At 46.0% G+C, this 144179-nt stretch overlaps 1 protein-coding gene across 3 annotated transcripts; it reads left to right on the forward strand.

Moving 5' to 3' along the window:
• Positions 1-2256: 2256 nt before the first annotated feature.
• CYRIA (CYFIP related Rac1 interactor A) lies at positions 2257-107084 on the forward strand. 3 transcript variants are annotated; one of them, XM_032353256.1, is made up of 14 exons: positions 2257-2374; positions 46246-46272; positions 47915-48049; positions 58980-59075; positions 77832-77911; positions 91883-92004; positions 93339-93444; positions 95205-95341; positions 95815-95892; positions 96066-96182; positions 96271-96350; positions 97920-98046; positions 101670-101740; positions 103718-107084. In XM_032353256.1, the coding sequence occupies exons 5-14, from the start codon at positions 77842-77844 to the stop codon at positions 103779-103781; spliced, it is 972 nt and encodes a 323-aa protein (XP_032209147.1). In that variant the 5' UTR covers positions 2257-2374; positions 46246-46272; positions 47915-48049; positions 58980-59075; positions 77832-77841; the 3' UTR covers positions 103782-107084. The 3 variants fall into 3 exon arrangements, with proteins under 3 accessions (XP_032209147.1, XP_032209148.1, XP_032209149.1); XM_032353257.1 differs by lacking the exon at positions 58980-59075; XM_032353258.1 differs by lacking the exons at positions 2257-2374; positions 46246-46272; positions 58980-59075; positions 91883-92004 and having other exon boundaries at positions 47921-48049.
• Positions 107085-144179: the final 37095 nt, after the last annotated feature.

The following is a 144179-nucleotide window of genomic DNA, read 5'->3' on the forward strand; positions in this document are numbered from 1 at the left end:
ATGGTCAAGGGCAGCCTTCTTGGGCCGGTACCCTGGTTCTTCATTGTCAGCCACTTCGTGCTGTCCCCCAGGCCCTGCAGCCATACCGACCCCCTTCCCACCGGGACCTCTCTTTTGTCCCTCTACCTGGAGTGTCCTTGACCCCATTTTTTGCCAATTAAAGACTAACTCATCCCTCGGGGTTCAGCTTAAAAGAATCTGCTTTCCATTTCCCCCAATCTCGAAGAATTCCTTCTTGGCCTGGGCCCATACAGCAAATGCCCCTATTTTCTCCTGCTTTCTTTTCTGCTTTGTCATAAACCAGGACTGGCAATCTGTCTGAATCCTCCTCAGGGCCAGGGACCTGTGTCTTTATGCCATCATTTAGCACAGTGCCTGGCCCTGCATCAAAGCTTGAGAAATCTCTTTTAAAAAAATAAATACATGAAGAAGATGCCCTTGAAACTGGAGCAGTTCAATTTAAAGTTAATTTAATTAAGACATTAAGGTTTATTTTAGCAAACTTATACTGTGAATGAAAATTTAATCTCAACCTTCCTGCCCCCTCAATGACAGTTTAATTTCACTATAATCTTTATTATAGTAACCTCTAGACCTGTTATTAGTATTACTAATGAAGTTGAAAGACCATTTCGTCTGATTATTGTGTCTTAGGAAACACTTAATTATTAAATTCCACACTGATAATTAGAAACCCTGTTATTTCATAATGGGCTAGGCAATGCTCTACAGGTATCCGTCAATTACAGAAACAGAAGCCATCTTTTAAGTGTGTGGAAGTGAAGTCTCATACATCAAATAGTCTCTTATCACCAACCTAAGCTGTATTATTATTAGGGACAGACCATGTAAAGTAAGGAGTATTCCTGTGGTCTGAAATGATAGTGTTTTATGGGGTGCATGGCATCTGTAGCTGCCTCATCTTTGTCCTGTCCAGAGCCCGGCCAGGTCCAAGGTGGAGAGAATAAGCCAGAAGTTTGGGTGTGTGTATGTATGGGCAGGCACTAAGAAGGGTCTTCTAATAGAGACACCCCAAGTTAAAATGGATTTTCTTTGCAGAGATTGACAACCGGGCCTGGGCCAGACATGAGGGGTCTTGACTCCCAAATGAAGAAGGGGCAAGCGTTCGTTCTAAGGACACTTCCACCCAGGAGACTAACTAGACTCCTAGTTATTATTAGTCATTCTAACTAGACTGTGCCCTCCTGGGCCTTCCCTGAATTCTTACCAAAACCCAGCGCTGGAGCCATGCTAGGCAGCTTTTCAGAGTCTGAAGAAGGCAGGGATGACATCCCCTGAAGCATGGGAAACTCAGAAAGGAGATGGCATTGACCAAAGTCTCCTGAAGCTCTCCACACTCTGGGACCTGGGACGCCTTATGCTCCCACCCACACACCCCCTGACCCTGACCGGGTTCCCTTCACAGGACGAGGCCCATTGTATGGGCTTCCAGAAATGTTTCACGATGCTCTGGCTGACTGGGAAAGGAAGTAGGAGAAGGCGGCCCCCAGCCCCCCAAGAAGAGCTCTGACTCACAACCTGTTTGGCACCCTGCACCTCTCGGGTTTCCTGAATCTCTCTCTAATGCAGAAAGCCTTCATGGCAGATGCTTTAAAACAATGATCACGACAGTGACACTCCCTAATCTCCCACACTTCCCTGGCATCACAGAATTTTTTCAAGTGTTTTTGCAGGCTTACTCTTTAGAGCAGTTAACGTTATTTGGATTGGAGCATTTGAAAGACTTTTTTGGTGGTCCCATCAGATCCCTGCAGCCCCCAAAGCTAGGAATCTGTTCAAAGTATGAACACGGAAGGACAGGGAGGAAGGCGGCTTCAGAACCCAAAGTAACGTGAGAGGGTGGGAAGAGGTTAGGGCGGTCTGGCTGGGGGCACGAACACTAAATTGAGGGTGGCCTGCGCCTCTTGGGGTGGACTGCAAGGCCCTTCTCCGGTTTCCTTGGAGGGCATAATGGGTATGAAGGAATTCCGTGTGCAGAAGCTGCAAGGGCTGGTCCCGGCTTGCTCGCGGAGGCCAATGCCGAGTGGCCAAGGCCGAAAGGAGGCCGGGGCTACCGTGTGCGCAGGCGGCCAGCACCACTCCCGGGGGCGCGGAAGGGGTCGCCGCGCGCGTGTGGGGCTAGGCGGGTGCCGGCGCGGGTGGGGAGCCCCGGGGGCCGGGGCGGGCCGGGGCGGGCCGGGGCGGGGCGGGGCGGCCGCAGCGGGCCGGGCTGGGGGCGGGCCGGGGCGGGGCGGGCCGGGGCGGGGCTCCGGGGCCGTCTCGCAGGCTGCGGCGGCCGCAGGAGAGGCGTCCACAGCGGCGGCAGCTGGGGCAGCGGCGGACGCGCGGCCGAGCAGGGCGGCGGCGACCCCGGGTGAGCGCAGCGCGGACGCGGCGGGGGCGCGACGGGGAGCGCGGGTGGGGATCTGCAGGGAAGGGGGCTCGGGAGGCGCCGCCGAGAGCCCTGCCATCCTTCCCCAGCTCCCGATGCCCCGGCAGCCTTCAAGGGAGGGAGGGACAGAGAGCGGAGGACCCAGTCCTTCGGTCCTAATTCTGCGATCGCCTTCCAGATGTCCGTCTGTGCGCCGGTTGCCCCGATCCCCAGGACTGCTTCCCGATTGTGTTACAGGTCACCCCCATCACCCCTCAGCCACTCGGTCGTCCGCCCCCCCCACCCCCACTCCCGGTTTCTCCGCCCCCAGCCAGGTATCTTCAGCTCCAAAGCCATTCTTCCAGGACACCCCAACCTTCTGCTTCCCCCTTCCCACCACCAGAGGCCCAGGCTCCCCGCCTCTCTCTACAGCGCCAGAGCAAGGACGACCGCCACCCCTCTGCCCCCAGTGCCTGCACACCTGGACCCTTCTGCGGCCACCTGCCCTAGATGTTCTTAGCCAGTCAGCGCACTGCTGTGTCTAGGACCCGGGCCTCCTGGCCCTATCACCTTCCTCCTCCTGAGAATCCCAGTCTGGCAAAAGGGACTTTACAGATCTTGCGCTCTGGGAACAATTTGACCCACTTCCCAAAAGGCTGGTCCCAGGCCAGCAGTGCTATTTGGTGGAGACACCTGTCTTGCCTGCCAGCCAAAAGACTAAGAAGCCTCTGTCAAAATGAGCCAGTGGGTTCCCGGATCCTTCTTCAAGCTGTCCTGACTTGCTGGCCAGTGTTCCCAGGGACCAGAACGAAAACATTTGTCATTTAAGACCTCCGGGGGTATTTGCTGAGTCCACCCCCAGATCCTAGGAATTCCCCCAGCCACTGTGTTGGGTGTGTGGAGTCGTGCAGTGACAGGCCACCCTCCAGGGCCTGGTCTCCTCACCCATGTCCTTGTTTCCCTGCTTGTGCCCCAGGGACTCCAGGGGCAGGTGTTTGGGACCTCGGTCGCCCCACAGCTCTGTGGCCCTCCTGCTTTACTCTGTTGGAAACTTTTCCCGTCTTTCACTATCTCCGTCCCTCTGGATAGGGCCTGGGCCATCTGCATTGCATTGAGTCCCCAGGGCACAGCAAGCTGGGCTGGGACCGGGAAAGGCTGGGCCCTGTGCTGCAATGAAGGGCCAGCAGGAGGAGGGTGGCTGCTAGCCAGGTCAGGCTGCGTATCTGGGCCTGGGGACTCTGGCCTTGGGGTGGGTCTGGGCTTTCACTGAGCCCCGAGTGGGGTCCCAGGCTCGCTTGGCTGTGATGAGAGTAGGCAGAGCAGGGGCTGTTTTTCCTGCGTGCTTCTGACTGTCTTGTGTTGCTATGGTGACAGTTTTGCCTCTCTTCTTCCTTCTGACTCTTCTGGGAGCTGGTTTTTATTGGTCTGTTGTCCTGTCTTTTATGACTCTAATTTCTCCTTTCTACTTGCTCTGAAATAAACAGTCATAAACATGGGCGCTGGGCCCAGGCTGGGGGCTGGCAAAACTTCACCTCCTTCTGGCCCCGGGCTCCTGCGACGGGAGAGAGGTGGGGACGGACCTGCCCACACTGCCTCCTGCCTCCAGCTCTGGGAAGCGGGCAGCGCCTCCGTCTCAGGCACACCATGCCTCCCATCCTGCCTTCGTGCTAATAATAGACTCCATGTGTAGTGAAGGAGCTCGCTGATGTTCGTGACAGCCCTGTGGGTTCGGGGCTGTCCCCACTTCGCAGATGACAAAACCAAGCTCAGAGTGAGCCATCTCCCTCAGGTCTGGATTTAGCCTGTAGTCAGAGCTCCGTTTTTGTTCAACGAATGGAACAGTGATGGAGCTGCCCCCAAAGGCCTATGTCCCTGACCTCCTACCCTGTAGGCTTCCTGGTCTTGCTCCTCCCGGGACAACAGGGCCCCCTAAACCCCGTGTTCTGGGGGTGCCACTGACTCCCACAGTGGCAAGCTGCCAGGGAACTGCTGTCAGGTCTTTGGTGCACCCTCGACCCCAACTGTTGGAGACCCAAGTTCAGAGGAGAATGAAGCCACTTGTCACTTCCTGTTTCTTTACTCAGCACCAAGAAGCATTCAGTTTGCTTTTGCTCTCAGGGCCTAGATGCAACTGGTAAGTCAGGGGCACTGAGAGCCAAGTTAACCCCCACCCCCACCCCCAGCCCAGCCAGCCCAGAGTGAGGAGTTCAGAGTTGGCCAGGGCTATAGGTCACCGACTGTCAGCTGTCAGTGACACTCTCCAGAGAAGCTGCCCCCCTCTTCCCTTTTATTTTCACTTTTTTGCATACTTTCTTCTTTCCCACCGCCCTGCCCCCACCCCCACCCCAGCTTTGCCTATCTATGCTCCAGGCTTGGTAGCATGAAAAGACTAGGGAATCAGCAGCTTCATTGTCAAATGTTGGCCCTGGAGAAGTCAATTCAGTCCTATGGGCCTCAGTTTACAGTCTTTAAAACGGGTTTGACAGCATCTGTTCCAATAGCCGTGTTTGCTTGTTCCTGAAGGATGGCAAGGAGTAGCCTGTAGGGGGTGTTTTGAAGGGCTGAAGTCCTGAAGCACCTATAATGCTCTCATCCCTTTGGGAAATCTCAGTGTTGAAGAAGAGACCCTGAACTGTTGCCTGGAGATGGAAAGCTGGTCTAGGAATCATTAAGCCGTGATACCTCAGGGTTGGGAGGCACCGTCCGAAGTCATCTTGTCCAGCCTTGATGTTGAATTCACCTTTCATCCACTTGACCTTCAACGAGCATCTACTCTGAACCAAATAAAGTTTTGGGAACTGAACATTTAAAACCCTGTCCATCATTTCTCTTCTCAAAGAATGAAGTCAGACATAGAAAGAGATCCTTATGATTCGTCAGAGGGGTGGCGCGTTGAAGGAAAGTCAGGGAGAGGTGTGGCCTCAGACAACTTGACTAGGTCACGCATTAATGTTGAATCAGGCATCTTGTGCTTGGTGGCTACAATTTAGTTGTCTTACCACTGCCCACTTGGGGATCCCGAGTCCACCCTGCGTGGCGATGGGGTGATTGTTCCAGAGCCCCTCTGGTGGTGAGCAGGAACAGCAGTGGCCCACGGCCGGGAGCCAGCCCTGCCTTGCTGAGTTTCGACTCTTCAACCCATGGTATCCTCTGGTTCCTCCTTCATCCTGCTTATAATCCTTTCTCAGAGGCTGCATGATTTACCTGACAGTGCAGAACGGTGATGGGAAAGAAGTAGATTTTGGAGTCAGCTATGAATCCAGACTCTGCTGCTGCTGTGTCCCAGATGTGGGATCCTGCAGGACTGTCTAACCCCTCCGAGCCTCAGTTGTCGTACCTGTAAAATGGTAATACTGATACTTGCCTTCTAGGAAGGAAATGATCTCACGTCTTTATGGCATCTGGCATGGTGCCCACCTCACAGTAGACTTGCTCTTATTTACTCTCATTGATTAGAAAAGAGTTCTCAGTTACTGGGCCTCTGGGTCCTCTTAGAACGGAGGTGGGGAGCTCTTTGGACTAATTCTGGCCTTTGGAGATCTATTCATTATCTGGAAAGGTTAAAAATTGCCCATGTTCCAGTTCCTCAACTGCTGGTCAGTCTGCGAGATATCTCTCGACAGATAAACTATGCTCCAAACACAGTGAGTTTATGCAAATCACCAACTTTGTTTTCTCAAAGAGGAATGAATTTGAAATGGCCAAAAGGACACTCTGAGTTCAAGAATATGTTACTATCCGTGAGAATACTGTAATTTGCTGTTTTGCCTTTGATTTTTATTGTCAGATCCAAAAAGTCATTGTCCAGACCAGTGTCAGGGAACTTATCGCCTGTATGTTCTAGGCCATTTATGGTTTCAGATCTTACTTGCAAGGTTTTAATCTACTTCATGTTCATTTTCATGTATGGTGCAAAGTCATGGTCTGGTTTCATTCTTTTGCACGTGGCTGTCCAGTTTTCCCAACACCATTTGTTGAAGAGCCTGCCCTTTCCCCATTGTGTACTCTTGGCTCCTTTGTCAGAGAACGCTTGAAAATGAATGTTTCATATGTTTTATACTGGGGTGTTTAGCTTCTTTTTTTTGAAGTTACCATGTTACATTGTAACATGTACCATGTTACATTGTAACATGTACCATGTTACAATGTAACATGTACCATGTTACATTGTAACATGTGCCATGCTACACTGTGACGTGAACCATGTTACATTGTAACATGTGCCATGCTACACTGTGACGTGAACCATGTTACATTTTTCTCAAATCATCACCAGAACTCTGTGAGGTTAGTATTCTTGTCTCCTTTTCTATAGTTCGGGAAAGCGGGAAAGGCAAGGTAACTGGCAGAGTCTATCAGCTAGTAAGGGACAGGGCCAGAATTTAAAACTGGGGCCTGCTTGCACTTTCTGCCATAGTATACAGTCTTGTCATTTCCTTGGCTGGTGTGTCAGTGACCTAAAATAATTGTGTTTGGAGAAGGAGAGCAGATTTCAACGGGAGTGGAACTGGTCAGTAACTTAGACTCGTAGTAAATATTTAGAGACCTTTAATAAGGATTTTGCTCTCAGTGTAGCATTAATGAAGCTTTGTGTGGTTGGCTGAGGCCTCATTCCTAGAAGTGATGAATGGAGGAGTCTGAAATGTCTGAGTTAAGAGAAAATGTTCGATGATGCTAGAAGTAGCTTCCTTTGCTCAAGAATGGATTGCTGGTTTGTCATTGAAATAAATTGAACTGATTTTATAACTGAACATACGAACAGAAAGCATGACAGGTACGTCCCAGGAATATATAGGGACCAAAGCAGCAAGGTCAGGAAATGTGGGTGGGTGGCTTTTAAAAGAGAGGGTGGTTTGGATGCAGGCATCATAACCCATGTCTAGGAAGATGGAGGTACTGAAAAGCGATTGAAAAATTGCTCACTCCTGGCCTTTCTCAGGTAATTTAGAAGCCTGATTTCCCTGGTTAGGAAAGCCATTGTCCCAATGAATCCAAGTGCTGAAAATGGGTGCCCTGTTCGCCCAGCAACGGGCTTCCTGGGTCCAGCTTAGTGCTGCAGACAGATGTGTTTCTATTTGCAATTATCTCAGGGCCTGAGTCTGGTGTCTGCTTATTTAATGACTTCACTTTCTAATAAAAATTCTGTATGGTGTGGATAATTAGATCTTTAAAATGAAACTGGGGAAATGGTCTGCCCCCAAAGAATTGCAGTTTTATGGTGGATCAAGCATTAAAATGAGATCATTCATTCATTTAACAAATAGGTATGGGGTGGGCTCTTGCCCTGTGCTGTGCTAGGTAGGGTACAGTGATCAAGAGGGCATCGTCCCTGCCCTCAGCTGGCTGTCATTTCGGGCGAGGCAGAGGAGAAGCCGCGTACCTAAATGGATCCTTGTCGTTTGTCCTATAGAATGCCGTGTGCCAGAAAAAGAGGGAAATGTAATCATTTTGACTCTTGCTGCAACACAGTGAGAGTTATTATTGTGTTATTTATGGATCCCCTGAATTACACCTGACACGTTGCAGGGAGAGGGCGAAAACGCGTGGCTGGGGCAGCTGATGACCCGGGCGTGGCTCTCAGCCCTGCTCCTCGCTGCCTGGGTCAGTTTCTCTGTCAGTGAAACGGAAAGGTTGGATTTGAGGGCTTAAAAGAGTCCTTCTGCATCGAGCCTGATGATTCTAATACGCCCGGGAAGGGGCAAACCTGGCAGCCTTAGTCAGGGGGGCCACCAAGGCCAAGCTGGGGATGGGGAGAGCCAAGGGCATTTTCAAATAATTTTCTCAAAGAGCAGAGAAACCTCGCTGTCCTTCTCAGAAAAGGAATCCGCCATTCTGATTGACCATCAGATAAATGAGTGGAAGTCAAGGCCAATGACAACAGGGAGAGACAAAAGGAATGCAGGAGCTCTAGCTCAGCAGAGGCCGGGAGGAGTCACCAGCTTACTCCCACTTCCCAGGGTCTCTGCTGACATGGAGATAGGGGCTTGGCTTCACAGATGTCTTGGCTACCACAAATGCTTTAAGTTAATGTCCTTTAAAAGAATAAATTTGGTTTGATAATCCCTGAGCTTTGGAATAAATGAAAATGCACAATCATTTTAGGATTGTGAGGAACAATGACGAACCCACAACTCTCTCAGCACAGCATCAAGTCCCATCTTTCCCACTGACAACCAAACACAGGCCCTTCCAGAAGCAACCATGGGACTGGGTCCCAGTTTCCTAGACTAGGGTGGCAGTGTGCTGGGGCTGGGAGGTGAGCAACTTCTCATCTGTCTGAGGCTCATGGTCCTCTCGGTCCAACATGGGCCCTCGCACCTTCCGAGGCATGGAAATTATTGTCCACAGCAATTATGAGCATTTCGGATCACTTTTAGCCGTCTTCTGAAGAACTTTTGAAACGGATATCCCCATTCTGGATGGGGAAACAGAAATGCAGGGGTGTTAAGGAGCTTTGCATAAAGTCACCTCGTTAAGGAAGGTTGTGGGCTGATGCCCGAAGCCACATCTGTGTGCCTGCAAAGCCTGGTCTCTCTCTCTCTGTCACCCACACGAGAGATGAGAGCCGTGTGTGTGTGACGAGGGTGCAATTAATAAGCGTGGGTCTCGGCTAAAATCCTCATCTCAAAGAGCTAGATGTGCTTCCTTACCTTGAAATTGAAAAGACGAAGAAGGAGGAGGGGGGGCGAGGGAGGAGGAGGAGGAGAAGAAGAAAATAGACCTGTATTTTCAGGCTTCCCTGGGACCGTATCTCTGCATCAGACTGATGTCCTTGGAGGGTGTCCTTTGCTCAGCCCACTTCATCAGAGAACGCCATCCAGCAGGAATGAGCTGAGCCTCTGGTGTGTGCGGCATATGGCCTTGCTGAGCTGTGGAACCCACCCAGTTGAGGCAGGCTGTGCAGAACTTATTTTTCAGACCTCTCCCTGCGACAGCTGGAGGTCACAGGAACACGAGAGAACTGTGGGCTCAGTTGCAGAACGACGGACTTGCCTGTCCTCAAAACTGGAACGACACCTTTGGTCTACTTCCTCTATTGCACAAAAACCGAAGTTAAGAGAAAGAGACAGATAGATTGGGGAGCCAGTATCAAAGGCTTTCCAAGGCTAGCACAAGAATTCGGCTTCATGGAAGCTGCAACAGGGCTACAGCTCTTTGAGAGGTCTGGAGGTGAGATGTGCATCTGCAAGTTCTGGAGAATATCCTAGGGCTACAGAGAGAGCAAAGCAAACCTGGGTTGCAATCCTGGCTCTTCCCCTCGGCAAATTCCTCAGGCTTGCTGAGGTTTGTAATTTATGAGCTGAAGTTAATGATACTTGTGTCTCAGGAATATTGTAAAGGACAAATCAATTAAACCTATCTCAGTCTCCCTTTTGTACCTGCTTGTCGAAGAAAATTTTTGAGAATTTTTTGCTACTTCCTTTAGGCGCCTCTTTATTTGTTGTTTGGGGTAGAAAATGACCTGGGGCTTCTCTTTGCCTTTAGAGATACATTCCTGAATTGCCCCCGACAAATCCCCCGAATCCACTCCTCTGGGTTGATGCTTCTAGCTGGGAGCCTTCATTTTATACTTGAATTGAAGCTGGCTGTAGTGTTTGCTGGAGTGTAGTATAAGGGTTGTGCTGACTCTGTAAGTCACCCTAAGTCTTTTTCTTACTGTGCGTGCGTGCGTGTGTGTGTGTGTTTTCTTTCTGGAGTGTTGAGGTTTCAAATCTGGGCCCATGAGTGTCTTAGACAGAAAAATGAGTTCATAAGCTGTTTTCTGACATTCCCCTTTTCGCAAGTCCAAAATCCAAAATCATCTGAAAAGTTACAGTTTTATCTCTCCTAGCTCGTTTGGAAGCAAAAGCTGGCCTGATCGTACCTGAGACTATGGGTAGCTTTTATTTATACCGCTCTAGGTGGGTAAGCTTTCATCAGATGGATGAGTGCCCCCCACCCTACCCAGGGTATACGTAATACATGCTCTATATTATTGTTTTAAAGCCTGAAAGATTCTGAATTTAGAAGTACATGTAGGGAAGAGATTTCAAAGAAGGGTTCGTGGGCTTCTTCTTCAAAAGCCCATAAGAACACACAGCATCCCTTGAGTTGGGGGCTTGGGAAGATATGAGTGGGCCCTTGAGCATCCTACTTTTGGTACCAGTTGGTATGGGGACTTGGTTCATTCATTCCTTAACGCATATTGTGTACGGGATAGGTATTACATGCTATATTCATACAATAAAGGAAGCTAGAGAAAAGAAAGTGTTGAGAAAATCATAAGGAAGAGGAAATATATTTATAGTTCTGTACTGCAATTGTTAAAAAAAAAAAAATCCAAGTATAAGGGACCCGCATGGTTCCAACCTGTGTTATTCAAGGATCCACTGTAATAGGGAAAAAATATTAAACGACCATCCTTGGCACGGACCCAAAACAACAAAGGCAACAGCAACAACAACAACAACAACAACAAAACCTTTTAAAGCAGCAGTTCCAAAGTTTCATGGAGACAAAGTGATTTTTCAGAAAATTCCATAGAACTAAAAATAAGCTGGGAATGTTTGGTCTGGTGTGGCTTCTAGTCCAATGTCATCATTGGCCTGTGGAGGAAGGTAGAAGGGAATTTTTAAGTCTTACTCATCGTTTTAGCCACGTGAGGAGGAACCAGGTCCTGAAGAGTGGACCAGGGGAAGTGAAAGCGGCCAGCCGAGCGTGAGAAGGTCTTGCTTCTTATCACAGGTCTGCTCTTGACTTGGCCGTTCAGCTTGGGCTGTTGCTTCCCTTCTCTGGGCCCTAGGAACGTGGTTTCTAAGTCAATTAAGTCTTTCTCCCTCTCTGAGAGGTTGGGAGTGGAGGTGGGGGGCCCCCAAGAGAGTGAAAAGAGCTCAGCAGCTGGCTTGCTGGCCGTGTTCTGGTAGCTTTCATCCAGCCTCCATGCGGACCAGAGAGGGAGGCCACGAGGCTTCCCCACACTCTGCATCGGTTTCCTCAGGCTGTTCCTTCTCACAGCACTGACCTTCTGATTCCTCGGGACTGGTTTGTGTGGGATCCCCTGGGGCTCTAGGCCCTGCACCGTTGCCCAGCAAGGACTCAGTGACACTCCCGCAAACATTGCTGGTGACCGGGTCCCTGGTGGAGGTGGCCTTCCCCACAGCTTCTCTCTTGCCTAGGGTAGTGGTTGAGGCCACTCAGCGTTGCTGAGAAGTCAGGAAGGAGCATGAAAGTTCCCTCTTGTAGACCTTGGGACCAGGAAGCTCTGCCCAGGGAAATGGAAGAGTGTACCTTCACGAGCTAAGCATGGCTTATAGAAGCTGTAGGGAAAGGGCTTTGGGGATGAATCTCATTCTCTCTCTCTCTCTCTCTCTCTCTCTTTCTTTATTTCTTTGCCTTTTAAGTTTACACTTCAGGTATCATCATTCTGGCTTTTGCCAGGGTGAACATTTCACCTGTCTTCCCGGATCTAACTGTGGAAGTTAGATCGGGCCTAACTTCCAGTAGATCGGCCTCTCCCTGAGCACCCACCCTGGCCATCTCACCTCCCGGTAACTCATGTTAGGAACCAGGGGCCTGACTGTGGACAGGGGTTTTCCACAGTGGAGAAGTGACCTCCAATTTTAGGATCCTGTTGCCTTTCTGTTCGCAGAGACTGTGAGAGCCACTGGGGAGCAGGAAAGAGCATAGACACCAGGGCACGCTGAGGTGGGGGTATTTCTGGGAATGGCTGATGCTTATAAGTTAGAGAGGCCTGGACTCGTGTGTGTGTGTGTGTGTGTGTGTGTGTGTGTGTGTGCATGCACTTCCGATGCACATGTTAGGGAGCCCTTTCAGATTCTGGGAGGCGCTGCCAAGACCTGAGCCCTGCTAGGTGTACTCTGAACAAGGCCCACCTCGACCTGAGCCCTGGTTTCTCTGTAGCTCAATGGGGGACTGACCACTGAAGTGCTTCTTCAGGGCTAAGGAACCTTTTATGTTTCAAGGACCAGTGACCCCTGCGCTCGGCAATTCTGGGCTTCCCTGTCAGGAAGCCACTACATTATGTTTCTTAGGGGGAAATAGCTCATCCTTTTGCTTGGGAAACAGAGACCTCTGTCAAGTCTTATTCTAGACATCCTTGAAAATACTCGAATCCTTTGAACTTATTACTTTAAAAATAAAATAAATGAAAGAAAACCCGAATATAAGGTTTCAAAGGTAAAGGACGAGGAAGTTACTCAGTTTTGTTTAACAGCCAGTTGGGGGACATAGGAAAAGATGACGAAGGAGAAAGGCAAGAGAAGGAAAAAGAGAAACCCAGAAGGAAAACTGTGGCAGCTGCCTCTATCCCAGGAACCGTGGTACTCGGGTCCTCTCGTGCAAGCTAAGTGGAGTTGGGAGCCTGGAGGGGAGAGCGCAGAAGGAACCGAAGTAGGAAGCGAGGGATCCTGGCTCAGTTTAGCTTCCTAAGCTTCCAAGGAGCCTGAAGACCTAGCAGGATATGGAAGAAGCAGGGCCTGGGGAGTCCCCGGGGAACTGAGGTCTGCCCTGACTCACTAACTTTCTGCACTCCTCTTCCCTCTCCGGATCCCGGTCACCGACTAATAAGTGAGTTTCACTAGATGAAGAGTAGAGCAGTTCCTGGGGTCGAAGAGGGAATCCTGGCCCCCGACTCTGGGCCCAAGGCTCTCCGGGAAAGGAAGAAGGAAAGCCTGGCTCCGGTCTGCAGTGGTGGCGTCCCTCCCCAGAGGGTCCATCCACATGCGGGCTTTCCTCCCTCGTGCCTGGGAGCAAGCCTGTAAGCTCGTGCTCGAGTGAATGAAGTGTTCTGTGCACGTTTCCTATTTTGACTTCCTTTTAAAGCACTGTGTCAAGATGCTATCTCCTCCTCCCTTTTTGACATCATTCACTCGCTAACCTACTAGCGAGGTTGTGGGTTGTACAAATTTATCTGCTCAACCTCAAGTTCAGGAAATACTCTGAGTAGCTCATAGAAACAGAAATAGCGATGGTGTTTTTGATATTTTATGGTATATGCGCATGAATTATTTTTATGACCCAGGGCCAGCAGGGCCCCTCGTTTTTCAAAGCCCACTCAAATGTTCAGTTATATTAGTACCAATGAGTTACGCTCTTCCGTGCACAAGGAGCACCTATTAATTCTATTTTACTAGGCTGCCTAGGTGCATTTCTCACCCTATAGACAACCTTGCAAGGCAGATCTGTTGATTTCTCTTTTGAAGATAAAGGCAAGGATGTCAAGAGAATTTTACAAACTTGCTTTGAGACATAGGACTGAAAGGGGCCCAAGGATTTTGACTCCAAACTGCCCGGCTCTCAAAATCCCACACTTACCCACACCACATAGTTCACTGCTTCCAGGCCACAATCTTATTTTTTAGGAAAATACGTTTTTTTTTCCCCCTGCCATGACTCTCCTTAAGCCTCAGAAAATACAATCTGAGTTGGAGTGCGCTGCCTTTTTCCAGAATGGAGTCCCATGGCTCTCCCTGCTGTAATGTAAACTTCATGCAGTCACTGTATTTCCATATAACAAACTTTTACTATGTACTTCCAAAGTAGCAGACATTCCTCTAGAAGCTTTTCTGTGTCATTTAGTAGGAAAAGATGTGGCCTTTATCTTACAGAGGGCAAAATTCAGACTCAGATGCCATGATGTACACAAAAGCAAATAGCATATAAAAAGGGGATGGTTCACTTTGTGAATGAACAATTTAGAATGTAGTTCTAGAGTGCGCTTGGGATTTTGCTTCTGGCCTGGGACCAAGGCATCCCTTGTGAAACTGTGAGATCAAGTTCAGCTGACCCACCCTGCTCACACCCGCTTTGTGCCTGGCTTCCTCAGTCTCCGTCGGCTGCGGTTGGAACCTAGTTTGGTGGTTGTGGAGAAAGGCAGTGTTCCTCTTGTCTTTCCCCATCTTGCATTAGCCTGCACCGTCCCTAGCTCATTTCAGTTAGTCTGAACTCCTATTTCAGTTTCATTGCTCATCATAGACTTGCCAACATTAAGCATTAGTGTCATATTACAGAGGAGAAAGCGGTAACATGATTTAGCCAAGATCACATGTGGGCTCAGCCTTCTTTTTCCAAAATGATTTTTTAAAAATTTTTATTTAAATTCAATTAGCTGACACACAGTACATCATTAGTCTCAGATGTTTGATAATTTATCAGTTGCAGATGACCCCCGGTGCCCATCACATCACGTGCCTTCCTTAAGGCCCATCCCCCAGCTACCCCATCCCCCCCCCACCCACTCTCCAGCAACCTTCAGTTGGTTTCCCAGAATCAAGAGTCTCTCATAGTTTGTCTCCCTCTGTGATTTCTTCCCATTCAGTTTTCTCTCCCTCACCCTGTGATCCTCTGCGCTGTTTCTTACACCTTGAGTGGCCTCGATCTCATCTGAGATGCATTTTACTGACCCAGAAGATCCTTTGAGGGCGCCTGGGTGGCTCTGTCGGTGAAGCATCTGTCTTCAGCTCAGGTGGTGATCCCAGGGTTCTGGGATTGAATCCCAGATAAGACTCCCTGCTCAGCAGGGAGCCTGCTCTTCCTTCTCCCTTTGCCCCTCCCCTGCTTGTGCTCTCTCGCACTCACTCTCTCTCTCTCAAATAAATAAATAAAATCTTAAAAAAAAAAAAAAAAGGATCCGTTGAGTTTTGGTTCTGGTACTACCCTCTCCTGGATATATGCCCCAACTCTTGCCAAATCCATCCGTCCATCCGCCCATCCATCCATCCACTTACTCAACAAATATTTATCAGGCATTCACAGTGAGCTGGGCATTTCTCCTCGGTGTCAACGTCTGGAGATTCAGCAGTGAATCAGGCAAAAAAGCTCCTTGCCCCCATAAAACTCTATTCCACGGGGGAAAGATGCACCATAAACATGCGAACAAGTAAAATGCGTGTTATGTTAGATGTCCCGTGTCCCATGCATAAGACTGAAGCAGAGAAGGTGGGCAGAGTGGGGGTGAATGGGGGGAGGGTTGCTACTTGACGTTGGGTGGTCACAGACGTCCCCGCAAAAGGTGAGGATGAAGGAAGGTCTGAGGGAAGTGAGAGAATGAGCCGTGCACCTGGCTAGGGAAGACATGGTCCAGAAAGAGGGTAGGCAGGGTAGGTGTACCCAGCCCGTTGAAGGACCAACTGGGAGACCAGGGCTTGTCGTTGAGTAGACAGGTGGGCAGGGGTAAACAGAGGTGTTGGGATGACAGTCTAGGGCTGGCCTATGATTTTCTTTCCTTTTTTTCCCCTAAGATTCTATTTATTTATCTGACAGAGAGAGACACAGTGAGAGAGGGAACACAAGCAGGGGGGAGTGGGGGAGGGAGAAGCTGGCTTCCCGCTGTGCAGGGAGCCCAGTGCGAGGCCTGGTCCCAGGACCCTGGATCATGACCTGAGCAGAAGGCAGACGCTTAACAACTGAGCTACCCAGGCACCCTGGCCTGTGATTTCAGTCACCCCGTGTTTTTCCCTCTGACTGAAAGCCTTCACTGTATTTTTAGGGTCACCTTTTCCACTGCTCTGCGCGCATACTGGTCTGTGCAGCCCGGAGGGAAGGCCTCTTACATCCTTGGTTTTCACATCCCCAGTCCCCGGCTCAGGCCTAGGGGAGAGGAAGTGTGCAGCGTGTAGAAGTCCACTCCTTTTCTTCTGCTTCTTTTTGGAAGGCCAAGTGTTCTCATTAAAGACTATTTGTGATTCTTTTGATAAAAAATGGTTATTTTGAAGGAATGCCACTTCTAAACTCCAATTAGCCACTTCCTTCTTGGACAGCCATCAAAGGGATGGACTCCCTGGGGAGAGAACAAGGTGCCAGGAAAAAGCTGGAAGCGAAAGTTGCAGAGAGGAGGGTGTTCCCTGGAGTCCAGAGGAAGAGGGCCTCACCCGAAATCCCCAGGGACGGAGCAGGACGGCCCAGTTCCCTGCTGGGTACTGGTGTTTACAGAAAGTGACCACAGGCTGGAACCAGGAGGCTCTCGAGAAACCCTCAAAGCAGGCCAGGAGACCAGCAAGGACTTTCCACTCACTGCTTCTCAGAGGATAGCTGGGGAGGGGGGCCCCCAGGGACCTGGAAAGCCTTGTCTCTGGAGACCTTTCTGGAAAGAAAAGAACACTTTCCCTGCTCGGGACTTTCCCCTCCCAGAGCGGAACTCTGGTCTCTGAGAGGCTTGGGCTGCTTCTGAGGTGGGGCAGGAACATGTGAAATGCAGATGGGCTAAGACAAGAGGGCCGGGCAGAAGCATGTGGCCTTCGGTGACTCGTCACTTGCGAGACCGCCCGTGGCTATCAGCTCCCACCTTCTTTTCTGCTTCCAGTCAGAATCGAGCACCCTCAGGATAAAGGGGACATAGTGCAATGGCCCAACTCAGAGACCTTGATGCAAGTAGCTCAGTAGGGTCAAAGCCAGGGGGTCTGGGGGAGTGGGGACTGAAGCCAGACGTCCTGAAGTCGGTGGGAAGCTGTTAAGGCATCTCAACAAGGCAGTGGTGACACGGGACTTTCAACCAGAGGGACTTGTGTGTCAAAGTGTGTATGACATTCTTCCAAAACTGTGGAGCGTTCATCGGTGAGAGTTGGGGAGGACAGTAATTCCTTCATAGCTGGTGTGTCAGGTGGTGGCTTTGTTAGAAGGAATAAAGTAGGAAAATGAAAAGTTTGGCTTGTCATTACTCAACAGGTTTTTGTTTGTTTGGTTGGTTGGGTTTTTTTTTTTTTTTTAGAATGAACCATGTACAGGCACCTTGCTAGGGGATTGTCTGTCTAGACCCCCATGCCCTCACGGAGTCTCCGTTCTGTAGGGGTTTCTAGAAGCACTGTTCTCCAGGGCACTTGAGATAAGATCTCTTGAATGCTCTGGCTTTTTTTTTTTTTTTTAAAGATTTTATTTATTCCTTTGACAGAGACAGATCAGAAGTAGGCAGAGAGGAAGGCAGAGAGAGGAGGAAGCAGGCTCCCTGCCGAGCAGAGAGCCCGATGCGGGACTCGATCCCAGAACCCTGAGATCATGACCTGAGCCGAAGGCAGAGGCTTTAACCCACTGAGCCACCCAGGCGCCCCGAATGCTCTGGCTTTTAATGCATGTTGCAAATCTTTAAAAGTGGGGGAATACACATTCACGGTACCTGAGAAGAACAGAGAGCGAGTTGTCTAGGCGCCAATGACCTTTTTAAAACAAGTCACGGCCTCGCCTGGCCCTTCTCTCCCCCGCGTCGGTGGACTTGGCCTTCTCTCCTTGCAGCCCTCCCTCTCGGGGATCAGATGAACATAACAAACTTTGAAAACAAGTCAAAAGCTCTCTACAGTTCGCGAGGTGTTACTCACCTGCCTGAGAGGGACCTCCGTTAACAACGTAGCACCTGTGAGAGGTTTGGACGAAACCTAACGTGTGTTCGCAACCCAGTCGTTAGAAACTTTGCTTCTCTGGTGTCTCGGACCGCCTGTATGGGCTTTCCTCCAGCTTTCACAATGGCTTTTCCTGACTTCGAGCTAGTGCCCGGTTTGTGCAGTTTGGTGCAAAATTTTAAAAACATTCATGTGTATATGTGTACCTGAGGGCTATGGGGCTGATTGTATTTTTGGTGGCTATTACACTAAAGAAAGAAGGCGGCCAGGATGCTCGCTCAGGATCTGAAAAGCCTGGGCTGCCTTATGAAAATAGCATCTGTGGGTAGAGAGCGGGGAGGCGGGTGTCAGAAGTCAGCCTCGCTTGGGTCAGGGTAGGAAACCCATAGTGTGAATGAAAAGCAGCATCGCAGGGTGCCAACTCTCTCAGACCCCCAAATAGAGCTTTTGAAAGCTGAGCTTTCTGGTGAAAAGATCCGCTGTTGCCGAATGCCTTCCATATATGTCAGTAAGCTGGGACAGAGAGTGTAAAGCCTGCCTGAAATCTGTCTAAATCAGTAATGAAGGTCACTCACCCACTCCTGGAGGAAGGAGCTTTTTTTTTTTTTTTTTTTTAAAGTTAAAATTCGAGAGAAAGAAGAAAAATAAAGAAGAGACCGAGAACAATCGGTTTGGATTTAAAACAATAGGAATAAGAAAATTGGAATTAGTCACCCCAAACAGATCCGGTGAGCCTCGGTCCTGAATCACGACCTCCCTGACAAGGTTTTAAGGTCAGGGCTTCTTTATGGTCTTATTTCCTGCTAAAGTGACACACTGTTCCCAGCGCTGGCTTCAGGCATGTGCCAGGCATCCTGGGGATACGTGACACGGAGCTGTTTCAGAGCTGCTGCGGGGCGACTCTGCAAACTCGGGAAGCCTTGCTGTGGCCAGAGAATAGCCACTGTCCCTGAGATGTTTCAGTGAGACCATGTGGAGCCCCTCTAGCCATGGGGCAGGAGAGCTGAGGCCAGTCCCCGGACCCCCTGCCCGCTCAGTCCAATGCAGATGGAGGTTCAACCCTCTGGTTCTGTGTTTGTCTTACTGTAGGTCTCTTGTTCTTTGGCTGTGTCATCCCTGATCTCAGGAAATGGCCCAGAGACCAGGGAAACCTGTGTGGTTTGCTACCGTTTCGATCAGTCTGCAGTTTGCAAGGAAATTTTTACACTGAAAATGTGTCATTCCTGTTTTTAATCACACTGGGCTATGATCAGGATTTTGTTTCTAGTATCTCTTTGCTGTTTGATTCTGGGCCATCACTTTTTTGTTTCTTTGTTTGTTTGTTTTGTTTTGTTTTAATTTAATTTAATTTTTTTCAGTGTTCCAAAATTCACTTTTTATGCACCACACCAGTGTTCCACACAATATGTGCCCTCCATAATCCCCACCACCAGGCTCACCCAACCTCCCACCCCTCTCCCCTCCAAAACCCTCAGTTTGTTTCTCAGAGTCCACAGTCTCTCGTGCTTCATCTCCCCCTCTGATTTCCCCCAACTCACTCCTCCTTTCCATCTCCCAATGTCCTCCGTGTTATTCCTTATGCTCCACAAGTAAGTGAAACCATATAATAACTCTCTCTGCTTGACTTATTTCACGCAGCATAATCTCCAGTCCTGTCCATGTTGCTACAGAAGTTGGATATTCATCTTTTTTGATGGAGGCATAATACTCCATTGTATATATGGACCGCATCTTCCTTATCCATTTGTCTGTTGAAGGGCATCTTGGTTCTTTCCACAGTTTGGTGACTTGTGGCCATGGCTACTATGAACACTGGGGTACAGATGACCCTTCTTTTCACTACATCTGTATCTTTGGGGTAAATACCCAGTAGTGCAATTGCAGGGTCATAGGGTAGCTTTATTTTTAATTTCTTAAGGAATCTCTACACTGTTTTCCAAAGTGGCTGCACCAACTTGCATTCCCACCCACAGGGTAAGAGGGCTCCCCTTTCTCCACATCCTCTCCAACACACGTTGTTTACTGTCTTGTTAATTTTGGCCATTCAAACTGGTGTATGGTGGTATCTCAATGTGGTTTTGATTTGAATCTCCCTGATGGCTAATGAGGATGAACACTTTTTCATGTGTCTGTTAGCCATTTGTATGTCTTCTTTGGAGAAGTGTCTGTTCATGTCTTCTGTCCATTTTTGACGTGATTAGCTGTTTTATGTGTTGAGTTTGAGGAGTTCTTTATAGATCTTGGATATCAGCCCTTTGTCAGTAGTGTCATTTGCGAATATCTTCTCCCATTCCGTGGGTTGCCTCTTTGTTTTGTTGACTGTTTCCTTTGCTGTGCAGAAGCTTTTGATCTTGATGGAGTCCCAAAAGTTCGTTTTTACTTTTGTTTCCTTTACCTTTGGAGACATATCTTGAAAGAAGTTACTGTGGCCGATGTCGAAGAGGTTACTGCCTATGTTCTCCTGAAGGATTATGATAGATCCCTGCCTCATGTTGAGGTCTTTCATCCATTTCAAGTTTATTTTTGTGTGTAAGAGAATGGTCGAGTTTCATTCTTCTACATGTAGCTGTCCAATTTTCCCAGCACCATTTATTGAAGAGACTGTCTTTATTCCAGTGTTAATTTTTTTTCCTGCTTTGTCAAAGATTATTTGCCCATAGAGTTGAGGGTCCATATCTGGGCTCTCTACTCTGTTGCACTGGTATGTGTCTGTTTTTGTGCTAGTACCATGCTGTCTTGGTGATCACAGCTTTGTAGCAAAGGTTGAAATCAGGCAACGTGATGCCCCCAGTTTTGTTTTTCTTTCAACATTTCCCTAGCAATTCAGGGTCTCTTCTGGTTCCATACAAACTTTGGATTGTTTGTTCCAGCTCTTTACAAAATGTCTGTGGAATTTTGATTGGGATTCCATTGAAAGTATAGATTGCTCTAGGCAGTATAGACATTTTAACAATGTTTATTCTTCTGATCTACGAGCATGGAATTGTCTTCCATCTTTTTGTGTCTTCTTCAGTTTCTTTCCTGAGTGTTCAGTGGTTCCTCGAGTACAGATCCTTTACCTCTTTGGTTAGGTTTATTCCCAGGTATCTTAGGGTTCTTGGTGATATAGTAAATGGAATCAAATGGAATCAAATCTCTAATTTCCCTTTCTATATTTTCATTATTAGAGTATAAGAAAGCAACTAATTTCTGTACATTGATTTTGTATCCTGCCACATTCCTGAATTGCTGTATGAGTTCTAGAAGTTTGGGGGTGGGGTCTTTTGGGTTTTCCATATAAAGTATCACATCATCGGAAAGAGAAAGAGTTTGACTTCTTTGCCAATTTGGATACCTTTTATTTCTTTTTCTTGTCTGATTGCTATTGCTAGGACTTCTAGTACTATGTTGAACAAGAGTGGTGAGAGTGGGCATCCTTGTTGTGTTCCTGATCTCAAAGGGAAGGCTGTCGGCCTTCATCATCCAATTGAGGATGATATTCACTGTGGGTTTTTCATAGATAGATTTTATGAAATTGAGGAATGTTCCCTCTATCCCTATACTTTGAATCGTTTTAATCAGGAATGGATGCTGTATCTTGTCAAATGTTTTTTCTGCATCAATTGAGAGTACCATGTGTTTCTTCTCTCTTCTCTTATTGATTTGTTCTATCACATTGATTGATTTGTGAATATTGAGCCATAATTGTAACCCATGGATGAATCCCACCTGATAATGGTGGATAATCTTTTTAATGTACTATTGGATCCTATTAGCTAGGATCTTGTTGAGAATCTTGGTATCCATATTCATGAGGGATATTGGTCTGAAATTCTCCTTGTTAGTGGGGTCTTTGTCTGGTTTGGGAGTCAAGGTAATGCTGGCTTCGTAAAAAGAGTTTGGGAGTTTTCCTTCCATTTCTATTTTTTCAAACACCTTGAGGAGAATAGGTGTTATTTCTTCTTTGAATGTTTGGTAGAATTCTCCAAGGAATCCATCAGGTCCTGGGCTCTTGTTTCTTGGGAGACTTTTGATCACTGCTTCAATCACGTTACTAGATATTGGTCTACTCAGGTTGTCAGTTTCTTCCTGATTCAGTTTTTGGAAGTTTATAGGTTTCCAGGAATGCATCCATTTCATCTAGGTTGCTTAACTTGTCGGCATATAACTGTTGATAATAATTTCTGATTATTGTTTCTATTCCCTTGGTATTAGTCGTGATCTCTCCCTTTTCATTCATAATTCTATTAATTTGGGTCCTTTCTTTTTTCCTTTGGATTATTTTGGCCAATGGCTTATCGATCTTATTGATTCTTTCAAAAAACCAGCTTCTAGTTTCATTGATGTGCTCTACTGTATCTCCAGTTTCTATCTATCTGCTCTAATCTTGGTTATTTCCCTTCTTGTGTGGGGTTGGCTTAATTTGTTGTTGATTATCCAGTTCTTTAAGGTATAAAGAGAGCTGGTGAATTCTGGATTTTTCAGTTTTGTTTGAGGGAGGCTTGGATGGTTATTACTTCCCCCTTAGGGGACTGCCTTTGCCATAACCCATAAGTTTTGGACTGAAGTGTCTTCATTCTCATTGGTTTCCATGAATTATTTAAGTTCTTCCATGATTTCCTGGTTGATCCAAAAGTTCTTAAGCAGGGTGGTCTTTAGCTTCCAAGTGTTTTTAATAACCACTCTTATGTCTTAAGGACTTCATCCAGAAAATGAACATAAATTCATTTTTTTTCTGTCCTCAACCTACTACCTGTGAATATGAAGTGATTTCATATGTGATAATGTGGTGTATTCATCAGCTTTGCTGTGGTAAGAAATAGCCCCACATTTCAGTGGTTGTAGCAACAAACATCTTTCTTATGCCCCATGTTGGGGGCTGTAGATTGCCTTCTGTGATATCACTCTACATTTCCTATTCTGGGACTTTGGCTGAAGGGACAGGTGACTTCTGGGAGTGTGCTGTGCTCATGACAGAAGGAAGAGAGTGAGCAAAGTGACAGAAACTTGAAATGCTTCCTGAAACTTCTGCTTTATTATACTTACATTCTACTTGCTAAACAGGACAAATGGCCAGGTCCTCTATCAATGGAGCTCCCCCTTCCATGGGCAGGGAGATCAGACATGCAAGCCACATGGCAGCCAGACGGGCAATATAATCTTTTTATGGTTGAGAAGACAGTGTAGCTTATATGAGGTTTATACCTCATAAACCTGTGGGACAAGATGGGCTTGTTAGGTTCTTAGTAAAATCATAATGACCTGCTAGTTTATGTTGATATTTTAGTTAACTGAAATATGCTGACTTAGCCAACATTTGATTGCACTAGAAGATCGATGCTCTTGGATGAGGAGATTTGATGCCATTTACCCCCAATATGCTGAGGGTAAAACTTAGCACCGAGCCTGGAAAACAGTAGATAACAGAATATACTAGGTGTTCTGAATAACTGTATGAGATCACAGCTGCTCTAATTCTCTGGGAACTCAAAAGCCAAATATAATTAAGGTTTCTACAGTCTATTTAAGAGGAGAAAACTTGGCAAAGCATAGACTTCAACTGTATAGTAGATAAATAAGGTTATCAGTATATTTCTTAAATTCTGAAGCCTTTTTCTTCTTTTATGTTGAAACTCATGTCATTATATCAAAGAACTCTGGTACAAACCTAACTCAAGGTCCCCAGCCCCGTTGCGGATCTCTGTCCTCATCAGGGGTAACAATAACAGTGCGATTTACCATTGTTGTGTCTTTCTCTGGGGTTTTCCAGAGCTCATATTATTCTCCCTAACTTTTGTTGTTGTTCCTAACCTGCCTCCCTGGTAGTTTCTTACATTTAGAGAAAAGAAAACCAAGCTGCCAGGATGCAAGGGCAGAGCCAAAGGCAGGCAGTGGGCATGGGCCCTGCTCCACTCCCCAGCTGTGTGGTCTTGGGCTAGTTACTCAAATTCTCTGTGTCTCATTGTTCCTATCTGCAAAGTATGGATCATACTAGTATCTTCCTCCTAGGCTGTTGTGAGGAGATGACGGGATGATACATGGGAAGGGTTTGGAACACTGTTTAGCATCAATAGTGCTCAGGATACCCACAGTCCATCCCGTCCAGCCTCGGCACTGAAGGGAGAGCCAGAGAAGAAGTAAAGTCTTGGATTGCGGCTGGCAGATGGGACCCCAGGGACTGAGGGACTGAGATGAGTAGTAAGGAAGGGAGGGCCCTGCAGCCAACGTGGCCATGCTCCTGTCTGGAACAGTCTCGTAACAAGGTGCGGAGACTGGAAAACTCCTCAGAAACCAGACCAAGGGCCTTGGTCCCCATTGTCCCTTGAGCCTCTCAGACAGGGGGCCTATGAGACTTCCTATTAGGACAGGACTCCTAGTCAGTCAGGCTGTGGGCCTCATATTTGTGTGATGGTGACTCAGGCAAGAGATTTCCAAAGCAATGCTCAGCTGAGACACAACGGACTGTGCAGGAATGTTGTTCATTTTTGCCTTGGGCCTCACGTGATGGCCTGGGTCAAGCAGTCGCCACCTGTCTGTCAAAGGTGTGGGACCTCTGCATGTGACGTGTGGGCAACTCTGGAAGCATGCTCAGAGCTGGTTTGAGGTGAGAGCGTTCCAGAAGAAGGGCAGGCCTGGGCCCCTCCACCCAGATGCCCCATACAGCAGGGGGCACCTCCCATGCATATAAGATCCTCTAGGGGGTCTTTCCAAGCCCTCACCAGCTCTTTTCTTCTAAGACCTTGAGTAGACAAGGATCTAAGAGGCCAGTGTGTACCATATTGTGAACTTGAAAAACACGATATGTCATTCTGCTCGTTCGTCTGTCATTCAGAGTCACCTTTCTTCTTAACAGCATTGAATTTAAATAACTCCATCCGGAGCACCCAGAAATTTCAAAATCCATTTCAACCTCTAACTCTCTTGTCACCAAGATTAACAGGTATTATTAGCAAAAGGAAACAGCTCATTTGGAATGCTCTGTTTTTGAAATAATGGAAAATGTAGGCCTTATTTACATTTTAATCATTTTCCCCTTCCGCTGGCATTAGGTGGGCAGGACGTTTTGCTCTGAGATGTGTCATTCGGGGGTCCCTGGACACTGCTTTCCAGGTTGAGTCCCATCTCCGTTGTCTCCCTGACTGGGCACAAGCTCTAGAAATGGCACCTTATTATTTAAGCCCGTTTTATCAAAGAGGGAACTACAGCTCACGGGCTCATGTGAGCACTTGGCTCAGGTTTTGAAAGTTGATCAGTGGGAGGGGCCACAACTTGAACCCGAAAGCGGATGCGGCCCGTAGTATGCGGGTATCCCAACCCTGGCCCCGCACAGGGTTGAGATAGAGGTCGGTTGCATGAGGTTCACATCGAACTTTTTGAGGGTTCTTTGGCCCTCGCTGCTCAGGCCAAAGTGAGTTAGGATTTGTGTTCATGAAAACCTTTCTACTTTGTCTCGAAGTGTGTATGTGAGTGTGGTTTTAGTGGTTGGGAGAAACAGCTGCCTGTACAGGGGGTCCACTCTACGACCATGCAGGGGTATGGGAGAGCAGAGAGGTCAGCGTAATCAGCCTGGGCTCCCTGGGGTGTGAGTTCTTCCCATCCACATCCTGTCATCAGTTTCTACCTAAGACTGACTGTTTTCTGTTCCACTCACGTGCACTGGCAACAGGACTGCAGTGAACCTGCTGGTTCATTCATTAATGTATTCCCTACGTTTGTTGACAAATATTTATCGATCCCTTGGCACTAAACAAAACAGAGCCCCAAGTTTTATCTTTTGTGCATAGGCACACAGACACGTGTGCACTATGCTAGGCCATGGAGAGCACCATGGGAAGAAATGGAACTGGGTATTGCCGGGAAAGAGTGAAAGAGGTTCGTGTCTCTACAGGTGTTTCAGAGGAGGTGGTCTGATGAGCAGGCTCCTGAAAGAGGTGGGAGATGAGTCCTGGCCCAGTCTGCAGAGAGAGGTGGACTGTACAAGGCAAAAGGAATAGAAAGTGAGAGTGCGTTTTGCTGGTTCAAAAGTGTCAGCAGGGTGTGTGGGGGATAAATGAAGCCAGAGTGGTGAAGGGGGAGCTGGAAGTCGGGCAGGACCTGAAGGGCTGTGCAGAACTGGTCTCTAACAGGGTGACTGGAAACTGACAGGAACCGAGCAGCCATGGCCCTACTGATGCTCTAAACTGGGTGTCATCCGATTTAAAAGAGTATTTTAGTAATTCTGCCAAAGTGTCTGGAATAGGTGAGGAAGCTGAGGGGCTTATCTGTAATCGGTTAGCTCACAAATGACAAAACCAACATTGGACAAGGTCTTTTGAATTTCGGAACATATCCCAGACCTGCCTCAAATTTAAACATTTGTTCATTAACATTACTTTTGAACAACATGGGGGTTAGAAGCTTCCACCCTGTGAGTAGTCACAAATCCCTGTATGACTTTTGACTCCCCCAAAACTTAACTAGGAATAGCTTACTGTTGGCCGGGGGCCTTCCCGATAACATAAACAGTCAACACGTATTTTGTACCTGATGCTTTATATACTACATTCTTGCAATAAGCTAGAGAAAAGAAAATGTTATGGAGAAAACCATAAGGAAGAAGAAACACACGTACAATACTGTCCTGTAAAAAGAAATCCACATATAAGTAGATTTGCATAGTTCAAACCCGTGTTATTCAAAGGTCAACCACATTTAGGATTTGAATAGAGTCGTTCATTTCTCTGCTTCGTATCAACTATGATGATGTAGGAAAGCTCAATGTCTCCTCCCTGAACCACATTAACACAGATCATGGCCGTAACACATCTTTTCAGAAGGGAGAGCATGTCAGATGTGGTTTCATAGCTTCAGCAAATTAACACATCCCCTGGTACCTGGTAAGGGTTAGTGTGTTTCCAGAGAAACAGAACCAATAGGAGATACACATGTGTATCCAAGAAGTCCAGGATCCGTAGTCGGCAAGCTGGAGACTTAGCAAAGCTGCTGGTGTTGTTCTATCCAAATCCAAAGGCCCAAGAACCAGGAGAGCCCATGGCTCTTCCAGAAGGAAGGCAGGAGGCCTGTGTGCTAGCTCAAAGATAGATAGATAGAGAGCAAAAGTTCTCCCATACTCTGCCCTCTGTCCTGTTAACGCCTTTAAGGGATTGGATAAGGCCCATCCACATTTGACAGGATATCTGTTTCATTCAACCTACTGATTCAAATATATCGTATGTTAATTAATTGAATTTAAATAAAATAAAATAAAATATTTTTTTAAATGTGAATTTCAGGCAGAGACATCCTCAAAGACATGCGCAGAATAATGTTTAACCAGTATTTGGGCACGTCATGTCCCAGCAAGTTGATCTGGGATATTCACTATCACAGGGACCATTTTTATAAATACAAATATACTTAAAGAAAATTGAAAGTTGCAATGAGGCAGGCCTGAGCTCCTTCCCGGGACCATGCCCCCAACCCTCTCCCCTTGTATGGACCGGCTTCTCTGGATTCTAAGACTGCTCTTATCCAATTCAAGGTCCTTCGTTTTCAGAACAATGTTCCAATTCCACTTGAAAGTTTGAACGGACAGTCAGAATTCTCAGAGATCACCTGGACTAAGGATTGTCTAATATGGTCTATCTCATCGTCACATGGAAAATGGTGCCATGTGTGCAGCCCACAGAGGACATGCTGAAGCTGCTTGTGGCCAAGGCAAGGGGCCAGGATGGGGGAAGGGGGCTCTGGCCACCTTGAACCCACCAACTGACTCCCCCAGGTCTGGGCATACAGTAGCAGATCTTTGCTGCATGATTGAAAAAAAGTCTATTTAGTCTAAGCCATCTATTTTACAGATGGGAAGATTGAGGCCCAGAGAGGGAAGAGCAGGAGCAGAGCACCCTGTTGATTGCCCTGCATGGCTCCAAATTTCTGAATTATTTATTAATCATTTGCCACACATTGCCAGAGACAGATACTGTGTATGTGTGCATGTGTGTGTGTGTGTGTGTGTGTGTGTTATACTCGCATGGTTATCAGTGGTCTAGGGACAGAGTCTTTGTCATGTTCTCTTTCTTTTCTTATATCCTCCAAATCATCAAGCATAATGGTTTGGACTTTTCCATGTGTTAAAGTATAAACGAACAACCATCCAGCCGTAACCTTGAAACTAAACTATGGCGTCCTTCTACATCAGGTGCCCCTTCTGCCAGAAAGCGTCCCCTGATGTCCCCAGCCATAAATAATCTCTGCTTTGACCCTCCAGAGCATTCTTTTCGTGACATCTGAGTGCTTTTACGACTTTCTCCCTTATATTGGAGTCACAGGTGAATGCATTCCATTGTCCTTCCAAATGATACAGCCACTCTGAAGGGATTGCTCCATGGGGTTCGTGAAACACAGTGGCATTGACTTAACAGACTTTCAATTTGGGTTCAGCATATTTTGAGAAGAGCCAATTGCGCCTCAGACCCTGCCCGCAGTCTGCTGTCACAGAGGCTCATGTTGATCCCAGCAGCCCTACAAGGTGACTGGGCAGGTAAGCTTCATCTTACAGGCCAAGAAAACTGAGATTTGAAGAGTGAAGCTACCTATCCAAGAAAGTTTTAGGGTTTTAGTTGAGACCAAAACTTCTGGCCCCAAGTCCCCCTTTGCACCAGCCCAGGGTGCATCCTTGTTGGTGGAATCAATATACAAGCCAAGAAGAAGGGAGCCGATTAACTCAGAGGCAAATAAATGCCATAAGCCATGTGTGATTTTTGTTACTGGTCATAGAAGTACCCTCGTGCTGGGGAAACATGAAAAGAGTGTTTGCACTCGTGGATGCGTTCTGCTTACCTCCCTTGTCCCCTGGAACTTGTCCACAGGTTCTACTGAAAGGTGACTTTCAGTTGCAAGAATGTCTTGTATCACCCTCGCCCCGCAAGGACGACAAGAACCCTGGTTCGGATGCATCTTCTCTCTCCTTATTTCCGCAAGTCTACACACTTATATACGCTTACATGACCAATCAGCGACCAGGGTACAGGAGGGAGCGAATCAGGCTGTGCACCTAAACGAACAACTTCGCTAGCAACCAATGCTGCTTACTTCCTCTTTGGGCATTCCGCTTAGTCTCACGAGGCAATCCTAACCTGGCAACTAGCCAGGCGCCATCTTTTAATGGCGGAGGCTGCCCTGGCCAGGGGCCTGCCTCCGACAGTCTTGCCCCCCACCCTGGTTTCTACCACAATGAAAATGGGAATTCATACCTTTTCATTTGGATGTTCATCATTGTCCTTGATAAGTCTTGCCTTTTTAGGAAGTAAATCCAATCAGCTTCTGGTCCCTGGGAGGCCTGGTGGCCACCACTCCCTGTGTGTATGTGCCTGTGTGTGTGTGTGTGTGCATGCACTTGCTGGCGGCATGGCAGTGAACACCCTGCTTCAGTTTTCTGCTCCCTTTCTCATCTCCCATAGCAATAATCCGCCCCTTCTATGGTAGAGACCCTCCAAAAGTAGAAGAAAGCATGCACAGCGAGGCTGGAGTCATCTTTTATTATTTAGCCCAGTTAATTCCTGATTCTAATCAGAGCCCAAAGCCCCTAATCATGCTTCTGAGTTTGGTAATGGCAGATCTCTTCACAAACATCTGCGAAGGAAGCATGCGTAGAGGAGTCTTTGGATAGAGACCAGTAGTTAAGCCCCAGGACCCGCACAACAGATGCCTCTTGAAGAGCGTGATCAGCTCCAGCTCCCCGGGGGGACGCGGCAGGGAGCGCCCTGAGAAGAAATGGTCCTCCGAGGCTGAAATCAATGCGATCAGCCTCCGAAGGGCCATGCAGATCCTCACCGTAGCCTATGAGGGTGTCCTTTTTCTGGATGCAAGCACTGAGGCTGGTGATTCAACCTGTCCACTAAAGAGGGTGGTCCTAGAGCAGAGCCTTTCTGGTTCCTGTCATAACCTCTCTGTGGGGCAGGTGGACATGACAGCGAAGTGGAGTGTCCCACCTCCTCCGAGGCCTGTGCTCTGCTTTGGGTCAGATCCCAGCAACAGAGCAGAGAGGGCTGAGATGCTGGCGTAGAGTCAACAAGTGGGATGTATGTGGGCATCCTTTATCACTTCGGTCCTACGGGTAGATGAACTCGATTTTAGGCATCGACAGTGCTGGACACTGGCCATGGGGCTGGGTCCTGGGGGCAAGGGAGGGCTAATGCATTTTCTGCCTCAAAGAAAGTCTGGTGGAGAGTCGTTTCTCAGAATATGTTCTTATATCATGGAACCGGTCCTGGCAGGACACATCCAGAAGGTGTTTACTCATGCCTTCCTTGATCAGATAAATACTTTGAAAACACTCTGTCTGGGTGGGCACTGAGGGAATGACAGGGAGCAAGACTGCCACGGGCCTGGTCCTGAAAACACACACAGGATATTGAATTGTAGGTGAATATAGACAGAACCGGATACTCCTTTTGTAATATCCTGGGGAGGAAATGTGGAAAATGTGGAAGGTAAATAAAATTACAGAGGGGATGTTGAGATACAATTATTTACCAACTTTGGGTTGTTTTGTTTCATTTTGACTGTATCTATTTTTCATAAAACAAAAGCATAATTATTCACTGAAGTCCCTTGGACCTTTCCTTGGTTGGTCTGGACGAGTTGCGAATGGTTCCGTGGTTTTATATAATTCCAGCAGGCTTTCGGGACAGTGCTATGTCTTAAGACAGTGGAGAAGGGTGTATCTCTAGGTCCTTGCTTCTTACATTTCCCCTGCCTACAGATGCCTTTCTCTGTGGCTGGAGGCTGTGTATTTTTTAAGCTACAGTTAAGAGCTCGTCGACTAAAGTCATCCATTCAAGCATTGGACAACTGTTTACTGAAAGCCTGCTTTGTGGATGTGTAGTTCTAGGCTCTGGGGAAAGGTTTACATCAGTGAGGGGGAAAAAGTAGATAATAAAGCAATAATAATAATAAATCAGGGGAAGGTAATAAAGTGATATTTATTACCTTCTAGTATATTAGAAGGTCAAAAAAGCAATGGAAAAAAATGGAGCGCAGTGTAAAGGGAATACGTTTTGATCTATGCTGGATATTTTAAAGGTAAGGCCAGGAGGATTTTTGGAAGGATTGCATGTGGGGCGTGAAATAAGAGAGGAGGCTGCGATGACTCAACGTTCTGTCCTAGGATACTGGACGGATGGAATTGTCATTAGCTGAGATGAGAAAGGCTGGGGGCTGGGGAGCTGCACAGAGAGAGGAGACGGGGAGTTCAGTCTGGGGCTGTGACACGCTTGAGGTAGGCGTCCAAGTGTAGACTTTGAGGAGGCTGTGGTTATTGTAAATAAGGGAGAGGTCAACGCTAGAATTATGGATTTGAGGTTCATCGAAATAGAGATGATACTTAAAACCATGAACCCACATAAGGTCACCAAAAGTGTGAGTCCTGATAGAGAAGAAAGAGCTTGAAGGCCTGAATCCCAGGAGATGCCAAGGTGAAGTTTGGGAAGAAAGCCAAGGAACCAGCCAAAGAGAGTAAGAAGGAGCAGACGTTAACTAGGGGGAGCAAAAGAAGACTATGATCTAGGGGTCGGATAACTAAGACTTTTTGGAACAAAGACTCAACTGTGTCACCACTGATGACGGTCTAGTGACGATGAAGGCTGAGAACTCATCATTGGATTTAGGCTCCTGGAAGTCATGGGTGTGGCCCACTGGGTCCCCGCCCACCCAGTGTGTGCCCTTCACATGTTGTGTGCTCCTTTCATGATGTTCTACACGGCAGCGACGTGATCTGTTCAAGTAGCCAGGCCCCCACAAAATAGCTTATGTCAGCAAGCCTGGAGCCATCCCCACTAATTACTGAGGTAACGTTAGTGACTACGCTGGTGTACCAGGACCTATCTCGGTGGCATGAGTGTGTTTAAGTCCCATGCACACTCCTCTGCCCTCAGCTATCTTACCATCTAAGAGAGAAAACCAAGGTGTCTGGGCTCTGTTACAGCACCAGGAAGCAATTGAGGTAGGATAAAATTATGGAAGTTCAGAGGCCGCCGAAGTTTCCCCTGGGGATCAAGGTTGAGTCCATGGCTGAAGTGGCCTTTGAATGTGGCCTTGAAGGATGGGCAGGATTCGGAAATGAGAAGGCAGAGAAGAGGGAGCTATTTCAGACAGAGGGAACGCTAGAGCAGGGGAGACAGCTGGAAAGGGGGCACTGAGCTGGAGGGAAGGGTGTGGGAAGGAGAGAGACAAGTGGGAGACAGGGCCTGGAATTGTGGCCAGGACCTGATGAAGAGAGTCTTAGAAATTAGATTCTGGGCTTTATTTCTTGGTCAACGGGGAAATCATTAAAGGCTTTGGAGCCACAGAGTGATGTGGGAATAGCTGTGCTGCTTCGGGAAGAGTCATCTGGCTGTGTGTGCAGAACCGTCCAGAAGAAAGAAAGAGAAGAAGGACCTAAATTAGGGCAGTGGCAGCGGGAGGAGGGAGGAGAGGTTGGAGGAGGGGTGACGTGCGACTCGGTGGAGGCAGAACCCGCAGGACGTTAACACTCCGGAGTGCGGAGCGCCTGGCCTGTAGCTGGGGCTCTGGGCCCTCCCTAAAAACCACAGGAGCCTTTTGAAGTGCAGTGACCTAGGCAGTCCCTGGTCACTGGTACTTGTCACCTCCGCCCCCCCCCCCCAGTCCTCCTCTGAACCAGGCGTACTTGAGTTTCACCTCGTTAATGACATAAAACATGCTTATTTCTGGAACTCTGTGATTCACACAGTTTCTGCACTGAAGAAACAAAGGAGCTCTGCATTCCTGGACTTTAGGGAGGTCATTTTGGAGATGGGAGAGATGAATGCCAGCAAGGGCCCATCCAGGCCACCTCCCGCCCTCGGGCTCTGATTTTTCTGTTGCGTCTGGGCTGATCAGCCGTGCGCGGCATTTCCTGAATTGTTGGGTGAAGCAGTAGTCAGAGCCCTGGGGAGGGGGGAAATGCACGGTGCCACCCTGCCTGGCAGTGCCATAGGAAATGCCAAGTGACCCAGATGGGGCCCCGGCAGCCTGCCTGCTGATTTCCCCAGGCAAATCCACCCCAGGAGCACAGCCTTTGTACCAGAGGACAGAAAACCTCCTGCTGCTCTGCCGGTCTCTCAGCCTCCGCTCGAGTGGGCTCACACTCGAGCAGGTAATGGCACCCAGGGGGATCCTCACCGATCTCCATGAGGTTGGAACCCTGGGCTGTGGGGGAAGGGGCTGGCCTGCCGCCAACACCGGCATCCCAATTCATGTGGCAGCGTAGGGGGACGAGCCTTTGTGGCAAGGCTGGCTTCCTCCTGACTCTGCCCATAAAAGGAGAAAAGTGCTGCTATCTGGTCGGCATTGGGTAGGATTGCTGATGATAAATTTTTTAAAAGTGTGGATTTTCCCCCCTTTTCTGCAAAGCGGGGGGGGGGGCGGGGGAGAAGGGGGCGGGGAGAGAAAGGGGGAGAGAGAGAGAGAGAGAGAGAGAGATTGCTTTCACACAGTTTCTAGGCTGTATGTGCTAACAGATGGATCCAAACTCATCTTTTATCTAGTGTTACAGAAGATAAAACTGAAACTGGATGATATGCTGCCTCTTCAATTTACAAGAGGGGGAAAAAAAATAAAAAAGCTTTTTAAGGGAAGCCCTTATGGTAGAAAAGAATGGTCCAAAATATTGTCTGGCTTTACTCAAAAGACAAAGTACAGTGGGACCATTTAAAAGTGATTTTCTCCCTCTGCCTCCCTGACTTGCCCCAAGTGTATGATCTCTGTGTCAGAAGTAGGCCAAGCTTCAAGGCTATCATGAATTACGTATCAAGAGACATTATTACCCAAGAGTCTCGAACAAATGCCCCATGGTTTAAATTTTACGGATATTTTTCCCCCTCTCAGTGGCAGCAATTTCAGTCTCTGCCTTCTTCCTTAGATGGAAAAGGAAAGTGTTTTAGAGAAGGCAGGAGGAGATGAGACGTTATGCTAATAAAGGTAATTGTGCAATGATTGGAAGCCGCTCTGTTCTCTTGGAAGGAAGCTTTTGTCCCGCACCCAGTGGCCCTGCACTCCAGGTACTGGGCCTGCTCTGGCTTTGTCTTATCTATCTGATTTCAGCAGGAGTCAGACACCCACAGAGTCAGGGCTGACTGAGAGGGACAACCCATGAACTAGGCATCCATATACCCATCCCTTAGGACAGATATCCTCTGAATATCAGGTGTGCTTTCCCGACTTCTCTCCGAGTCAAGAAGGGCTTTCTGAAACTAATTCTTTGATCTGAAATTGGAGCCATCGACTGGGTCAGGAGGAAAGGCAGGTGTCCGCTGTTTGCTTTTTTGCCTCCTGAGAGCCCTCGAAGGGATCAGAACATCAGCCCCGAACACAAGTGCTGAGGGTAGAGTGCATCTGCGGGCACAGTACTGGGTAGGACGTCCAGATAAGAACGCCTCTGGCTGTAGGAGGGGGTGTTCTCTGCTCCAGGTCCCATAATCTCCCTCCCAATTCATCCTCCTGGAGTGGGTATTTCACAGTGCCTAGCTCTCCTTGAGATAGCCTGGGAGAAGCTGGTTATGATCCTTTATATAGGCTTCTCATCTTTTTTAAATCTTTAATAATCCTTTTATTAACTGTCTCCTTTTATTCTTCTTATGCTTTGGGATATGGTGGGCACACCACGTTTTTAAGCATTTTAGAGATTAAATAATTGGAAGCTGGAGCGGAAATGCAATGGACTACAGTCCCTGTACCAACACATCCACGCCGGCAGACATGTGATCTAGAATGCGAGCCTGATGGTATCGCCCTGCAGTGGGAAAACAAAAAAAGGGGAACCCTACGATCTAGCTCCCATTCGGAGGGGAGGGTCCTTTCTGAGGCTTTGCTGGTACTCTGTCTTCTAGCTCAGCCCCCGCCTCGAGCTTCCGTTCAGGCTTCCCTCCCGCTGCACCCCATCATGTACGCAGACCCCAGCCTTACCCCAGCACATGGAGTTCTTACTTCGTAAGCCACATCACTTCTGTCCATACATATTGTCTCCTTGTTACCTGAACCCGAGCACCACCCCCTTCCCACTCTCCTTCTCACGTTCCTCATTTCCGTGGCTATGTCCTGCGTGGATTCTGGACTCAGTGCAGGTCCTCCTAGGAAGCCTTAATCCCCCAGATTCCCACCATGAGGCTCAGGCATCCATTACTGGCACGGTCACATCAGCCCATTCATTCCCATTGCAACAGCTGCCACATTGTATCTTCATTGTCATTTCATGTATGTATCTTTTCTCATAGCTCAGGAGCTGCTAGGGAACATGAGGGAGTCACCATGCTTTGCTCTCCGAATCTTCATCCTAGAGAAATTCAGGAAGATAGCAATTGGCTACAGGGTGGGTCATGGTGGGATTCTTCCTCCTTGTCACTGTCCCTCCGGATGTACCCCAAACAAGGAGTCAGCCCACCAGGCCGGGTTTGGTGACTATCCTGTGTACCATCAGGTGTGTGGCTGCCTTCAGGCCCCAAGATGAGGTCATCACTGCTGCCCCATTTATCACCGCCCTGACCCAGGCCTTTGGTACTGTGCCCAGCTGAAACATTTGAGAAAGTTCATCTCCAGATCCGTGGTGTCTGATCTATCACTGAGTCAACAAAGTCACCAGGGGAGAAGCAGGTCGTTAGGATAGAAGGAACACAGTATTCAGGCAGACAGACCTGAGTGAGAATCCCACTTCTGCCACGAATGGGTGATCTGTGTGATCTCAGGAAATGGACCTTAATGCTCGGAGCCTTTGTATCTGTCTCAGTGAAATGACGGAGAGGTGTTGTATGAAGCTGTTTGTTAACGACAAGAGATTATGTTGTAAAGTACTTGGTACTTAAAGGAGATTCAAAGCTATTGAGTGTTAGTAGTATGAAAAACAGTCCAGCTTCCAATGTAAGAAATCAGATTATTAAAAATATAGTAAAAGGATTTTACTGTCACTGATGAAGAAAGCCATCATGGCATTGCTTTAGACATTACAACTTTCAATTAAAAAAAGAAAAGAATCTGTTCAAGGCAGGAGCATCAGAATAACAAAGAAAAATCTCCAGCTGTTTGGCTTTCCACATGTTTCCTTATTTCTCTTAGCCTGGGTTGCCTTATCTCCATGCCGGGCATAAGGAGACCCATGTTGCCAGGGTGTGGACGTGAGAAATCAGTGAGAGATGAGAGGTTGAAAAGGCCACGTGCAGCCAAGGACAGAGCTGGTTCTCAGGAAGTGGTTTTGAAATTTCTTTCGCTGAAGCTGTTCTACTCCCATCTGTGAATTCTGCCTGGATTGTAACCAGCTTATTCCTGAGCTCCAAGTAGCCTTGGAGTTTGGTAGAAGTACCTGAACAAGAGCCTCTTCTGGGCACTCAAAAATACTGCATCAGCCAGAGAGTCAGGAAGAAACTCAGCAGCGGGCCTGGGGCAGCCCGCCCCCCCTCCCCGGGCCTCCAGCTCCTCGTCCACACGGTGCAGGAGGAGAGCAGACCGTCGCCCAGGTGGCTTCCAGCTCTGGCATCCTTGGAGTCTAATTTATAGCTGAGTGAGTTGTCATTCACAGACCAGGAAGGGCCAAATTACCCTCATTACTCTGCTCGCAGCTCTGGTGCCTGAGAAGCCACTGGGTCCTGTCACATCTAGAATTAGCTCTGAACCCTTGGGCTTTTAATTAAAGGGCTTTGTGAGTCAGATGGTTTATGGTCAGATTCAGATCTTCAGGGAGACACGCAGGGAGGTCCTCTCTCCTGTCATCTCCTCCTTGAGAAATCGGCGGCTTCTCCCAGCACAGAGGCAAGGAGCTGGGAGATGTGCGGGGGTCTTCCAGAAAGGGCTTGTGGCTCAGCCTGGCCCTGAGGCCGCACGGGCTCAAGGCCCCAGAGGCTCAGGGAGCACTGATGTGTGGCCCGCCCTGGCTTTTTTTCCCCCGGAGTTTCTGGGTTGTGCCTGCCAGGGCTGCTTCGGCTGTGGCTCCCCACGGTGGCCGCAGCGACAGGAGTGGAGCTTACCCAGCGCTATTTCCGCTTCGGGTGGCTTGTGCTAAGTGCATTTGCAATCCCATGTGGTCGAAGGGATAAAAGGACTGTCTTAAAAAAAAAAAAAAGTGGTTTCTGAATGTGTGGAAAGCAAGGCTGCCTGCTGTGTGTTTTTAACAATTGCCTCCCCAGGGGAGGGTTGAAAACCTCACCTTTCAAGATGTTTCAACTCCGATTAGAAAGTAACTTTAATAAAATTGCTCTTCTGACCACGGCTGCTGCGATTGCCAGACTGGTGATTATTTGTCTAACCCGAGTCTCCAGGGCTGGAACTGGACACCATGTCCCTCCCAGAGGGGGTGAAATTGTGTTAGTTACATCCTTCCACCTGGTGTCACCTTGGGGGGAGGGGATGCGCATGCGCACTGGCGTGCGGGCTTTCAGGAAGGAGCCCATCAGGATTTCAGACCCGTTCGCTTTTCCCACAATCTATTATTGAGCATGTACTCTGTGCCCGGCACCGTATCTTGTCCTGGTCCTTTCTGTCGCCTGCGTCGCAGTGTTCTGCACCCATCTGCTGTCTGGGTAGGATTCCTGTAAACTCATCCAAGTCCCCTCAATGTTTCTCCCACACGCCGATGTGTTGAGGGACCTTGAATGGGCCACTGTGTGGTCCCACAGGGAAGCATTAGCCTGGTGAGGACTTCGATCACCTCTTCAGGTAAGTACAGGACATTTAGAGTGTGTGAAAATCTTCCATCAAGGTTTTTCAACTTAGGCGCTACTCACATTTGGGCCAAAATCAGTCTTTATTGTGGGAGACTCTCAGGGCTTTGCAGGATCTTCAGCAGCGTCCCTGGCTTCTACCCTGGGTGCCAGGAACACCACACACACGCTCCAGCTGGGACAGCCAAAAATGTCCACAGACATTGCCAAATACGTCCTCAGACTTTACATTTACCGAAACGCCCTTCTGTCTATTGTCCTAGTTTATGTAGTTAGGCGGAAGGTTTTTTTTGCTCCCCTTTTATAGCTAAAGTAATTGAGGGCCAGGAAGGGAAGGCTTGCCTATCAAACAGTGAGTCAGGGAAAGAGCTAAGGTTATAATTTAAGTTGCTGTCTTCCCAACCCAGTGTCCTTCTTGTGGATCCACTCAGTGGTGGGGTGGTGAATGTTTAGTCACTGATGCTCTGGGAAAAACAAAAGCAAAGCCAACCTGATTAGGAGTGGTTGCCAATGTCATGGTGCAAGTACCCCCGCCATGGCCAGTTTCTTCTCCAAAAGACATCCCTGAACCGGAAGTTGGGAGAAGACGTGTATAATTGGCTCTGGTTGGCCGGTGCCAGCTGGTTCCAGGATGCCACTGGGCTCACGTGTGCTTCTGCTCAGATAGCTTTGCTCTCTCCTGGACTGCTTCTGCCCCTTCTCTCTTCCCCGTCCACAGATACACTTACACTGGAAGGTGCCATGGGGAAGCATTAGCCTGGTGAAGGCTTTGATCACCCCTTTGGATAAGCACAGAACAGTTAGAGTGGGATTTTCTCCCTCTCCTGTTAACATTTGATTTCATAATCTTCCCACCTGAGGATCTGCAGAAGCAGGAAAGCTCCGGTCTTAGGATCGCCTGGATTGAATCAACTCCTGAGCAGGAGCTACGTAAGGGCTGTTGGTCAGCGTCCATCATATTGAGTGTGAGATGCCTGGAGATATGGGGTGGTGATGGCCACAGGGCTATTGCACATACCTTTCTGGGAGATGGGAATAGGGAGTAGGCTAGAGTTTTAGTGGGGATATGAACTTGAACTTCTGTAAGACCCAGTCTCCACACCTGTGAAGGGAGAACTAGCTTATGTCGGGAGCCTCGGGTGTGTGCTCACCTACTCCATTGCTTGAAGGATTGCCTGGTTGTCATTAGTTGTCATTACAGTATCAGTTCATCAGGCCTAAGAACTCAGCTGGTCTTGGCTTTTTCCACTTGGTCATGGTTCAGTGCCATATGCTCCTTCTCTCTGGTCCAGCCTGAGATCTTGGGGAGCTGGGAGTTCTTGAAAGACCTGGATTCTCATCCCAACTTTGGTACCACCTCATTCCATAACCTTGGGAAGCAGTTCAGTGTGACTAGAATGTGGGCGGCCCCGCAGGAAGGGCGGGAGCATGATGTGGCATTTGGAGTTTCTCCTGAAGGCGGTGAGAAGAGCTGAAAGAGAAGACACATTGTCAGAAGTGTGCTTTAGAAATTTCTTTCTGCAGAGCACAGGGCCAGAGTCCAGGCAAGATGAAACTAGTTAGGGAGTGGCACAACAGTCCAGACAAAAAAGTGAGGGAGCCCCCCACAGACACTAATGCGGAGTGGCACAGACAGAAAATGCTATGGGAGTTCAGAGAAGGGAGAGGTCAGCAGAGTATCAGAGAGGACTTCCTGGAGGAGGTGAGGCGGCTGCTGACTTGGAAGGATGGAGCTGTATGGAGGTATAAGCCTAAGGCTGCAGAACAGGCAAGAAAACACCAAACTGCAGTAAAGCCCTTTGGGCTTAAACTGAGACTTTGTGTAAAGGATGGCCATGTAAAGGACCTGGTGATGAAGAGACCTGAATGCAAGGCTTTGGAAAGTGGATTCTTGTTAGAAGGCCGTGCGCCTCACAGGAAAGCACATTCTCTGGTCATCCTTCCACAGGGCTCAGATCAGAGGCGTTTTCCTGTCTGCAGCTCCCACTTGCTTTTTTGCCTTTGGCAAGGTATGGGGGTCTGGGACCCTGACAAGGGGGTGCCCACACTCACCCCCTGCAGCCCTGTGCTGTTGAGGAGGGCACCGTCTCTCTGAGGCTTGAGTGTGAAGGCCGTGCTGAATGCTGATGCATGACTCCCGATTCTCCTCGCAGTGGGGGGCCCAGGAAGGGACCAGCTGTGCCGGTGCGTGAGTGCAGTCCCCAGGGTTTGTCTGCCTAGGCCAGGGTGACCGTGATCCCCCGCGATAAGCCGTCTTCCAGCTGACGCAGGTCGGTTCTCAATCACTCCTCCCTGGGTTGACTGTGACCCTTTGCCCTTACTAAGAAGGATGGAAAGGCCCCGTTGTCCCACACGCCAGATGTGTGACAGCGTGTCTGTCCCTGTCCACGAGGCGAAGGACAGCCAGCCTCACGGCGTCTGAGGTAACAGAGATGGGGTCTTCCCGTGGAGGGTCAGGAAACAAGAGTTTGCTGGGAAACAGCACGAGCTAGGTAGCACAACCTCGGAGGCTCACGTGAGTAAACCGGGAAGGGAAAATGACTCACCCCGGCTGGAGCCATCCGGAATCAGTAACAGGCGGACAGATTCCAGACACCCTCTGGACCTCAGAGTGTCCCTGATGGATTTGGATTCAGATCCGGCCATTGGGCAGGAGGAGAACCATTTGCCTGGTAGTTTAGCAGAGACCTGCCTTGGAAGGAAATCACTTTCTCAAATGGCTGTATGTAACCTAGGTTAGGCTCTTACTCCGTAGATGGGGTCCACCGACGGGCTGTTCTAGACAGCCCGAGTCCCGAGTTCCAAGGCCTTCTTCATTAAGCAGGTGGCAGGGAGTGACCTGCCCGCTGTCGTAGAGATGTGGGATCAAAGCAGAGATGGGAGCCCGGTTCACGATCTTCTCAACCCACAGTGCTCTGCCTCCCTCTGGTCTCACGGCAGAGGCGCTATCTCTATCAAACACCCAACAGAAGCCACCTAGAAAGGGCCTTCTGTTGCTACAGGCCAGGAGCTGGTGGGGAGTTCATAGGTGATTTGCGGCGCTCAGATGGCGTCAGACGTAGGACACACGTGCAGCGTTGGGAGCCTGAGTGCCTGCGATGTTGGCACAGTATGCAGGAACCCATCCCCGCCGCAGGGACTTGGGCGGCAAATGACTCCAGCTGGACTGGCTTTCAGATTACGCTCAGTGCAATCTGGCCATGGCACCATTTCTTAGCTTCTTACTCCTGGGCAGCCCTGGCCTTGAACTTCAGAGCAATCCTTTACTCTCATCGGCTAGGCCCACTTTGCCCACGTAGTGAGGAGCAGTTGTATTTTCTAAAGTTCCCATGAAATGGACAGACAGAGGCCAAGGTGCAAAGAAGTTACAGTTCACAGCTGATGGGCTGAAGACCCCAGGCACTTGCCACAGCTTCATCCCCCCACTAACACTTGGAAAAGCGTTAGATGTGCTAACTCACGGGCAGCATCCCAGGAAGCACCAGTGCGGGTAAAGCCCTTCATAGCCTGACACCCATCTCTTTTCCTGCTGTCTCTGCTACCTCTTTTCCTCGTCCCCAGACACGCTGAGCCTTCAAAGAAGCCAAATTTTACAAGTGAGCCTTGTCATTTTTGCGGGACCCTGGGCTAGTTACAAGAGCTATAACTCCCCCTTGAAGAGAAGTAAGACATGCCTTTCCTCTTAACCAGCTCCCTGTCCAGTGGCAAAGAGAAAACATGGGCATAAGTAGCTTTGATGCTTTAGAAGACAAAGCTCATTTGATCTTCAAAGTGGCCCAGAGAAGCTGCTGGTATATATTGCTGAAAGATCTGCATTTAATAGACTTTCCATCTGCAGATCAGAGAGAAACAGTGACTAAGTAAAGGTCGCACAGCCCAACCAAGGCCACATTGGGAGTAGACTTAGGTTTCCCTGACTGCCTATAAAACATTCCTGCTACATCAAGGTGTCCTCTCGGCTTGTGTCACTGGGGATGGCTGGGCACAACCTCTGCAGGCTGGACTGTCTGTCTCTGTCTTATTGCCACCTGCCTGTGCAGACAAGGCGGCTGTCAGATGTTGATGCCTCAAACCCATGAGGTTGTGGCCCTTTCCCTACAGAAAGGCAGCAATCTTATGGTTGCTGCCCAGGGAGGGAGGAGGGACGATAGAAACTCCCCTGTTGTCTGCGATTTAATTATACTGATGGTCAGGGTCATCCGGGAGAGGATACTGGCCCCACTCCTTTTCAGAAGTGTCTCCCCCTGCCCACGCCGGAGGAGAACCTCCGGTTGACATGATCAATACTGTAAAACATGTTCTTCGCAAAGAGGAGGGAGCCACTGTGCTGCTGGTGTGCAGAGAATGAGATATGAACTTCTTAAATAACTGGGCCAAGTTTCCTGACAGGTCCAGTCAATGAAGCTGGTGTCCTCCTGTCCTCCACATGGGGGGCACTTACCTTAGCGCTGTTGAGGTGTGACAGAGAAGACAGACAGATGTTAAGCCACGACCCTGGGAAATGGAACAGATGTGAGCTCAGTGCTCCTGAGCTCTGCTCGAGACCCAGGCTCATGTCCTGATTCTGCCATTGCCTGCCACTGCCGATGGCCCTCTCACCCTATGCCAGATACACCAGCTATGAGTTATAGTATGCAGTATTAGGGAGTTAGGGATTGAACTTGGGCTCAGAGGTGTTACCCACCCGCCCACCCCAGCTTACAGTCAACCTTGGCTACTCACTCTGCCTCTCGGAGTTACTCTCTAAGTCCTTATCTGAATGAGCACAGCCATTTCCAGGAGGACCACAGGATGTGGAGCACATGGCCTGGTGCACAGTGAGTGCACAGTGCAAATGAATGCCATGTTTTGATCCCCTCGCCATCATTCACTCATTGACCTCTGACAGTCTAGAGTTGTCTGAGCCCAGACACTCTGGGCTATCACCATCTGGACTCTGGCCTGCTCCCAGGTTGTGTCCCCAGCACAAGAGGCTACATGCCAAGATGCAAGAAACTGGAACCAGTCCCGAGAGCTGTGTCCAGTCCTGGCTTCTCCGCCTACCTGCTGGGTGGCAATAGACAAGTCCCTCCCCTTCTCTAGAACTCAGGGATCCTGTGAATGGCATTAACAGTCATATCAATAGTGGTAATGATAGTACCGATGTCAGTAGTGGTTTTATTGGTGGTCGTCCCACCCAAAAGTCCATGCCCTAACCCCCACAACCTGTGAATATGGCCTAATTTAGAAAGAAGGGTCTCACTTATTCCTCAAATATCATCACTTGCAGAAGCTGCTTCAGGAAGCAGAGAGCAGGCGTTGCTGCCTGTTACTACAGGATGAGGCCTGCGGCCAGTGTCTCTGAGAGCAGCCCCTTCAGGCATGAGTAACCTTCCTTAGCCCCTAGAGTTTCTCTAGAGTCCTCAGAAATCACTGGACTACAAGTGCTGTGATGTTCCTTGATTAAATGAATGCAACCTGCTATGGCCTGATTCTTAAGTAGGGCTTCCTCTCCAGGCCAGATCCCTGGTCAAAGGCTCCAGCTCAACACCCCCCAGGTCAGGGTCAGCGCCTGCTGGTCTTGGAGGAAGTCTGGCTTGTCCTAGCAATGCTATCCCTGAGGAAGTGGGGTCCACCTAGCAGTGGGCCTCAGTTTCTCCAGTGAGGCTTGGTGGCTGCTCTCACACTGCCCTAGGCTGCCCCAGAAAGGAGAGCCACTGAGCCCTCCCGTTTGGGGGACTGACTGGTTATCAGAACAGCTGCACATTCAGGTTCTGGGTGTGAGGGCCCAAGGAACCCAATGGTCCTTTTAAAATATATTGCCGAAACTCGTCACGCCTTGCTTCTTGACTCATAGCGTGGCTCCTTTATAATCAGATTACATCAGCCTGTTTTATATGTAGGACCTTTGAGTCTAGCAGATTTAGAAGGCATTCTGCTGAGCACAGGAGAGTGAGTGGCTGCAAAGGGGCATTTATAGGGGTTGGAAAGCAGGGGGGCACCCAGGAGAGTCCAGCACAACTAGACATCCAAACAAGCAGCCCCACAAATAAGGCCCTGTGGATTATGTGGGGGTTGACCAGATGTCTTGTGGGCCCAGGCCACTCCTGCTCTCTGTCTGTTGTCCCAGAGGCATCATTAATACCCCCTTTTCACTCTGAGAAGGATCTGGGTTTGGCTGATAAATCACGTGGTCACCCTAATTGCGTGTCATCTTATATGTACACTCAGCAGAGATGCAGTGTGGATGATCTATTTGAAGAAAAACCTATATCTGTGTGCTCCAATGGCTCCGAGGCTGACTGTGTGAGAGCGTGGCTGTACCCTGTGACTGAGGCATGTCCCTGTCTTGTAACACACGTGCCTTCGAGGTGAAATCATGGGCCAAAATGTCAAATAGAGAGTGGTTTAGATCCTTTCTCATAACTTGCTGGCTTTTTGACCTTGAGGAAATTACTTAGCTTATCTCAACTATCCAATGGGGATAATCGTAGAGACTCGACGGTTGGTGTCATTATGTGATAACCCATGTCAAGCAAGTGCTTATTTCTTGATACATGATAAGCTACCAACGGATGGCATTGCCACTATTGTTATTCTTGTTATTATTATTATTTCATGACCGTTATTACTGTGGCTTTAGTCCCTCCATCTGTGACATGGTGATGGGTGATCTTTGTCCCGGCCTGCGCCCGGGGTCTTCATGAGACTAAAAGTGAGTAGCATCCCCAGAACCTAGTGTCCCTGGGAATGTGCGTGCTGTCCCAGGCGAGGACTTTGGACAGAGGCTCCCTCGGGCTCCTGCCCGGTGGGGCCATCCCTCTTTGACAAGGAAGACGGGTTCCCAAGACATCATCACCCCTTCCACCCACCCCAAGGACGCTCCCCTTGCCGGCGCTCCTCGGCCCAGCCTACTTCCTCTTCCCGTGAACAACGCTGTATAAACACCAAGGCCAGAACATCACTTACGGGGGGAGGGGCACCCAAGAAGGGGCAGGGTCCAGATTCCCGGGTGGGCCTGTGGGGCACCTCTCAGTGTTCTCCGCCTGGGGAGCCTTCCTGTGCCTCTTGAATGAAGGTGTCTTCTGATCCCAGGGTCCTTGCTTTATTCCCTGGCTCTTTCCATTAATTTGCTTTTCTGTATGCCTCGCCCTTTCTTTCTTTCTTTCTTCTTCTTTTTCTTTGAATGTGACTGCTCTGAAAGGGAGGATTCCCTAGTGGTTGAGAGCAGGAAGTCCACCCGGACTGCCTGAGTTGAAATCTTGGCTCTACCTACCACCCAAAAGCTGAGTCCCTTGGAGGACCACGTCAGTGTCCTTATCTGTGAAAGGGGGCAAGAGGGATACGTCTCTCGTGTGGTTGTTGGGAGGTATCAGGGGTCACTAAGCTTAACAATGCCTGATGCCCAGAGGATACCTGCTGAATGGGGGCTATTTGTATCATAAAATCCTGCCCGCTCCCGTTTTTTTCATGTCCCCAGTGTTCTTGGTGCCGTGGGGCTGAGGCTGCAGGGAGGTGTCCTGGCCCCAGTCTAGGCTCTGCTGCTGGTCCGTGGGGATTCTCGGGAGCAAGCCACCCATGCGGGGCCTTCTCACCAGGCTCTGCCTTCTCTTTGGTGTGCCCCTGCCCTGCCCTTTCACTTCTGGAGCCTTTCAAAAGTGGAAGGCACACCGCCGTTCTGAGCTCTCAGCACCTCCACTGAACAGGGCAGCGACACATAACGTGGAGAAAAAGCCACACGTCGTAGACAGGAGGTCAGGAGATGCCTCTCATCGTCTGGGTTCTGTGGTGTGACCCTGGATTAGTCCTTTCATGTCTCTGGATTCAGTGTCCCCAGTTTCAAAATGGGAGCAATGACCCTTCTAGAAAATGACCCAGAATGAGGGAGGTACAGACGCGAGGGTCCCTGACGGTCTCGGGTGGAGCAGGGGGCGTGGCCGCAGCCCCTGCGACAGTCCGCATGGCGGGGGACAGAAGTCACTCAGCACTGGGGTTGTGTGAGGCTGTGCTGCTTGTGGGGACCCGAGACAGGCATTGTTAAGTGTCCTTCCCTGCTGACCTCTGCGCTGAGGGACATCTGGCCTAAGGGTGACTCAAACAGGAAGCCATTAGCCGTCACTTCAAAAGCTTGGACTCCTCTCGGAGATGGGCTTACTTCGCGTTGCTCTCTGTCTAGATGCCGGGGGAGTAACTCACCGAGTTGAGGGCAGATCCTCCGAGCGAGCCCTTCCCTGAGGGCCTCTGTGACCACATCAGTCGGATGGAAGGAGGTGGGCTGTGCTGGGGGCTGGATAAGATCATAAGTGACCCAAATGCTGGTCCGTGGACCAGAGCCAGGATGGTGACATCGAAACTCTCCAGAAGCGTTGACCGCCACTCCAGGATGGAATTGTACTTGCTGTTAGCTTCTCCAGATGCACAATGAGTTTGGGAACTGCTAGCATGGGTGGGACTAGGCTTGCCTGTCAGAGGGCTCCTCGTTACTGTCCCCTTCCTGGTCCCCATCAGGAGGCTGGGGAGTGCTAACAGTATTAGCCCTGTGGAAGGATCAGGTTACGCTTAGGGTTATCTATTCGTGTGGTTGTTAGCTTAACCAGGTGACCGTGTCCTTCGTGATGTATAGTGGGAGTTGGGGCTCTTTTGAGAGGACACCATGGGTCGGGGAACATTCTGGAAGTACCAGAGAGTCACAGTCTGCCAATGACCTAGCATTTCACCAGCCTGGCCCTCTTAGTTTTATGGTGGAAGAAAGTGGGATTCTCGCTGGACCTCAGGGGGGAGAATCAAGTTCCTATCATATACACAGAAAATGGATTATAATTTTGAGAGTGTTTGGGAGAGAAAGCGGTGGGGGCGGGACCGTGACCCTGATACCTGATGACTTCAACTTCTTCTCTCTTGTTTTCAGGTCCTTCTGTGGTACACCCGGCAAAAGGTGAGAGATGCCATCTGACCCCGGATCCTAGTTCAGAAGAAGAAACCTTCTTCGCTGCCTACACCCACGTGCACAGGAAACAGCCCCCGTGTCAGGGCTCCCTTTTCCTCAGGCTGTGCTCTGTGCTGGGACTTTACCAACACAACCCCAAATCCAGAGACAAAGTTCTCTTCCCCTTTTCCTCTGCGACCGGGGTTCCCGAAGGGCAGGGCCGGCCTCCCAAAGGCAGGCTCAGGATTCACTTTCTCATCAGGCCAAGGACTTTGCAGAGTCCCTGTGTTTTCCGTATCATTTCCTACCTTCTCCTCCCCACTTCACTTCCTGTTTTTTCTTCCTCTTTCTCCACCCCCTAGCCCGGCTCTCCAGCCCCGTCCCTTGTTGTCTGAGAACAGGAACAAAGCGCAGAGCGTAGATAATCATGATTTCCTGATGGGCCCTCTCTCACTGCTGGGAGCCAGGGACGGGCCCAGCTTCTCTGGGACACTGGAGCCTCTGCTGGGAGCACAGCAGGAAGCCTGGCCTTTAGAGGCCCCTGTCTGAGAGAGAACCCAGCAAGAGTAATGCTTCATGTCCTTGCAACAAGTCATAGTTTCCAAAGAACTTTCTCCTGCATTCAAGCTAAGACACTGGAAAAATAAGACAACTGCTAGTGTTTTGGCCAAGTAACTGAAGTCTAGTTCAGATGGACAAAACAGTGATGTGGGAGTTAGATAGGAGTTCATTTCTGGGTCTGCACTCTCTTCTCTTTATTCTTCTCTAGATCATTCTGGTTCTCTGAAACTGAGTTCCCTAGGCTTTTGGAAAAATGGAGTTACCGGTACCTCATGGGGACTTTTGAGGACAGATCAGGAAAATGTATCTGTCAGATTCATATGGTAGGCCTGGCAGATCTTATTTGCTTAATAAATGTGAGATCCCCTCCTGGGTTTTGGTTTTCCGCACAGAGGAGTGACTGTTCAACTATATAGTAGCCAGAAAAATCACATAATAAATGACACCCCTGGGAGGAGGGTCCATATCTGTTACTGTGTTTTCCTGAAACAAGGAGAAAGAGAGAAAGACAGAGAGACAGAGACAGTGACTGGCTGGGCACAAATCATTGAAAAACAAAGCCCACCCACTACCGTGCTCCTGGGGCCCAATGTTCCACAATAATATTTTTTCTGGTGGGAAATAGAGCAATCCCAAACACAGGCCTGCTTCACTCATTTAGCTCCCAGGGGCAAAACTATAAAAAAAAAACAGCAATCTGGAAAAAGTCCCACCTCCCTTTTTGAAAATCTGTTTAAAAAAAAAAAAAAAAAAAGACTTCCCAACCAGGGTCACTGACCACTTGTTTGAGAAGTCAGCCTGACCACGGAGCTACTTTTTAAAAAATTCCAAAGGCCAGTGACTCAGATGCCTATTCCAATTTGAATTCTCCAAGTGGCCGAGTCCTTGAATGAGGCTCTTTGCTTCTAAGCCTCAGTTTCCCAAACTACAAAACGAAAGCATTGCACAAGTGGCGATTGCATCAGTTTCTTGTAGGCCTGGTCATCTGTAATTCTGGTATTCTCTCTGTTCTCCTTAACACATGTATTCTTTCTAGAAGAGAACAGGAAATGGCCTCTCAAAGTAACATGACTTGCATTCCCTTTAACAGATTAACACTCACTTGACTACGGAGAAACGGACAGGACTCTAGGGGGCCATAGCCCTGGTTTGGAGGCCAGACTTGCCAGCTGCTTTGTCCCATCAGCCTGGACGGGTGAATCTGAATCACAAGAGAGAGCTCTAGGTAAGAAAAAAATGACTTGGGTTCCAACACACAGCACAGGGATAAGCAGCACAGCTGGTGGAGAGAATGTGGGATAGGTGTGCTTCCAGAACACTGGCAAGCGTGAGGGGAGGTCATTTCACCAGATTCGTCATCTTGATTAGAAGTTGTGCTTCCTCTAATAATATACTGAAAGTTGGCTGATTGAATTTAAATTAAAAAAAAAAAAAAAAAGTCGTGCCTCCTAACACCACATACACATAAAAGGAGGAAAAACAAAACAAGACAAACAAACAAAAAAACCCAAAGATATAGTTTTGAAGTGGTTAAAGGTGCCTGGGTCCTACACCTGCATTCTGAGTGGGAGCTGTTTTTATCCTGGTCTGGAGAATGTGAGGCATGAACTAGAATAGCTTAGGACCGTAGGCAGCAGAGAGCAGACTGGAACTGTAGTTCTAGGATACTGTCCCATGCAGAATTCATTGGGGCGGAGGAATGCTCCAGGATCCATTCTGTCTATCCCAGTCACGCAGATTTAGGTGAGCAGGAGATGGCCTTCATTAGCAAACCCAGGACAAGATTTGGGTCTCGGGCAAGAGGTCTGGCTTGCGTCACACTCGCTATAACATCTTTTGAGGCATTCTCCATTTGTGCAGTTAGCATCCAAGACAATCGCACTGCTCCAGCGGCAGGTCGCCTTACCTCCAACACATGGGTTCTTTGCTCTTCCCCCCTCCCTCCTCTGTCACCCCCTCCCCGTTCACTATGGATACTTCTTATCTGCAAGGGCTGGGCCACACCTCCGTGAACTTCTTCATTGAACTTGGACCGGACAGGAGCCGACACCCCTCCCAGATGACTAAAGATCTACTGAGGGGCTCAACGCTCCAGGTGCTGGTGTTCTAGCACATTTCCTTAAGCTGGCCTATGGCACCCACCCTGGCAGGATCAGGAATCACAAAGGAGATGCTGATACCCTGAGGTGGCTTTGTACCTGTTCATTTCCGTCCAGCTGCTGGTCTTCCCTTCTGCTGTCCTCTGTCCTAACGCTCTTCCTCACATCTAGATGTCTTGAGTTCCCTTGAAAACTAAAAGCAGAAGCATTTCATACAGCTGAGCTCAGCAGAAAATGTAAGGCTGGATTTCTCGGGTGGTTTCCAGTCCCAGTTCCCAGGATCATTTTATCCTAGACTTGTTCCTGATACCACATGCTCACTCTTTGAGGGGGATAGGATTATCTGGGACTCTCTTCCTTTCTTCCTCTTGTGGTTCCTTTTCCTAGGGTGGCCACCAGGCTACAGTATAAAGTCAGAGGAAAGAGAAGAGCTTTTGGAATCAGACCTGATTTCAAACCTCAGTTGTGCTATGTATTAGTTCCGTGATTTTGCTGAAATCACCTTAAATTGGTGGGGTTCTGTCTCCCCACCAGTAAGATGGGGACCCTATGCCCTATGTTGTACCCTTGTGATCAGAATCAAAGAAGATAATTTCTTCCTTAAAAAAAAAATAAATAAAATTGGCTCCTTATCCTCCCCAATCTCATTTAGAACTACTTAAATATAGCTTTGGTCCCCCATCGGGTTCTATTAGAACATTGTGCCTTATGTGTCTAGAAGTTTTAGGCACTCATTCGCCCAGCCATCCATTCCACGGGTGTTGGGAGCCTGAAGAACATGGCAGGTGACATTCTTGATCTTAGGGCTACAGCACAGAACAAACCGTAGCTCTCATGCGGCTTGCATTCTCGTGGGATCGTGCAATGGTCCACAAGTAAGCATATGTACACTATACCAGGCAGTGTTAAATGTTATGGAAAAAAAATAAATCAGGAAAACATAAGTAAATAAAGCCAAGCCAGAGAGATGGAAAGTGGGGAAAGCGGGAACAGGATCCAGGAAAGGCGTCCCTGCTTAGGCATTATTGGAGTAGGACCCAAACAGAGCGAGGGAGTGAGGATGGGAGAACAAAGGCCCTGAGGGGGGAATGTGCTTGGGCGTTAAGGGACAGCGAGCAGCCAGGAGGACTGGAGCAAGAGGCATGAGGGGACACGGGAAGGAGGTGAAGGTAGAGAAATCAATCAGATCGCGTAGGGCCTCATAGGCACTGTAAGGTCTTGGGCTTTATGGTCTGGCTGGCCTTTCCAGAGATCCTTCTCCCTTTCCTTCCTCTTCCCCAGATCATCTCCCCATTCCTGAAGCATCCTAAAGTCGAAGAAGGGATAGATGCTCTCATCCCATAGATTATAAGGCATCCAGTCAAAAACCCATATTGGGCATTCGGTACGCAGACTCCGGAACGGATGAATGAGATGCGGCCCTGCCCTAGGATCCAGCCCCCCGTCAGGCTGCTTGCAAAAGTTGCACTGACAAGTTAGGCCAAAGTGAGGCACTGTTCTAAATCGGTCCCTGTGGAACCAGTTTGCTAGAGTGGGCATTTCCCATTGGAACCTCCTACAGGTCACTTCTACCCGGTTTCTTGGAGTGCATTCACATAGTGTGTTACCAAGTCTTGCCTTCGGGATAGTGAGGGAATCAGCTCGTTCAGCAAAGATTTGAGTGCTTCTTCTGCGTGTCGGTGTCGACAGTGGCTACAGATGATGTCTAGATTCCCTCCCTGCCCTCAAGGGGTTGGCGGTTTTCCTGGGAGACCTGCTAGGGACCAGACGGCACTGTCTGTGTTGTAATAAGAGTGGGTATGAGGGAGCCTGAGGAGAGGCTGCTGACCCACACAGAGGGGACCGTCTCCACTCCGTCGCAGAGTGAAGAGCAGTCAGACGGGTGAGCCGCAGGTAGGGTGCGCAATGACAGGGAAGGGGCTGGGAGTTCCCAGGCAAAGGAAAGGGGTAAGGCAGGGCTGCCCGTTGGAGACGCTGCGCCTGTCAGTCATTGTGGCTGTGGAGCATGAGGTGAGGCAGGTCCGAAGGTCCCAGTCAGAAGGGGAGGATGGACGTCTCACCGGGGGCCTCGAACACCCACCTCGAGTCCACATGAGGGCAGCTCAGACCTGTAAAGAGTCTTGAGGCAAAGGGTCTAATTTTATTGACCCTAAATTTATTCTGATCTATCAAAACCGGTTGGTTTTTAAAGGACTTATTTTATACGCACTTCTTATAGAATCGTAAGATCAGAGTTTCCTCGGGGGTTAAGTAGGTTCGTACGGATGGAGAGAATGAGGTAGTCGTCTGGGCGGATGCATACGCGGCCCTTTCTGTAGTCCTCGTGAATGGTAAGTGTTGGCCGGTTCGTGTGCAGCCGGAGTGCACACGTTGCTGGGACATGGTTAGAGCACGAGCCTTGTTTCTCACTGGAGAGTGGCTGGCAAAAGCCTGTGCTGTTCTAGCGGGAATGGTGGAATTTAGGCCTTGATACATTTTCCTCCAGTTAGAAAGCAAATAGGTAATAGCCATCTCTTAACCCTCTCCTAGTTGAAGGGGACAAAAAGAATGTTCTCTTTGGAAAGGACACAGTCGCTGGCCAGGGAATGCTGGAGTCCCTAGCGTGGGTCAGACGCTATGCTAGGCCTGGAAACTTCATCAAGACAAATGAAGCGTGCTCACCCCTCCAAGGAGGTCACATTCGTGACAATGACCGAGGATCCAGCAGTCACAGTCGCAGATCGTGGGCAGGAGCCCCATGCCCGAACAAAGTACAGAGAGGGAGGAGCGCCGGGGAGGCTCCGTTGGTTAAACCTGTCTGACTTTGATTTCATCTCAGGTCATGATCTTGGGTCACAGAACCAAGTCCTGTGTCAGGCTCTGTGCTCAGCAGGGAGTCTGCTTAAGAGGCTCTCTCTCCCTGTGCCCCCAACCCCAGATAAATAAATAAATAAATTTTGTTTTTGTTTTCTTTTTGTTTTTGGTTTTGTTAAAGTGCAGAAAGGGAGCATGGTCTCTGCCCAGGGAAGTCAGGGAAGGCTTCCAGGAGGGGCCCAGTGAGTTGGGCATTGAAGCGTGAGTAGGAGTGGGGAGCTGGGCCAGAGACGCCCTCAGCACCGAATGGCACCGTATAAATACAGGCCAACGTTCGAACATCTGTGGCGGGGATGGAGAGGAAATCGCCACAGTGAACACCACGAAGATAATGCCTCCAGTCTGCTTTTGAGAACCCATTAGTAGCTGTCTCCTCAGGCTGCCACCTTGTTCCCAACAGTGACTAAAAATAATCAGATTGACTAATTTGAGTCGCTCTCTCTCCTCTGACCCCGTGGAGGTGTCAGTGAGTGGGCTAGGCTGAGAGGGACCACGGAAAGAAGTAAAAAGAGGAGGAGGAGGAGGAGTCCATCCCCGTCTTCCAGGAACACTGCTGTGATGTTCTAGATGGTGTAGCTCCCACCGGCGCTCTCTGGTAGCCAAATTCAGCTTTCCAGAAAACTAGGTCTGTTGCTTCCCCATGAAAACTGCCAGAGAGGTTTAGAACTATGTCAGTCTCTCTAGCTTCCTCTTAGGGGGGAAACAATATGCGTGTGTGTATATATATGTAAATGTGTGTGTGTGTGTGTGTGTGTGTATCCAGACACACGTATATATGTGTACACTCTGTGTCTATACAGGTATGTGTGTACACACACACACACTCAGGTGTGTATTGCTTAGAACCTATGCTAGCCTAGCAGCCCAGCGCGGAAGCCCTGCAGCCACACGAGCCGGCTGGGAGAGGAGTGGATGGGGTAGAGGTGGCCTTGCCGACCTGCACGCTCCCTGGGTGTGCTGCGATCTGTGTGCTTCCCAGCACCGGGGGTTCACACGCACCCCAGGATGTCCACAGACAGAAGAGGACACGGAGACTCAACCACGGGGCAGCTTGTCCAAGGCCCGTGACGACGAGGCGGTCAGGAGTCAGGCTGTCTGGCTGTTGTCCCCTTGTTTGCTCCGTGTGCTGTGCCACCCTTCTGACGGCACAGAGAGGAGCAGCAGAGAATCACCCTTGGACATGGCTCCCACCTGGAGCTCTGAAAGGCAGCACTGGGCAGAGCAGTGGCCTCTCACCACGGAGTCCACTCCAGATCCCTGTGGTGTCAGCAAACTCTCTACAGCTTGCCCTGCAGGCGTCTGTCTACTTGCTTCCAGGGACGGGGAGCTCACTACTTGATAAAACAATAGGTTCTCATTGTGGGCACTAGGGACCCTTCCCTCCTTACAGAGCCATCTCTGAAACTAACCTTGTCCCATTTTCAGTCGACTTACTCCCGGGGTGGTTTTTTTTTTTTTTTTTGTAAGCAATGTCTGCACTCAATGTAGGGCTCAAACTCATGACCTAAGATCAGGAGGAGCATACTATACTGACTAAGCCAGCCAGGCACTCCTTCATTCCTAGTAGGCTTAAACATCTCCACAGCAAGCAGCTTAGGGAGGGACGGTTTGCTCAGTTTGGAGTCTCCGGGAGACACGGGCAGCCCCATGGCGCACACCCCATCTCCGTTTCTCCTCCTGGAGAGCCAGGAGAATCAGCTGGGGCTTCCTCATGTCTTGCTTTGAGGGACATCTGTGTGTTCTTCCTGATGGGTTAGGCTGAGTGGAAGACAGAGCATATGGATTTCTTCTCTTCTCCCTCTAAGGAAATACCTCACCGCGAGCTTTCTCCGGCCCTTTTCACTCCACAGCCCTGGCTTTTTCAGGGCAAGTAAGCATTTCCTCTGGATGCCCTTAACAGACAGAAGGTGAAATTTGAAAAGAAGGGGAAGAAAGAGAAAAGGAAGGACCAAAAGGACGGCTGTGGCATCAGGGTTAACTCGGGTTCTAGACCAGGCTGTGGTCCTAATTGACCATTTGACCTTGGACACCCCTACCCTCCTGCATCGTCACTACGAGGCAGTTGGGCTTGATGGTTCAGAGTTTTTCATTTCTGAACTTGACCCCAGAGAGAGTCCTTGAATGATGCTGGGTCGGCACTCAGCCCTGCAGGACCCCAGTGTGGGGTGGGGGTGGGGTGGGGTTCGCGTCTGCCTCGCCCCACCAGGAAGCGCCTCTGGAAGGTGAGAACCTGGACCCCTCACCTGACAGGCCTCCATCCTCCGGGACCTCCGAACAGCCCAAGTGGTTCTCAGCCTAAAAGGGCTCGGCCTGCCGCCCCAGCCCCACCCCGATGCCTTGAGCCCTGGCGCAGCCGCCACCCCTGTTCTGCTCCTTCTTCCGGTTTTCCAGCTCCCTGCAGCCCCGTGCTCCTCCCCTCTGTTGGAAGGTAGGAGAATCAGCTAGGGGTTCTTGGCTTAGCCCCGAGGGTGAGCCTGCCTTTCTCTGGCACTTGGAAACTGCCGGCCTGGCGGCCCAGGATGGGGACTTCATCTGATCTGCAATCTGGTGTTAGGCCCAGGCTGCAAATGGGAAGTAGTGATCTGAGAGAGATTTGTTACCGCGGAAAGCAGGCTCGGGACATGTCTCCTCCACAGAGCTCGCCCCCAGCACCCCACCTGGCTCTTCTCCGGACCGTGCGGCCCGTCCAGGGAGAAGGGGAACAGGGAAACCCAACATGCTTTTGCCATCTCATGGGATTCCTGGAGCCTGGAAATGTGATGCCATCTGCAAAGGCACGTGTCCCGAGTTTGGGGGAATGACGTGGTACTGTGCCTTCGGCGAGGACCGCAGACGAGGTTTGGCTCAGGAACGTGGAGTCGCTTTAGGGTTCGGAGCTCAGACTGGAGCCACCCCGTCTGGGTCAGAAGCCTCTTGGCCTTCCCGCTAGCTGCTGAGTTCGGTCAGTGACCACATCTCGCCTCCAGCAGTTTCCTTGTCTGTAGAGGGAGAAAGTCGACGGCACCTGCCATTCGGGGTTATCGTGCTGGTTCGAGGAGCTCGTCTAGGTGTCTGTTCCGGGTGGTGCCCCGCACATGGTAAGCACGTGTTAGCTGGTTTTATTTTGATCTGAAGCCTTTGTTGAATATTGTATTCAAAGTAAGTTTTGGGGATGCACTGTGGTTTCCAGCACTGAAGAGCTGCTTATTAAGCGTCTTCCGAGTGCAGATCTGGTCCTAAAGGAAGGCAATTTGGAGCCTAGGTCAGCACCAGTGTTGAGCAGCGCAGCCTCAGATGTGGGGCACCGTGTGGCCATCAGAACGTATGAGGAGACTCGAGACAGTCGGAGAGAGCCCTGAGCCCCAAGGCTGCTCAGGCCACGGGGGTGGTTCCAAGTGGGCGTGGTGGCCAGGAGGGGATGGAGGCAGGATGCCGGGTGGTGAGGAGGAGAAGGAGCTCCACTGGGGTGATGGAGGGATGAGGGAGTCGTTGGGAACGGGATGTGGGGAACAGCCCCGGAGAGAGGGATGGCTTGGGAGCGCCTGTGGGTGTTGGTGTGGGCGGGCCTGAGAGCACCCGGGGGGCTTCCCTCCACTTCGTCCAGCTCCATGTCGGGGTGGGGGGAAGCAGAGGGCTCCGGATGTGCTGTGGAGGCCCCACCGCGCAGGCAGGACTGGAGCGGGCCCGCTGGGCTGCAGTGAGAGAGCACAGGCCCCTCTGTGTGCGCCAGGAGCCCCGGGCCGGGCCTCCTCTCCTTGAAGGGCCGACAAAGACTCACTTGTTCTCCCCTACCATCAGAGCTCGCCCTCAGGACTTCTCTGTTCTTCTGGGGCAAGATCTCACACAGTGATAATAGCCTGAAAGGGAAGGGCGGGAGCCAGGGAAGATGGGCTCAGGCGTCGCCATGCCAACGCGCTCCCCGGCAGAGGGCAGGGAGGTGGCAATGGCCACGTGCCGCCTGTGCCTTCACGGGTCCTGCCGGGGCCAGTGCTGAACTGCCGAGTGGCTGGTCTGAACCCCCCGGGGGGAGTCACTGGGCGCGGTTCTGAGGTGCCAGCTGCGTGGGCAGTAATGGACCAAATACTGGGGGGCCAGCTTAAGTATCGCTGCATACACCGAGTTGATTTCTGTTTTTTGTTTTTTTCTTAAATAAGCATTTCATTAAAACGCCTGGGTTTTCTATTTTAACGAATGCTTATATAGAGTTTTGCCTTCGAAATTTCATAAAAACTTACTGTTTAGGGGCTCCTGGGTGGCTCAGTCAGTTAAGCATCTGACTCTTGATTCTGGCTCAGGTAATGATCTCAGGATCGTGGGATCAATCCCTGCATCAGGCTCCGCGCTCAGAGGGGACCCTGCTTGAGATTCTCTCTCTCCCTCTGCCCTTACCCCTGCTTGTGTGCTCTCCCTCTCTCACTCTCTCTCTCAAATAAATAAATAAATACTTTTTTAGAAATTAAAAAGAAAAGCTTACTCTTTAGAGGAATCTGTAAGATCAGCTGGTCTAGCTTCTGCCTGATCTTTTTTTTTAGGTGAATAGACTGAGGCTGGGGGAAGTAGGAGGCAGTGTGAACACAGCGGGGAGAATAAAAACCTTCCCACCTATCCAGTCCCAGGCTCCAGAATCGGGATCCTGTGTATAGAGCACTTAGGCCAAGACCTGGCCCACAGCAGGGCTCGGCAAACGCTGTCCCCGATGATGCTGTGAACTTCCATGTGTGCCAAGTGGGATCAATAAATGAAACGCTCATAAAACAAAATACATGTTAAATCAGTACAGGAGAAACTTCTGATCTTCGTCCTACAACAAGAGCTTGCTTGTGAGCTACAGGGTGAAAAGGGGATTTGATGCTCGAACTTCCAGTCCTTAGTCTAGGGCGGGACTTCTCCAGGGTATGGCCGAGGCCACCGGCTGGTCGGGGAAGGTGAGCTGGTGTCTCCCCAGTCTCTCGCAGGTGCTTTCCACACTCCACTGGGCACCACAGGACTGGAGTCCTTTCATTTAGCGGGCTTCTCAGCCGGTCCTGACCCCAGGGCAGCCTCAGACTTCGTATTGTCATATACATTTGTCATCTTCAAGTGGGACTAAAATGCAACCGAAACCCTATCAAGCGTCTGCGGGGCGGCGAGCCCCAGAGCAGATGGAGAGCAGAGCTCTCAAGCACCGTCATTTGTGGCCACGGACACCAGCCTGGGAACCCCAGCTGCAGGGTCAAGTTGAAATCAGGATAGTGCGTGGTTGAGTCATCGAGAGTGGGGCTGGCCTTGAGCGTAAATCTGGAGATAAACTCGGTGAGTTTGTTTGTTTGGTTTAACTGTGGTCTTGGTGGATCCATCCAAACAGGGAAGTCCCTCGGCGACTTTGCTGGGGTCTGTGTGTATTATGGATTTCCTGCAGAGCATCCTCTCTCTGTGAGAGCAACTTCTTCCGTTGGTGTAAAAACAGCCTCACACTGGGGTACAGGACCGTCACTAATGGAGGATCTCCCGCTGTCCTAATTTACACTTCCAGAGGGTTTTCCAGGTGTGCCAAAGTAAACTAGAGAAACTCATTTTGATGAGCTTGGGATAGAATTTCAGCCTTCCCCTCCACCCCCTTCCATTTTTTTCTTTCTCTTGCATTCCAGCTGGAGTCAAGGTGATTCAGCCACAAGCCATGTTTCCCCTGGAGGAGAACGTGACTTGGGAAATTAGCGAGAGCAGATGGGGAGGCTGATTACTTACCCAAAAGGTGGAATCTATTGATTTTATTTCCCCCAATTGCCATGGCTCCCCTGTTGGCAGCCTGGTTAAGATCAGTGCTTTGGAAATGACCTTGAACGGGAATTAAGTAAATTTATAGTATTAAGTAAGCATTGGGCCATACAGCTGCGAATCTGAACACTTGTTACTACGAAGAGGACAGGAATAAAGTTTAGAAAATATCCAGGACTTTGAACTCTATCCTGCTGAGTTGTTCTTTTTACAACTTCTGGCTTTGTACAAAGGCCCTACCCTGACCTGGTCTGGCAATTCTAACATGGGCCGAGAATGCCTCTTAGTGGAGAGCCTGTTAACTGCAGGCTCTTGCTTTTGCCGGAAGAAAAGCTCCAAGAAAAGCTCCCTGTGAGCAGGAAGACACCACTTTTACAATTCTTTAAACTAAACAAGGTACCTGCTTTTGAAGGGCGTCATGAGAATCAAATGAGATAATTTGTGGGCAAGCTTAAAACAGCATGGAACGCGGGAGTATCACTGACTGATCATTGACTGTGACTGTGGTCATCTGACCATGAGGATTTGCGGAAGCAGGGGATGGCCCAAGTGGTCTTTGGAGCCCCCAGGATTTCAGTTTCAGAGCCCTCTGTGTGGGCGGTGACCTGTGGTAGGAAAGGTGACCAAAGCGGCCCCTCGTCCCCTGAGCCGGGACTCCTCCTGCCAACCCATCTGCCGGGGGGTGCATTCTCACTGGGCAAGAATTTTGAGTCAAGGAGGCTTCCATGGGGGCACCTGCGTGGCTCAGTCAGTGAGCATCTGGCTGTCGATCTTGGCTCACGTCATGGTCTTAGGGTCCTGAGGTCCAGCCCCATGTCGGGCTCCACGCAGAGCAGAGTCTGCTTACGATTCTCTCTCCCTCTGCCCCTCCCCCAGCTCACCCACGCTCTCCCTCTCTCTCTCTCTCAAAATAAATAAATACATTAAATCTTTAAAAAACAAAGAGGCCTCCACAAGTGGGAATTACAGCCCTGAGACATGTTATTTTGTCATTTCTGTCCCTGACCTTGGGCTTCTCCGAGCTGGGCCGCTGCAGCCCATTGGCAGGGCCCGAGGCGGGGCCGGTCCCAGGCTCCTCTTGATGCGAACGAGTCCCAGGCTATCTCAGAGCCTGCCGCCTGGCTTCAGTCCACTGGTGCATCCCGGAGGCTGTAGTTCGCCTTTCGGATGACTCAAGTTTTCTTTCTTTCAATTTTCAAGCATAGCATGAGATCCCTGTCTGCGTCTCCCTGGGCCAGGAACTAGTTATGTCTTTATGAAACTAGGTGAAAGGGAGAAACATTACTTCTCTCCTTTCTTCCCTTCTTCGGTCCTTTCTCCTCCCCCTCGCTCCCTCTCCTGCCTGCCGATCCTCTTTCCTTCCCTTTTTCTCTTTCTAAGTAAATGGCCGGGACTCGGGAGACCTTGGATACCGATTTTGGCATTCATGCCATCACGTCTCCACTCATTTTTTTTTTTTTCCTTTATTAGCGAACACGTATTCCCCGAGCGGCCTGCTGTGGATTCAAGCATAAGTCTTGGCTCCTGTCCTGGAGGTTTTCACCTTCTAGGAAGAGAGGCAGACAGGTAAGCAGGAATGACTAGAATGTGCAGGGGTGGCGTGTGAGGGCTCCTGGGGTCTGATGAGAAGCCGAGGGCAGGGGACATGGCCCCCACCCAGGACAGGCCCCTGACCAGTGGAGGATGGAAGTCTACTTGGCAGAGAAGTACCTTGAGAACAGGAGTAAATGCTTGTAGCAAAACCAGTCCCACTACTTCATCATGAACAGAAGACTGGGGTCTGCCCAGGGATCGCAAAGCTGAGCATGTGACAGTTGTCACTCCCAAGATCCCTTATGCCCAGTCTCGCCAAGAGTGTGTGATTTCAACAATGAGGGACCTGGGCTTGGCTTCCATCCAGCTCCTTGGTCTCACCAGTAGCCAGATGTCCACGGAGAGCTTCTTCCTCCAGACTCCAACGCTTCCTTCTACATGAGAACTTTCCAGTTTATTCCAACCCAGATACGTCACCTCTCCTCCTGCTCCCCTTTTCCAGAACACAAACCACAGTCCTCCCTAGAACATCCCATCCTTTATGGTGGGCTTTGAACATGGCTTCTTGCCCTCACTGAACTGTGCTTTGCAGCGATGGAGTCTTACTGAGCATGGGTCTCTAAAATAAGCAAATGTTCATGTACTTCTTCACCAACTTTCTATACTCTCTGAAGGACTTGGCTAGGTATTGAGGATATTAGGGTCCTCGGAAGGAAGAGTTCATTTAAACTCAGGAGCAAGTGGCGTGGGTGAGCAGTGGTGTTAGAAATCTTTGGCAATGGGGCATCAGCTTAATTATATTGAATATAAATTGATAGGTAACCCAACAGAACCAGTAGAGTATTGCCAACTAAACAAAATCTTTGGCTAAAATAGTACTTTCTAGAAATTTTGAAAAAGCTTATTACTTATTCCAATGAAATGCTGCCATTTCTTGGGCAATGTAACTAGACTTCCAAAGCCTTGGGATCTGTGTTAAGATCACTTCTTTGTCATCACGTGGTGGTTTTTTGTTTTGTTTTGTTTTGTTTTTGGTTTTTGGTTTTTTTGTTTTTTTTTTTTTAAATATGAAAGCCAAAAGACAAAGCTTTGGTGTTTGCAAATTATCCCCAACATAGGGCCCTGATGTCACAATTGTACTATTATTACAGTTGCGACGAGAGCTGATTTGGGCTTCTCAGGCTGGGACATGGCAGATCTTCAGTTTCTTCTCAAATTCCAAAGGAAAGGGGTCGAATAAGAGAATGTTCTATTAGATCTTTGGAGACACAGGAGAGACGAAACCAGGCTGTCCGAGCATGGCTGCATAGCGCTACTTTGGGGCCACTTTGTTCACTTTGTTGTAGCTATGAAAATCATTTGTAGTTTGCACCTCCACACGTTTCATGACAACGTGCTCAAGGGCTTCAGACCATGGAGTCGTATCGGAATTCCGCCAGATTCCGGAATCACTGCTGTTTTTCACAGGCTAACTCTCTAGCACTCCCTGATGGCAGCAGTGGTCAATTAACGTGCAGCATGGGACATTCGAAAGTGCTGGCGTTCTGTCGCCACTGTCCTTGCCAAAGAACATGAAACCCAAATGGCTTCGAGGGGCAAGACCAGGGGAGCTTTTGCAGAAAGTGCTGTTGGTGTGGAATGCTGTGAGTGACATGGAAAGTGCATCCCCCATTCTAATTAACTCAGCTCGTGATCTGACGTTAAGTTGCCTGGACGCATATTTGGAAATTGTTGCACATTTTTACTGTATAAAATCCTAGGACGCTGGGACAGGGCGGACTTCCCAGTACATTGGGCCAGTCCTTGCGGGCAACAGATGATAAGGATGAGGCTCAGAGCCGGGAAATGACTTTCCCCAAGATTCTGCAGCAAATGAGTGGCTAAAATGAGATTAGGATGCAGAGCGCATGGCTCTCTGTGCACTTGGTGGCATTACAGAGGCATTATGGTCAATGGCATGTCCTGTGTCCTTCAGGCCTTGGGTGACACGATAACCATCGGACCTATCCAAGGTGTCAGGCTGCATGTCTGCCCAGGAATGTCCTTACTCCCACTCTCTGGTTGCAGAGTTCCTATATCATCAGTCCTCAGCTGAGTCTTCTGACCTTCTCTCCCTCCCTCCCCTGCCCCCCAAAATACTTTCTGTTTTACAGCTTCATACTGTTACTCATTAGGACCATGCTCACTGGCCAGCATTTCCCCATCCCCTGCAGTGACCACTTCTCCCTCATTCTTATGCAAATGACCTGACAGCCTCTCTTCCTGAGGGATATGGAGGAAAAAACATAGCTTTTGTTGACAGAGAAGCTCCATGGGCTCATGGGAGTTCTGTTCATGAATGAATGACCATGTGTGGCGTTCCTACTATGTGTCAGGCCCTAGTCTAGGAGTTGAAGGTACATATATCAATGGTAATAGAGATTTAAAGGAAAAATAAAGACAGTGACTAGGGTTGGGGGGAGGTTGGTGGTGAGGTGAGGTGAAATCCTATTTTAGACTGCGTGGTTAGGTTGGGCTCCACTGAAAAATTAACCCTGAATAGAGGCCTAGAGAAAAACCATGTAGATGTATTAGAGGAAAGCATTTGGGGTAGAAGGACTAGCAAGTGCAAAGGTCCTGTAGCAGAAAGGCATGTGGTAAGTTCAAAAATGAAAAGGTGAGGAGGCAGAGGTGGCTGAAGCATAGTGAATGAGAGGAGGTTGCAGGAGATGAACCACGTTGAGATACCATCACAGAGGTACTTGTGGACTATGATTAGGATCTTTAACCTTACTCCAAGTAAAATAGGACACTGCTAAAAGGATTTAAGCAGAGTGACACGATGCAACTTTAAAATATCATTACAGCTGCCAGACAGGCAATTAACCAAGTGATTGAGAGTGGGCAAGAGCAGGGCTGGGAAATCTTTTTAAGGGGAAACTCTGATACTCTGGGCAAGAGGTGATGGCTTGTGGCTTGGTCTAGCGTGCTGGTGATGACGGGTGTGAGATGCAATTGGATTCAAGGTACATCTTCAAAGTATAGCTGATGGGATTTGTTAGCTTGGTTATGGGGTATGAGAGAAGGAGAGACGTCTAGGATAACACCAGCCTTTTCGGACTGAGCGTTTGGACTGAGCATCTGAATTGTCCCTGGCTGAGCTGGGGAAGACTGGACAGGGCCGGTGTAATGTTGGGTCTATTCAGTTTCAGCTGTTTATTAGAGTCAAGTTGTCAATTAGATACAAGTCGGGAGTTCACACAAGAGGATCAAAGCGACAGATACGAATTTGAAAGCCGTCCGCCTCCATCTCTAAGATGGTATGGAAAACCCTCACGGATATCCATCACTGTGGGGAAAGTGGAATTCTTCATCATGGCCCAGAGGACAGAACTAGGGAGGACAGAACTAAGGACAGTGGTTGGAAAATAAAAAGAACAAGAGTAGTAGTGAGTTATGGACGCTACCGTTCATGCATCTGGCTGCTTAGCTATGGTTGTCTCATTATTTCCAACAGCCACCCTTGAAGAGGTTGGAATAATCTCTGTTTTACTCATATCGAAACTCTGACTCAGGGAGGTTATAAATGTTGTTAAGCAACATTGATTAAGACCACCCAGCTCATACGCTGGCCGAGCTGGGATTCAACCCAACTCCGTGTTGCCATTGCCTTGCAGAGCCGCAGTCAGGAAGCAGATCAGAGCTCAGCTGAAGGAGTTCAAGGACGGCCGCCTCTGCTGACAGGGTGTATGATGTAAAGCAAGCGGGGGGGGGAGGGGGGAGTGCAATTTGAAAAAAGCATCAGAGATGAGACACAAGACAGAGTCATGCTTCTGCTCTAAATGCCAGCTACAGTTTAAAGCAACGACATTACCAGGAGGCGCTTGTTGATTTCCTTTCCTAGTCCCAGAGGTCAAAGGACAACACCCACCCTCCAGGAGACAAGTGTGCATTGCACGCTGGCCATGGGCAGGCTCCCCCTGCCCTGCTGTCCTCTAGGGTAGACCAGGCCACAGGCAAATGAGTGCTGTGGACTCCCATCTAGGAGAATAGAGTGGACTCTATCTAGGAGAGTAGGATCTGACTTGTCCAAGGTCTGAAGCTAACAGAGGGTACCGTAGAGGTCTGAACTAGGCTCTCCAGACTCCCCAAGCTCCTGCCTGTTGCACTGCAAGACTTAGAAGGGAAAGGGGAGAGGCTGGGATCTGGAGAGCACCATCAGCCAAGCATCCCTGGCATGCAGTTCCCGAGATGGCCAGCAGAGGGGGCCACGCGCCCGGGCTTCTCCAGCCCACTGCCCGAAGCCATGTTGCATGAGCGAACGTCTGCTGCAGACTGTGAGATCTAAATGTCGCCTTGGCAGGAAATCCTCGAGGAGCACTGCGGGGTTGTGCAAACAGCCTTACAATGTCCGCTTGTGTGTGTGCACTCGGCTTCGCCTGCGTCGCCCACAATGCTCTGTTTTTTTTGGATAATGGGGCTCTGTGGACCCATACGCCTTGTCATGCAAAGGGAGGGACCTGTATTTGTCATAAATGGGCTCTTGTGTGATTAATAGCCAGGCCGGGAGCGCGCAGCAGCCGTGCAGCACCCGGCTTCACGTCCTCATGGAGGCGATGATCTGAGTGGGCTTTCTTCTTGCCCAGAAACAGCAGCGCTGTATTTATTGCTCAAAGGGAAATGACTTGTTTGCGTTGTGGCTGCAGTTTCTGGTCTGCACGACAGGAGGTGCAGGAACCGAGTATCTCTTGTCAGGGGCTGGCTGCCAGCCGGATACCCCTCCAGCTACCTAATCCACCTAATCAGCATTACCTTCATTTCCTCAATAGCAACCTGGCAAAGGAAGTGTTATGATTTGCATTTTACAGATGAGGAAAACTCCCATTCAGAAGGGTAGAAGGACTTACCCAAGGTGTCCAGAACACATGGCATTCCCACCAAATGACTTTCTCCTTTCCAGTGTGGTCCACGATCCACACACGTGAAGATGCCTGCCTTGTCCTATACACTTGTGCCTATACACTGAAATCGGTGATTTTAAAGTAGGTGAGGAATTTCCATTGCCAGGCTTCGGTGTGTTTATAGTACCTCCTGGAATTACATGCAAAAATAATAATAATAATAATAATAATAAAGTGGGTCAGTGGATGTGTGCATTTCCCCGAGAAGGCTGACATCCATCAGATTCTTGAAGTCATCTGCGATCGTAAAACAAAAGAGGCAAGCACCCAGAGATATTTCTATTTTGGGAAATGCTTCTTTTTCTCTGACCTCTTCCCTGTACCCATGACTATTTTCTCTGTTGAGTGGATTCCCAGCTGCCATCTCAGTGCTGTTCCTACGCCGTGACTGCTCGTCTCACTCTTCCGATCCGTGTCAGCAGACCTAAGGGAAGGGGCTGTGTGCTGTGCGGGACCTGCGTTTGGTGCCCCGTGGGGAGGAGAGGGAGGATGGATTGAAACGGGGTGACATTCTGAGAATGAGGAAGACCCAGCGCTTGAAAGAACTCACAGCAAGGAGGGTGGCTTATGTAGCCTGGGAGTCAGGCAGGAGGTTTCTGGGAGGACATGCTATTTGATTTGGATCTTGAAAGACAGACAGAACATCTGCAGGCAGAAGAGAGGGGAAGGGCGGTCCAGGCAAAGGGAATAACATAAGCAAGGGGGTGGGAAAACAACAAGAAGGAGTCCAGAGCTGTTGGCACTGTCCATATTCTGGTGCCACCCAAGTACACAGTGTTCAAAGAGCTGAAACTGGAAAGGGAGCTCTGGCTCAGATGGTATGGCCCTCAGCAGCATGTTTTAAAAAATTGTACTTCTCTTAATTTGACGGCCAGCTTGGAAAGCATGGATGCTAAAACGCACCTTCCTTCTCCCCAGCTAACCCCACGTCCCACGCAGCCATGGAGTCTGCCGCAGGAAGCACCTGGCTTGGATGCCGCGTCTCCTGGTGCTCAGCAAACCCTCCCTACTCACCTCTCCCGTCCCTGCCTAGGCTGATGGTCCTGATCACTTGCTTGGGGGTTCAAGCCAGGATTTATTTGGAAATGTTAGTTTAGGGACACCTGGGTGGCTCCGTTGAACATCTGTCTTCAGCTCAGGTCATGATCCCGGGTCCTGGGATGGAGCCCCACAGAGTGTTCCTTCCTCAGTGGGGAGCCTGCTTCTCTCTCTGCCTGCTTCTCCCTGTGCTTGCAAGCGCTCCCTCTCTCTCTCTCTTTCTGATGAATAAATAAATTTTTAAAAATCATTAAAAAATGTTTATTTGGTCTGCTAGGGACAATACTTTGAAATCAAGCCGATGGCTGGCTTCGGAAACTGGAAACCAAAGCAGAACCACTCCTGTCTGTGAGGTTTCAAGGGAGGTTTTCAGGCCCTTCAGTGCCCTTCATGCTTGAGATGGAATGTGGCATGACAACCTCCCTTGGCTTCAAATTCTTCAGGTTTTTAGTACACCAAATGCCTTTTGTTGGTCTTTTTGACACTTACCTAATTTCTTAATTTCCAGCCACGCCCCCCCCCAAATAAATTTGATCTGGGAAGTAATACCCCTCATGCTTTGACATGCCAATTCCAAATCTCCTTCGGTATACAGATGGGCCCCAGTTTAAGAAACCTCGACATCTGAAAATCTAGACTTACACATGAAGTCATCCCACAGCCCTGGGGTGGGTGGGATTCTCCAGGCGGCTTTCACTTCCCAGAAGAATTTCTTCCAATAGCGCCCCCCGTCCGTATCAACCTGCTAGGACATATTTCACACGCTGACACGGAACCGTGGAGGCAGAGAAACTTCAAGCACAAATGTTGTGCGACACAGCTGCCCATGGAATGAAAACAGGCAGAGACAAGAAGAAAACCCCCCCCTTTTTTTTTAATGTTATATTATAAGGTAACAGACACAGAAGAGATTTAACCCAGCAGCATCCATTTTGCACGTGGCATTTCCTGTGACAAGCTCGGCGACGAGTCCGTGATCTGAGGTGCTCGGGGTATCTCGGGCTGCATCAGTGGGGGTGAGGGAGTGGGGGTGGGGATGGGGACTGGAGGCGATAAGGAAGGAGATACTGCGGCAAGCAGGAGGCATGGAGAGGGGCAGGTCTCGGGGAGATGTGAAAGTGACGTGGACAGTCTGGGACAGAGAACGGATCTGGGGAGTGGAGAGTGTCGTGGGCACAGAAATCTCAGGTGACACTCGGGTTTCCGGCTCATACCATTGCTTGAATGACGATGCCTTTCGCTGAATAAGGGAAAGGAGGGATATTTGCAGCAGATACTAAAACCCAAACCCAAACCGCCGGGCTTTCAGGAAATTCACTTAGATTTGCGCGCCTGGAGGTGAGGAGGAAGGGCGAGTTTGGGGCGAGGGTTGGAAAAGTCGTCGGAAGTCTTTCAGGCAAAAATTGGGAGTCCGGAGGGTGTCCCCTGGGAGGGCGGGAAAGGTGTGAGGAGAGACAGGTGGAGACGGACATCTGAAGGTTAGATGGAGGAGGTGGAGACTTCCGAAGGAACGCTGAGGGAGGGGAGAGGCGCAGAGACCCGGACGCAGAGTCGGGGAGGCGGGTTTGACCCAGAGCACCAGCACGTCCAGCAGGACCTCTCGGCAGCAGCTCGTCCCTGAGAGGAAGGGGGGCTGGTTGCTTGTCGAGCTGCTTACCCGACAGGGAATTCTGGAAAAAGGAGATTTATAACCCAAGAGGACAGACTGATTAAATCACTGCGGGTCTGGACAGCCCAAATTTTAAGTAACTTCTTGGTGTTTCTTTTGGTTTCTAAACTGAAGCCATCCCAGAGAAGTCGAATAAATTAGCCACCAGACAAAAGACATTTCTAAGACTAGCCCTTGCTGGTTCCACCAGGGGTCACTTTCCCTTTGAAATTAGGCAGACCTGGCCTGGGTGGCTGAGACTGTCGGCCCTCCTCGTCGGGCAGGGGCAGGTCCACCAACCCATTTGCTCATCACCGTGCTGTGTTCTTGATTTCACAAGTAGAAGGGAACAAATTCACTAACGACTTCCCAGCGGTGGGCTGGTCCAGAGTAAAGCCCAGTCGGATGGTTTCCATCTTCACAAACATCTGAAATTGAGGGATATTTTGACTTTCACTCCTTAAAAAAGAATCGGATTTTGCCCTCGTTTCTTGGAGGCTTTTTGCTGCTTTAATATTGATGTTTATGGGGAAATTAGCTATGATGAGGTTAATAGTTTATTTTAGAAAACTGAGCTCAGATATTGAAAGGGCTATTTTAAACCTGTACTTTATCGTTCTGTTCCTTAATGGTCTCTCTCTCTCTCTCTCTCTCTATATATATATATATATATATTTTTTTTTTTTTTTGAGAATTCCCACGGATTGTCTTATGACTGGACTCTAGCAGTTTGAATTCCACGGGGAATGCCAAGCCCTTTTGAGGGACACCATGGTATTAATGATCAGTGAGAATATTCAAAGCATATACCCATTTGAGTGCCATTACTTGTAGTGTTAAAACATTTTGAAAACACATTTTAGCCATTAACTCATTTTTATTGTCAGATGAAAGTGCTTTAATAGACTCACTCTACTTCGGTTTTCCTCCTTCATCTCAGAATGAACTCATCTGTTGGATTCTTGGCAACCCATTCGGCAACACAACAGACAACCTTACGACTCTGGTACACAAGTGGCAGATGGAGAAGGAAAGTCCAGCCCAGCCCACTTATCTGAAATCGCTGACCTAGTTTAGCAAATTCCAGCTCCCGGAATTTATAAGCTGAGCTATTTCATTCCATTGGTGCCTAGCCCCCTCTCCCCCCAGCAAAACAGGTGCTTGTTTTGTTTAAGCAATGTATCTTTATTTTAGTCGAGAGGTATTTTTTTCAGGTTGAAAGGTAGATTGTCTTACTAGCCCTCCTAAATTCACAGATAGTCCCAGAAACACTTATAAAGTTGGAGATGGCCTGCCCTTCGCCATTCTGCTGGGCAAATCTTGGAGCACTGTTGTAGTGAGAAGGTCAGACTTTGGATAAAGGCTGGTAACAGGATCCAGGGAGAGGCACTGGCCTGAGAGCAGAGACCAGGCTCCCCCTGGAGCTCTGTTCCTGAGTCCGGGCAAGTCTGACCGGGTTAGCAGTTCCGAGATTTCTGAATTTCATAAACCAGTAAAATTTCCAAATAAACTTTGGGGATTTAGGATGTAACGCTCACCGTTGCTTTTTTAAAATGAATTAAAACACTGCTACATAAAAATGTTTGAATAGCTTTAGTTTTCGGCAAGGCTCATGACATAGCCTTTATTTTTCTTATTTTGCTTTAGACTAATTGATGCTTTGGAACCACTGGGCAGACCAGTTAAGGATGGCTTACTACGTTTTAGTGTTAACTGTGGGCCAGGAACTGTGCTAAGTGCAGGGGATACAGTAAGGTATAAAACAGCCCGCCCAAGACCTGACCTTGAGAGACGTAAGGGAGAAAGTGTGCAGTCAGGGTCCAGGTTGATAAGCACTGTGACGTAGTAGCACAGCGTGGTGCGTGAGCAGAGAGGTAGAGCTCATGCGGGGGAGGGATTTTGTTTTACCAGAGTGGGGTCAAAGAGTAGGGAGGAGTCAGCGTGCTCCTTCTGAACACCCTGGTTTCCAAACTCATACTTCAAAGGGAATTCCAGGGAGGCACGTGCCAAAACTAGTGCTTAAAGGTCACGTGGAATTGGATTCCAGACCCTACTCTGCCACTGTGGGCTTGAGCAAGTTTCTAAATCCCTAAGATTCTTTCTTTATCTCTGAAGTTGAGAGAATAACTGTTCCTACCTCATATGGTTGTTGTAAAAATCAAGATGTGCTAATACATGAAAAGCTCTCATCACTATGACCTACAAAACATTAAAAAATATTAGTTGTCATTATAATTGGAAGCAAAAGGAGATGCATGTGCAAGGGCCCTGAGGCAATCAAGAGCAGGGCTCCTTTAGAGAAGCACAGGGTCTAGGGGGGCAGGGTGTAGGTTCCCTGGAGAGGGAGGAAAACAGGGAACAGAGGCGATGAGCAGAGGCCAGAGGCCTGGTTCTTCTGTGCCCAGTGCATGTATCTGGTTGTGTTATATCCTGCAGGCACTGGGGAGCAGTGGAAAAGGAAGTAACACAATCAGATTTGTGCTTAGAGAGAGGGCGCTGCCAATCGCATGGAGATGAATGGCAGGGTAACAAGATGAGTCAGGAAGATCAGTTTGGGGGCTGTTTGCAGGATGCAGACAAGTTCTGCTGAGTGTCCGAATTAGCATAATCAAGGTCTGGCCCCAGAGAAGTGTGCACAAGTGTGTGAACCGTCCACGGGGATGTCCTTGTTAGGTCGCCAATTAGCACGTTCTGATGAGACCTTACAAACTTGCTGCAGAAACCCTCCATCGACAACAGTACGTCGCACTGTACTTCTTACATCTTAAAGAACCGATTAGGTGTCCCATTTACTTTCTGTGTTGGCAGATGGAGAGGCAGGATATCTCCGTTCTGGTCCCTTCTTTGGCCCTAATGTATTTTGGGTCCTTGAGCAAGTGCTTTTTTGTAAAAATAGGAGCTAGAAAAAGATGATCCCAGTTCTATTATAGAACGTGCTGTGATGACATTTGGGTGATCAGAAAGTCTAGAATCTATCCGGGGACTTAGGGAAGGACACTTACTATACCTGACCCATGACTTCTGGTCCATAAAATGGGTTCAATAATACCTTTTCTACATTTGACACGTGCTGGTTGTTGAGGGTAATTGTGGCCAGACACCTCTTTGACAAAGATGTGATATTATGTAAATATATGTCGTTGCTATATTTGTGACTGGTCGGTGGCTTATATGCTATGTTGCAGAAGAATGTTAGGATAAACCAGGCTTCTTATCCTGCAAAATACCGAGTTATAGATAAGGAACCAAAGTCTTTGATTTCTTAAAATCTTTGCACCAGGAGCAGGGATGCCAAGTATTATCGATTCTGGAAGACATCGTCTCATTCCATATGTTAACAAAAGCTGTCCCTTCTGGTAGAGGCATTGGGGATTCATTGTCTTAAACCTTAAGGAAAATATATTAGAAGGTAAAACCCTATGGGGTTGCTGTTTTATCTATTCTTTTCTTCACGTTCTGTTCTTCATTGATAAAGGTGGTCTTGACTTTGAAATTCTCCTTTCAAATAGCCATAGCTCCTAAGGAAATCTTCTGAGCGCTTATTCTCTAATCAAGGACATTGGCGTTGAAATTCTGGTGGATGCAGGAAAAGGTCAACCTTCCCAGTAATGCCCGCACCCTGGGCCTGGGTCCTTGTTATTCTCACTTAGAGTAACAGATTAATTTCCTCACAAACTATGACCAAGATTTTTAAGACAAAGTTCAGATTTGTTTTGTTCGGTTTTACAATGGGAATATAGCTAATGCTATTACTCAATTGTTCCTTCCAAACAGTGCAGAGTTCCAAATTTTATATACATATAAATATACATATCTATATATGTATATAGATATTTATATTTGTGTGTGTGTGTGTATGTCCTTTAATTTTCTCCTCTCTTTTGAAACTGGGAATGTTAGCAGAAAACTGGTTTTTAAGAGTCTCTGTGTTCTACTGAGCAGGTTTAGAGCTAACTCCGTGGAAGTGGTCTCGTGCCCGGAGCCAAGAAAGTAGTCATAGAAAATACCATGTGCACATCCCAAATTGTCACCCCTGGGAGATGAGGGCCTCCCTTGGCAGGGGCGTGCGGGGCTGTCTCTACTGGCACTATTAACACTCCTACAGTGACTAGAGAAACGCCCTCCTTCTAGATTACTTGGAGAAAAAAAATGCGAAAGGACCCATTTCACAATTATATAGCAGTAAAAGAACCTGGAGGGATAATCCCTCTGTACTTGGAAGACGTGACGAGTTACCCAGCTTGTGCCCTTTGCTCTCTCTCGTCCCTAAATAACCTCCTCTCCCCCGTAAACCCAGCTGGGAGGGCTGCCCTTGGCCGGTCCAGATGTGTAGGGTGCTTCACGCTCTCGGGGCAGCTCATTTTTTATCAAGTCAGCTTTTCTGCAAGACTCCACCCGCCGTGGTTCTCACCTCCGTCCCTATCTACGGCATTGAGCAGTGCTCATGAGGAGAGGCCACTTTGGAATGGAACAGAGACGGTGGCTCCTCTTCCAAGAAAAGAGAGCGCATGCGTGTGATAACAGGCTCGCTTGCGTGCAGTTTCCCCGCTCATGGACTCCCAAAGTCCCCAGACCACCCAGGGTCTGGAGCTCCAGGTCTCCTCCTGTGGGGAAAAGAGCATAGACTTCGCTCACAGTCTCTCAACGTCAAATGTGACTCTATCTTGTACTTCCCTCCAGTGCTCAGAAAGATGCTCTAACCGCACGAACCTCTTTTTCCTCCAATAAACATGAAGATAGTTACAGCAAGCTCAAGGGCTGCCCTGAGTTTTGAGTGGACTGAAATGTGTGGAAGCTCAAGTGTAGCGCCAGGCACACAGTAGGCACTCAATAAAAAGTGATGTTCTGGTCCCTCTTGTATATGGTATCATAATAATAGGCTCTAATCCCCCTGATTGGTTCTCAGTATGTGCCAAGTATATTCTGTGACTTTCACATTCATTTAACACTTCTGAGCACTTATCATTTATCAGAAATGTGTTATATGTTTCCTGGGTAGATCACATTCTTAAGCCTGTTGCCATCTCCCTAAATAGAATATGCCTCCCTGAGTGCTGAGGCCATGACTTCTGCCCCCGCATACCCCACGCTTGTGCCCTGGGTAGTCGGGGTGTTCAACTAGTAATTGACTGGTTCCTTCCAGTAATTATCACAGGTTGTTTGTTTGTTTGTTTGTTTTATTTCACAAGCAAAGGCGGAGGACCGGAGAGAAACTTTCCACCAAACTACTATCAGATTCCCTTGTCTTGGGATAGGAGCTTGCTTTTGCTTTTGCCTTTTATTTAGATAGGTCACTGTCATCAAGAGAATCAGTGCTGAAGAAGGCCAGCACTGGAAGGAACCAAGTCTCCTGGGACCGAGTGGGCAATAATCATAACTTCCTCTTCTTTAGATTGCTGCAAATCTGTACGTTAGTCCTTTGGCACTTCATTCCTTTTCAGTGGAGATGTTTCATGAGTCACTTTGGTGGGGTTTTCTTCATTAAATATTTGTGTTTTCCTTGGACTTTATGCTATGTTTATGAAATGGCACATAATCATTTGGTTAAAATTTGAAGTTTTCAATGACGATTCTAACGTTTACTAAAAGAGTGACCGAGTTGTTCCTGTTTTCAAAAGCATTTGTATATGCTTGGAATTCTTGTGCTGGAAATGGCTGATAATGTACACAACGTTATCTGAAGACCTCAGCCTCTGCTTATTACAAACTTGCATAAATACTGTTCTTCTGAAAATTTGGGGTTTTTTTTAAATAAGGATTTATATTTTTTCAATCAGCTTCTATATTTAATCTTCATAATCCTCAGTTTTCTAAACCTTAGAAAATATATCTTTCTCCTAAGTATATTTTGAAGATAAAATAAGAAAAATATATCTAAAATACATTGTTTGGTCCATAGAAAAATATCTTGCCATGTCAACTATGAATGCTTTTAGATACTTATTAACCTGACGATAATGAAAGTGATTTGCATAAAGAAACATGGACCTTAAGAGACCAAGCATGAAAGATCTAGAGAAAGGGAACTTATATTGTGAGTCAGGGAATATTATACTTCTTTGATTCCCTGAATATCTTAAACTGAGTTGTAATGCTGAATCATTGTAGCAATATTTGCATGGCATTCTACAGTATGCACAACCATTTCACACCTGTTTCATTTAGCCCTTGTGAGATGTTATTATTTGACTATTTTGTAAGATGAGGAACCCAAGACTCACAACTGAAATTATTCACTCTAGAATAATGGGAGAATTGGATGGTGCTTTCCATTTGTGCAGCTCTTTCAAGATTTTCTGGGTGATCTCCTTCATCTGCTACTTACGGTGTTCATCTTTTGAGAATACCAGTGGGCCATATTGTTATTTTGACCTACTCTGTGCTTTAAATTCTCAAGACCATGTCTTAATCTTTTTTGGTGGATCCTAGCTTATAATGGTGTGGGAAAACAGGTCCAGCCAATAGCTAAAGTCAACATGCCAAGAACCCAGTAGAACTTTGCTTTGGTAAAGAAGGGGTAGTCCTGGAAAATCCAGCCATGGAAGAAGACTGGTGCCTCTAAGAGCAAAGGGCCATCCAGAGTGGTAACTGATGGCAAGAGAATTACGTTCCAACGCTATTCTCCAAAAGCAAGAGACCTCCCAAGTCAAAGAGTCAGAGAGTGTCTTTGCAAGGCTCACCCTTTCCTAAGTTCTTATCCAACTGATATACCTTTCCTTTCTCTTCATCTGATAGCCAAGACCTTGTCCTCTTCCCTTGCTGCACCCCTACCGGACTCTTCCCGCAGAAGTAAATTCAGATCTCACAACCCTGACATGCACACTGTAGCTAGAGCAAGTCCCAGGAAAGCCTCACTTTAAAACAATCTCTGAAGATGCCAAAGGAGGGGTGTGTGTGTGTGTGTGTGTGTGTGTGTGTGTGTAAAGTAAACCTATAGCTCACAATACAGACAACACACTTTTGAGTAAGAAGCATGCTCTATACATTATGACTTGATCTCGTTTATGCCTGGAGCCCCACTTACCATCCTCCTTTGTGACTTCTATTTCTAGTCAAGTATTTTAGTACTTCAGCTTCTACAGTTTTGGCTATACTTCCCTCCTTCACATTGGTTCTCCTCCCCCTCGTGCATTACTGGGGAGGCCTTTCCTATTCCTGGAAATTTACTTATAGAAACTGCCAAGAATCATCATCAGAATCATCATCCCCATTTTAAGGGACTCAGGTTAAAGTCCTCCTAGGAGAAGCAGAGCACTTGCTGGGTTTCTGTATTCATTCTGATAGAAGCTCCGGCACCACAGGGGAGAATGGCAAGTAACTGGCGTTCCTTGGGACAGACCCAAATGCAACATGGAAACCAGAGTTCCTGATTTCTCAAGCACAGCCCCAAACTGCCTGCCAAGCAGCTCTGCCCCCCCCCCCGCCCCATTCAGCTGTGAAACCACTTCTGTGCCCTGGGAGCTCAGAGCCTTGGCTCCTCCTCAGATACGAACGACTTCTCCGTGTACTCTTAGGCACAGGAGATTTCTCTTTGTCTCAGCTACTTCTTAGCTATGATCAATTTTTCCTTTTTTTTCTTTTTAATAAAAAAAAGTAAAACTCTACTTCTTCAGCATAACCCATTTGTTTTTACTTTCTGGACACCATATCTTGAAAAGGACCATTTTTTCTCCTTCGCTTTGGCAAGCAGAAGCACAGGTCCAAATTGAACACTCATCTCCAGTGAACATGAAGACCGTATGGCCCAGATGTCCTATAATTCACGTGCTCCTTGCCTCTCTACCTTCTTCTTCCAACTCTGTTTTTACTTTTCTCTTCTCCCCACTCTTGCTATGGATCTGCATTCTCTAATAGCATATAATAATGTATCTTATGTTCTTGTATTGAACAAGATAAAATATTTTTTAAGAATCTTCGTATGAATGAATGAAAGTATCTCACTAGGAATGTGCTGCATAAAGATGTGTTTTCTATGCACTGAAGAGCTATTTTCAAAGACTGCAGAGTCACTGCCAGCAGGATATGGCTGGAGCGGTGGTCAAACCCCATGGTTGAGGGTCCCTTCCAAGTGGATCCCGGGTCACCTCACTGACCGTCTGTGTAATGTTAACTCACTTTGCAGACCTGAAACCAGAATACTTTTCCATGAGTTCTTGCTGACCTTAAAGAGGAACAAGAAGCATCAAACCTTTCTGTACTTATTCAAAGAGTGTGTCTGGAAATGCAGGTTCCATGGGACTGGACTTGACCCCTAAGGCTACATAATATCCCACAGTCATCGTTCCTTTTGGGAGTATGAAACATCTAGAATAATGGGAGTTCCTTAATTGACCACAGTTGATGTTAGAATCATGTTGCAAAATGTTTGACCATATCAGCCAGCTAGCTGAAATGACCTTTTGAACAGACAGAATTCTGTAGCCGGCTGATATTTGAGTGTGTTCCTTTCAGTCTGTTACCAATTTTAAAGGCTTGACATATTTCCCGCCCAGGTAGTCTGACAGTAAAATCACACACACAAGACAGAATTTTAGGAGGGAACTAAATCCAGTCAGGTCTCTTGCGACACATTAATAGCGCTAAACCAGGAAAAATCAAGAATATTTAACTTCCATTAAGGAATTTTATGTGAAAATTGGGACCGCTACTAAACAGTAGAATCATCTTCCTACCAGGAATGTCTCTGGGTCTGAACTGGAATTGTTCATTCAGCTGGATACAGATTCTTTCCAAGAGACTCAGGAGGGTGTGTGAATGTTGCCCCGTGGCAGGAATGGACTACACCAGTTCTGAGCTTTCATTTGGCAAAATCTACCTTATACAGAGCTGTGCTCGAAAAATACCTTAAATAGAAATGTGCTTAAAGGCACAGAAAATGACAGAAAGAATAAGGAAGATTCTTTCGGAAGAGGGAAGCATGGTGTCTGCTTCCCAGTACACAAGGGCGGGTGTGTATGTGTGTGCACACACGTGAGTGCGCATACTCAGATGCCTCAAGATGGCAGAGGTCTAAGACATATCTTGGCCAACCGTCTGCCCAACACATCATTCATGTCTATGTTTTTACAGGCTGCTAGAGTACTTAAACACCATGAGTTACAGGAAGCTCACTATTTTACAAGGCAAATCCCTCACTATTCAGACAACTGGAATTTTTTTTTTTTTTCATGACACTGAATGAAGGTCTTCTTCCGTTATTCCTTCAGTGACCCTGGTTCTCTTCCCTAGAGCTGCATACAACCTATTAACCCATCTTCCAGAGGATAACCCTAAGTGTCCAGAGGCTGTTATAATCATGATAACGATGATGCTGGCAATTGTCGTCATCATTATCCGTATTAGTAGTACTTCACCCTTCTTGAGTACTTCCTGTAAATGATGTGCAGAGCATCTCCTAATTGGATCTCATTAAGTCTCAGGACTTGATGAAAGAGATACATTTCAAAAATTCATTTTACAGATGAGAAGACTGAGATTTAGAGAGATTAAGAGGCTTGTCCTGGCTAACAGAGGTAGCAGGACACAGAACTAGGATGGAAATCGGGCTTCCCAAGCTCCTTTTTAGCTGATTAGTGGCCTATTCTGTGGATGATGTGTGCAAGTGTTTTCTCAGCGGAGGGGGATGAGGATTTGAATATCGCCTTCTGCATCCAAGGGAACTACTGGCTACATACTGTCTCACACAAAGCACTCTCTGCTCCTCCCATCTTTCTTACAGTGGTGTATTTTTAGGAATTCCTGTATCAGCATAAACACTGTCTGAAGCCCCGTGCACAGAAAACTGCAGCCCTGCGGTTTTCTTTTACTGGTCCAGTGATTTTTCAAGTTGATTCTTTACGAACTGAGGGGTCTGTGTCAGGAGTTAGAGAAATGCCTTCCAAAGAGCACAGCACCCAGCATCAGATGGCGGCTCCACGAATGTGTGCCGAATGAATGAATGGACCAGTGGCCTCCTGAAGAAGATAATTTAATGTCTGAAGCTGAGAGCAGTAGAAATTTTCCCAATAACCTAAATATAACTATGTTTTCCCTATTCTTTTTTTTTTTAAGTTGGGATTGCCAATATATATCAAATCTGCATTTCTCTGTTGGTTTGATCCACTTATGCAATTACACTGTGATTTTATTGAAAATAAGTTTTTGGATTAATAGCAACACTTTTTCATGTTTGCACTTCATGAAGTAGCCAATCTTGTTACCACTGAAATGTCAAATTATGAGTTTCTTTTTTTTTTTTTAAGATTTTATTTATTTTTCAGGGAGAGAGAGGAAAGCTGAGCGGGGTAAGAATAGGAAGGGTGGAGAATCAGACTCCCCTCCAAGCAAGAGACCCAATGTAGACTTGATCCGCGGACTCTGGGATCATGGCCTGATCCCAGAGGCAGACGCCCAACCAACTGAGCCACCCAGGCGTCCCAAAAAATGAGAGTTTCTGACTTGCCAGAAAGTTGAACTTCTGGGAAGTCTGGCTTCCTGTACAGACCATAAGGGGTCCCTAGGGCTCTCAATCTGTGTTTTCTCAACTCTTTTCCTCAGAAATTTTAAGAAACTTTCCTTCCTGGACAGATATTTTAATAATGCCTTCTTTGTGCTTGTCCTTTAACATGGTATGTTCCCACATCAGTGAAAAGGAAACAAAGCAACGCTGAAGTATTAATTGTAAAGATTCAGGGAACTGATGAAGGGGAGAAGTAAACAATGTAGAATATACCTAAGCTTTGCCTCCTATAACTAAAATACCTGGTTTTTAGAATAGCATGTTCTTTGGTTAACTGTCATTACAGGGAATGATACGTAAAACACAAGTGTTTTTTTCTAGAGACAGCTTGGGACATTGTTCTCACTGTCATACTTTATATGGCTTAGGCCAGATAACCCTAATTTTTAGAGAGCCAGAACCTCAGAGATGTTTATCTGTCCCTGATTCAGGAAGAAGTTGCTAAGTTATTAGTCATCGCCTCGTACGGAGTTGCTTTGTATCTGGTCTTCAGATGCAACTATTGGGGGTCCAGTGTGATTTATGCAAGGTAATAAAATAGGTCCAGCCCTTTAAAAAGTCTGTTGTTTTTTTTTTTCTTAGAAGAAGGACAAGAAGGAGAAGAAGAAAAAGAACTCTGTTTTTCATCCTGCTAATGATATTTGGTTTTGTGTTGCTTCTCCTAGGTTTGCTGGGATGGGAAACCTGCTCAAAGTCCTTACCAGGGAAATTGAAAATTATCCACACTTTTTCCTGGATTTTGAAAGTAAGTTCCAAAAATTAAAAGATAATGAGGAGAACTTGTTTGCTTTCTTTATAGCTTGTTGATAGAGAAGTTATAACATAAAGATTTTATGTGATACTTAAATCCAAATGTCACTATGCATTTCTTTCTGGGTCTTCAAAGATTATTTCATTTCTTTCTTTTCCCATTATTTTTTTTAAAAATCTCATAGAAAATCTTTTTAATGTATCCATGGTTTTCTTTGATTATAGAACAAGTTACTTTCATCAGCTAGCATCTATCATCATTATGTATTTTTCCTAATAAATCTTATGAAACACTACATCATATTCTAAAGAAAAATAGTACATGTAGTAACTTACAGAGATGAATATAAAACAAATATCATTAGATGTGAAAAAATTATCAAAACTAGAAAATAGGCATATAGATTATTTATTTCTGAGTCATTGCTGTCTGTTGTTTATGTTATTTGATTATATAAAACTATATAAAACTTTTGAGATATACTTCTTTTGTCTGAAGGTTATGTTTCTTTTATCAAAAATTTTATTTTTTTCTAATGTGAAATGGCTGTGAATTATGACTGAAGAAACATTGGGTTTTTTTTTTCCTTATCTTGTTTATTTTTTTGATTGAATATATTTCCAGATGAGTGACACATTCATGTTTTATCAACTAAGCTTATGTTTCCACCTTCACTATTATGTTCCCCTTTTTCTAAATTGCAATTCCACAATATCAAGCACATTAAATGTCCTTTTTGTCAGTATTCACCATTTGTTGCTAACTTTAACCTGTATTAAGCTTCAATTTTTCAAATATTTATGTATACTAAAAAATAAGTTAGCATTTCCATACACTTGCAAGATTAAACTTGCAAACAGAAATTTTCTAGGGAAATGCTAGAAGACCCTTCAAAGATACAGTTAAGCAAAAGGCGACTGCTCCCTAGAGATGTCTTTTCAGAATCTTCGGTAAGTGTAAGAGAGCTGCATGAAAAGGAAAAGTGACCCCGAAGCTCACGTGTCCTAAACATATATTTCAGATTTTAGATTATATTCAATGAAGGATATTTCACTTCTAACTTAGCTCATTTTCTGCTGCTGCCATTTGGTTGGATTTGGTTGGGTTGGGTTGGATGGGTTGGGTTGGGTTGGCTGGGTTTGGTAAGTGCCATAGTTGGGATCAATACCAGATTGATACGACACGTTGAAAGGAATGTTTTGTTTGTTTGTTTGCTTTTTCCTGGTGTAACTTTAGCAAACACATATCTTCATTGCTGTTGCTCTTGTTGTTAATGAAGATTTATTAATAACTTTAAAGAATTTTACGAGATAAATGGCCTATTATCTCATCCCCCTAATCTTACTATCTGCATGTTTAGTTGATTCCTTCCACTTGTCACATGCATGTTACACTGTTGCGTCCAGGATGTACAAGGTCCAAAACAGTGGTGAATGTAAAATACTCCATTCACCCAAAATGTGGGGGGAGGGGCATATAAACCCCTAGAGGAGTTAAATGCCTGCACTTTTCCTGAAGCTCTAAATGCCACATGCACCTGTACATCCTGTTCACAAATGCCTACTACGTTCAGTGGCCCCTATTTGTCTATTTAGCTGTTCTTGCATTTGTAGTTTTCTTGCTTTTACAAAGAGTAATACTGAGTTCTTTGTCAAGTCTAATTTGAAAAGTCTTCCAAGTGAGAAAATCACAGTCTATAGGAATTTAAAGCAGTGGTTTTCAAAGGGTGCTCTCTAGAGGACCAGCCTTCTGGGGTTATCCCCCCTGGGGGTCCCTGGCCCACTGCTGTTGCAGAGGATCTGTTGCTGTTTCTCTCTCCTAAGACCAAGCACTCTGGTCTCCTCGGTCTTGTACTTTGGATAGTTTCTTAATTTTTTTGTCTGTTTGTTTTTAAAAAGGTCATTGTGGCTAAAAAGGACATTTAAATATCTTGAATTTTGATGATGTTCTTTATGGTACCAAAAACTCTACTTGTAGATCTGCCATAGTATCTTCAACAAGGTTCCTTGTGGACTGGATTCTCATGCCTTGGGGCTCATTAGGACTAGAGCAGTAGTATGTAAGGAAAACAAAGAAACAAACAAACAAACAAACAAACAAAAAACAAAAAAACCTAGAAATTTGCTAAAAAATGTATGGGAACTCTTTATTTCCCTGTCAATCCTGAGGAGAAAATTAACATTATTTCCCTGAGACTAAGAAAAGATAAATAGCTGGGCTGATGTCATGTAGGGAATGAGTAAGGACCTGAGATGGAGCACAGGTCTCTGGCTCTCCTCCTCAAGAGCCCATCAAAAGCAGCCTCTTAGAAGTACAACAGCCATCATCCTGTTCCTGAGTAGAGAGCTTCTCCATCATCTATGAACTAAAACATCTCATGGAAAAAATAAGTTTTTCTTGATCCTGAAAATTCTCTTTCCTAAAGGTGGTTTTCAAAAAAGAATGGCAATGGACCAGAGGATAGCAAAGGTGGCTGTGGCCATGATTTCTCTGTAGGCTGTAGATATCCGCTCAGCACAACAGTGTTATGTGCAATGGTTACGAACATCCACGTAAGCCAGGCAACATCAGGGAGACAGAGCTAAATAAGGACCGTCACTGGAATCTCAGGCTGGTGTGCAGGGTAATATAAGCACATTTTTCAAAACAAGATAAAAATAAGGGGCTTAATACCTCTCTGTAGTCTGGGGAGTAAAGAGGAAGAAACAATATGCATTTAGTTTCGGCTAACGGAAGACAACAGAAGGAATTGGAGAAGTCTTCTAGCAAAAGGTGGCCTTTGGAGTGGGCATTAAAGAATGGGTGATTTTTCTACAAGCATATAGGGACAGAAGTTTTCCAACAGTGGAAGTAGGTAGGGTTAGGAATAGGAAGGCGTGTTTGAAGAAAGGCAAGAAGCCCAGTTTAGACAGAGCAGCTCATGCTTACGAAAAGGAAGTATGGGCAGAAATGGAGGGCTGGCTCGGGTTAGACCACAGCAGTTGCAGAAGCTCAGGGCTAAGTGGTCCATAATTGGGGTTCGCCTTCAAAAAGAATAGCTGAACTCCCTGAGGGAAAACTCGAGAGCAGATAAGGGATTGGCAAGTGGGAACTTTAGGTATGCTCATGCTTATCAGGAGGCTGATGAGTCAGAGGATCAGGAAAAGAGACTAGATTATAGAGGAAAGAGAACATCTTACTAAACCAGGACTCATGATGGCAGAGTCCGGGCCCCACTCAGGTTTGCAACCCAGCATCTTCTCCCCATGTTGAACATGGAGAACAGATCACCCAATAAGCTTTAGTAACAGATGCTGGCCATGTGAAGGAATGGAATAGAACAGGCTAGATTGAGGCAGCCAGAAGAGCACAGACAGTAAAGAAGGAGGAACTGTTAATGGATTCACGTGCTGCAAAATACTCCAGATGGATAAGGCTTGGAAAGGGAATGGCAGCATGGGCTGTGAGCTACCCAGCTACTGTAGCCACTGGCAGAACAGATTCAAGACATATTCCTTTGCCTGTAGAGGCTGGACTGCAAAGAGTTAAGGAGAAAGCGACGGAGGGAGGAAGGAAGGCCAAACAGCATGTAGCAACAGCTTAAATGAATTTGGCACCTCTACTCTGAGTGTTGAGTCTTCTTTTTGAAGTCAGTGATGGAATATAATTGAACTGGGTCAAATAGATATAATTAAGCTGGGTCAAAATATAAGACAAAATTAGACACATCTGTCCTAAGGTTTTTCAGTTGTGTAGATTTAATTTAAATTCTTGTCTGACCTTTGCAGTGAGTTCCACACTCTGTGCTCGCATTTCTACACAACTATTTAACATCTCTTTTATTGTTGTTGTTTTTTTTTTTTTTTAATCCCACTACTTTTTTTTTTCTTTTTCTGTCTCTGCCTCCTTGACATATTTTCATTTCCTTTTTGAAGGCTGGGAGACAGAGAGGGGAATAAAATGCAACCTAATCTTGCCTGAGCTATGGCTTTGGGGACCATGTACAGGAAGATATATGCCTGAAGGTCTGTTGACGATTGTTCAATTGAATCTACTCATTATGACACCCAAAGTAAGCAGCGGGCATTAGCCATCCAGCAAAACAATTCCAGGGATTGAAATGATCATTAGAAACATCTGCTGGATATAGATTTTCCATAGTTGCCTGAGCCTCTCCCAAAATTTTGATTCAGTGGCCTAGTTCCAGGAATCAGCTTTTGCCCACATTTCCCAGGTGGCTCTGATGGTCAGGAAGTTTGGGAACCATATTTAACTAAGGCATTCAAGTCAAGCATTATCACACCCCAGGGTCTGGGACAGCGGAGCTGACCAGGCAACCTTTTGAGTTCCCAGATCCAGGGATGAGGTCTCCAGAATTGGTCACAGAAGACTTCTTTTAGGTTTTGGTTCCCTATTTTTCCCCTGCCAGGCAGGTGATATAGAGGCAGCCATAACTTAGAACTTGAACTCTATGGAGTGACATGCTTCCTCAGCCTCTCACCCAGTATCCACTCTGGAGTAGATGGTGTCCGAGACAGGCACAAGTCCCAGTAGGTGACAATGTATGCAAGGTTACCTTGCTTCGAGGACACTCTGTCTCACCAAACAACTGCATCTATCAAAATATTCCTTTGGGATCTGAGTAGATACATCTCCAAAGATGAATAAAAATCCTCTTAGCACAGGAAAAAACATTCATTGTCATTAGTCAAGAGGGAAATGCAAAGCAAAACCACCACAAGAGAGCACTTTGCACACAAAAAAATTATAATAAAACGTGTTGGTGAGGATGCAAAGACATTGGAACTCCCTTACACTGTCTGTGGGAATGTAAAATGGTGCAGATGCTTTGGAAATAGTTTGGCAGTTCCTCAAATGTGAAACATAAAGTCACCCTATGACCCAATGATTCTGCTCCTAGGTACTTCCCAAGAGAAATGAAGACATAGGTCCACACATAAACTCGGACATCAATTTTCACAGTAGCATTATTCATAATAGCCAAAATGGGAACCACCCAAATGCCCATCAAGTCATGAATGGACACATAATGGAACAGCCATTCACTTGAACATTACGGAGTGATAGAAAGTAAAATACTGATGGAGTGATACCTTGAAATCATTCTGCTAAGTGAAAAAAAAAAAGCCAATCACAAAAGAGTACATATTGTATAATCCTATTTATGGGGAATGTCTAGATTAGGCAGATCTACAGAGATAAAAAGTTCATTAGTGATGGTCTGGGTCTAGGGGTGCTAGGAAGAAATGGGGAGCAATAGCTAACGGGTACAAATTTTTTGAGGGATAAAAGAATGTTTTAAAATTGGTGATGGTGATGATTGTACAATGGCAATATACTACATATCATTGAACACTTGGGATCGGTGAATTGTGTGGCATGTGAACTGTATCACAATAAAGCTGCTACTGAAAAAAAAAATGCTTCTTTTAGAAAATCCGATTTCTTGCTGCTGGAAGGGAAGAAGCCATTCCATCTACTCAAAATAGATAATTTTTCTTCTTTTCCTGACTTTTCCATTTTTTAAAATTTATTTTTATTGAGGCATAATTTACATGTGCTGAATTAGACAGGCTGAAATACAGTCAGTTTTGACCAATGCCATACTCTCTGACAAGACAGAATATTTCACTCCAAAGAGTTCCAGCATGCCTCTTCTCTGTCAGTCCCCTGCCCTTAACCAACACCCAGAAACTACTACTGATCAGATCTGATTTGTATCTCTAAGACAGATTTCGCTAATCTTTAAAGTCTTGAACTCATATAAATGGAGTTATACGGTGTATGCTTTTTTGGTACCTTTTTCTGATTTAACAAAATGTTTTTTGGATCTAACCATGTTATTACATGTGTCAGGGTTTTCTCCCTTTTCTGCTAAATACTCTTATTGTGAGACAGTTTTGCATCCCTTCTCCTGTTGATGATCACCTTGGGCAACTTCCAGTTTTTTGCTACTAGGAGTAACATGCTGTGAACATTCTTGTAGAATATCTGCATGCATCTTTTCTCTCGTGTACATATGGAAGATAGACTTGTTGAGTAGTTATATGCAGCTTTTCAAGAAACTGTCAAATTGTTTCCCAAATGGGATATACTATTTTCCATTTTTACCAGAAGTCTAGAGTGCTCAGGTGTAACATGTCTTCTCCAAAACTTAGCATTGTTGATCTTTTCCCTTTCAGCTGTTCTAGTGACTGTGGGATGATTTTTCCTTGTGGCTTAATTTGCATTTCCATCATAACTCAGACTGTTGGACACTGTTGCATGTGCTTATTGAATATTCACTTGGCATTTTTAGAATATATTTATCTTTTATCCATTTTGAGTTTGGTTGTTTTTCATTGTATTACTAAGTTGTAGGAGCTAGTGTGTTCTGGATACCTGTCATTTGTGAGATAATAGCTTGCAAATGTTTTTACTCACTCAGAGCTTTGCCTCTTTTTTTCTTATTTTTGCATGAACAGAACTTTTAAATTTTGATAAAGTGTGATTTATGACTGCTTTTCTTCTGTGCTAAGTGCATGCTCTCTCCTCTATAAGAAATCATGGCCCATTCCAAGGTCCTAAAGACATTCTGATGTTTCCTTCTGGAAGTTCTAGAAATTTAATCATTACATCAGGCCAGTGACCAATACTGAACTAATTTTTATTTTATGAGCAAGGTGTTGGGTTTATTTTTTCATGCATTATCAACTTGTTCTAGCACAGGTAGATTGCTTGAGTGCCATTATCAGAAATCAGCTCCCTGTGATCTATTTGGGCCTTCCATTCTCCCCCATGGATTTCTTGAGTCTTTTGACCAAGGATTACCAAACTGTAACAAATAACAAATCTTAAAGTCAAGAAGAGAAGTCCTTCAAATCTGTTGTTCTTTTTCAAGATTGTCTCTACTACTCCAGTTTCTTTACTTGTCTAAGTAAGTTTTATAATCAGCCTTCAATTGCTACAAAATCACCTTGCTGGGATATTGATTATAATGATATAAAATCTGATGATCAGTTTGAGGAGAATTGACATCTAACAATATTGATTCTTCTTACTTAGGGGTATACTATATCTTTCCATTTGTTTAGATATTTTTTGATTTCACTTAGCAATGTTGTATAATTTTTAGAGGTCTTGCATAATATTTTGTTAAGTGTATCATTAAGAATTTTATGGTTTGACCATACCAGATTTTTATGCTTGCTGTTTGTATGACATATGTTTCCGCATCCTGTGTCTTTATCTTTACAGCGTAATTCTTATAAACTGTATGTAGTTGGCCCCAACTCTTCCATCCAAGCTGATAATATCTACCTTTTAATTGGAGTCATTAGCCCATTTATATTCAATTAATGTTTGTATCTGAGCCTATTTTTATACTGACTTCTACTTGTTGTATTTTTCTCTCTTAATATCTTTATGCCTTTTGATTAAATAGAATAATTTTGGTATTCTCTTTGATCTTTTCTGTTGGCTTCTTAGTTCTGCCCCTCCATGCTTGTTGCAAGACACATCTTTGACTTATTAGAATCAATCTTCCACTGTAGTCTTCATTTCATGAAGAATTCAGGACTCTTGTCACAGATCCCTTCACCCTTGTGCTCTTTTCTGTTTTGCTTTTATATCTGCTAGAAACTGCCTAGTGCAGTGTGTGGTGGCCTTTTCCTTTCCTTTAAACTCTCAATGTGTGTGTGTGTGTGTGTGTGTGTGTGTGCGCAATTTAAATAGATCTTTTCTATTTATGGACACAGTGGCTGGCTCTGGTGTTGCCCATTCCTTCTTACACAACTAGATGTCTTTGGTATCATTTCACTTTCGCATGAAGAACTTCCCTGCAGAGAGGCCTTGGATGGCACAGAGCTTGACATGAAGTATCTGTTTAGGAATTTTGATTTTTTTGTACTGATGCTAATTCAGTAATTATATGCAGGGCTTCCGCTGCATTGTAGCATCAAGCAGGAACAAAGGAATGGGGGCAGAGAGGCATGGAGATGACATAGAGCACATCAATACGGGGGGCATTAGGAGAACCATGTCCTCTTCTTCAGGGATTACAGAACTCTACTGGGGAGAGTCACAAGCACATTGAACAGACAATAGGACAAACAGTGCAGAAGCCTACAAGAGAAGGGAGAGCGAGGGGCAGGCTAGCCAGGAGAGAAAGTACAGCTTCTAGGGCTGGGAGCAAATGTTTCTTGGCAGATAGGAACTGAGAAATGATCTTCTTATAAGACAAATCCACCTGTGAGCATGATAGGAATACCAAGAACAGTAAGAGTGGTCAGGGGGCAAGGGTGGGGGCTAGTTTGGAAGGAAATTCTAAAGCCTCCAAGCCACCCATTATATTCACAGAAAGGCTCTGGATATTGTGACCTATTAGGATGACAGTCTCCCACCTCTTGAAACGAGGAGGAGTGTCAGATGAAACCTTTGTCTGGGATGATCTTGGTAGAGCAGGCTACCTCCTGCACTGCTGAGCGTCCTTCTTCTTTTTTTTTTTTTTTAAGTAAGTTTTTAATTTTAATCCCAGTATAGTTTGCATACAATGTTATGTCAGTTTTAGGTGTACAATATAGTTATACTACTGAGCTTTGCTTTCACCCCACCCTTCCCTGGTACCCTCACTTCCACTAAGGTTCTTCAGAGATGGCTAGATAATCTTGGGAGAGGAGAGGGGAAAATAAAAGCTGTTTTCTGGTCACTTTACGAATAAAACAAACAAGCAAAAAGCAACAGAACAGACCTGCGAGGCAATTAATTTATGCCAATACAGAGATTCAGTCCAGTGATTGGTTAAATTTCCAGCACTCTCTTTTTAAGTGCTTTTGATCGACATCAACATCCCATTAGAAAAAAAAAAAAAATCCCATTAGGAGCCTCCAGGCCATGGTCCCTACAAGACTGTACAGGGAGGGGACAGGGTTCTTGTGCGTGTCCCTCCCTCTGCCATGAAGTAATCTGAGAGCCCGAGAGATGACTGGAGGGGGGCTTGAAGTCTCATATTCATTGAGTGGCAGGGGGGCAGTAGGACCCAGTCTCAAAACTCTGCATCCTTGAAGTTCCCTCCTCTTCCTGTGATGTCACAGGGATCCCACTGCCTGGGGTTGAAAAAATGAGCCTTCCAGCAACCTCAGCCCTCCCTGCTTTTTGCAGGCCCTCATTCACTCTTCCATAGGAAAGGGATGACTAATGTTCCTGTGCAAATAAATATGTCAGCCCAGTCACACTTAACATTTTCCAATGGACCTTTGCAATTTTATGTGGTTGCTTCAAGCAGCTGGTATTCTGCTATAAATCATCACCACTTTATATCCCCAAATGTTAATCATAGATAATTGGTTATGTTTCTTAATCTATCCTAAAGGGGGAAGGGGCGGAGGGGGAAGGAAGTGGTGGGGGAGAAGAGCAAGAGGCTTAATTTACAGCTGTGGCGAATCCCTTTGCTGCAACTGTCTTCAGGGTTTCTAAACACCGCTGGGTACAGGGAGAGAAGCATATCCTACGGATGAAAGGCCACAGCTTCCTTCAAAGCCAAAGACATCTCCACATAAATGGTGTCCTCTGCTGACATTATCTTCTGTTAATTTGTTTGATTCTGTCAGATTTTCCAATACAGTTCTGAGTCGGTTGTGAGGAGAAGGTATGCATGTTCCCCCATGCTTGTGAAGACAGAGGATGTCCTTGACTGATTTATAAAGATAAGAACCCTTTGATTTGACAGCCCTGCTCTGGTTTGAGCCCTGCTGCCATGCCCTGGGGTATGTTCACCGAAGATGTTCCTTCCTGACAAACAAAAACACCGGACCACCTTCCTCTCCATCCTCCCCGTGGAATGTGAGGCGTTCTGCTTTCAGTAAACATCACAGGCCTCCACAGCAAAGCCTCCAACTGACCTGGCGACACCAGAATCCTGACAGTTCATATCCACAGTCGCAAGCAAATTGAGCCAAAGGAGGGTAAATAGACCCCCCTGTAAACAAAATGAATACCGCCTCACTATCTTCATTGATAAGAGGGTTATTTTTCCATTAAAAATTCTAGGCACTTGGAATTCAGAAAGTTCTTAACAATGTATTCAAGGTCACAGTGCAGATGATACATTTTCATACTTTGTGCAACAGCAAGTCCAGAACAGAGGTTTTAATCATTGCCTGGGGAATGGCCTGGATAGGCTTGTTCCGGGGCTCCTCAGAGGACTGGTTTCTGAAATTGGGTGTGTAAATCACAGGATGGGGGTTTTTTGGTTTGTTTTTGTTTTTTTTTAAACAGCTTCATTGTTAGATAAGAGCAGTCCGGCTTGGTATAACCGTTCTTCTCGATGGAGATGGAATAATGGACAATGATTAGAATTTTGGAATGTGATTCTTAGAAGAAACATCACTGAGGGATTCACTGGTTACAACTGAAAATAAGGACTGGTGTCCATCAGTAATATTACTGGTGGGCATGTGTATGTATGCGCACCTTTGAGTAAGGGTCAATCTTTGTGTTAAAAGTAGGAAAACAAAACCCATAAATCTAATTTATGTTCACTCTGCAGGCGCTTTAGAAGGTCGCTGATAGGTTAGATATCAGCGTACCTTTTTAATCACTAATTTTTCAAGATGTTTCTCTTTGACATCTGAAGACACAATACATTTTTAAAACATGGCTACCTACTGAATCTGAATACAGAGAGAACCAGACGTAAAGACCCCAAATCCTTTCAAAGGGATATTCCAGAAAGCAAATGGTAGCAGCCTTAGGGTTGGGATAGTCAACATAGGCATAGTTTTTCACTCAACAAATATCCTAACAGTGTGTTGACCCTACTGAAGAGATATTGAAGTTGTAGATGAATGATGGATGATTTAAAAACACAAGTGTTAATGAAAGGATGAATAGCCAATTTGGTTGTAGATGAATATACATATAGGAAAACAATAACAGTGAAAAGAGGTTACCAGTATAGAGACCAGTTGGAAGAAGAGGCAGAGGAGAGGATCCAGAAGTAATAGGACCTTTGTTTCTTTCACTGCCTCCAAACGCCCACCTCCTCTACCACCTGGTCAGTGTCCTCATATGTTCACTGAGTCCTGACATATTTATTGAGTGTCTCCAATAAGTAGTACATATGGAGGCAATGAGGATAAAATATAGACTGTGTCTCCAAAAACCTTCCAATTCAAACACAAGCAGAAAAATCATAAGATGTAATGTGAGAAATAAATCATTCATTCAGGTATTTTATTCAGCAACTCTTTCTTGAGCATATACTATATGCCAGGCCCTGGAGATTTAAGATCACATGAAACAAATAAAGCCAGAGTCCTGCAGCCTCATGGGTCAGATTCTCATTAATTAGCCTTGGCTGTCTGATCACATGGCTCAGGGGAATCAGAGTAGGATGAATCACGAACTTCCATAGGGACATGAGCCTCTGCCAAATTAGGGTTACACAGTCTTTTTTCTATTTGGGGGGAAAAAAAAAAGCAAATAGATTAGAGCTTCTCCCAGTCAGCACTCTTCACCTTAGAAGTTGACCCTACTTGTGACTTGAGTCCTCAGAAGGCAGGGGCCATGCTGCCAGCCCCAAGGGCTTACTCATTAGCTGGATGAAGAAGTGATTTCACCTCCATGAGAGGGGAAGTAAAAAAACGAGAACATCCAAGAAGACTAACAAATTGTGGAATAAAATGAGCAACACATTTCTAAGTTGGGATGAAGAAGGAAAGATGGATTGGGTTTCTCCAATCCCACCCCACCCCTGTGAAGTGGGGCTATAGGAAAAACGCTTTTAATAAGACACCAGGACATTTGCCAAAAGAAATATTTTCCCAGAGAGGAAGGCTGGGAATGAGGGGTCCTGTTTCACAGACCATTGCAATGCTGCGAGAGGGTCACCCTAGGATGGAGGGGCTTCCCCACAGCCCCAACTCTGCCACCCTGAGAGAAGTGACACCACCCCATGCCACTCATCCAGCTCCTTTGGTCACATCAGGGTCGGGGCTAAGTCATAGCAGAAGGTGTCACCTCTCCTGGGATAGAGAGCGAAGTTTGCCAATACCACATTCAGGCCACTCTATTGGAGATGTTCTTCTTTTTGAAGCACTTAAGAAAGGGCTTCTGCTTTTAAAAACTGACTGAAAGTTTTCTCCTTTTGTGTTAATCACTAGAACAGGTTTTTGTGTTTGTCTGGCCCTCGTCTTCCAGCCACTTTAATTCTATTTTGTCTAAAACTTCACCAAGTGGGGACTCGCTCAGATGGAACCCTGGTGATGGCCAAGATCAGAAGTCTCCCTTTCCTGGCCCCCAAGTGTCTTCTTCTTTCCATACTATTTTATAATTACATTCAAGGAGGCTTACCCCCCAGAATCTTGGTTACAGCCTATTTTTCTTTTCCTCCTTTTCAAATTTCTCCCTAGGAAATTGGCTTTTTTAGCTTGTGATTTTTCAGTGCATTCATCAGAAGGGAAAAAGGATTTGAGGAAATGAGCTTTTCCTTTTTCTTTGTTTTCTAATACCTTCGTGTTGCATTTTTGTCACACGTTCTCTTCCCAGACTTTCTTCTTTCTCAGAAATTTCCCTGGATTTCTGTTCACTAAAATGCTGTCCTCAGTTACAGGCTTCCTAACTTACTAAGTTTTAAAGGTTTCTGTTTAAGACACCCATATCACTTTGGGGAAAGTTTCGGAAACAGGAAAGGATAGGCTCTAAAGTGATTGATATTGTGTGTAACACTATACCTGAGAATATTCTAGAAACAGTGGGAGGATAGACGAGGATAAAGGAGTAATCTATCCTCCCAGGCTAGGTTCCGTCCCATAACGCGGTGGGTCTCGGTCATGTTCCTCATAATGTTCTCATGAATGTTTTACCTGACATAACTCTAGCTCCCTTTTCATGAGTGGGGTCTGCTGAGAGAATTCACTACCTTAGGACTTGGATTTTTAAAATGAATTTTTAGGAGGTGGTATCTATCCCCCTTCTCCATTAGAAGTACCTTTGTTTGGGATGGAGATTAATTCCCTTATTAGCCTGGACAAGTAACCTATTTTGTAAGTATTCGGGGATAAAACCCAATCTTTACCACTCACCAGCTTCCAAAAAATACTCGTGGGCACAAGAATATATATTGGCTACAGGAATGCAGTGTAAAAGTTGGAATTCAGAGCCGAGAGGAGGCTTCTATGCCTGTTAGAATATGTTCTTTATTTATGTAAACCTGAATGTGTCACTTACTCTTGTGGGAATTGTTTATAATCAAGATCAAAGTTGAATAGTATAAGTATCTTTAAAATGAACCTCCTGTTGGGAGTGCCTAGCTGGCACAGTCAGTACAGCATGCAAGTACTGATCTTTGGGTCATCAGTTCAAGCCCCCACATTGGGTGTAGAGCTTACTGGAAATAAACAAGCAAATAAATAAATCAAATGAACCTCATGTACTTCTTTAGTTTACATTCAATTATAAATCTCAATGCTTTCTCCCTTGTCTTTGTGTTCCAGAAAGATACATCTCTGTCATGGCTCTGAAGGATTATCTAATATCTTAAGCTTATTTGTTTCTATGGTATTGGGGGGGAGTGTTTTTCTCACCTACACTCAGATTCACAGATTTTTAGTCATAACAGATCTATTCAGTAGCTTCTCCTATTAAACATGGTCCCCAGAACACAACATCGATTCCTTCCATCACCCAGTTAATCACTTGGCACATAATTGGAGTGCAAAACGTATGTTCTACACAAATAAATAAAGTGCTCTCAGTGATTCCAGTGTGCTCCGTGTAACATGTACAGAGTCAGATGACTGTCTTGAACTGAGTAATGGGCAGAAGTTGTGTTAGTTTCCTTTCCTAGCAGCTTATTACCTTAAAGCGTAAAGACCAAACCTGCAGGAATCAAAGAGGACTCTAGCAGGTAGAGCTGAATGCTGATCTTCATTCCAAGCTGTTTGTAAACATCAGCTCTCTGTGTCTTTTGGTTTCCCTTCTGCTCAGATGCCCAGCCCACAGAAGGAGAGAGGGAAATCTGGAACCAGATCAGCGCGGTCCTCCAGGATTCGGAGAGCATCCTCGCAGACCTGCAGGCTTACAAGGGCGCGGGGCCAGAGATCCGAGATGTATGCCAAAGATAACACTGGGCGGACAACACCCTTGGACGAGAAGGGAAACCCACACACACGCACACACACCCTGCAAGATTAAGCAATAACCCTAGTATTTCCTAGTGTACTAGGAAGAACAAGGAGGGTAATGTGGTTCTCACCAAGAATGAATGGTCCCTTTTATTCTGGTACATGCATCTGAGCACACGGCGCCGTAGACCGTGTAAAATGTTAGCCATTCTCTTCTCAGCCATACGTGCGGTAGCGCAGGACTGACGCTTAGACACTGGTTGGTCCGCATACAACCTCGGGTAAGGGAAACATACATGCACGGTCTCTATACAAAAGTTGAAATAGAAGTCACGAAAAATAAAAAAAAAAAAAAGAAGAAGAACGATAAGTCATGAGGTCTGGATTTGCACGAATTTCTCAGCATTTGTAATAATTGTAGCAGGTCCCACAGTATCACAAAGGGCAGGCTCCTTGTAAGCAAGGTCGCTTCAAGTAGCCTACAGGCCTGTCATCTTGAAATGACTTTGAGCTCTAAAAAAGAAATCCCTGAAAAAACAACCACCCAAACAACAAAGGAGGTTGTCAGTGTGGCTTTTAAGACTCGGTTATGCCTTAAAGGCAAAAAACTTCACACTCCTTGTATTTGAAATCAGTTTCGTGGCCGTATCAACCCCTACACGCATGCGCGCACATGCGCACACCTACACGCACGCATGCGCACGTACACGTACACCTACTCACACGTACGCGCACGTACACACACGCTACTGCCTCCGCTTTCGTCTTTCTGGGGAAAATCCCACTGGCGTAATCCATGGGCTGCTGAAACTCAGACAAAACAGCATTTCTAAGATCGTGACAGCCTCTTAAGTGGTGGTCTTTCTACTTAGGGGTCGCCATTAATTTAGATACTTTAGGTAACATCCCAGAACGGAAGGCACGTAATGCATATTATAGAGAAAGGAAGATGTCTACAGGATCCGCACTTCTTAATGAGCACTGGCTTTACTTGAGTAAAATCAACATGTGAGGGAGGAAAGCTGAATGGTTTCCAATTAGATTTGCAATTTTTTTTTGCATTTAAAATCAGAGAAACAAGTAAGATGACAGAGGATCTAATTGTAGGGTCATTTGCATTATGTTTAAGGGCTAAAATCTCCATTCTAATTGAACATCTTGCAGGACAGTCGGTGAAACTGATGTCAGTTTACTAGCACAGTAGTGAAGTGCATCAGGCATTGTACTTTCTTAAACTAAAATCCCTTCTCAATCTTAAGGCATTTTGATGTGGAGCTTATTCCCGCTTTTAAACAGACAATTTTATCCTGTTTTTGTAGGCGATTCAGAATCCCAATGACATTCAGCTTCAAGAAAAGGCTTGGAATGCAGTATGTCCTCTGGTTGTGAGGCTAAAGAGATTTTATGAATTTTCCATAAGGCTAGGTGAGTATGTGTTTATAGGTTGCATCCCGCGTGTGAAGTATGGAGTTTGCTTAGGGAGCAGGAAGAGTGAGCTCAGTGAGCTGGGGAGTGGCCCACATCCGTCCGCAGTGTCTTAGGAGAGGCCATGCATGGACAGAAACACCTGTCATTTTCATTTCCTTAAATCAGCTCAGAGATCCTTACCCTGCAGTTACGTGCACATTGAGCGTATCTCTGCTGGTGGATGTCCTCTGGTCTTGTTCTCAGCTAACAGTTTTGTTATAGGCTGATCACATTCCTAAATGGCAGAGAAGTTGAATCAAACAAGTTACCTGCTAATCCCAAAAACTTGATTTGCTGGAGTCTTGTGATAAATTTAATATAGTAAAATATGGGTAAAACAAACAATATTCTGCCCTTAAGCTTTAAAAACAACATGTACAGGTACAGGATGGCTTTGCAGAAGCAAGAGCTAAGTTAGGTGTGGTTAACAATAGGCTCGATGTGACCACCTGAATGATCTAAGCAAACCCCCAAGAATTAAGCTGTCTGTGGTTTCATTATTTAATACAGCTTGAACGAGGAAAGGGATAGTCATGTTTACTTTTGCTGTAAGTGAATATCACATTTTAAGAGTTAAACAGAGAAACTGAAATACTTTGGGGAAATAATAGTCATGGCGTTGAGAGAACTTGAAATGAAGACCCAAAGGGAATGGTTGAATGAACTAAAAGAGTCTTTCAAGAAAAGAGAGCTTCTGGAGACTCTTGGTCAGTGTCTTCTTGTTTCCTCCCTCTCTGTTTCTTCGAAGTATATATCTAGACCCACTGAACTGAAATTCTAACGAGCCAGATTTTTAACAGGACAAAGACCCACCTGTCAGAGCAGACCAAAGTATATATCTAGATCCACTGAACTGAAATTCTAATGAGCCAAATTTTTAACAGGACAAAGACCCACCCTGTCAGGGCTACCTCAGAAGGCAGTACGTCCCCATAAATGAAAAAGGCAAGAGATGTTCTTGTAAAGATGCTATGAAAGACAATTCAGGACTGCAGATCAGGAGCCAGCAAACTTATCTGTAAAAAGCAGATTATAAATATTTTAGGCTTATGGGCTACCTTGTCTTGGTTGCAGCTACCCAACCCTCGCAACTAATGTAGCACATTAGTAGCCACAGTCAGTACATTAAGGAATGGAAATAAAGTGGGGCTATGTGTTAATAAAACTTTATTTCTAACAGTTGACTGTGGGCCATGTTTGGCCTGTGCGCCATTGTTTGCCAACCCCTGCTATAGAGGATTGGCTAAATGAGTCAGTATTATTAGAAATATGGTGTAGGGAACATAGGAAGGAATGTTTAGGAATAGACAAGAGGGAGTAATGAGACTGTTTCAAGGACAGTAATGGAGGTTGATATGGCAATGGCTTGGCAGAAAAGCACTGCACATTCTTGAGCACAGGATCCAAAAACGTGTCTGGTTCCAAACAGTGGTAGGAGTCAGCACTATGGAACACTGAGAGTTGCTGAGCTCTGAGAGACATGGGGGAAACTGTGTGGCCCTGGGGGGTCTTCCGCAGGTGGGGGGCCACCTGCTCAGGTCTGATGGCCTCCTTCTCCTTTCTGCACATGTCCTACTGTACACAGCTGTGGGAAAAGACGTGGGAAAGAAAGATCCAAGAAGGTTGTCTCTGAGAATGTCAATGGGGCCTAAGAACTGTGCTTCTAGAAGGATCTCTGTGGGCCACCTCAGATATATATTTATCACTTTGACTTTCAGAGAAAGCTCTTCAGAGTTTGTTAGAGTCTCTGACCTGTCCACCCTACACACCAACCCAGCACCTGGAACGCGAGCAGGCCCTGGCGAAGGAGTTCGCAGAAATTCTTCATTTTACCCTGCGATTTGATGAGCTGAAGGTTAGACCACACACATTAAGACAGTTTAACAAACTTGTCCTGAGGGCCTACTGTGTGTCAGCACTCTGCTAATGCCATGGGGCGGGGGATAGATGAGTAGGATGTAGCTCCCTCCCTACAGAGACATCAAACATGGTGAGAATTTGCATTCCTATAGTCCACATGACTTAGGATCTCAGTTTGTGTGTGTAAATTCAAAATCCACCAAATACAAGAAGAGGAGACCTTTTCAAAGTATCTGTATCCTGATTGAGAACAAGTATTCTTTCCTTGAGATCTAGCTGACAGGAAAAGCAAGGCCTGTATTAAAACAGCGAGGCGCTGGGTATTCATTTTTAAGTATAAGTTGCTTTGATTGTTGTATAATCAAGAGATGTCCTGGTGTATTTCCCAAGTCTAGTGTCTGGGACCCTAATGCCTGTCCTCTCTGTGACACAGAGAGATGACTTTCTTTGCTCTCTTCTGAATTTCAGATGAGGAACCCAGCCATTCAGAATGATTTCAGCTACTACAGAAGGACGATAAGTCGCAACCGCATCAACAACATGCATGTGAGTTCCTGGGTCTCCTGGTCTGTGCACCCACTCCCCACACCGTCCTTTGGCTGCTGCCTCAGGCAGGGCCCAAGGAAAAGACAACCCTGTCTCTGATTTCCCTTCTAGCGGAGACTGCTTGGGGATTGTCGACCCTGTCTTTATCAGTTGCTTTTTCTTATTTTCATCAGCTAGACATTGAGAATGAAGTCAATAATGAGATGGCCAATCGAATGTCCCTCTTCTATGCAGAAGCCACACCAATGCTGAAAACCCTTAGCAATGCCACCATGCACTTTGTCTCCGAAGTAAGTGAAGCTGAGCCCTGAGGTGCTTTCCCCAGCTGTGCGGAAAAGCTGCTCTCAGGGCTAACACACTTCTGTGTCTCCCATTCAGAACAAAACCCTGCCGATAGAGAACACGACAGACTGCCTCAGCACGATGACAAGCGTCTGTAAAGTCATGCTGGAGACACCGTAAGTGAGATCAGAGTAGAGTCTAAGGTCTGGAGGTCGCCTGGAGAGAGCTTGTTAACTTGATGTTGATGATGTTGATGATGTTGATGGTGATGATGTTGATGATGTTGATCTTGATGTTGTTGATGATGTCGATGATGATCTTGATGGTGATGGTGATGATGTTGATGATGTTGATCTTGATGTTGTTGATGATGTCGATGATCTTGATGGTGATGATGATGATGATGTTGATCTTGATGTCGATGATGATGATGGTGGTGATGGTGGTGGTGTTAACATTTGGGTCGGCATATTGACATTAATAGGTATATTATTTGAATTAATTTTATAAGGAACTCTGGGTGATAAATGTAATCAGCCCCATTGTATAGTTGAAGAAACTGAGGTCCAAATTGGTTAGCTGACTTCCCAAAGTTCTCATAGCTTATTAGTTGGCAGAACCAGGACTCACACCAAAGGTGCTGTAGAAGATGGGGAAGGGCCAAATGGAGGGTTGACTTACATGACTGGGTATTATTATTATTATTATTATTATTATAAGTATATTGGAAAAGGGATTTGGCAGAAGATTTAGAACAAAAGAGTACAAGGGGTAGTCTTGTTGCAAGAATAATGGATTAGCAGACTTCTCTCCCTCTTTCCTTCGCATTTTCTCCCTTCCTTCCCTTCCCTCTCTGCCTCTCACTCCGTCTCCCTCTCTCAGCAGATCCTTTGTAATCTCTTTAGCTACTTCTGTGCCTGTAGACAGGTCGGATGGCCTGCCCAGGCCTTGGTTTCCTCCCCTGATGGGGTTCCCGTAAGGTCCTCTATGCGGCAGAGGGCTGGGGAGGGCCAGAGACCTCAAAAGTGCCATATGAAATGTGACACTCTGTTCAAATGTAAGATGGTGTTCATTTCAAATATTTCACTTATACCCAAGTTAGGATTTATTCCGAGACAGAAATAGTAATCATCTTCATTGTGGGCCGAATTCATAATGAAATAGTTGTTAAGAAAGCCTCTAGAATTATCTTGAATGATCTGAATCATCAGGGACCCTGTCAAGGTAAGTGAACAAAATTCCAGCTCCACAAATACTCCCAGCCCCAGTGAATGGTACATAATTTCTTTTACGTATCTCTGCCCATCCAATTCAATCTGCAGCCTGTGTCTTAACAAAGGAAGTTCCTCTGACTGGAGGCACGATAGCCGCTCTGTAGAAATGAGCCCGATTCTTTTTCTCCATAATGAAGCCATTATTCTCGATAATCTTGGACAGCCAGAGGGACCTGCTATAAAATATTCAAGATTGATGGGTGGGGGAGTGATGTGCGTGATGAGCCATGCCGCTGAAGGGCAGGAGAGAAGAGAATTTACTGCCCTCTAATTTACCTTATTTTCCCACTGAATTGCTGGTTGGATAGATTCAAGGAGAATTATCATCATGGGCTTCTCTAAGAGCATATTAACCTGGTTGTTGTAGGTCCAGGATTGTTCTCAAGAGATGATTGGAGGAGCCTAAAGTGGCCAGAAATGGACGTGCTCTGGCAAGGAAGTAACACGGCTGCCATGTCTTCTGTCTTGCAGGGAATATAGGAGTAGGTTCACCAGCGACGAGACGCTGATGTTCTGCATGAGGGTCATGGTGGGGGTTATCATTCTGTACGACCACGTCCACCCCGTGGGAGCTTTCTGCAAGACATCCAAGATCGATGTAAGAACAGTGACGAACTCTGCTTTCCAAATAAGAGCTCTCATGAATGATGCCAGACAGACCTTTCTCCTCTCTCTCTCTCTCTCTCTCTCCCTCCCCTCCGTCCACCACTTGGAGACAGGGATCTGTCCAGGAGGCAAGACCCCCGATTGGCAGCTATCCTCATAGCAAGATGTACAGTCTTTTGCATGTTCTTACAGCAAAACATCCAGTCAACAATCCTGGCAGGAGCTCAGAGACACTGACCCTGACAGCAGGCAGGGGAGCAGAGCAGACGTGAATAGTCACTTAGTTGCAAACTGCCCCTTCTGTCTGCACCCAATGTGCCATGCAAATATATCGATATTAATATGTTTCATGTGTCTTAAAGCAAACAGTTGGGAGAGACTGGATTACAAGACACCATAGTCAAATTTCAAGCAACGTTCCAACTTCCTCTCCTACCACTCCCCACTGGTGGCTCTCTCCGATGGCCATGCCTTTTCTTGTCATTGGGAGATGCTTGAGCCCCATCCCCTGCCCAGAAGACCCTCCCTTCTTTCTGATGGGTGGATTCCTTTAAACCAATCCACAAATGTCACCTCACTTAGGAACACATTTCCCTACCCTCTGTGATCAGGACCTCTCTCCTCCTCTGACCCCCACACCACTTAACCATTTTGGATTTTCAGATTCCCTCACAGACTTCCAGTGTGTCTCTCAGGGCCGAGACCATGACTGTACACCCACCGTTTGCTCTACTGCCTAACATCGTACTTGACATAGAGCATGACACTCAATAGATACTCCATAGCGTTTTTGCTGAATGAATGCACATAACCAGAAGACACCTGGTTTTGGTATACAAGTTACTTGACGAAAGCATAAAGCACATCTCCTCCTAGCTCCCTTCTGCAGCATCACCCCAATAGCATACCCCAGACATTAATATACAGCCTTCTAGGGGCAGAATAGGAAGGCCCCTTTGGGGTTAACCCCTTCTGACCGTGCAGAGTTTCGGAGGCACACTCTGTTCTCACTCATCTGCACAGAACAACGTCCCTGATACTTTAGTACAATGCAGACAGAAAAGTCTTCATTCCCAGAGGGACCACAAGGCTGAAGACCATAAGGAAATTTACCAATTACAATAAACTTAGACGACTTATTTTGCAGGTCTGGCTTCCCCTTCCTGTGTGGGGACACAGGCATCCGCTTTGTGTTCTTCATAGTCTTTGTTATAATTTTTTTTTATTTTTTAATATCACTTTATTATTTTTCTGTTTGCCGGGGGGAAAAATATTTAATATAAAAGAATTAGGAAAACCTAAGAATTCAAAATACAGAAAATGGAACGTGTCTTCTATAGTAACCTTACCATAGGCAATGACCATGGTCAACATGGCAGCATATGTACCTCCCTTCCTTTTATGCGGATATTTGTGTATATGCAAGTGTGTGTGTACATAACAGATCACCCCCCTGCTGTAATTACTATTTTAAAATTTGCATCACAGTATTTTACAGAATTTTTTTCATACCATTGAACGTTTTTATTATATTCTTTGTGAGGCTTGAACATGTTCATACTGTGGATCACATGTAAATAACTCTATTAATAATTCCATGGACATCATTTGAATGTGGATTGAGTTTATCACTTGGAACCCACAGGACATTCTCACTGACCAGAGCCACTTGTCAACTTACCTAAGAGTCAACAATTCAAAATACACTGGGGACAGCTATGGCTTGTATCCCTAACCTTTTAAAAGCTTGTCCTTGCTTATCATTTACTGAGTCTTTCTGTTGAGGTCACAATCATTATATAATGTTACATCTAACCACCCAGAGTCTTCATGAAATCTTGTTTGTTCCTTGGTCTCACTAGGAAAAACTTGTTCATACTGAACTGTGCATGTTTCTCTGAGAAAGTTTCAGGCTTACCCAATACAATACATATTCAAGATGGGCCATGCTCTTGGACACCATAAAGGGGCTCTTTCAGATACTAGTCTGCTTCTAAGCCAGCAGTTACACGCACTGGATTTATACATCTTTTGAGTATCATCAACTGTGGAAAAAAAACACAAATATTTATTTGTGAAGCCCTGAGATGCGTGTCATTCATTCCATGCACTTACAAAGAACGTATCCCGGAAACCCAGATGGTGGAGGAGCTTATTCTGTTTAGAGAAGAGACAGAGGGTGATGTTTGAGGTGGATCTCGGAGAAGGGCTAGGATTTCCCCAAGTGGACAGAGGGGAGGAGGAAGGCTCCTGGAAGGGTGAATCATCAGAGCCAAGTCACTGAGGCCCAGAAGGGTTGGGTCATTGACAGAAAGATGCCATTCTTGGGTGCCAGAAGGCCAGGCTCTTTGTGTTCCTGATAGAATATGGACACTTACCGGAGAACCTTGAGGGTCTCTTCTTCCACTAGACCATGAACTTTACTGGGAAAGGGACCAAATCTCTATATCCCTCGGTTGGGAGCCCATTCTTGGAAGTGAGCAGCCTCGGGATGGCACACACTGGGCATGTTTTAGTCTGCTGTCCTGCACCTATGACAGACATCTCTGAGGGACCATGACATTCTTTCTTGATGAGCCTATACTGTGACCCCCAAATGATTCTCAACCCTGTGCTTCTGGCTGCCTCCTTCAATCTACCAGAGTCTATCAGGCCAGAAGATAAAACTTCCTACATACCAGAAATAGTCCCACAGGAAGTATTTGAAGGAGACCGTCATAAAAGAGGCCCTTCGTCTGCCCAGGTTCAATACAACACATGAACATCTGAGTTAAAAATGAGCGATTATATTTTTTGCAGGAAGATACTTCCCTGTCCAAAAAAAAAAAAAAAATTCTAAGATATGCATAATGTGATCCATGTAAACTTAGTTTTTATACACTCCCCAAAGTATGAATAAATTATATTCCAAGGATGCAAAAAACTAAGAAGCTTGCCCAGGTTCATGCAGGTGCTAAATAAACATGGATGGAGGAAACCCAAGCCATCCACCCCCAAGTGGCTTGTATTTTTTTTTTTTTAAGATTTTACTTATTTATTTGACAGAGAGAGCACAAGTAGGCAGAGCAGCAGGCAGAGGGGGACGAAGGCGCAGGCTCTCCGCTGAGCAGGGACCCATATGCAGGGCTCGAAACCAGGCTCAATACCAGACGCCCAACTGACTGAGCTACCCAGGTGCCCCTCATATCCTTGACCTGTGTCCTTCACCAGTCCCCTGCTGCTGAGGGAGCCCAAATAACCTAGGCATTAAAATCTCCAAGGTCCTCTGATGAATGCCAGTGTGCTGTTAGGAGCACAAAGAGGTGGTGTTTACTTCTACTTGTTGAAGTTAATGAGGTCATCATCCGGTTTGGATGATCTTTAGCTATATCGGAAGGAAGGAAGGATAAAGAAAGGGAAATGTTAAGTGTTTGACAGTAAAGTGATACACAACTTCGAGAACTGCCCCGAGGAGCAACTCCCTGAGCAAGTAGGAAGGTCTGTGGGTCATTTCTGATTTGATTTCTCTGGGCTGAAACAACGCGATCTGATTAGAGACCATCAGTAGCGTGAACGGACGCTACCACAGACACCGTTGCTAGGCTATTCACAAAATGTTGTGCTTTCTCTTCGCAGATGAAAGGCTGCATAAAGGTTTTAAAGGAACAGGCCCCGGACAGCGTGGAGGGGCTGCTGAATGCCCTCAGGTAAGCCTCAGCCCCACGACCCTTCGGAGCGCCTTCAAATTCAGATGTTCTTAGGGATCAGGCGCTGGAGCACCAGGCTTGACCCCCGGCATGTCTTCACACGTTTAATCTTCCCAACAACCAGTTGAAGTCAGCACCATTTTTCTCAGACAGAAGAAACTGAGATGTAGGGAATTGAATAACTTCCCCAAAGTCACACAGCAGATGACAGAGCTAGAGCCTAACCCTGGGTCTTGGTCACCCCACAGGCCAGGAGCCTCATTCCACATTGTGCCATCTTGTGGTGAGTGGAGACTCAGCAGAAGCCGCTTCCCAAGTCTTCCTGTCCCCTCCCCTGACTGTATCTGGGAATGGTGGGTGGCTTTTGGAAACCCTGACACTCAGGCTCCAACCTGACCGAACGAATTAGAGTCTCGAGGGTGGGGACACAGGCATCCACTTTGTGTTCATTCAAAAGCTCCCTGGGGGACCTGCTCAACCCTGTCTTGATGCCCAAGTATTTGGTCGCTGTGGTTCATCTCGGCTTCTCCCTGCTAACAGCTGATGCCCCAGCGGCCTCTCTTCCAAGGATACACGCACTTAATTCACTCCAGAGAAGGCATTCTTATTTTTTAGCCATGACACATGGACAGGAATTTGTTGACTCATCCTACCATGTGAATTATTCCAATGCTGGATTGCAATCTGGAAGGTTTCAGGTCCTCGCTGTCTCATTCATCTTTGATTTCCCCGAGTCCCACTCTCTGTTGTGCGGGCAGGAAGGGCTCAGTTAGCACAAGTGGAATGGACCAGCAGCCTTCTGTGTGCAACACTCGTGTCTTGTGCCCCACTCCCGAGTGCGTCATAGCTCACAGGGGGAGGTGATCTGTCACCCCCATTTAGTAAAGGAAGAAACAGCCACACATTTAATGAATAAAACTGAGGTCAGTGCTGTTTTGTGGAGTTGCTAGGTCATTGTCCTTCAGAACAGATGGAGCCTCCCAGACTCTGTGCATGAACCAAGCTTTTTTCCATTGGTGCCCATTTCATGGCACGTTGGCTTCCCATACACAGTAAGGCGTTAATGCCTGAATTTTTTTTTTTTTTAACTTTCCAACTTTGTTCAGTCAAGCAAGGCTTCGTGAAGAGCAGGGCACCGACTGAGCCGTGAGTCCCAAACGAGTGCAGGTATCTGCGGTGTCTTGTCTGTGATGAAGGGCTCTGGAGGCAGACAGACTTGCGTCCAAATCAGAAGCCACAGATCGCTCACAAATCACACATGGGCAGATTTGTGGTCTGAAATGGGTGATATCTCCTCTCTGATTCTTAGTTTTCTCACCTGTCAAATGGAGACAGGACCCTCTCCTGCAGAGTTAGTGTGGTGAAGTGAGAACGTACACAAAGTGCCTGGGACTTGGCGGGGTTTGATGACATGTTAATTCCCCTCCCTTCCCTTTCCGGACCCCAGGCCTGTGCCAGGTAAATGTGACGTTGCAGACTGCCCCCCACCTTTTTTTGGTGTGTTTACCTGCATTCGGGCCCCCTTGTGGTGACAATGAGCATAAGCATTCCCAGGAAAGTAGAAAACCATCAGCATTGAGGTTTAGGGGAATGTTGGGTTGCGGAGCCACATTCTGAAATTTGTAACTCAGCAAGGGGATCTGAGACGGCTGAAATGTCACACACCTTTACACCAAGTCTCTCTCCCCAGAAAATGAGACGGCTACTGTCTCCTCCGTGTATTTATTTGATTAGATAAAAGGTCTAATGGTTGAATAACCACAATCCCAAAATTCCTCTGGGAAGAAGAATCAAATATTAAATCCTTCTGAAAATACACTGGGCATCAAAATGTGGTTCTTTGTATAAGGAAAGAGCCCAAGTTTGATTTTTACATAGCCATCGTGTCTCTCAAGGTAAAGATGGGCTGAGAGTCATCATGAAGCTTTGGCAGAGGACTGTTCACACGCTGACCCCTGTCGCTTTCTCTCCATCCAGGTTCACTACCAAGCACTTGAATGATGAATCAACTTCCAAACAGATTCGAGCAATGCTTCAGTAGAGCTCTGCTCGGAGGAGAGAAGAGGATCTATGTACTGACCTCAGAAGATGTACATGTTTACATAATTTAATACAGATTGATGTTAATACTTGTGTATTTACATAACCGTTTCATTCTTGTCACTGAAATATATGGACTTTAATTTGTATCTTGACTGACTCGACCCAGCAGAGCATAAATTGACTTGAGAGCCTTACCTTTGATGTCTAAAACAAAGCCCTCTTCTCCAAAGCCAAAATTTGGCGATGTTGATCTTTCCTACTGCAGTCCTTTAACTACCCCTATAACAATCCGAAATTCCCAATAGTTTGTGGTAGTGTTTTAATTCTAGATGTGTAATCTCTCTGGGAAGTTTACTTATAGAAACACGAACTATTTGATTTCCTGTGTCGGCTTGGCTACAAGAAACACAACCATTATCCTGACAGAGGGAGAGAGGAATCCAAGAAAAGAAAAATGCATGTGAAGACTCCAACTCAAGTGTTTGGAATTCAGCACGCCCCCCACCCCACCTCTTTCCTCAGACTGCAAACCACATGTGCAGCTTTTTTGTTTGCACGTATTTTATTTATCAACCTATTCTCCTTATCTCTGGATTTATGTTCCTCTAACATTCCCTTTCAATTCTGCAAGAGGAAAATCACCTGCACTTGAATCCATTCGTTTGAAAGAAGTGGGTATAGATAGATGTGCTGTCATAGATGAGCTGGGAAGGTGGTTGTAGTGGAAGTGGGGGACAGGCTGGGAGGAAGGAGACACAGGCAACAGGACAGTCCTCTCTCCACTTCAAGCCTCTGGCTTTGGGTAATTTTACTGGCACTCCAGGTGTCTGTGGGGTGCTGGAAACCCAGCCCCCCTCCTAAAATGGGCCCTGCCCTTTGTAGATTGATCATGTGGTGACAAAGGTCTCAGGTTTTTCACTGATTTCCAGAAGACTAGGGAATTCAGAGCAGGGAGACCCTACATTTTCCAGTCCCCTACTATTGAAAAGGTAGCTCCTCCTTGACCACATAGCTAGCTTGTTGCAATGTGTACAACTTTGGTCCGGGTACCTGGATTTAGTCCTAACCTTACTGATCCACTGTGTGATCTTTGGAAATTCACTTAAGGTCTTTGTGTATCACTTTCTTCATCTATAAAATGGACAAATAGAACAGACAATCTCTGCAAGGCAACCAGCCAATAGAATGGCAGACTCTTACATGCTTCCTTAAGAAAGACCGTCCAGGAAGCATCACGCCATCTTGTCTTGATGATTGAAAATAAGACAGGGCCTAGAGTCATTCTTTATGTGGATCAGAGCTTATAATGGATCTTGGAAATCTCCTATTCCAACCTCCAGTGGAGAAACCAGACAAGGGTGAAATCAAATAGGATAGACCCCAGGTAAAACTAGAGCCCAGGATCCCTCACTCCTGACTCTTCCTCTTCACCATGTGGCCTATGCATATATACTATGGAATGAGATTGGACACTTTAAAGTCAACCTTCAGTCTGGCTTATATTATTACTTGCCTATTTCTGATAGAAAGAAAGTGTTGCCGAGTGATTGATAATCCCAGAAATTGGGCCTGGGTACATCGGGGTTTCATGCACCATATCCCAAGGAAGGAGCTGTCAGACATAATTGATCTCCAGACTTTAGGATCCAGCTGGCATTCTCTCGAGTTCTCCAAAAAGGGGGAAACATACTTTTGTTTTGTTTTATTTTTAACAACAACAGCAACAAGAATTCCAATCAAGTGGCAGAACAGATTCTCTGGTTTATATCTAAATGCCAGTCAACAGAGAGAGAAAAAAAGACTATTTTCCTTAGCTTTTCAAGCTGAGTAAATATAGCTCCTTGGATATGGGGCTTTCTCATCAGGACAGAAATGCACTTTGATGGCCTTCATGATCTTTTCAAATCTGGGGATCTTAACACCTTAGAGGAAGCTGGGAGATAGGGTAACAACAAGGTAAATAGTCAAATTCATTGACTATTTAGCTTAAGAAATGCTCTATTTGGCAGCCACATGTCATCTTTGGGCAGCAATTTTGGGCAGCAACATCAAGAAAAGAATCATAGAGGCTCTCGATGTTTATCATCATTGGGTCCCTTTGTTCCCGTTATCGGGTGAGGAGCTTAAGTCTTGGAGAGAGGAAAGAGGAAACAGAAGAAACAGTTGAGCACATTTATAATTTTTAGTAAGATTTTATCAAATGGGACCAAATATACAGGAGGGGCTGCTGGCCTGCCCCAATACAGCCAGGCCACCTTGTTTCAAAGCTAGGATTCATCTGTACATGGATTTTCAAAAGCCCAGGGCCAGAAATGTTGCCTCTGGTGATCAGGAGGAGAAGTTAATTGAACGTCTGTGATCACTAACAGGTAATGGACCTTGGATCCACTCCTGAGCTACTGTGGGAGACAAATTCTTTTAACAGCCTGTCCTCCAGGCACCAGGAGTCTGTGAACAATCATGTTTTTTTTGTTGTTGGTTTTTTTTTTTTTTTTTCCTGTGTGTGCTGCATGCACATGTGTTTAAGACCCGTGGGTGGTTTAGGGGAAAGTGCTAGCCACAGTATCCATGTTGATGTTAACTATATTTCATATTTGATGTTTCATAGTTTTCAAATAAACAGTGTTTTCCATTACTCAGCTATTTATTTGGGGGCAGACAACAGGTGAAAATCACATTGCTCAGATGTACTGCTATTTTGACACCATGACATTATTCTCAGAAGTTTTTCATGCATCACTAAGAACTGCTAATGAAAGCAAGTGGAGATGAGTGTTTTGAATTGTGGTAGCCCATTAGGGCTGGAGAATTTATTAACAACCAGAAAGAAAGTCTTGATAGTAATCTCTTAATTGTTAGTTAATCTCATGCTTCATCATTTGCTTCTAGTCATCATCATTATATCAAGACATTAATGGTAAACTGAGGTTTTTGATACATCATCACACTTAAGTTTTAAAAAAGTAGAATCGTGCTTCCTCAAAAGAAAAATGAAGCCTACCCAGTCTTGGAATCCAATTGTGCAAGTAGAATTCAGAGAATTCTCATTCAATCTGGTATCCACCCAGCTACAAATTTTTCTATGCATTCATAATAAACAGTGGAATTTTATCTTAAAGACATTTTGGAACCTAACTTCTCCATTACATCTATAAAGGCTGTTGCATACACAAACCTGTTTTAAAGTTGTCATATGTTGTTTGCTAAAGTCATTGTAATTTTTTTTGCCTGCTTTGCCTCTTTTTGTACAGAAGTTTTGAGTGTGAAATGAAAATTAAAGTTTGGTACATATATTTAAAAATATACCTCTATTTTACATGATGTTCCATGTGATGAGCCCATGATCATAGATATTTGCTAAACATCAGTATTTGCTAAACAACTGCTCTGAGGACCAGCAAATCACACCATCTGCCTTTCACCTTTCTTTACCCACAACATAAAATATGAAAAATGTTCTGCTCTTGGTACCAGCTATATTTTATTTATTTAAGCAAAGATCTTTCATTATTTAAAAAGGTATAGAATAAAAAGAGGTAGATTGATATCTAGAGAAGCATGAGACTTAATTGCCCAAGGATGCTAAGGAACACTGATAAATACCCACACATTCTATCTTTTGAGAGTAGGAGCCCTATATGGATTCAACAATATCAGCCATTCATTGCCTTATTCTATATATGTTTATTTTTTAGGCAACTTAAGCTCTAAAGCAATTCTTTTAAAAATTGAATATGGAAACCGCTTAGAGCATCCTTGGACATTTTATGTTTTCCACCTGACCTAATTGTGTGTGCTATCAATGGGTCACAGTCTCCAAAAGAGACCTTTTCTATACAAAAAACAAAAATACAATAATTAGGACTATTTAGGACTCAAAAGAGAAATGAGTAGGAATGACAAATTTTCTGTAAACTGACACACTGATGAATTATAAATGGACTCAAGCTGGAAGGAGAGAGAAGAAAAGGGGCCAAGAGAGAAAGAGAAAGACGCTAAGTAAATGAATGTTGAGAGTTAAGATACATGGGAAAAAAATGAGTGTATGTGTGATTGTTAAGAGGAATACAGTTAATGAGGAATACCTTCATGCCATCCAAAAAGCTGGTTATTAATCAGGGCTTTCTTGAAAGGATGGAGATGAGGAGTTTAGCTGGTCACATTCGTGAAACCTGGTAAAGAGTGAATATATGTGATCTCTATTCACACTGACTTCATACTCTGAGGTATCACTGACTAGATAGAATTTCTAGGCAGGCATTTTTTGCTTGAAACGTCTGTACTATATTTATTCATCACAACTTAAGTAATTAAGTAATACTAAATAATATGTACTTATACTTTTTATACTATCTACTTGTACTATTAATATTCATTAAGTACGTTATTCCATCCAGTGCCAAAATCCTGATCCCTAATAGTAAAAACAAAACAAAGAAACAAAGAAACAAACAAAGCCTTGCTGATCACACGCCCATACACCTTTTATACAGCAATAAAGAGAGGTGTTGACTGTTCTGTCTCTTCAGCTCAAAGTCAGACTACAAAGAAGGGACTTTTTTCTGCTCTGGTCACCTCAAGTTACAAACTCTATAAAAATTCATTTGAAATTGTGGTAAGTAGGATTTTAGATAAATCCCAGAATTTTCTGTAGAGTCATTTAGGCTGAGACATCTTGTAAACTCATTTAAGAAAGTCTTTTCCTTATGAAATCTTCCAATTTTCCCTACAAACTGTATATCTCTAGATTGTTCTTCTCTCTCCCTGCACTTACTGTTTATTTTTTTAATTGTTCTTGTTCGCCCCATGACGGGCTTTGTTTCAAGTTAGGAGCTATATTTTATTAGCCATTTCTACAGTGTTGTGGCTTGAGCATCAGTGGTTTTAAAAAGCTCTTTCCACATTGGAAAACTGTCTTCCCTTTGTATAAGAGAAATAATGCAAACCCTGTGGGGGTGTAGATAAAGGCGATAGTGTTATATGTGAATGTGGGTGGGGAGGTTAAAAGAATAGGGAGCTCTAGGCAGACCCAGGTGAGTATTTACTACTTTCATGTGTCATGGGCATTTCCACTCCTATGGTATTGTCATTAACGCACCCCTTCTTCTTCCTTGCCTACCTGAAGTTTACCTAGACATCAGGGTCATACTCTACCTCTTCCAGAAACTTTTCCTAACCACCCTCAATTCATGCTAATCCTCTCTGCTCTTGGTCTCTAAAGCATTTGATTTATTTGATGCTAGATGTAGGGCACTGAACAGCACTTTATATGTTTATTTCTTATACTAGCTGTTAAGTTCCTAAGGGAAAAGAATATATCCCAACAGGGTCAAGCTCAATGTAAGCCAGTAGCCAATAAAAATTGCCTGTAAAGGGGAAACTTCAGGGTTCTGACACCTGAATGTGCTGAAATGAAACACAGAGAATTTCTATAGCTCACAACTATCCACAGTAACAAAGTCTCTGCTCCCGTGACTGGTCAACTTTATTCCTGGAGGAAATATTTACCTACGTTCCAGGATATTTTTAACCTCTGTGAACACAGCTTACAGCTTGCAGCTGATATGCCAGGAGTCCAGTTGAGAAATCAGTCTGTTGTCTTAATCAAAAGTCAGAGTCAGTTAGTTCTAGCAAGGACAGGCATTCTATCAGATGAAGTCTAGCTTGGTCTGGGACAAGGCTGCTACTCCGTCAGAGGACTGAGTTTAGGCAAAGGCAAAAGGGCAACAGAAGCAGAGGGTTTCCAATAACTAGACAAATCCATTCAGCACCTTGGATAGCAATCTAGGCGTGTTGTCCTAACAGTCCTTAGCCATTTATCGTGGAATCTGTCCTATTACTTGGTTTCACTTTGTCTCTAAAACTCTGATTATTAAAGATAATATGTTCATTACAAAAAATAAGTTGCTAGGTACCTGGGAATGCATTTTTCCTTGTCCTGAGACTTCGAATATCACATAAGATGGGCAAAAAATAGTTTTGGATCTCTGAGTCCACAGTCTCTCATTTCATCTCCTCCAATTTCCCCCAATTCACTTTTTCTTTCCTTCTTCTTCTTCTTCTAGTGTCTTCCATGTTATTCCTTATGCTCCCCAAGTAAGTGAAATTGTACGATAATTGGCTTTGTCTGCTTGACTTATTTCACTCAGCATAATCTCTTCCAGTCCCGCCCTTGTTACACAAGAGTTGGGTATTCATTCTTTCTGATGGAGGCATAATATTATATGAACCATTTCTTCTTTATCCATTCATCTATTGAGGGCCATCTTGGCTCTTTCCATAGTATGGTGACTGTGGCCATTGCTGCTATGAACATTCGGGTACATATGACCTTTCTTTTTCTCTATTTTTGGGATAAATACCCAGTAGTGCAACTGAAGGGTCATAGGGTAGCTCTATTTTTAATTTCTTAAGGCATCTCCACACTGTTTTCCAAAATGGCTGCACCAACTTGCATTCCCACCAAGAGTGTAAGTGGGGGGATGGGTGAGTCTTGTGGTGGCTATTAAAGGAGGGCATTTATTACATGGAGCACTGGGTGTGATGCATAAGCAATGAATCTTGGAACACTTAAATAATAAAATTAAATTTTTAAAAAAGGAAAGAAAATAGTTTTGGAAAGGCTCAAGTATCACCTTGGGTTTTTATATTTATAGTTTTAGATTCAAGCCAAACTCATAGGAATGACTCTTCTTCCTCTTTACCCTAATTCCTTCAGCTGATCATTAAGTCCTAACATATATCTTTTCTAAAAAGTCTCAAAATCAACTTCTCCCAGTTCATTCTGCTTTATTTCCTTTATACTTCACCATCTTTTCCTTAGAAGATCATCCAGTCCTTACTCTCCCCCCTGCCCATTTTCTATGCAGCCAACACTCATCTTCCTGTGACATATATCTGAGCATGCCTGTGTCATATAATTGCCTTTAGCAAGTTTCCTGAAAATTGGTCCCAGAGATGTTAATTTATGATCTATTTTTTTTTAAAAAAAGCTTTTTTTTTTCCAGTTTTCCAGTACTTGTGAAACAAGGTCAAACACAATATTTTCTTACTTATTTTTTTACTACCAGATTTTTTATTCATTGTAAATATCCATAGGAAGGTAGAGTGTATTCTGCATGAAAATCAGCTTATTGACTTCTACACACACACACACACACACACACACATTAGTTTGTTGGAATTTTATTAAGATTTCATTGAATCTACACATCAATTTGAGAAGAATGGACATTAAAAAATATTGAATCTTCTGATCTGTAAATACGGTGAATCTCCCCCATTTGTTTAGACCTCTTTGATTTTGTAAATGTTTTACATAAACTATCTGTGAGTAAAGGCAGCTTTACTTTTTCTTTCTCAATAGGAATCCCTTTTATTTCTTCTCCCTGCCCTATAAGACTAACCAATCTCCGGCAAAATGTTGAATAAAAGTGGTAAGAATAAATATTCCTACCTAGTTCCTGGCCTTAAAGGGAAACATCTAGTCTTTCATCATTGTGAGTGTTGTTAGTAGTAGGCTATATGTAAATGTCCTTTACCAGATTAAGAATCTCTCTTTTTCTTGCTGAGAACTTTTACCAAGAATACATAGTGGACAAAAACTCTATTTCAAAGGGATATGTGCACCCTATGTTCATACCAGCATTATTTACAATAGCCAAATTATGGAAGCAGTTCATGTCCATTAATTGATGAATGGATAAATAAGATGTGGTATATATGTATATATACAATGGAATAGTATTCAGCCATAAAATGATTAAATCTTGCCATTTTCAATGACCTAGAAGGAGCTAGAAAATGCAATGCTAAGCAAAAGAAGCCAGTGCAAGAAAGACAAATACCATATGATTCCAAACTTATGTGCGATTTAAGAAACAAAACAAGCAAGGGCCAAGAGAGAGAAACCGAGAAACAGACTCTTAACTATAGAGAACAAGCTGGTGGTTACAAGAGGGGAGGCTGATGGGGGGATGGGTGAAATAGATGGGGCTTAAGGAGTGCACCTGTAGTGATGAGCCCCAGATGATATGTGGAATTGTTGAATTACACCACACACCTGGTGTGCTATATTGTACACCAGAAACTAATATAACACTGTATGTTAATTATACTGGAAATTAAATCAATCATCAATAAATCACACAATAAAAGCACTAGACCCTTAAAAATATAACATCTACAATATACAATATATAGTAAATTCAGTTGATATGCAGAGAATCAGAGAACTTTTATCAGTACAACAGAGACATATCCATAAATATCAGAGATGATAAAATTAGAAAAAACTTTTTTTTAAAATTTTTTTTAAAGATTTTATTTATTTATTTGACAGAGAGAGATCACGAGTAGGCAGAGAGGCAGGCAGAGAGAGAGAGAGGAGGAAGCAGGCTCCTGCTGAGCAGAGAGCCTGATGCGGGACTCGATCCCAGGACCCCGAGATCATGACCTGAGCCGAAGGCAGCGGCTTAACCCACTGAGCCACCCAGGCGCCCCAGAAAAAACTTTTTTTAAAGATTGTATTTATTTATCTGACAGAGAGAGATACCGTGAGAGAGGGAACACAAGCAGGGGGAGTGAGAGCCTGATGTGGGATTCAATCCCAGGACCCTGGGATCATGACCTGAGCCCAAGGCAGACACTTCATGACTGAGCCACCAAGGTGCCCAGCAGACAAAAACTTTAAAAAGCTATTATTAATATGTTTAAGGAGTTAAAAAATAATACATGTTGGATTTTGACAAATGCTTTCCCTGAATCTATTAAGATAATCACATCTTTTTTTTTTTTTACTTCTTAGACTATTAATATGGAATCATATTTAAGAATTTTTTGAATGTTAAACCAAATTTGCAATGCTGAGATAAACTCTACTTACTCAAGATTTTTTTGTCCTTTTTATACATTTTTGTATTTGGCTTTTAAAAATTTGTTGAGAATTTTTGCACCTATGTTCATGAGGGTTCTTAGCTTTCAATTTACTTTTCTTGTAATGATTTTTCCTGTCTTTAGTATCAGAATAATTCTGGCCTCATAGAATGTAATAAGAAAGTCTTTTCTCCTCTTCAATTTTTGGAAGAATTTGGACAGAATTCGCCCTTCACTAAACTCCTCGACCTACCTAATTCTTTCCCAAACTTCTTGTGTTAGTTTAAAATCACTTTCTTTTGAAGCCCCATCTCCAATCCTTAGATGTTTTTTCATCTTTTCTAGGTATATGTTGCCATAACCCACCATATTTCCTCTTTCATAATACATATTATACTTATAATTGCTTTTTACCATTATTTTTTGGCCAGCTATAAGACAAAGCCCCTTTCCATCTTGCTCACCATTCTATCACAATTGCCTAGTAATACATAGTTCATAGTAGACCTAGACAACTTCCTTGTGAAGTAAGTTAATTTTTTAACCAAATGCCCATTTAAGTATCTAATAAGATTATAAATTTTCCTGTGAGATAAAATGTTATCAAGAGTAATATTGACAAATTTCTTAATATTGTGCCATCCTTAAATCCTAGAGTAAATTCTATATAGTCATAGGATATACTTTTTTGTATAGTAGTATCAGATATAGATGCATTCTCTTTGGTTTAGTTTTATTTAGCATTTTTTTCTCAATTTTCATAGTGATATTAGCCTTGCATGTGTACATGCATGTGTAAGTATGCCGGTACCAGAGACTTATTATAGAATTTATGCTAGCTTCTTTAAAGAATCAGATTTACTTATTTTTTCTATCAACTCTAGAATTTAAAAAAACATGTAAAGACTTAACATGTTGTTTGATGGCCTCAAACAAATTACTTAAGAGACTATTTCAATTGATATTTAGAGGGAGGCATTCTCAGTCAGTATTACCAATTTCTTCCATATTTGGGAGACTTGTTCGTGCACTATTTACATTGCTTTTGATTTTAGTAGTTTATGTTTTCACAGAAAGTGATATATTTTATTGGTATTTTAAATTATTTAACAAAAACTTTTATAAATTGTTCATTGTTTCACTATTTTCTCTTTATCTGTAGTTACGTGCACTTCCTTGGAACTCGTATTTTTGAATCTGTGTTTCTTCCTTTTTTACCTTGATTAGACAGACATGTGCTTTATTGTTTCATGTGTTTGTGCATGTATGCATGTGTCTGTGTGCTATAAGAACTAGCAAACGAGTGGTTGTGCATGGCTTTAAAAAGGGAGGTGAATGGAATGGAATGAATCATTTTATTCAAACAGCAGCCTGAGTTTCCATTCAGGTCCCATGACTTACTAAATGTGTAATCTTGGGCAACTTTGTACCTCAGTTTTACCATCTGCAAAATGATGCTAATTATTAAAAAGCAACCAAAGGCCTTGCATATGGTAACAGATCGTTAATTGTTAATTATAACTATTAATGTCTACTGCAGTAATTTTTATCTTCATTATTTCCTGTTTTCATAGGGAAATTTTTTTCATTTACTAAATGTTTAATTTCTGTTTTATAATGTCTCATGTGGAATACTTAGTGGATTTTTGTTTGTGCATGGAAAAACTCAGAAAATGGATTTTTCTATGGCAACACCTTAGTTGCATCTCATTATCATTTTTACTAAGCTGTTTTATACTCTAGATATAATTTGTAATCATTTAAGTGTTATTTAGGAGTGATCTGAAATATTCAAGTAGTTGAGGATTTAATACTCTAATTTTATCATTAATATTAGTATTATTGTATCATGATCAGAATGTGTAATCTCTGCTACTGCTACCATTTTGGAATTCATCAATGGTGTCTCTGTAGCCTAATCTTGGTTCAAACCCCCACCCGCCCCCCAAAATACAACCCGATATAAGGACTCAGCCACAGGTAGTCACTAAGGAGATAAACCAGGCAGGAGGAGCAAGGGAACAAAGAAGGAAACAGGAACAGAGGAGCACTTAACAGCTGACACCTCATTGAACAAAGTGCATTATGTGGCAACCCGGGTCCAGTCGCTCAAAACCCTCTAAGAAACTGCACAGGAAATTCCTACGTGTTCTCTCACCACACGGCTGGAAGCTGGAGAATTCATCCACAGTTTCCTTGACTCTATTAGTTGAGTTTTTCCCTGGGCTGTGCCTGTACATGAGTTGAGCAAGCTTCCTTGACTTCAGAGAAAGTGAGAAACAAAAACACGAGGAGAGAGCAAGGTCAGACCCTGAGCGGACCACTGGCAACATGCATGAGAACTGCCCACTTACCACAGTCAGCTGCCTCTGACATCATGGGGTTGACCTACAGGGTCAGGTGTGGGTACCTATACTGTATCTTACTCACAAAATCATCTCCATTTGTAAAGTGTGCTAACAATAGGAGTATATTTTGAGGTATGATTTCCAGTCTTGGCTTCTAAATTTGCATAGAAGACGTTCAATACTTCACAAGGCAGACAGTACTATTTAGGGATACATGAGAGTATCAAGATCCCAAAAGAAATAGAGATACAGCTCTGTATCATTTTCTCACTTAACAAATGGTAAATAATTGCGCACATGTATTTGATGAAGATTTTCTTTATGTTAAACTGGAACTTGAAGAGTAAATAACTCTAGTATTCATTAAGAATAGATAGACTAGATACATTCTAAAATCATTAGTGTTAGTAATTTCCTGAAAATGTATTTTTTTCTTATTATTATAAATAGTAACACAGACTTATAGCATGACGTTTAATTAGGTAAAAATAACAAACCCACAAGAAGTCATATTTATAATATTTAAAAGGAGAGGAAAACTTGATTGCCTCTCCTTAACTAAGAGACTTGTGATTTTTTTCTATGGCTTCAGTATAAGTTGTTATTGCACCCTGTAATCCTTCTGAAAAATCATTCCCAAAGGATTTTGGCTAGTCCTGTAATATGATAAAGTCAGCATAAAATTAATTGTGGCAAGTAAAGAACAGATACTTACAAAAACAGAAAGAAGAGCTAAGTAGGGTATATAAAGAACAGCTAAAAATATTTAGGACAGATGATGGATTAACACTGCTACTGGTAATTGGGGATCTTATGTAACATAAGATGTTACAGATGGTAGGAATTACAGATATGAAAGGTCTCACTCTGACAGACTTTGCCAGTGTTTTTAATAAATGTCCCATTCTAGCCTTAGACTGAGTTGGGTTGTTAGAGAAGCAGCCATGCATGGCATATTGACTTAAACTACCTGTTATTAACTCATCTTGTAGCCTCAAGATAGCTAGACTGTACCTATAAAATTATAATTTCCCTTACCCGATTTTTTCAGAGGGTTGTCAGATTAGCATCTCTGAATTCCTGAGGTGATAAGGGAAGATCACTGACCCAGGGATAAAGGGAGGAAATTCTGCGTGACAACATTTTTTTCTCTTCTCTGAACTCATGATGGGTTTTTTGGTCCATTTCTCAGCCACCAAATTACTTATGCTGAGTATAAGACCATGTGCTAATTGCCAAAAATATGATTATGGAAGACATATAATTCACATTCTGATGAGGGGAAGCATAAGCAACATGATTCTATTTGATTATTACTATAGTAGAAATAAATACAAAATCATGTCATCAGAACATGGGAAGTCTAATGTAGCCTGTAGCCTAGTCAGCTTGAGGGGACATCAAAGAGGTCATCCTGATGACAGCAGCTAGCTGAACTTTGAGGACTAGAGGGAGACCTCCAAAGGGACAAGGACAAGAGGGTGACTGTATCAGACAGAAGTAACAGTCTATGGCCAGAGAGCATGATGCAATCTGGGACTTCATACAGCTGGAGAACACAGCTTTTCTCTTCTGGGGTATAAATGTTGAGAGTCCAATGGGAGGTGAGGCTGGACAAGAAGGCAGAAACATATGAGGGCAAAAAGAAGATATGGAAAGATTTTACACTGAGACGTGACCTGGCTGAGTTTATGCCTTCCAGAGATTGTTTTGATGACTCTATGGGAGGAAGACTTGAAAAGTATGGACTGAAAAGAGGGAATTGGAGACAGACCAGCAATTAATAATGAGGATACAAATAAGTATGGATGCTAACATATAGCACTTACCAGGAGGTAAGCCCAGAAGGTGAATTACATGTCTTAACCTTTCTGGGGAATCCCTACTATTTTAAAGCCCCCTATTTACAGAAAAGAAAACTGAGGCACAAAGATATTAAGTAAATGCTCCAAGTTCTCAGAGCTGTAATTGAGGGTAGAGAACTCTAAACCAGAAGCTGAGCTCCAGAACTCATGTTCTCAATCACTGTGTTTCACTTTGCAAGGTGGGTTCTCAGGAGCGCTCCACACGAGTAGGCCATATGTTAACCGCTGAGACTGGTTTCCTCCGGTTACTCTTCACAACAACAGCTGCTGGTAGGTAACAGTTTTAAACATGTTTACCACCCCCCCCAAAAAAAAATCCCTTTGCTTTAACAAAGCTTTCCTGGAATGCCAGCAGGTGAAACACAGACAAGCAGAGCTGGCTGAAGTGGTAGGATGAATAGGTCTAGATGCCTACTTTCTCACTGCCCAGTATCCTTGAACATGGAAGACCAAAGATATTGAACTGCACATTTTAGAAACTACTGGTCCAGAAGTGATGGAAGCTTCCCAGGAACTCTGAGGTTCTAAACCCCTATAGACAAGAAGATAGATAATGTGAAAATGACATTATGAGAGCCATAGCCTCAGGGCCCATTTCATACACCCAGGGGTATAAACTGAGGCTGGAAACAGAGGTCATGCATTGAATGTCTGTACAACTCATATGTACAAAGGCTTAAAAGTTATATTGTCCCCCAGTAAGCCAGGCTCGGTGACAAATCACTTGCTGTCAATGCAAGTGAGGGACTAGATCACACCACTGCTCTGCAAGATACCAGTTCTCCATGGGTCCCATCACGCATCTCCTGGGCAGTTTTTAACAGCTGTTATGGCCCTAAGAAACCTCAAAGTTGAATCTCAGGGTTTGGGGACTCCACAGTCTATGGACTGCTATGTCACAGAGTAAGGGAAATGACAGCTTCAGGAAGTGGTAATGAGCTAGGAATGGAGTATCTGGGAATGGAATATCTCAGAAGGATGTGCAACTATCACCTCAAGGGACAGATTTGTGTAGAAGGACAAGGGAATCTTTACCAAGTGGATCTGGCCACACTGTCTGGTTTACATGGCATACATCCCAGTGCTGGAATCTTGCCTCCTGTTGGGGTCCTGAGGCTGGCCCACTTTCCTACAGAAGCCAAGGTAAATGCATTCCTCTCAGCAAGCCCTGGGCTGGGGCTTGAATTGGTTAATGAAGTTTCTAAACTCACTTAGCAATCTGTGAAGGATGATTGCCAATGCCGTATGTAGTGGGACAGACAGGCATCCGATCGCCCTCATTCTTTCACCCCTGGCTCAACTTAACAAGTCTTTGGCATCAACACTGGGCAATTCATCCAAACATGTCAGATAATGTCTATAAGGCCCCCATTACAGCAATACCCTTGTAGAAGATATATTTTATCCTTGATAAAAGGCAAGTGCTTCTGGCAGCGGGTGTTTCCTCCTCTGAGTGTCCAGTGTGTGGTGGAGGAGATAATCATCTGTGCATGCAGAAATCTGTACTGAGTTCCAACCATTGTCCTGGATCCTTCTAGCTCTGACACTTGATACTACACATGTCCTATCAGACCATACTGAGGTCACTGAATGAACAGATGAACAAAACAAAGACAGAATGTTATTTTTTTTTTAACTCATATTCAGGGTTTCATTTGTAAACTACAGGGCATACCATATTTATTTAACTTAATCTATCAGAATGACACTTACTTCATTAAATTAAGAAATTTTAATTAACTGATGAAGATTTCATTGTCTACTCTTTTATGTTCATATTAGGGTAGGTCATTTTGATGACAACTTTTATAGCTATAATTAAATATTTCTAATAGATTTAGTTAAATTTGCAAATAATAAGGCATATTTCATCTTTATTTTATTATTCATGACATATCCAATTTAGCTGTGTGGCAGCCGCCCAATTTCTGGTGTCTTCTCTTCTTTCTTTTCACAAGGGTATGCTTTACTTAAGAGAAAAGCATCAGATCCTGATACCATCAAGGTTTTAAGGTCCATGCAATCCAGAGATGGGCCCATGAATGAAGGAAGTGTCTTTTTCTCTGCTGTGATATGTGGAGTAAGACAACCTTATGTGACCAGCACACATATTTATCTCATGGATTAATCAGCGTAAATCTAGAAAGTGGAAGATTGGCATGTGTTCCCTGGGTTCTAGGCCATTCTGAAATGTCCTTTTACAACATTCCTAGAACAGTCATTCTGTTGATGTCTGCACACCCCAGGACTGGGGAGCTTATACCTCTAAAGGGATACTAGTCAATTACCTTTTTAACATTTAATATGTTCTTTGTATTCAGCTGAAATAGAGGATTGTAGTTCCTTTAATGGCAGCTTTGCCTCACCAACCCCTACCAATGCTCAGAAGCCGAAAGTGACACAAGACCATGAACATCAGAGTCTGGGAGACAGAACGAGTAGAGCGAATTGACTCTTCCCCTGCTGACCCATACGTGGATAGTCTCTCTTCTGAGACAAATCGGCACTCCTATTTCTAACTCACTGATTTCCAGACCTTCAGGTAGGATACTTGGTGTGGACCAAATGGAAGGATATAAGGAATCCTAAATTTTCAGAGCTTGAAGTGTTGCCCACTGCAAGTTCCTCATCATTTAGGCAAGAAGGCAAGTTTACCAGGGGGAAGTGACTTGCCCAAGGACTGAGGGTTTTTTGTTTGTTTGTTTGTTTTTTGTTTGTTAGTTTGTTTTGTTTTGTTTTGCTTTTTTCCAGAATCTCTGGTCAAGATACTACTGTATCTCGTCAAAGTGTTATTACTATGATTCTAAGCCGTTTCGATCTGGACAGAAGACACTTCAGCCCTAGTTACAGGCTGAAGATATTGAAGCCATATGTCATACTTTGACATGAGAGTCTGTGCCCTGTGGGGACCTTGAGTTTTCCTAAGCATCTGTGGGACATTTGTCAGGCTCCACAGATCCCATGACCCTGATCTGGGGCCATGCTTTCCCTCTTGATCTAAAAGCCTGCCTCTCTCTTTCACCTACCCTGCTCTGTTGTCATGGTCTCCTCACACCGAGGCATCTGTCCAGCTCCAACAAAAGCCCTTCCCTTCCAAGGAGTAGTTGCTGACTCCTCCAGCCCAGTGCTCTGAGGACAACAGCTCTGGCCATTTATGTTGCCTGTTTTCTTACTCTTCTGAGGTGCCTGCCTTCCCGAAAGATTCCTTTTGATTCACTTTTCATGTGGTTTTCTCTCCAGCAGAATCATGATCTTGTGGAGGGTAGAGGTGAGGCTTGCAATTCTCTGTACTTTTTCCCTCTACAAAATCCACTTCTCCTGCTGGCTCATTGTTCCCAAGTAAGCTCTGAGAGCCACGGCTGGATGCAGGAGTTAGCACGTGATCTGGAATATTTGGTAGTAGCAATGAATTTGGCCCAATCTATTGTTATATTCCACCCTCTTTGGTCTAACATCCATAAAATCCGCCCTCATTCATGTTCCTGGGTTTCTGCTGATATAGAGGCACAAATTAAATCCGTTTTGGCTTCAACTATCCCCATCTGGGCTTTAGTATGTGTCTGTATGGCTGGAGCCTCTGGGGTGTAAACTCTGGGTGTCCATCCAGTGGCAACAGGAGTGGTTGTGGTGGATTTCTGAGGAAAATGGTTGTCCACTGTTAAGGCACAGGATAGGAATAACCTACTCCAGGTAGGGTTATGATAAGCCTTTCAGATAAAGGAAGGGTAGTCTAGAAGATGCTTAATCAGTGACAAAGGGACCGCAGGGTCACTGGGAAGCTCAGGATTGCCAGTTGCTTCTGGGTTCAACCAGATACTCTCACTCCAAATTTTAGTTGCCTAATATTTCCCCCCCAAAATGTCCTAACTTCCACATAAGACACTTAGTAAGACTCTAAATTCAGTTGTCACTGTCATTCAGCAACTTGCACAATAAATTTTTGGTTGTTTTTCATGCATCATCCCTGTGGCTATAAGAAATAACAGCACATTTTAGGGTCTTCTTTTTAAATTTTTTTTAAAGATTTTGTTTATTTATTTGAGAGAGAAAGCAAGAGAGAGAGAGAGCGGACAAGCCGCGGGAAGAGCAGAGGGAGAAGGAGAAGCAGACTCACCACTGAGCAGGGAGCCTGATACAGGACTTGATCCCAGAATCTTCGGATTGCGACCTGTGTGGAAGGCAGATGCTTAACCAATGGAGCCACCCAGGCACATTAGAACCTTCTTGAGCCTCAGTACACTTGAGCTGATAGTGAAAGGACTAAAGTTCATCATTTTCTTTGTGCAATTGCTCAGTTACGCTTCGAAGAATGCTCCTGCACCACAGTTCCTGTAGTCATCATCACTACCACAATCATCCCATGCAGAAGCCACTGGGGACCCCAAGGTGTGTCTCCAGTTGGCACTTGACCGTGTCCAACCACAAGTGATAGCTTGACTCACCAGGATGTCCCTGCATGCGGGCCATGGACTTCTAGCATCTCATGTCCCATTAGCAAAAATAAAAACAAAAATAAAAACCTAGCATGACACTGAAGTTTGAAGACCCAGCCAAATCAGTCCTTAGATCCCATCTTTGTGGTCTGTCTCCTGAGGCTCCCTCCCACAATGATTCTGTATCAGCCGGGTACAGTCAGGAGACAGAATGCATACACTTATTTGAACAGAGAAAAGTTCAACACAAGGAATCACTAACTAACAACAGTTATAGTTCACCTATAAAGGAATAATGAGCAATCCTAAAGAACTCCCTAAGATTGACGGAGAACGTCTTGGGGGAAATAAAGAGGGAAATAAAGGACTTTCTTCAAGGATAGGCTTCACCTCCTTGGAGAAGGTGCTTTTTGTATTTGGTGGGCAGCAGGGAGGCTTGGTGGGTTGACACAGGTCAGAGCTGAAGCAGAGACACCAGGCTGAGGGTAGCAGGCACGGAACTGTGGAACAAATGTGCAAACAGGAAACAGCCCTCCTAGGTTGAGGGAGACCAGGATGGAGGGGCAGGACCCCACAGCCAGAACTGGTAAGAAGGAAATGCCCCTCTGGGGCGCTCATGGACTCAGGATGGAAGGCGAGGAGCCCCAGGCATACCTGGCAGGCCGGAAGCCTACGGTGATGCAGGCAAGCAGGCAAGGCTGGGAAGCTGGCCTCTGGAGAGTCTGTGAGACCCACTGGGAATCTCCCCACGGAGGCGGTGCTGATAGTCAAAGGGAAATCATCCACAGAGCTGCCCCCACACCCTGATAGAGGGGAGCACCAGCAGAGGTCCCTGAATGAGACTCTGACAGCAGAATGGTAGAAGAAGGAAGCAGCTCACCAGAACAGAGAGGACCCCTTCTTCTTGACCTGTCCCTTCAGCGCCCTCTACTGGAAAAGCTAAACATTTCGTGAACTGACAAAGGGGAAATATTTACAGGGTCTTTCATTATCACAAGCAAGCAATGAAAGGTGAGAGCTAAGAGGCAATATTTGACACAGAAGCGTCAATTATTATGATAATAGTTAACATTTTATACAGTCTTTATATTTGGCCAAATCCCCTTTCTGTTTATCGCCTTATTTCACTCTCCCCCTTATTAATTTCATTTGAGGGATGACGAAATTGAGGTTCAAAGTTGTTGACCATCCAGAGTCCTACAGTTAGTCAACAGTAAAATTGAAGTTCAAATGAGATTTTTTTGGATGGCCACTTGAATTCTTCCTACCATGCCCACTGCCTTCCTCCAGGAGGAACTAAAAAGTGGAGAAAATTGATTGATCAGTAAATCATTATTTATTGAACCCCTACCACACGCCAGACACTGAGTCACATACTAGGTACACAGAGGACGTAATATACACGTGGCCTATCGTTTCATGGCACTTACAGTCCAGAACAGGGTAAGCAAACTTTATCCTAAAAGGTAAATATAAATAAGAGTATCTTAGGTTTTGCAGGCTCAGGAAGCAAAATCAAGGATATCATATAGACACTTATGTAGCCATTGACAATGTAAAAATCATTTTTACTCATGCTTTAATTAGTTGTTTATTATAGTGATAGATAGTTTGTTGCTCTTTGGTCTTTGGAAAGGGATAGATAAAAAGAATAAATGTGTGTGTGAGTCCAAAGAGTAAGAAGGAAAGGAAAATAAATGGCTCCATGGGAGAACAAAGGAGATGTAGGGAGAGATTAAAACAGAGCATCAGGGAGTTTGTATCTGAGGAAGGACACTGGGATGGAGGCCCAAAGAGTGAGTTATTAACTGGGCAGAGTGGAGGTAGGACATTCTGGGCAGAGGCAAGAGTCCTTGGGAGGGGGAGAGCCTGGTGCATTCAAGAAGTAGTCAAACCACAACACACACACACACACACACACACACACACACAGCAGTGGAACTGTAACTCCAAGAGGAAAAAGGACGAGAATATGGAGATGAAAGAGGAAGCTGACCAGGTCATCAGATCATCACGAGCTTATGAAGAGGGGAGCCAGGAGGCAGTCATGCCTGGGAACAATCCGAAGTCAAAGGGAAGGAGGAAGAGGGAGGAGAGAGCAGATGCAAGGGCAGAGCCTGATGCAGCAACCGCAGGGACCTCCCAACCTCACAGCCTTGTCCATGAAATGCTGTTATGCGTGTCAGCCTTCAGGGAAGTCCCGCCTCTCAAACCCCCAACCCGCAGCAGCACACATTCCTTTCAGGTCTGTCCTTTGATGCATTTATAGAGAATTCAAACCATCTTTCCATTCCATAATTCAGTCTCTGCTCCAGGCCTGACCAAAAGGGCAGGAAAGCAGCCTGGCTATCTGTCCCCACTGCACAGAAGCTGAGCAGTCAGGACACAGGAGCAGAGGTGAGGAGCCAGCAGACCTGGATCTCTATCCCGGCTCAGCCCGGATGTCACATTTCACATCTGTGTCAGGGATCTGGTCTAAGTGATCACAGAGAACTGACCACATCACAGTCAAGAGCACAGACTCTGTCTGAGTCTGGTTCAGCTCCCTCATCTTTAGGACGGGCACAATTCTGGTTATCCACCTGGTAGATTGGCTGTGAGTAGTAGGTCGGTGTGTGATGGCTTACAACAGTGCATACACTCAGAAAATACTTGTGCCATTAGCTGCTCCTTCACTGGATCCTTCCATCACTGTGCAATACGGGTAGGACAGCAATCATCATTATCCCATATCACAGACAATGGCCTTGAGACCCAAGAAAGTTGAGTCTCTTACCCAGGGTCATGTGGTAGAGCTGCTTTCCAGGCTTTTGCATTCTCAGCTCCATAGCTCGGTCTAGTTACCTTGGGCAAGTCATTGCAGCCTTGTGGGTCTTGGTTCACCTAATAGTGAGATGATAGTCAGTTATCTCTAAGTTTTCTTCCTGACCTGACCATCCACACATCTACCATCCAATCTGGGGACTTATCCGAATTGGAACTGGCAGGTTCTGCTCGCCTGCTGTCGGTGGTATGTGGCCTGGCCGGGTTGTGCCTGGCCTTCTCAAAGCAGGGAGGCTTCCCCAGGCCCGCATCAGCTGCTGGCCCCGGCTCCTCCATGCTCTGCAAGTTCCCTTGTCACATAAAATTCTCCTTCTGACACTGTTTCCCTTTAGAAAGAAAGTAAATCATAACTTTTCACTTAAGCATTTCTGCTTCTAGTCAGACCTGCTTTAGCCTGAAGTTGAAAAAGAGTACATTTGGTTGGATCACATTTCAACTCAGTCTAATAGATATTTGCTTAAGGGGGAAAAAGGTTGAAGAAAAAAGGGAAATGTCAAAACGGAATAATAAAATGGTCTATAAACAGAAGCAGGTTTTCTGCGATACGTTACCCCGATAAACCCGATAATAGTTCCCAAATGCACTGTCCTGGTTTGATGCCAGGCTGGGCGGTGGGGGGTGGGGGTGGGGGCGTGCTCTGGGTTATTTTTAATTTTACTGTAGCCAAACCATGACCTCATCCCGGAGGAATTCTCTCCCACCGAAGAGCTGTATCGAGTTATTTGTCGGCTGAAATTCATTTGAATGTGGACTCATCGGAAACATGTGTGGCCACAGAAGCAGCCAAGAGGGAAATCTGGGGAAAAAATAGGATTTTCAAGGAAACCCTTCCCTTTGTTTTAATGAAACAGGCTGGTCCTTGCGGGGCCTCAGGGCTTCGACAGCGTTGGCCCTGAGCCTGCTATTCTCCCTGACCACTCGGTGCCCTCAGGAGCTGGACCAAAACCCCTACCCCCCAGTAAGTGCAGCCCTCACCCGCCACCCATAGGGGCAGGCTCTGGGCAGCCACTCTGTGAGCTGGACTTGGGCCTCTGAGTGTAGGCACCTTGGCCAATGCCCACACCTAATGATGGTCATGAATAATAATGATGCCCACTCTTTACCCAACACCTTCTACAGGCATCGTTCTAAAGCACATGGCATGATTGTCTCACATACTCACAATAAATGTATGATTCATCCCCATTTCATGGATTAAAAAACTGAGGCTTGGGGAGGTCAACTCCCTCACAGCACCTGGTTATTTTGTGACTAAATCACATTTCAATACAAGCCTCTTTTATCTTAAGCCTCAGGTCTAGCCACCATGCTTCTAGGAGAGATCTGGAGATGAAAGATACCTTCGGACAGGAAGAAGATGCAAGGCTTCATAAAAGAGGTGGCATTGAGTAAGTGGGGAGCATAGGTAGCATTTCAACAGAGAGAGATACATGCCAGACAGAATAAATTTCAAGAAGCAGGGGAGCATCAGGGAAACAGAACTGAATCCCAGAAGAAGGAAAGGAACTTGCTGGATGACTCCCACAGGAAAACAGTGGGAAATTTGATGGGAAATATCTCATGAGCCTGCATCGCGGGAAGCACCTGGCTTTCAGATGCCTAGGTAGGCTTGACCTAGAAGGAGATGGAGAGCCATTGACATGAGCTGTCATCTGGGAAGGGGAAACAGAGGAAACTGGAAAGAGAGGTCACACAAGACACTTGATGGGGCAGAGCTCATGAGATGGGAAAGGAGGAAGGAAGAGTAATCTAGAGCATTTAGGATGTTATACAAGAGGGGAGGAGGGAACGATCCAGGAGGAATCCCACGTCTCTGGGAAGCGGGATGGGGATGGGGGTGGAGGGTGAACGGGATCATTCACAGAAATAGGCAAGAGTCTGTGGGTAAAATGGGAGAATCTTGCTTTGGAACATGTTCAGCGTAAATGATGCTGTTTGTCTCCCCGGCTCCCACATGAAAGGACCCCACCACGTTCCTCTCCGTTTCTCCCAGGCTCCTAGCACAAGCCTCAGCATGTAGAATGTACTCAGTAAACAACACTGAACTGACAGATTGGTACAATCACCCCATGTTCCCCTTGTTCCCCACCCTATGTTCCCACCCCACATTCCCCACAGCCTAACAGATTTCACCCACCAACAGAGCTGGGTTTGGCCACACTCAGGCTATAGATTATGCATGCATAGAAGCACCACGTCAGCAGCTAAAACCAGTTTCTAAATCCAGAAAGAACCCGAAGAGCAGCTTTCTGAGATCGTTACATGGACGCCTTTCAGGGGGGCAAGATCTGACATTAGCAAAGGACCCTGCCTTTTGCCAGGCTCTTTATAGAGTAGGATCCGTCTACCAGTAAGCCACTATGGCCAAGATTTCAAAGAACCAGAAAGAAAAGCCTCCTCCGAGCAGATGGGAGATGGAATCAGTGGCTTTGGTTTTCAGTCAAGCTCTTTCCTGTACAAAGCAATCTTGTAGGAAATCGATTATTCTATTGCCTTCTCAGAAACGGAGACTCTGATACTGAAGAGAAAAGACAAAAGAACAAATGGTCTCGGTGTCTGAAGGTATCATAATTTTTTTTCTAGTGCCTTCTAAACAATCGTCATAAATAGAGCATGTATCACAGAAGGCTTGTAAAATAGAAGATAATGTACTCCACGATGTCTTGGTTGACAGAGACTTCTCATTCCATGGGATTCTCCTGCCTGTGTCCCACATGTGTTGTTTATATTACTCAGTTCCTCCTTTCTCTAGGGCTATTCTTACCCATATAACCCTACACAAGAACAAGGATTTATAGGGACAGACCTGTTCTGGTGGAGTCTGTCTTTAACTTCTGAGAAGGGATGCTCCCAGTGGGGTCTCTTTTTTGAGAAGGCATAATTTTAAGCCCCCTGACGTGGCATTTTCAAACATTAGCCAGGTATGACAAAACAGTACAATAAACCTCAAGGTACTCATCACTCAAGTTCAACAACTACCAACATTTTCCCATTCTCGCTTCATCCGGGACTCCCATCCATTTTTACTCTGTATGTTTCCACCCAAACGGTTTGTGCCAAGCAGCGTGCTACAGCAAAATCTCAGCAGAACCACAGGGGTTCAGCTGCTGCTAGATTATGAGAGCTTGGCAGTAAATGACGTACTCATCTCTGCTCTCCAGGGCTTGAGCAGGACCTAGCGTGTCGTTGGCACTCAAAGAATGGCCTGGCGACCTCTTAAACTAGATATGTAAGATTTTGAAAACCTCCTTTGATCTCTCCAGCCCCATATTTCTCATCTGTAAAGCAGGAATGAGAAAAATCTGCCAACAGAGTGAGGATGGGCATGAAATCAGGATATGTATGCGAAGCGCATGGTGAGCTCAGTAAGGCTGCTTTCTCCACCTACTCAGTACCCCCTCAGCAGCAGGAGCCTCGACCAGCCCAAGTCATGGGAATCAAAAGGGGCCGGTAGAAAGGGAAAGGAAATGAAAGGCAAGATAAAGGTGAATGAGGAAGAAGGAAAAAGGAAGCAAGACCAAGTGAAAATAAAATGCAGTATGGAGTTAATAAAAGGGGCATAAGAAGGGAGAGTGGGTCTTCACTCGGCACACAGACGCCCGGCATCGTGACATGGCTACTGGTCGTGGAATGGTGTCTGCCAGATGTCCTCTGTGTCTCCAGCTGAAAGAAAGCCAAAGGGCTTGGCACTGTTTGCTCCCAGGCAGTGTCCCTTTTCTCCACCATCCCCCATCCCAGCCATCTGGGGTCCTTCTGTCCCTTCCTCATGGTCCGTGCAGGGTCTGCTCCCTAGACAGTGTCTGGAGAAGGCATCACAACTGGGATGTGAAGGACAGTGAGCCCTGAAGTGTCCAGGGAGAAGGGCATGGATTCCCTTCCATCTGGTCTGTATGGGGTCCGGACACAGACCACGAGAACATGGTGGGATAGGAACTGTAGTGGAGCTTCGCCAGGCGAGAGGTGACCACGGACAGCAAAGAGTGGCTGGTGTACTCACAATCAGAGAAGACTTCTCATGATGGGGGCAGGGGGGCGGGTAGTGAGAGTTATGGGGTGTCTTAAGTGGTGAGTAAATGTTTACCCAGTAAAGAGAGCAGGAAGAGGATCTGCTTACAAAAGAGGTAAAATTCCTATATTTGATCACACCCCCACTTGCAGATAAAGACGGCAGAACCCCTACCCCATGGACCTCACAGTCTTTGCCTCACTGTCCACTCTAGCCTTAGACAACCCAAGGACTTCTCCCCATTCTACAGATTTAACAGTTGAGCTTCTGGAGGCTGTCTCGTGGCCTTGACAGATGGCAGCTTCCAACGTTCCCGCTCACTGATGGTCTATGACACCCCCCACACCACCGCCACCCAATGCAGCTTTTGGAATCTTTACGAGATACTTTGGCCTTGAGTAGAATCTACTGTGGCCCTGTCACCCATTCCTCTGGACTGCCAGCTCCTCCACGGTGGGAATCATTCATCTCTAGATCCCCTGCCACCAACACAGGGTCTAGCAAAGGGTTGCTGTAAACAAATGTTTGTTGAATTTAAAGTAACTGAACCTTAACTTAAGGACACAGAATAAGAGTGCAGCCATCACCAGCTGGTCTGTGTTCTGCTGGCAAACCCTCACATGTGAAGAACACCCAACTATGTGGTCTGGCTTGTGCATATTTCGTCCAGATGTTTGGCTTCAGGTAGAAGCAGACTAGGAAATCCTTAATGAGCAGACTAGTGTTTCTTACCATGTTGAACGTCCAGACCGCCCTGCTATCTCCTAGGCTGGGGAAGCTGGGAATTTCACATTCTTAAATAGACTGCACAATCAGCCTCCATAAGGACGCAAGCATAAGGGAAGAGGAGAGAGAGCAGAGACTGCACACAGCCCCCATGCAGGAGTGCATGTTGTGTTGGAGGAGGGGACAAGGAGCTGTGTGTAACAGCTCAGGGCCAGAGTAGGTAAGGGTGAGGACCCCAGCCAGAAAACTAAGTAGGACTGAGTTGGACAGAGGAAGATCTGGCAACTTTATATGTCATAGTAAGAATTTGGTTTTCCACTTTGAGTGAAATGGTGAGTCATTGTTGAGTTTTGAGCGAGGAGTAACTTCTTAGAAATTGCATTTTCAAAAGAACCTTTTGACTTCTTTGTTGAGACTAGCCTGTGAGGTGAGAAGGAGAAAAGAAGGAATTTCAGAGGATTTAGGGGGTCACTGCAGTTATCCAGACGAGAGGCGGCGATGGGGACCAGGCTGGGCTTGGTGGGATGCTGGAAAATGGTCAGATCCCAGAATGCATTTTGCCTTCTGCTTCCAGATGGTCTGTCCTCTGACTTCAAGCAAGTGCCCATTCAAGAATGCCTGAAACTGAACGTTCATTCAATGAATGAATGAATGAACAATCTGGAGGATTTTGATGCTGGTTCTGAAAGACATACTCCCAGACATCTCACTTTGACCTTAACTTGCCATTTTGAGGGACAGAGAAGCCATAAGAATAGAAGCTGAGTGATTCCCCCATCTGAGGTGTGGGACAAGAACACCTATTTTTGAGGAACGAGGAAAGGGGAGACAAGAAGATGAGGAGGAAAAGAAGACAGAAAGGAAGAGGAAAGAGAGAGCTGGTAGATTTTATATTTTGGTGCTTTTTCCAATTCATATAACAGGAATTAGCAAAGGGGTCCAGAATGGGAATTCTGACCCCCTGGATGGAATTAAGAGAGAATTAGGTTCCTACCTGTAAGGAACACAGATAGGAGGTTGAAATCTGGAAGTCTGGTTGATGGGTACAGAAACCACCAGAAGGTGCCTCTGATGTGGTCAGGCTCCATCTGGAGGAATGAGTAGGCATGGGGTTCTCACAGGTAGGAGCATTAGGAGGAACTCTCAGGAAAGCCCACACAGGTTAGCTCAGCATCTTCTGGGCTCCTCAGCCTGTCCCCTCTACCTCCCTCCCTCTGGGATGGTGTAAAGCAGTCTCTCTCCTCCCTCACTCAGCCCACTTCGTGGGTATGGGTACTTCTCCAGGAGAGAGCACAGCAGAGCTCTGTCCACACTGTCTGCTTTGAACCTCACAGCAGCCCAGTGAGGCAGGAACTGGTATCTTCACTTCACAAAAGACAGATTCCTGAGTTTGAAAGTGACACAGACAGGACCCTGCAGAAAGTTAGACACAACCCGCCAGTCACACCAGAGCCTCGGAAATAGCTGGACCTTCGAGCTGGGCCAGCAGACTCGTCTGGAGGAGGCACTGATCAGGGGGCTTGGATTGTTGGGTGCAAGTATGGCATCATGGAAATATCCAAGTGCCAAACCCCTCAGCCATCTGGGTACCCCTGCCAAGGAGTTATCCCTTGCCACAACAATCTTGTAGAAAGCAGGTGCTGGGCTCTTTCTCTTGCCTCCCTTGCTGAAGAATATGAGTGGATTCATTTTAACGAGCCATCTGGAGGACCATAAGACTTCTGGAACAATGGCTCATAATCTTGGCTATAGAATAAGAATAACTTGGGCAACCTGAAAAATAATAATAATAAGATGCTGGACTTTTCTGAGCCTCAGTAAAATGATGACTACAATGCCTTTCCCTCCAGGGCTCTTGAAATAACTGAAATGTTAATTAGTATGCAAAGCACCTAGTATGGGACTTGGCATACAGTTTACAATCAATAAGAGGTATCCATTATTACATTATTAATTTGAACATACGTCTACCCTTCACTTTGCACCAAGGTAATTAAATGGTAGAAGGATGCTGATCATGATAATTATCATAACGATGATAAGAACAAGCGCCTATTATGGACAGGTGTGCTGGACATTGAATAAATATAACCTCTTCTGTTTACCTGGCCCTTCGTAATTATCTAAGCAGCTTTATCTTCATCAAGAAACACAACAAATTTCCTAGAGTATGTATTATAAATACAAAGTAGATGAAGTATGTATTATAAATGAAGCATCAAGGGGGTCTAATGATTTATATAAGAGCACAGTGAAAGTAAACGTTGATGTTAGTAATATGAAGTAAATTGAATCCCGCTCTAGGTCCTGTAATTCAAAGTAGTCTTAGAGAAAATGCCTTGTGATATATTTCCATCCCCTTCATATCAACATTTTAAACATTTATGATCACTTAATTTTTTTAAAACAAGGTTCACCTCGTCCTGCTTTCACCCAACTTTTCCATTTTTAGAGTAAGATTTGATGTTGAAGACACTGTTGGTGCTCTCAGCGAGTCTGGGTTTTGGGTCTTCCCCCTATGCTCCAGGAAGTTCCATTATTGACTCCAGACTTGAGGAAATCCCCAGAGCTCAGGCCTTTCGCATATCTGTGGTAGGGAGAGACAAAGAGCCTGCTTCCCAGGCTGGGCTCTGTTTACACGTCCTTGATCAGGGATAATGATTTGTTTACAGGAGACATTCTGTCTTCATTAAACTCATTTCTGGACAATCAATAGAGGGACAATGATGACAGGGCACATGTGTATTTGAAGTTCACACATCCTGCCTTGCTCAAGAAGGACCAAGGCTCAGCCAAGACTTCCTGATACTGACACTGAGGAGCAAGACATCAAGTGTTCTTGAATCAAGGAGAGATGACCCTTCCCCAAAGGACCATGAATATAGGCTCAGTAAATGATGGTGCCAATTAGTCTTTGATTCCTGGTACCCCTAGGCCCTGCCTATTACATCACCTATAGGGTACAGGCTGACTGTCCATCCCCATTTAAGAAATATTTGAAGCTGTTTAATAAACAAGCCAGTGGCATTTGTGCAATTAGGTCAGGTGCTTATCTCTTTGCCAACACAACATAGAGATTGTCCACCACCCTTAACTGGCTGATATATAAACATCAAGCCTTGTGCCTTAATCTGATATTTGGATCAGAACAAAAGAATTTATACTTGTCTTTCTTTTTAAAATGTGGAATATTTTTAATTAGCTAAATATAACATTTTTAAAAAGCCTCTTATTTATTCAGATACTGTTCAGTGCAAAGTTACAAAAAATAAGAATAATGTGGTTCATTTATGAATAATAACTAGTTCTCACTCTTTCCTTCACTCTACTTTCCTTTTTCAAGTTCAAGTACCATTTGGTTTTCTCATTTGCCTTGGGTCTCTTTATCATCTGCCTTGTGCGTAGGCTCAACCTTTGTTCTGATGCCAGTCTACAAAACACCATTGTGGTGGTGGTGATGTTTATTGTTTAAAAAAAAACCTAGAAACTACCCTCAACCCCACCTGGCTATAGTCTCCAGGTAACTCACAGTCTAGAAGACCTCAAATATTGGTAGCATTGACTACGATGGGCAATCTTTTTTGGCTGAGCAATCATCTTAACTTTGGACCAAAGGGGTTACCCCACAGGAAACTTCTAATATGCCTCTTTAGATTTGGAAATTAATGAAGGCCTGGTCCCTGTCTTGGCAGCCAAGACTAAGAAACCCCTGTGCCCAGTAAAAACTAGACAGGAACAATGCCAACTTGGGCTTCATACCTAAAGGAAGGTACCATGAATATTCAATCTAAACCCCAGGCCTAACTGTAGATCCTACAACTGCAGTGGATAATGAAGCTGGCATCAAGCAACAAGGGCCAAGAAGCAAAGACATTTATTGCTTCTGGAAACTGGAAGTGACACTCTGGCTTGAAGAATGGTGGCTAAGATCATGGGAGTGGTAAGACACAGAGTCAGGATTTAACTTCATTCTGACACCAAACCAGAGTCCTTTTCCCTTGCCATGATCTATGGTCAAAAGGCACAGAGGTGTTGTGTGAGGTGAGTTGGGTTCTTGCTGAGCTGGTTTCCAGAGGTCTGAGCTTCTCTGAAGTCATACTAAAATATCACTGCTGTGTCTACAGAAAGAGTCAGAAAGTGGCATCAATCTGCCAGGTCAACAACCCTTTTAGCGCTCCACTCCTGGCCAGCAGAGGCAACAGGAATAAGCACCTCCTTGTTACAAGACCTGGATCCTAGTTCTGGCTCCACTACCAACCACGTGACCTTGAGAAAGACATCTCAACCATCTGAGCCCCAGCACTTTGTTTACAAATTAGTGGTATTAATTTGCACCGTACATATTTTTCAGTGCCGATGTATGTATAAGATAGTATCTGGAGAGGTCAAGGCTGAACCAAAGAGGCTTCATGATACACGTACGTGGGATCTTTGTACTCTTTCCATTTCTGTCAAGAGTTCTGTGTGGGCAAAGGAGTATCCTCTTCCCTCCCTTGGCTCCAGTCTTTTCGACCGTATAATGAAAAGGGTGATCCAAGTGTCTTTTGGGCCTCATTTAGCTTTGATAGCTTACGACCGTCAGTTTCTGCCAAGACCCAGCACCCTATTCACCCCAAGGAGATGTGAGCAACCCAGCAAAGAAGAGATTGGACAAGTTCCCCGGAGACCTGTCAGTGCGCCAAGAAGGAAAGTCCAGGGTCAGGTCAGGTTCATTGGGATACCCCATTGTGCTGGCTCAGGTGTGAGATAGGGCACCACGCTGGTCTACCTGATCAGCCAGTGTAGATCCCCCAGAGACTACAGACTTTGTTTAGGATCAGAGAGGAGAAATAGGACAACTAACTCCAATATACCATAACCAGAGTTTGGGGAAGATGAGTGTCTTTTAAATAGTATTGGCAGCAAAAATATGAGATGTCCAATTAACTGCAAGCCGGAGTCATCCTTGAGACAGCCAAAAATCCCCACCAGAGAGAATAATACTGGGATAAAAAAAACCCACCAGTTTTAGGGATAAATGGACCCAGATCTGAGCACCAGCTCCCCCCACACTAGCTGTGTGACCTTGGGTGAAACTCAGCCTGGCTGCCTTGCACTTCCCCATCTGCTGTGACAAGGTGTCTGGGGAGTGGAGCTCATTACTTGTTTATTTATTTGTTTTTGCTAGTGAGGGGGAACAGCAGAAAAGCTCTGATGGCCCAGGACATGCTCTCTGCTCCATCAGCCAAGAAGCTGCCTTTGGTTAGGTAAAAATTTGGTAAATTGTTGCCCCCCACTGCTCTGGGAGTAGAAAGAACTTATGAGACTTTTTCTGCCTCAAGCAACAAAGCCAGGGCCTTCTGATACTCTTGGTTAGTAGAGTTGACTCACAGGAATGCAGGAGGCAAGGAACCTTCTGGAAAGAGGCTGGGCTTTTAACTCCTCTTTTGAGATTTTCTATTACTGGATCTTTGCCGGAAGAATGAGAAAAACACCTATGTAGTTCACTGTCAGGAAGGTGGAAGGATCTGGGTGAGCAAGGCTCAAAGCTAGGGGTCTTGTGAGCGAAAGGGGAGATCCAGGCTAAGGATGGGTAGACGTCCCTGCAGACCCAGCTTTGGTGGCCCAGGAGATGGCGTTTATTTGCGATGACTGAGTGTGTGAGTAGAAACTACACGAGCTGTAGCCTGGGGAACATGAGGCCTGGGCAGGACAGGGGCCAGTAAAGGGCACCTTGGGAACAGTGGCTAGAGACACATTTGTGTGTCCAGAGCCAATACAGACTACAATCCACTCTGATGTCTGCCACACTCCAGCTCTCTCTTCATCTGGCCTTTGTTAGCAGGACCGATCCCTTGAGTCTGACTAAGACCTAAAGATCTTTCAGAGGCTGGGGAACAAGTAGGGGTGGGTGGGTAGAATTTGGCCTTGAAAGGGGATGGAAAACTTCCTGCTAAGCTGGGTAAACGAGGCTTGGAAGATTGACTAGGAAAACTAGAAATATTTGACTGTATCTATTCCCAAGCTGGTGGGAGTCATAGGTATGGTGGTGTTAGCCCAGCCTGTCTGTACGAAGGTGGTGGAAGGATTTGCCAGCATATCACCTAGGTCTGTCAGAGCGCCTGGCACGTGGGAGACCCTCGTCCAGCGTCTGTGGCAGTAAGTCCCTCCAGTGACTGCAGATGTCAGCAGGGGTTAAAGTGCTATCACCTCACCAGGTTTTCTACAAGATTCTCATTAGCCCCATGCTAGAGTAGGAGTCGTGGGATGACTGAATGAAAAAAAAAGAATGAAACAAAGAAGTCTGGATGGTCCCGGTTCTAGGGACCATGACTCACACCAAGGCCATGGCTCCACGAAAGGACAGAAGATTGTGGCTACGTCAGTTGGGTCCTTGGGTTGTAAGAAGCAAACTCATTGCCTCCCTGAGGAGATGGAGTTTACACAGAGCTGATGGGAGAGAGGAGGAGGCGTCTACAAGAATGGCGGCCCGCAGTTCCTGAGGAGGCCTGGGCTGCACTGCCTATCGCAACAAACCTGCCCTCTCGGGGGACGTGACAAAGATGCGCTCCCAAGTTGTGCACCTGCTCTTGGTAACCACAGGTGTATTGTCAGGAAGCTCTGAGAATAAAGTAAGGATGCCAGTGGCCAGAGGAGCTCAGGGAGACGGCGTGGGCTCCAGGCAGCTCCGGGAAGATCACCGCACATGCTACTTGGTGCCTGGCCATCGTCTGTCTCTGCTTCTGCTCCTTCTCCCCCCATCGCCTGCCCTATAGATCCCTTCTCTGCCTCGTTCCTTGGCTTACTCACCCATGTGGCAATGCTTCTGCCCTCTGGAGACAGACTCTGTGTTCTCCGGGGTCTTCTCTTTTCCAGACCAGACCCTCCCACAATCGTTTGCCACCCTCCATCCGGGCCCCAGACGGCCTTGTCCTTTCAGACCATTCGAGAATCCTCAGAGGGGAGCCCCCCCCACCCCCCCGGAAGAGGAGGCCTGAGCAGCGGCAGGCAGTGACCTCAGTCTTGGCTCACCTATGACGGCAACTCTGGGAAAACAGCTCTGGCTCTTTGTGCCTCGATTTTCTCAGCTGTAAAATGGAGATAATGACAGGCTGCTGGCCTCAAAGCCCAGGTGTAAAGGAGCTTTGCCTCCGGCTGGAAGGCTCTGGAGCTCGGTGTGTGAGAATGGTAATTTCAAATATTTATGAACTCAGCTCTTTTTTTCAGAGGGCCTTCCTTCTTGATCCTCATATGACTCACAGCATCTGTTTTCCCTGCTTGGAGAATTTTGACTTAGAAACCTTCCCATGTAGACAGATGCATCCCTGGGAGCTGGGATGAAGCAAGGTCTGGGGGTGATCCCTACCGGTGAAGGACACGGGTTCTGTCTCAGGGGGTTGCGTGGCATGGCCAAGATCACACGAGAAGCAGCTGGCAGAGGACAAGGAAGCCAGATAAACATAAACATAAATGTCAAGAGAAACCGCCCTCACCCAGGCAGGGCACAGATATGGGGCGCAAAAGCACCTGGCTTTGATTCTAGGTTCTCCCTTCCCCTGCTGTGCCCTTTGGGACAAGTCACTTAACCTCTCGGAGCCTCAGTTGCCCTCCTTGCTGCCAGGGGCTGTCCAATCGATCAAACATGATCGGGAGTGCAATGGCACCAAACGTTAGGGGAGCTGAGAGCGGTAGGGATGTGTGTCACCTCGACACGGATGTCGGAAACCACGACAGGGCTGGAGAAGCCACTTGCCCAAGCCCACGGGGCGACCCCAGGGATGCTGGCAGAGCCCTCTTCCCGGTTTCTGGGCGCCACCCCGTCGACCCCGGCCGCCCCTAGATGGTGCTGGTGCACCGGGCAGGGCCTCGGCGCGCCCCGCCTGCAGCCACGCTCCGTGGCTGCATCAGACCTTGGGCCGGGACAAAGGAAGGGCCTGGAAGGGCCGGCGGGGGCGCGGCGGCGAGCGGGCGGCCCGCAGGGACCCCTGCAAGGCGGAGCCGCCGCCTCTCGCGTCCGCGTGCAGCCAGAGTGGGGGGGGGGCGGAGGGTCGTAGAGTCGGGGCTGCGCCGGCCCACCTACCCCGCCACCCAACCCTGCAAGGAAGCAGGTGGGCTGAGCTCCCCAGGGGGTTCTCTGGGGAGCTGAGGCGCAAGCCCTTCCTTCACGCAAGGCCACGTTGGTCCTGGCGTCTCGAAAAGGCAGGTCCTGCCCCCTGCCAACTGAGACTCCTCTGTTGCTCATTCCCAGATCATTGATTGAAGATTCTGGGCTGCGAGGGCCACGAGCAGTAACTCACGAGAAGAGGCCATGCCAGCCCGGGGCCTAGGCATGACACCACTGCGACCTCCTTTGGGCCCACCAGCCAAATGGGGGTGCAGGTGTCTGTCCTGCCTTGCTCACGCCCGCATCCGGCAAACCTTTCCCGGCGCTCCCCCTCCCCGCGGGGTTGGGGGTGGGGAGTGGGCGGGGGATGATGGGTCTGTGATCTTGGTTATTACAGATAAATGAAGGCCAGTGTGCTTGCTTTTTAAAAGGCCCTTTCACCACTCCCTTTACTTTGAGTGATAGGTTTGGGATTCTCAGCAGCTCACTCTCTCCCACCTGGTGCAGGTGAGGCCCATTGGGTGCTCCCCGAAATGGGACAGATTTGAACCTGAGCACTACCCTCTTAAACGTGGTCTCTCACCTCCCCGAGACTCCACTCCCTATCTGTAAGAGTGTGGGTTTTAAAGATTTCTGTTGCTAGAGCAGAGACAGGTTTGTAGGGTGCAGAAGGTTACACTTGGTTTCATAGGTTAAATGGTGCAGCAGGCTGACTTAGGGAATCTGCAAACCTGAACGCAAATCCTTCCTATCTGACTGCCTTGTTAACATGTCTTGAGGAAGCCTCTTTTCCTAACATTTCAATTTACCCATCCAGGCATGCTGGACAGAAGGGGGATGAGCCCACCTGGTAACCGGTGTCCCCTGTCCCCCACGCCCCAGTTGATTTCTCATGGACCACTTTCTTCTGGTCCATAATGAGGGGTAACAGTGTAATGATCAAGGGCGTGAACTCTGGAGCCAGACTGCCTGGGTTTAAAGTCCTGCTGTAACAGTGTAGATATGTGACTTTGGGCAAATTACCTGTGCTCAGTTTCCTCATCTGTAAAATGGGGATGATGACGATGGTGATGGTAGTATAAAGTCGGGTTAGAGACCAGGAAGGGTAACAGACTCAAACATGCATGAGCTCAGTAGAAAAGTTCCTCATTCGCAAAGTTGGGCGGATTCGGATGAGCAGGGAACTCTGTCCCAGTCATTCAGAAGCCTCGGGCTGACAGTTGTTCTGCCAATGATAACATTTGGTTTCCCGAAACCCCGTGAAGGGGAGGACCGTGGACGTTCCCTGGCCTGGCCTGGAAAACGCACCTGTTTCGTCCACTCACATTCCATCGTCCAGGGCTGAGTGACGCGGCACACCTGACCCCAGGGAACTAGAGATACGGTCTTAGCCGTGTGCCCAGGGTGAAGAGAATGGATCACAGCAACCAGCCAGTGGTCTTGTCAGTGTGCTGTAGGGGTTCTTGAGGATGAAATCAGTTTAATATATGGGAATAGCTGGTGCCAGGCACCTGGTTGAGATGACAACCATATGCGGCAGTTTGAGGTTTCCTGTTATTCTTGTCCCTCAAAGAATTCATCAAAGGTACAGTGTGGGAACCCTCCCTAGGCTTTCCAGCCAACAGTGCAGGGGACACTGTCCCCTTTCACAGCCCAGCAAATTCAGGCACAAGGTGGCCTTATGCTTCCCGAATCACTCTTGCTTCTCTACTGACAGCGAAGCTTCCTGGAAAGCATCCTTCCCAGACGCTCTTTAAGTCATTCTGGGGGATTGAGTGAAGCCTCTAGTACTGCGGGCCCAGTATTTCGCTTCTTCTGACATGTACAGACCACAGGCTACGCAAACTCACACGCTCTTTGGCTCCTGTCGCACCTGCTCTCACATACCACCTCCCTACCCGCCATGCCGGGCTACAGGGCTGAGAGAATAGGCATTGGGGCTGGAGAGGCCCGTAAAGGAAGGCAATGAGATCTGTCAAATCTCAATTGTTGAAAATGACTCGACATGTTTGCTCCTCAGTTTTCTTATCCATAAAATGGAGTCAGTAGCACTCATGGCCACAGCTAGGAAAGGTGAAAGGTGACGGATGTGAAACACCAAGCACTGAAGAAAACTGGGAGCACGCTTTTAATAAACCACAGCTCTTTTCGACGGATGGAGTTTGTGTTGACTTCTCGTGAACTCTGCACTTAACGGTGTGCTTGTGTGTACCCAACTAGAGGTAAACAGGTGGGTGCGAGTCAGCTTCCGGGGGTTTAGCCTTTCAAACTAGCCACTGGTTCTGGCATGGGCCCCACTCCCTGGGCACCCAAGTTTTCAAGGGAGGAAACTCCCAGCATGCTCTCTCCTTCCTATTACTCCCTGCGTGTTCCTACCCTGCTAGAAGTCCTTTGTGCCTAAGACAACTGTCATAAATTTTTGTTTGAGAGTGAGGATGTCACTAGAAAGCGGTGGAGACAAAAATAGTAGAGTATTTTAATATAGTCTAGTAACATTATGGAATCTTGATATCGTTTCCACGTCACTTAAGTAGAGTATCTACTCTGGGTGCAATGCTGTCCCAGCCCAGTGTTATAAACAGTGATACTAAGTGTCCATTTTTCTATTTCTCAAGCTATGATCCCAAGAGTCAGTGGTATGCTGGTAAATATTTTTGCCAATCCGCTCTCTAGGGAGAAAAAATATATTTGGATACATGCGTGTGTGCGTGTGTGTATATATGCATTCATCCATAAGTCAATTATAAATTTTGCTAATGTAAAATATTGTAGTACACAACTTACAAATAATAAGAAAACATATAAACATTCCTCTTGTAAATTTCACATAGCCGATTCACTCTCATGAAATGCCTGCCTTGATTTTTGCCTAAATCAGGTATCTGTTGCCAACTTATGGTCGCTATTCATGAACAATGCAAGCAGTCCAGATATGAATATTAGTGGATGTTTTCATTTTAGTTAACAAGTAAGGTGGAAGTGAAGTAATAAAGATGTGCGTTGGAATCTCACTTGTTCATCAAGGACATGAACCCTATGCTGACTCAGATCATGGTTTTTGAAAATTAAAGTAATATTCTGGAATGTTTTTGTGGGTTGCTCACAAAGTAAAAGCTACACACATGGCAGGCTTTTAAGTTTAATTTGCATTATTGACAGCTATCCAACAATCTTACGTCTCAAAAATCAACAAATTATTAAATCAAACCTTCATGTGTGATGTTTGCGGATTTCCATGGTGCAAATATTCCCAACCATGACCAATTTAGAGCTGACCAAGATAATCCTGCTGAATACGGAATTACAAAGTTCTGTGTACACCATCAAATAATATTTTCATCATATAGAAGTAGTGGATGGAAGTAACTTAAAGAGCAGAGAAAATGGTAAGAGTTTTAGAGTACAATAATTAGGAAGTGATGACTTTGAATATGTATTATTGCTGTTTTCACTGTAATTTATTTAAGTTTTATCACTTAACTTGTAAACAATGGCTATGTTTAACCATCGGCTGACAAAATTTCTGACAATTTAACACCTGGCTCATGAGCTGGCTTGAGAACACCGCTGTTAATGTGTTTTCACTGAAAATTGGGTAAAAACTGTCCTATTTCTTAATCTGGTTCAGTAAAAGGTAGGGAAAGAGACAGGGAAAGTGGGTAGGAGGAAACAGAGTTTATGGAGAAGTTCAGTTTCAACTGAACAGACACTGTTTGTGCCAACAGAAACCATCAGTGTGGGCACCAAACCCTTTGAAAGTCCTGCCCGAACAGACGTCCATTCTCTGCCTCAATTTTGCTGTTGCCCAGACGTGTATAACAGCTCCGCCTTCGGCGATAGCCGGGCGTTCAGCTTTCCCATTCACCCATGTGGAGTGCTGGCTGAGAGACCCAGAGTGGGAGGGGGGTGAAGTGTGCGGTCTCCCCACATGCATTTCCACCTCATCCCCATCTCCCAGATCTTCATTCTCCATCCCCAGTGCTGAGAGCAGAGGGCTCCGTCCCCAGGCTTCCCGTATGTAGCCTACCACTGTGCCTTTCTCTATTCAGATAAAGTGAATAGGGCACTCTGTTCCCCACACTCCATGGAAATATGAGTGATGTCACGGGCCCCAGGGAAGGAGGCCTGGTCCAGGCTCCCCAACTGGTTTCCCTCTGAGCTTCCTCAAATCATGCTTCCCGGACTCCAGCCATGTGACTCTGTATGTCACACGTGAGGGATGGATGGGAACGCAATAGAAGAGATACCTCATGGGGGAGAGAGTAAGCGCCAAAATAGGCCAGCTGAGTCTCCCTTCTAGGCACTTCTTATTTGTTGGTCAGCCCACTGGAATTCAGTTTGGCCTTGTGTCACCCCCAGCCTGGAGATGGAAGGGACTTTGGGGCACCCTGGGTCCACTGCTCCTGGCAGAGGAGAAAACCCACTGGGGGAAAGTCAACTGCCCATGGTCATGTAGGAGGTAAGGAGCAGCCCGAATTCACCCCCAACACTTTGTGGCTCAGCCCAGAGCACTTCCCAAATGGTCTCCATGCCTTCTTGCCGTGTTGGAGATGAGCACAATTCTTCTGAGTCAAAACCACTTTAGCAGCTTGGGATTTTCCTTCCCCTTTGACTCTGTTCCATTTCCAGAGGCTCTGGGTGTGTCTCTGTTGTCCTCTTCTACCATATCTGTCTCCCACCCCCAGCTTACTAGACTCTGAGCCCTTGGGTCACATGAGCCATGCCCTATTCATCTCTGCAACAGTAGAAAGAGCCAGGCTGGATTTTAACCCCAGCCCAGCCTAGGTGTGTGGCTTGAACAAGTCCTTACCTTCTGTCTCCACTCCAATTTCCCCAACTGTGGAGTGGGAATAACAGTAACTATTTACAGGGACCTCCTAAACAAGAAATGCCAGCAGGTGCACGGGGTTCCTAATCCTACGTCTGGCTGCTGGGAAGACAAAACAAACACAGTGTACTGTGATGCTCCTATCCTTATATTTCCAGGGTGTGCTGCAGAGCCTAGCGGATAGAGTCCAGTAAAAGGAACCAGAGGAAGTGATTAAGTAATGAACTTGCCACACCTCAATCACATTTTCCTTCCAAATGCGCCTTCTGCTTTTTTCCTTCTTTGCCATCCCTGCTGTGACCATCTTCTTTCAGTTCCTTACAGTTTCTCACCAGAACTACTACGCTGAGCCCTGCTTTGTGTCCCTGCCTTCAGCCTATCCCTGTTTGAATCCATCTTAGACACACATCTGGGTCAGTCTTTTTAGAGCCTCCCTTAAGGTCAGGGTCTGTGTCTTTACACAGTATCTCTATGATTTTGAAACATGTACAATAAATAGCTGACCAGTTAAATATATGAAGCTCATCTACAAGCGTTTTAGATGAAACAAACTACCAAATTTTATATACACATATATATGTACACACATATGCACATATATACACACACCTGTATATACACTTAGATATAAATTTCCTCTCTTTTCCCTTTTATCCCTCTAAATTCTTCTTTCTAATACCACTTATGTACCATCTTCAACATTAGCAGAAGTTTAGCAGGTTTATGCTAACAAAAATAATTATATTTCTGGTGCTGTACTAAGCCCTGTATAGGTATTATCTCATTTAGTTACTATAACAATCTGATAAGGTAGGATCAATGGACAAGTTGTCACATGTGTTCTACGCATGTAGACATTCTTTGCCAAGGTTCATCTAAAGGCTGGGTAATAGTGGCAAAGGCAGGCTTAGTCTTAGTTGGGGCCCTGGAAACAGCCACTAAAATATGGAGGGGTGGTGCAGGCATGGCCAAGAAGACCCAAGGAGACCTCCAAGGAGACCCTCTTTGTAGTTGAGGGGCATTGAGCAAGACTGTTCACACTCGATCTTATTAGCAACTCACAGTTGATAGAATTTCCCCACCTCTTCCCCACCCAGCGTTTCACTGAACTGCAAGCTCCTTGAGCCTAGAGAGATGGATATCTTGATTTTTATCCGACCACAGCAATATGCCCAAAGAAGCCTCAACAGCGTTGGCTTTTGCAAATGTAACAGAAACAAAGCAAGTATTATTATTCCCATTTTATAGATGAAATAAACAGCCTCAGGTAGGTGAAAACCTGAAGCGAGGATGAGGTCCCATGATATCTACTTGGGTTCTCTATCCTTCTTCAAAATTATTTGTCATGGATCCTTTGGATTTGCTGCTGCTGCTCCTGATTTTGGAAGTCATTTGGAAAAATATGACACAACTGTGGATAGAATTCTATGGGCTTATAAGGCTCTTATAGGTTGGTCCTTCATTCATTCAGGAAACACTGACTGAACACTTTCCTGTGCCAGACACATTCACAGCACTAGGGACATAGTGGTAAAAGGCAGAGTTTCAGCACTTAAAAGAACTAACACTCTGGAGGCTGAGGGGTAGAACAAGACATTAAACAGATAAACAAACACATATATAAAATATTAGCTGATGATAACTGTCAGGAAGAAAAAACTGAATCAGCATAAGAAAGATAGAGCATTCCACTGAAGTGCTCTTTTGCACAGAGTGGTCAGAAGAGTGCTCTGATGAGGTAACATTTGAGCAATATTAGCAAGAAAAGAAGAGGGACATCTGGGTGGCTCAGGTCATTATCTTGGGGTCCTAGGATGGAGCCCCACATCAGGGAGTCTGCTTCTCCCTCTCCCTCTGCCCTCCTCATCTCATGTGCGCACTCTCTCTCTCTCTCCCTCTCTCTCAAATACATAAATAAAACCTTTAAAAAAGAAAGAAAAGAAGAGCCAAACCATGTAGGTATCTTGGAAAAAATAATCTCAGGAAGGAAAAAATGGACGTACAAAGGCCCTGAGGTGGCAGGAGTGGAGGCCAGAGTGGTTGGAGTCTAAGCATGGCAGAGGGTAGTAGGAGACAGGGCAGGTAATTCAGAACCTTGCAGGCCTTTATAGAGGCAGTGTGTTTTGCTGTGAGTAGCACAGAAGGCCACTGGAGGGATTCTAGACACTGGGGCCTTTACCCACACTAATGCCACCAAGCCACTTGTGACCAGGCTATGTAATAGCAATTAGGCTAGATAATCACCCCTTTCACGCAATGGTCTATTTGTTTCTTTGTCTTGGCCATAGCATCTAGACCAAATACTCCTGCCCACCTGTCAGCGGTCCCCATTATCTGACACCCCATGTAGTACACTATCCTACGCATGACTCTACCAAAGTCTATGATCTCACTACATCTGACCAGTCCC

This window comes from Mustela erminea, chromosome 7, assembly GCF_009829155.1.
Source record: "Mustela erminea isolate mMusErm1 chromosome 7, mMusErm1.Pri, whole genome shotgun sequence".
Classification (NCBI taxonomy): Eukaryota; Metazoa; Chordata; class Mammalia; order Carnivora; family Mustelidae; genus Mustela; species Mustela erminea.

Excerpts from the sequence above, each read along its gene's own strand:
- CYRIA (XM_032353256.1), top strand. The coding sequence starts at position 77,842 with ATGGGAAACCTGCTCAAAGTCCTTACCAGGGAAATTGAAAATTATCCA. Across the intron at positions 92,005-93,338 it reads CGGGGCCAGAGATCCGAGAT|GCGATTCAGAATCCCAATGA; the intron begins GTATGCCAAAGA and ends CTGTTTTTGTAG. Across the intron at positions 96,183-96,270 it reads CCATGCACTTTGTCTCCGAA|AACAAAACCCTGCCGATAGA; the intron begins GTAAGTGAAGCT and ends TCTCCCATTCAG.